At 36.9% G+C, this 144,179-nt stretch overlaps 7 protein-coding genes across 9 annotated transcripts in view; 4 read left to right on the top strand and 3 right to left on the bottom strand.

Moving 5' to 3' along the window:
• The first annotated feature begins 8,226 nt into the window (after positions 1 to 8,226).
• On the top strand, positions 8,227 to 9,153 carry LOC131433809 (general odorant-binding protein 45-like). Its single transcript, XM_058600412.1, has one exon. It carries the CDS (start codon positions 8,227 to 8,229, stop codon positions 9,151 to 9,153), a length of 927 nt encoding a protein of 308 aa, XP_058456395.1.
• Positions 9,154 to 36,619: 27,466 nt separating this feature from the next.
• LOC131438671 (large ribosomal subunit protein mL39) lies at positions 36,620 to 38,031 on the top strand. The gene is made up of 5 exons (XM_058608839.1): positions 36,620 to 36,830; positions 36,887 to 37,069; positions 37,125 to 37,367; positions 37,421 to 37,866; positions 37,922 to 38,031. Exons 1-5 carry the CDS (start codon positions 36,770 to 36,772, stop codon positions 37,979 to 37,981), a joined length of 993 nt encoding a protein of 330 aa, XP_058464822.1. The 5' UTR covers positions 36,620 to 36,769; the 3' UTR covers positions 37,982 to 38,031.
• A 7,798-nt stretch (positions 38,032 to 45,829) lies between these two features.
• On the top strand, positions 45,830 to 57,489 carry LOC131433644 (digestive cysteine proteinase 1). The gene is made up of 4 exons (XM_058600133.1): positions 45,830 to 46,024; positions 55,672 to 55,992; positions 56,057 to 56,314; positions 56,370 to 57,489. Exons 1-4 carry the CDS (start codon positions 45,982 to 45,984, stop codon positions 57,389 to 57,391), a joined length of 1,644 nt encoding a protein of 547 aa, XP_058456116.1. The 5' UTR covers positions 45,830 to 45,981; the 3' UTR covers positions 57,392 to 57,489.
• Positions 57,490 to 57,569: 80 nt separating this feature from the next.
• Positions 57,570 to 120,083, bottom strand: LOC131433643 (reversion-inducing cysteine-rich protein with Kazal motifs). 3 transcript variants are annotated; one of them, XM_058600132.1, is made up of 7 exons: positions 120,016 to 120,083; positions 101,105 to 101,417; positions 82,453 to 82,508; positions 68,642 to 69,122; positions 68,194 to 68,586; positions 67,047 to 68,132; positions 57,570 to 58,399 (listed from the first exon to the last, which is right to left on the bottom strand). In XM_058600132.1, exons 2-7 carry the CDS (start codon positions 101,226 to 101,228, stop codon positions 57,606 to 57,608), a joined length of 2,934 nt encoding a protein of 977 aa, XP_058456115.1. In that variant the 5' UTR covers positions 101,229 to 101,417; positions 120,016 to 120,083; the 3' UTR covers positions 57,570 to 57,605. The 3 variants fall into 3 exon arrangements, with proteins under 3 accessions (XP_058456115.1, XP_058456113.1, XP_058456114.1); XM_058600130.1 differs by having other exon boundaries at positions 119,671 to 120,081; XM_058600131.1 differs by having other exon boundaries at positions 119,827 to 120,081.
• Positions 89,938 to 91,676, bottom strand: LOC131433645 (general odorant-binding protein 45-like). The gene has a single exon (XM_058600134.1). It carries the CDS (start codon positions 90,946 to 90,948, stop codon positions 89,953 to 89,955), a length of 996 nt encoding a protein of 331 aa, XP_058456117.1. The 5' UTR covers positions 90,949 to 91,676; the 3' UTR covers positions 89,938 to 89,952.
• A 10,289-nt stretch (positions 120,084 to 130,372) lies between the features above and the next one.
• LOC131433808 (general odorant-binding protein 45-like) lies at positions 130,373 to 131,383 on the top strand. The gene has a single exon (XM_058600411.1). It carries the CDS (start codon positions 130,373 to 130,375, stop codon positions 131,381 to 131,383), a length of 1,011 nt encoding a protein of 336 aa, XP_058456394.1.
• Positions 131,384 to 143,671: 12,288 nt separating this feature from the next.
• Positions 143,672 to 144,179, bottom strand: part of LOC131433807 (uncharacterized) — a 1,002-nt gene continuing 494 nt past the window's right edge. Inside the window, exon 1 of the mRNA XM_058600409.1 lies at positions 143,672 to 144,179. This exon is cut by the window's right edge and continues 494 nt beyond it. Coding sequence (XP_058456392.1) covers positions 143,672 to 144,179 — 508 coding nt within the window.

Raw genomic sequence — 144,179 nt, 5'->3', positions numbered from 1 at the left:
TAACAAAACGGGCGTTAACGCTATCATCTTTCGTTTGTCTTTAATTTAAATCAATTCTAATTACGATTTCAAGACGATTTCAGGATTCGGCGAAATGACCCTTTCGGCGAAATGGCTTTCGGCGAAATGGCATTCGGCGAAGTGACCCATTCGGCGAAATAACCCTTTCGGCGAAATGACTTTCGGCGAAACGACTTTCGGCGAAATGGCTTTCGGCGAAATGACCCTGATTCGAAAAGGAAAACGTTATGGACTGGTTTTTTATATGTAGAAAATGTGTGCAAAATTTGAAAAAAAAAATCGTGCAGTAGTTTTTGAATGACGATGGACACGGATTTTCAAAATCTGCTTTCGAGAAAAATGCGTTTAAAGTGTTTTGTCTATAAAACTAATGGTAATAATTAATTACTTCAGGGAGCCCGTAGGGTCTAATATTTTGAAAAAATCATATTTTTTCTTTTATAATTTATTATAATGAAACATTTCAAAAATTGTTTGTCAAATTTTAAAGTCAATCGAAGTAGAAATCTTGGGCCTGTGCGCCGAGCTCATGCTTCTTCGTAGAATGAGATAGCCATAGATAAAGGTCCATAACTTCCAGAGTTTCGTTCCAATAGGCTTGAAAGTTTCACAGAATATTCTTGAAATATTTTACTATAAGACAATATAAAGTTAATAATATATGATTTATCAAAAGTGTTAGACCCTACCCGCCCCTCAAGGTGCTCCATTATTTCAATATTTTCAATAAATATATGTTCTAAGAAATTCAAAAGACTACAAAAATGCAACTTTTAGTGAAAGAAGGTTTTTTATATTACCTGGTTTAATAGTTATTTAACAAGAAAATATCATTATTTATTAAAATGGGGCAATCCGAAAAAAGTTCGCTGAGGTCATTCAAGGGAGGGGTCCAAGAGAGTGGGTGGCCGTCTTTAACCTAGTTGCAGTCCTTTAGGGGCTAGCCAAATTTTGTGCTAAGGCACATAACCGTTTTCATTATTTTTACGTTTCGTCTTTGACTCATCAGTGCAGAACAGTTCAAATTGAACTGCTTAGTGCTAAACTCGGCAGTTCAATTTGAACCGCTAAGCAGACGTCAAGTTTCTGCTACTTACAGAACACTTTTTGTTTTGCAACGAAGTGCAATGTCTTTTCTGACGTGCCGAACGAAAACGTGTTTTCGACTATTTCTGGCCGATGCAGGTATGGTCATTTAGGGGTTAGCCAAATTTTGTGCTAAGGCACATAACCGTTTTCATTATTTTTACGTTTCGTCTTTGACTCATCAGTGCAGAACAGTTCAAATTAAACTGCTTAACAGATCGGCTGAAAAGTTCGTATCGTTTCTATGAGAGGGCGCCACTAGAATTAAATCCATACCATTTTCAGTTAGTACCAACCTTCAAAAGATACGTGTATAAATTTGACAGCTGTCTGATTATTAGTTTATGAGATATTGCATTTTGAGTGAAGCTACTTTTGTTATTGTGAAAAAAAATGGAGAAAAAGGAATTTCGTGTGTTGATGAAACACTACTTCTTGATGAAAAAAAGTGCCGCCGATACCAAAAAAAATGGCTTGATGAGTGTTATCCAGACTCTGCACCGGGCGAAGCAACAATTCGTAAGTGGTTTGCAAAATTTCGTGCTGGTCATACGAGCACCGAAGACGATGAACGCAGTGGACGTCCAAAAGAGGCTGTTACCGATGAAAACGTGAAAAAAATCCACAAAATGATTTTCAATGACCGTAAAGTGAAGTTGATCGAGATAGCTGACACCCTAAAGATATCAAAGGAACGTGTTGGACACATTATTCACGAATATTTGGATATGAGAAAGCTTTGTGCAAAATGGGTGCCGCGTGAGCTCACAATCGATCAAAAACAACAACGAATTGATGATTGAAAACCATGCTGAAATTGAACGAATTGGGCTTCGAATTGCTCCCTCATCTACCGTATTCTCCAGATTTGGCCCCCAGTGACTTTTTCCTGTTCTCAGACCTCAAGAGAATGCTCGCTGGTAAAAAATTTAGAAGCAATGAAGAGGTAATCGCTGAAACTGAGGCCTATTTTGAGGCAAAGGACAAATCGTACTACAAAAATGGTATCGAAAAGTTGGAAGATCGCTATAATCGCTGTATCGCCTCTAATGGCAATTATGTTGAATAATAAAAACGAATTTTGGCAAAAAAATGTGTGTTTCTATTAAACGATACGAACTTTTCAGCCGAACTGTTAGTGCTAAACTCGGCAGTTCAATTTGAACCGCTAAACTTTACGTCTGCTTAGCGGTTCAAATTGAACTGCCGAGTTTAGCACTAAGGAGTTCAATTTGAACTGTTCTGCACTGATGAGTCAAAGACGAAACGTAAAAATAATGAAAACGGTTATGTGCCTTAGCACAAAATTTGGCTAACCCCTAAATGACCATACCTGCATCGGCCAGAAATAGTCGAAAACACGTTTTCGTTCGGCACGTCAGAAAAGACATTGCACTTCGTTGCAAAACAAAAAGTGTTCTGTAAGTAGCAGAAACTGTACGTCTGCTTAGCGGTTCAAATTGAACTGCCGAGTTTAGCACTAAGCAGTTCAATTTGAACGGTTCTGCACTGATGAGTCAAAGACGAAACGTAAAACTAGTTGCAGTCGTTCGCCAGGAAACGTACTCAAGTTTATGTTTGACGTGTACCAGTGGTTTGTTTGAATTTACAATAACACGTATTCAAATTAGATTGAACAATCCACCGTTAGCTGTCAAATGATGTTCATTCAGCGAATTGTGTGTTGTTTTGTCATGTTCGTGTAAAATCAGTGAAATTTACGTTAATTCAACATAACGTCATTACAAATGAATTTTTCCGTCATTTGCAGGTCAATTTTCATATGTATAGAAATATGTGTACAATTATTTGTACACTTTGTGGTTGCTAAGTCGTATGTTAGAATTTAATCATTTGATAATTTGACATTGGCACGAACATACCGTATGGGACAGCAAGACCTTTCACTTAAATCTAAGTTTGTGAAAATCGGTTGCTGAGAAAAGTGAGTGAATTCCATTTGGGAAAATATGACCACTATTTCCGGTGCCTCCGGAATCGGAAACCGGGAACCATGATAATCGGAATCAGTTATTTTGGCTGTCTACTGATAATGTCTATCCAATGGAGTTGTTTTGAGGCCACTTTAGAACATTTTTCAAGTGTTTGTTTCGCCCATTTAAGTGATGGTATAAAATTTTTAACACACTTTACCCTATAATTCCGGAAGTCCTATTAAAACAAAATTCAAAAATTTTGTATGGGATCATAAGACCTCTCATTTGGATCTAAGCTTGTGAAAATCGGTTCACCCATCTCCGAGAAAAGTTACACACAGACATTTTACTATTCGACGAACTAAGTCGAATAGTGTATGACACTTGGCCCTACGGGCCTCAATTCAAAGTCGGTTTTCACAATGATTGCATAACTTTTTTTGTATGAGAAAGTCAAAAATGATGTTTATACGTTATATATAACAAGAGATATTCACGATCGAATATTTAACACTTTCTTAGAGGGTAAATCTTGAAAAGGACATGGTAATTCAAAACAAAATCGGTAGACCGGTCTCCTAGAAATTCAAGTGCACTTTTTTCATATTTTTACACATTTTACCCTGTTACTCCCGATCCGAAAGTTTGATCTGGATAATACTCAATAACAGGACCAAGAGACTTTTCATTCAAATCTAAGCTTGTGAAATTGAAGTGATTTCCGGTTTGGAGTACACGATCACTTTTTTTCGATATTCCGGAATCTTGAACGAAGATCCGGTGTACCCAAAACAAATGTATTTGATCATCAACTAAACCAATCTGTCCAATTCAAGAAATATACGGCTCTTCGAATGTATTTGATTGAATTTTCCGTGTCATTTATAAAAACATGTCCCTGAAAATGGAATTTTTATACCTATCAGCCTGTAATTCCGGAACCGGATGTCGTATCCAGATAAAATTTGGTAGGATTATATGAAGATATAATACCTTTCATTTCATGGTCTCTGAAAATCGATTGCACGTAGAAAGTTAGTTCATTTTGCACATTTTACCCCGTAACTCCTGAACCGGAAGTCGGATCCAGATTTCCAGATTTTTTTGCACATTCCACACGATTCGGGTAAAATTCAATGGCACCGTATGGAACCAAGAGACCTTTCATTTGAATTTAAGTATGTGAAAATCGGTCCAACCATCTCCGAGAAAATCGAGTGCACATTTTTGTTACACACATACACACACACACACACACACACACACACACACACACACACACACACACACACACACACACACACACACACACACACACACACACACACACACACACACACACACACACACACACACACACACACACACACACACACACACACACACACACACAAAGTGAGCATCTCGAGAATATCAAAGTACACAATGCTCTACGGCTAAATATACAAGTCAGACAACCAACCTGGCATAAAATTCGCCCAACCAACCCCAATGATAGTTTTACATATATTATTTTACAGTTCGCTTTCACATCTCATCCAAGTCAGTCGATAAAACAAAACCGCTTACGTTCGGGACGAAAGAAACCAAGTACAGTATTGTGTAGCGAACAATAGAACGATCTCGAAATGACGAACAAAAAGGCCTATTTTGAGGCAAAGGACAAATCGTACTACAAAAATGGTATCGAAAAGTTGGAAGATCGCTATAATCGCTGTATCGCCTCTGATGGCAATTATGTTGAATAATAAAAACGAATTTTGGCAAAAAAAAGTGTGTTTCTATTAAACGATACGAACTTTTCAGCCGAACTGTTATATTGAAGATAGTGCTATAGAAGTGCGTGTGCATGATCTTCCCTCAAGCGTCATCGATCCTTATAATCGCAAAACCATGTCCCAATACGGAGAGATTCTCTCTATTGAAAAACAAAAGTGGAAGATCTTTTTCCCCGGTATTCTAAATGGCGTACGTTTTTTACGCATGCGCTTGAAGACGCCTTTACCTTCTTATGTGACTTTCGGTCAGGATACGAGATTCCCGTGCAAATCACTTGTTACCTATGACAATCAGATGGCCACATGTCAATATGGCCAAAAAGCTGTTCACTGCGGTAAGTCATGTGATAAATTTGACAAGGCAACAACTGCACCAAAGGACAACTGTGCTTCCTTCACACCAACCCCGAGCAACCCCAGTACACCTGTGAGAGCCACCAACAACAATGAAGCATCCCCTTCAACGAGTCCATCAGTATCCCCTATAGAACAAAGTATACCAGCTGCAGTTAACAACTTACCCTCCAACCAACCAGCAACTGCAACCAATGTACAACAAGGCGCATCTACAGCAACTAGCAACAAACTCAAGACATGAACAATACCACCAATGGCAATGGATGACGAGACGAGCCACGAATAAAGTGCCCCTCAATCCTCGCAGGAGTGAAATGGAAGCTCCTCTCCCCCTAGAAAAAGGGTGACAACGAGATCCAATACAAAAAAAAATCTTTTATTTAAAAAATCAGCTTAATCGGCCACGTAAACCTTGTACGCAAATAGACCTGATTAAAACTATCTTTTAAATAAATAAAATATATTACTTTACAAAAAAGAAATTTATTCACCAGCGCCAAAAAAAAAGAACAAATGTGCTCCTGTCCAAACGGAAGCACAAGAACACCGGAAATTACGTCGGTACATAATGCCTAATGCCCCTCCAAGATCACTTCAGATGTCACCACAGCGCAAAATAGCCTGCTCATGAAAGGCACTCGATCAACCTGTCTCTTCGGCCAACCAGCTCAAGTCCCCTCTATTCACTGAAAACTATCTGCGATCGTACCAAATTCTTGTTCATTAGAAATTGTTCAAAATTGTCCATTTTTAATAGACATCCCGGTTCCTCCAACCTGAAATTGGACCAGAAAGTGGTATCTCTAATCATGAAGAACAAATCAATGTCAATACGTGATTTGGCCAAAAAAGAAGTAACGAGTGTCGGAATGATCCAGCGTATCACGAGATGAAATCACCTGAAGACCTACAAGAAACAGAAAATCTCGAAACAAAGTGTAGAATAGAAAAAACGAGCAGCAACAAGGGCCCGGAAATTATATTCGCATCTTTTGCAGTGTCCGGATGCATGCGTTTTTATGGACGATGAGACTTATGTAAAGGAGGACTCAAAAACCCTTCCAGGTCCACAATACTTTACTGCCGTCGTTGGGGAGGATGTGAGCGATGCGGACAGGTCGATTCAAGTGGATAAATTCGGTCGAAAGGTTCTGGTATGGCAAGAAATATGTTCCTGTGGTTTGAAGTCAACCATGTTTTACACAACCGGAACTATTTATAGTATATATCTATCGATCTGATTGTCTACAGAAGATATTGCTGCCTTTATATAAGAAGCATAGTACACCTCCACTATTTTGACCGGATTTAGCGTCGGCTCACTATAACTCAATTGGCTTGCGGAAAAGGGTATAAATTTCGTTGATAAAAATATCAATTCACCAACTTGCCCTCAGCTTCGACCGATCGAATGTTACTGGGCAATCGTGAAGAGGGTCTTCAAGAAGGCTGGTAAGGCAGCTGGGAACATGCCGGAGTTCAAAATTTGGCCTCAAGCGTAAAAAAAAGTATGTTCCGGTTTCAAGATGCTCGGATGCACCACTAAACTCACTGACTTCCCGAGTGAACGTTTCAACAATATCCTATATTGAAGTCCCGGGAAGTCTTGATTCACAGCTCTTATTCGAGGAAACTGAAGAAAAATTTGCAATACTATCGCGTAAAGAATAAAAACTTCCCTATTTTTTGTAAATGAAATTACGTGATACAAAATAAAGGAGTAAATAGGATTTAGACAAAATAGTTGATTCATTGCATTGACATATTCTAAACGGTTGCTATGAAATCATTTTAAATCACCAAATAAAGGTCAACGGATTTCACGCGCGTCTTGATTATTTATTATTTCCGCTTTATTATTTAAATTATTTATTAAAATTATTAATTGGTTATATTGGTTGATCTGGGCAGCCGACTATCGAGAAAAATATTAATTTGTTGTTTGTAATATTATTTTTTACTATGTATTCAATATACCGATATATGTTATCTCTGTTATTAACTTTGTAATATCGACGGATTTGCGCAATAGTTGATTTTTATCATTCAATTTATAATCCTGAAAGACAATCAATAACATGGAAGAATAAAACATTCTAAATAAAACTTTTCTCCGAAGCTAGCCGGAAATTGATAGGTTAAATGAAGAGATAATTTTGTAAAATAGAGTAATCAGAAGTGAAACATTGAAAATATCTGCTAACTGAAAGGAAAAAGAAACTCCTGCAATTGTCGCCTTTTACGACATGGAAGCAGGAACCCAGTGGATCTATTCTTGATGCATTTTTTCCGCCTGATTCCATGCGGCATCTAGGCTGGTACTGTCCGGAGAGAGCTAATAAGTACTATCAATCTCCTAGTGGACCACAGCCCCTTGTAATACCAAGGGTTTGCACTTCTGTTATCAAACAATTCAAATTAGTCGAAAACGATATTTTTTTTCTGTGACAAGTCCAACATTTTTATGGTATCGAGAAAAACAATTCTAAAATGACAATTGTAGAAACTGTATAGTAGTTCGAAATAATCATCAACTATATTCCGAATATCAATTTATTTTTTAGTCAAAAAGCTGATTTTGGTCTCTGCGTGTGGTAATTTCGGTAGCTAAATATTCTAATAAATAACGGTCAAAGCTTAGAAACGCGATAAAAAATAATAATCGAACTTTCCAAACTTATGAGTCCAAACCAATAAATGCTCCATTTTTCAAAGAGTACACAAGAGTTAAGATAGTTGCAAGTTTACGTTGCTTTGTCACCATCAACGCACATTTTACAAATTAGCTAGCCATATGCGCCATCCAAAGCATACGTCTTTTCAATACGTGAAAGTGACCAAAAATATTGCTAGTTTGTTATGAACTTTTACACTTAAACAGAAGTACAGTTCTGTTTCGAGAAATACATTTCGTGCCTTTTACCGATAGCACGTTGACGTGATGCGTGCTTTCATTTTTGCTATTTAAGCTGTTAATTCGTGCTCCGTAGCTTCAGTAGTGTTCGAACGTATTACAGTTTTTTGACACCTGATCCAATTTCAACGCTATGAAGGTGCTTACTGCTCTAGTAGTGTTCACAGCCGTGGTCACGATTTGCTCTGCTGTCCGGCGTGTGCCATTCGATGTGGAGGAGTCTCAGTTTGCCTATCAACTGAAAACCTTTCGCGATACTTTGGATGAGTGTGCCGAGTATTTGGAAGTGTCTGGTGAAGCCGTTAACCGTCTTGTAGCGCAAAACTTTATCACCCAGGAAAAAGAGTTGAAGTGTCTTATTCGATGTGCCGGTATCAATGCCGGGTGGTGGAATGATACCACTGGGATACAAGGACCAGTCATCGAAAGCTACTTCCAGCCAGCGGCCGATGATACGTATTATGCCAGACGCACTAAAGAATGTATCAACAGCCAGGTCGCTCCGTGTAATGATGATTGCTCCAGGGCTTACGAAATATTTTTATGCTACTATCACCAATGGGGTAACCTTAAAGGCAGTGAGCAATATATTCCACTGACGGATTTGGAACAAGTTCAATCTGCCATCGACTGTATCAATATTCTACGCATTCCTTCAAATCTGCTGGAACAGTTTGCTCAAGGCATTGTCCCAGATGTACCGGAAACTCGATGCCTGTACCGCTGCCAGTACATAGCTGAGGGAGCTTACGACCCATCCAGTGGATTCAATCAGCCCCGATTGTACGCCCGCGAAGCCTTGGTTCCCAGTTCGGAAATACTTTCGGATAGCACCAAATCATGCCTTGAAAATGCTCTGCGTGGAAGCGGAGACGAATGCACTCGATTCTGGCGTGCCAGAAAATGCTTTAGTGACCTTGGCGTACCGAATCACACCGCCAATATCCTGAGAAACGCAGCAGAAGCTATACTTGGTCCGAAACCAGGTTACAATGTGCCAGAGCCTAATCAAAGATACAATTCCATCCCATCGTACCCGCAGTATGGCTACAACAACTGATTCCTGTTCGAACACATGAATGGATTGAACAGAAGCCTGTGGCTACATTTTTTTTTTCAAATTAACTAAAAAATTCAGAAAATAAAATATCTATATTTTGAAAAGCATATCAAACTTAATAGCATTTTACTTTTTATCTGTTAAGATAGCCCTTCATACGCGAACTGATAAGTTTCACTGATTTAGCAGACATTTGAAGACAAACACGAGAAAAGGTCCTAGGTGCAAATGACAGTTTCTCTTTGTTTACGTTCTCCTTTGAGTGTTACGGTCCAATCAGCAATCTTTTCATTTAACACTTCACATAGGATAATAGAAAAAACCATCAACTTTCGATATGCACTGTAGAATTTGTTGGAAATTACTGGAATTTGCCGTAATAATTGAAAGAGAAAGTAAACCAAGAGAAACTGTCATTTGCACTTGGGACCATTTCTAATGCTTTCGAGATTTTTAGTAGTTGTTAAAACCTCTATTATCGAAACAAAGAAACTTACTACTGTACTACCCAGTCTCAGACTTTTTAGGTACAGAAATCACTTTAAAACAATTTTCATCGACTACGGAACCTTGAAAAGGGAAAAACCATCAACAGTGACTATTATATAGCGTTATAAGAGCGTTTGAAGGACGAAATTTCAAAAAAACGGCCTCATTTGAAGAAGAAAAACGTTTTGTTTCATCAAGACAATGCACCGTGTCACAAGTCGATGAAAACCATGCTGAAATTGAACGAATTGGGCTTCGAATTGCGCCCTCATCCACCGTATTCTCCAGATTTGGCCCCCAGTGTTATCCGGACTCTTGTCCATCAAAAGCAACGATTTGTCGGTGGTTCGCCGAGTTTAAACGTGGTCGTACCGACACAAATGACACGGAACGCTCGGGTAGACCTGTGGAAGCCGTTACACCGGAAAATGTGAGTGAAATGACAAAAATTATAATGAAAGATCGTAAAGTGAAGCTCCGTGAGATTGCTGAGATGACACAGATATCATATGGAAGTGTATTTATTACTCTTCATGAAAAATTGAACATGAAAAAGGTTTAAATTGAACGAATTAGGCTTTGATCTGCTTCCCCACCCCCCATACTCGCCAGATTTAGCCCCCATGTGACTACTGGCTCTTTGCTGATCTTAAAAAAATGCTCCAGGGAAAAAGATTTGGCTCAAATGAGGAGGTCATCGCTGAAACTGAACCTTATTTTGAAGCGAAAGATAATTTTTTTTATAAACATGGTATAGAAAAATTGGAAAAAACGTTGGAACCATTGTATCACCCTAAAAGGTGATTATGTTGATGAATAAAAAAAAATTTTGCGAAAAAAATGTTGTTTCCATTCATAGTCTCGGTACTAATTGATCCATGTTTTATTATCAGCCCGGTGGCAACAATAAGGCGCTCCAGCTAGTGCTATCGTAACCAACATCTCAGTCCTTCGGGGCCATCAAAGCTAGCAAGTCAGTGAGAGCAAAGTAAATAAAATGAAGTAAAATACAACACTTCATTGATTGTGAAAGTCAGTATTACAATTTGGCAGCGCACGTTTCATAACGATATCACATTTATAATCAAACAAAAAAAATCAACTTTCACAGCTAAATATCACAGATATTTGGCAACAACGAACTTATATACTTCTTCGTTGTTTTCGTCTTTGCGGAAAAGATGATGGTCACGAAAACATGGCGACCTAGCAAGGACTTGGTTATTATGCTTCTTTTGAAAGTGGCACCTTAATTTTTGTTAAGGGGGTAGTGCCAATTTCGAAAAAAAATATTTTTTTTTCAACAAAAAAAAATTTTCTACCTCATTTTGAAGAAAAAAATATTGGAAGTATTTTTGCTGAAGATATAAATAATGTAAAAAAAATATTTTTTGAGATATATTCACTTTATTTGAAAACAGTTGTTTTGGTTTTATCTACGTAGAATCTACCACTATTACCTAAGTTATCTACTACAAAGTGCGCATACACACTTAAATTTTTTAGCTGAGTCTCGGCAAAAAAATGCCGAGATTCGCACAGCCGAGTAATCAGCAATCATCTCGGCAAAAATAAAATTACTGAGCGTCTCGGCACCCTCAAATTTGACAAACGTCAAATATTGCCGAAACCGTCAGCATAAGATTTACTGTTTGCTCAGTGAAACGTTCACTGAATATTCGGCAATCCAATAAAACGAAAAAATGAAAAAAATAAATTACCGAATCATCAGTAATTAAAAATCTAGTCAATTAAATTTGTTTGTAATTTCTCAACATTATAAACACGCCATTCAGGATCAAAAATTCATTTTATTAACACTCAAAGGAGGCTTACAAATTTGTTGCCAGTAGTGCTTAGCCTTGTTTCCAGATGCGACCACCTTGAGTCGAGCTGGAAATATGAAAATAAAAATATATATTGATTTTTTGCTAACAAAAATGTTCAATATTTAATGATGCATAAACGGTATTGTTCAAAAAATAAACTTACTTTGATCTTTTGAATTATTCCATGAATTGGGTTATTTTTTCGCATATCCCCCAAAGTTTTGACTCGAGGACGCCTTGAGCCCCGTGTTGGGTGTTTTCCCTTATAATCGCGAGTGCTCAGATAAAGTCGCTTTTTATAAAGCGAAACATGTCACTATATTTATTCAATATTTTTACTTGCAAGTGGTTCCACGCTTCTTCGAAGATTATCCATTTTTTCACTCGAGAATTTCATCAGAAAATAATCGCACAATGCGAAGCGAAAATGTAACGCGGCAATAAATGACAGCTGTCGTACTGAATCTCGGCAACAGCTAGCGCATATTCCGAAATCTCGGCAAACGTCTCTGCTGATGTCGGCATATCTGTTGTTTACTGATAAATTCAGCAAGCAATTATGCCAAATTTCGGCAAAGTGAAGCATTTTACCGAAATATCAGTGAATGCATTTAACGAAGTTCAGAAACATGCGTATTGATTACTGAGCAATCAGCAAATTTAGGTGTTGCTGATCAGTTTCGGCATTTTATTATGCCGAGCTCAAGAAATGGTTTTAAGTGTGTAAATACGCATAAACAAGCTCATGCTTGCATGCGCAGCTTAAGCCAATTGTTGTGATTATTATTTTGTTTACTTTTTGACAATTAACAATATTAGAAAAAATCTAAGTAGAACTCGATGCAATTTTTTAGGCCTTTAAAAAAAAACCGAAAAATTATCAAAAGTTCAAAACATATTAAAAAATGGAAAAATGATTTCAAATATGAAAAAGTATTGTAAAAGTACAAACCTTTACGAAGAGATTTCATTTTTAAACGTGTAAATAAATTGAGTTATCGCGAAGCAACACGTTTTTTAAGACGATATGTTGATCGTGCGACGCTCACTTAGAGATGTGCGAAGCAGCTCATAGCAGTGAGCAGCTCCGAAACGATCAGCTCACTAAAGGGAATTGATTTAATGGATCAGCTCATCAGCTCATTAATTTAACTGAAGATTTGTTTCGAGCGCCGTTTTTCATCGAAATCATTGATGCACAAAGAACAATGCTATACGAACTAACTTGTCTGCGAATTATTATTATGTCATATTTGAGAATATCTGCAAAAGTGGCATCCCTGAATGTACCTTAGCCTACTGAGTGAGAGGTAAGATTTCTTATTGTCAATGGCTCATTTAATCTGTCAAAGATGGATACATACACATTTGGAAGAACGAACAAAAGCTCATGTACACATTTCTTCTCATTTATAACTCGCACTTAAAGAGCCGAAGATTCGTTCAGCTTGTAGCTTGTTTTCACTTTACCAGCAGGTTTGCCAGGTCATTTTTTCAAAAATCTGTGAGCATCCAGAAACTCTCACTATTTCCTACCGCTCTGTAATTTTTGGTGCTAAACTGTGATCAATTTAAAAAATCTATGATCGATTTCAGAATCTGTGTAAATCTGTGACTATTTTCAGAAATCTGTGAGAATCTGTCCCATTTTCGAAATTCGTGCAAAAGGTTGAAAATCTGTGAAACACAGATTAATCTGTGAACCTGGCATCCCTGCTTACCAGTGCGGTGAACTGATGAGCTGCGGTTCTTTTAAAAAGAGCTGTGAGCTATCAGCTCACTTTAAAGATTCGATTCACTGGAATAGCTCAGGAGCGAATTGCACATCTCTACACTCACTGCAAAAGTGAGATACAGAAATAGCAAACGCGTGACGCCCTGCGTTTCTTAACCATTCATGGTTTCAGCATGGCCATAGTGAAAATGAGTCACACGAATAGTACTCAGGATATTCTCATTGGACAATAAATTGGATTAGGAATATATTTTCCTATAAGACATTTGTTTATACGACGTTCAACCGAAGCGTTATTGTTGTCAGTAGTAAAATTTTATTCTTCCTGGAACAGTACTGAGGTAGTACTCAACAGTACTGAGTACTACTCAAAGTTGCTAAATTGTGTTTCTCTCACTTCGGTATGGAAAATCAAGACAAGCACGTGGTTTTTACCTCTTAAGGGTTATTGTTTTGTGCAATTCGATAGTCCCACAACAAAAGAGCCTAAATTCAAATGACAGTTTCTCTTTGTTTACATTTTCTTCCACGATTTACCGGACTGATTTTACATTTGACGCCTTACTCTTCGCAAAACTTTCAAGGTGAAACCACTAGCTTTCGATTTATATTGGAAACCTTCGAGGAATTGCAGCAATGGCTCCGTAATAATCAAAAGATACAGTAAACAAAGAGAGGCTCTGATTTTCAGTTCGGCCCTTTTATCGTAGGATCATCGAATTTGCGAATAACCGATGTTCATTTCAATTATGGTAAACTTACAACCGCTCACTTGTCGATAAAAACATAGTGATAGTGTATAGACCAATGTTTAGTTGAGAATCTACGACAATTTATTGAATTGATAGTGGGAAAAACAAAATATGTTATTTACCTATAGGAAAATGTATTCTTTGACAGTTGCATTAGCGTCCTTATCTACCGATAGAATTTTGTTTGTGGGATAGCTGATAAGGCTACATCTTGAGTTGACTAGACAGTGGCGTACCGAGGAAATTTGGCACCCGGGGCAAAATAAGAGATTTAGAGATTTGCGCCCTATCGTTGGTTTAGTGAGCAAAAAACAAACCTGAACTTCATCTTCAGCTGACTTGGGCGAGCAAAAAAAAGGTCTCAAGGATTACTATGGCGTTCCCCTAAAATTTTTGCGCCCGGGGCGAATGCCACAGTCGCCCCCCCCCCCCCCCCCCCTCGCCCCCTTGATACGCCACTGCAACCTTGCATAAACCGCATTTTACCATAATTCATTTCTGCATTACGATAATGTTTAGCCATGACTATTTCCCTAAAACTGTTGAATTTTTGATTACGTGAGAAATGGTCTAAGCGTAGTTTTAGGGTGTACATGTAGTTAATATTCATCATTTAGTTTAGGAAGGGTAAAGTCAAAATTGGTGTATGATACTACATAACTTCGAAACAAATTCAAAAGATTGCCACCAAACGTGTGATAGGTACTACTTGTTGTTCATAAGTTCACACATAGAAATATGTTGTGAATTTACGTCTGTTTTCATGTACATATTTGTAGCAGAAAAATAAACTTAAAATAATTTTACAACTCTGTACGTTTTAATATAATTCAATCGCAATACTAAGCGTTCATTGAAAGGTACAGTTCCATTTATTGGAATATTGAGTCAATCCTATTTAATTATGCATCGATGATAATTTTCAATCAAACTTCCGATTCAGCCGATGTCTATTTCATGTCGTGAAAATTTCATTATTTTTTCAGTGCAGTCATAAATAATTTGTTGAGGTGCAGAAGGTTTAGTAAGAGTACCTTACATGGCAAGTCCAACGCAATATTATTCAATTCGTTGTACTGTTTGTCGAAACTGCGTTAACGATTTTCTAAAAATTATCTTTGAGTCAGGCTGTTATCGTCTATCGAAGACAGAGGCGTACGAACAAAATCAAACGTAACACACTAAATTTTGTTCGGTAATTTATGCATCTCATGACAAGTTTTGAACAGTCGAACTACCAGATATTTTCAATCTACACACTTAGAAAATTTCGCAGAATTCGGCAATTTTTAACCGAATTTTCAACAGCTGAATGTTCGGTAATCAGTTCGGTAATTAAATTGATTACCGATCGTTCGGTCATTGCTGAAGTGTCAAACAACTACCGTAAACTGTAAACCAAATGGAGCTAACTGATTGTTCGGTAATTTTTTGTTTGTTAGTTTTCCTTTGGTTGAAATTCTGGATTTTCGGACTTAAAAAATACAACACAAATTCACAAAAACGAATGAAGAAAATTCCAACCTGTTGTGGCTATGGTTTTATTCCACGAAAAAAAAGGGTCAAATGTTCCGGCTGACCGGAATTATGAGCGCCTTCCAAAAGTAAACAAAAAGCTTTTAGTGGTTCTAATGTTTTAAAAACTTTAGCACCTGTACCTCAATACATTCGATGAACTCTACAAGATTTTTTTCGTTTGATTAATAAAAAGACATTTACTGAAATTTTTAATAACTGGTTGACAGTTAGTTTCACGACAATCAGTTTTCACAGAAGTTCGGTTATTGGAAGATATTTTTACCATACGGACAGTATGGTTTGTACCGTACTCGGTGACTATTCAGATCTACCGTAAGAATTGTAAATCATTTTACCAAAATCTGTAATGAAGATTTACGTAAAACTGATCGTCCGGTAAGAATTTGCATAATTATTGTAAAACAAAACTCATGTACCGAAATATCGGTCACTTCTATAGATTACCGAAGTTTCTCGTCAAAAATATTACCAAACAAAGGATTAATTCCTTAGTGTGTACGGACATATCAGTACAAATAAATATTTGTTCAAAACAGTACCTTTTCGTATCGCGTTATTTTGTCGAAAAAATTACCTACCGAGATTTTAACGGTTGAGATCGGTGTGTGGAATGTCTTCAGCGGAAAGCGCTTGATGTGACAGCAGACCATGTCAGCCATGAGTGAAATCAATCTTCAGTTCAGCAACGCCATCGCACCACAGACTAACAGACATGACAGTATGAGTATATTCTTATAAAATTAATTTTTCGTGAAGCACTAGTTCCACCTATATTGTGCTGCGCGAACTATTATCTATCTGTACACCCTTTGTGTTACGTATTAGTTTTTTTATTACTAGGTTTCCCCTCGTTTGTCAACACCGATCAGCTTCTTGCAGGGATGCCTGATCTCATCATAATGTTTAAAAACGAATCGTCATAATAAATTATTGTTCATCTAGACTATTTTTGATTGTGTTGGAAATTTTCACCTGAAATTAAGTGGCGGAAGACCAGAGGCAAGTAAATATTGTAACAAAACGGGTTCGATTTTGTATTGCGTTGGGCGATGAGAAGTAGGTACAATTCTGTATATAGTTTTGGCAATATGTATTAAATCTGTATCCTGCATGAAATTCGCATGGACGTATTCAAATCAATACATTACAGGTAATTCTGTATGAATGGCAACTCTGTTAGTTAATGAAAAAACAGAAACAATCTCGATGACAGACAGGATGTTTTTGATAGGGTAACGTGGCGCCATCATGACATAAGCGAATACTGTCCCAAATAAAGGAATATCCAAAATTACCGCTAAAATGATTAAAGAATCTAATTTGAGTGTCCTGTCTGTTAGTCTGTGATCGCACAGCATCACATTCAACATATCATGTCAATTGTATGGGTGCGGACTGCTGCATATCTCTCCCCTACTGTACGAGATTCGATGCGGAATCGCCTGAGGGCGCGCTGCTCGCAAAAAAGGTTGTTGCCAATGATTTGTTCGGAAAATGTAAGAGCTGGATATCTTGTTAATATGATGTCTTTGGTGACAGTCAATTCTACTGGCAAAATAACAACAACTTACCAGAAAAGTGTCGAAATGTGTAGAAAACGATGGAAAGTATTTCGAATAAAATAACTGTAAACGAAATACATATTTATTCTTCAATTGTTAACAATGGCACTCACAATTTCAATGGCGCTTTTGTCAACGTAAAATAAACATAAATTATACGTCTAACCATTGCACCATGAAAAACTACAAGTCATAAATGCTTACACTAAAAGAAATTGCCAGGTTGAATATCAATTTCGCTGCACTACTGCCTGTATATGCCTAGTGAAATCGCATTTACTGTATTTCACACTCGGCTGCATTCACAAAATAATACTCTATTCGTGGCAGTCAATAACAGGAACGAATCGAATTGGGTAAAACGCACTTCCAAAATATACATTCGCATTCCACTTGACTATGATAATCTATTATACCATCGTCACCTTCTTTAGCATCCCAGTGGACATAAACCTTATCATGTCTGATCATATTCTATAAGTCTATAAGTCTATTTTACACCGTGGGAAAAATTTAATTCCCATCCGTTGCATCCTAGTAGGCAGGTGTGTTCTATTGCATGCCAGTGTCACCAGAAGCCAGAACTTCTACCAAGTGAGCTGCGGTTGAGAGCAAGTGAAACATGATCGTGGAAGAAATCAAGTAAAAAATGATAACTTTTCCGAAACAGAAAGTGGCATATCGCAGCGCAGCTACAAGGAACACATTCCACATTCAGGATTGGTGGTGGGACGTTTTATCGATACGATTTATTTCCCGACCGAGAAGGCGTGGAAGCATAATATATCCGAATGAATGAATAAAAACGGATCACTTCTTTTGCAAGCGCCCACTTCGGTTCGAGTGGAGATGAGGAAAAGCATAGTAGGAAAATAAATTATCACCCTTTTCGTAACACTTACTGTTGGGAGGGCCATTACAGTAGGATGAACGAATTTGACAGAAGTGTTGGCAGCTGATATGGGTTGATTAAAAATAAATAGTGATAATAACAATGTCAAAAAATTCCAACAAGTTTCGTTGTTACGGGAATTTATATAGAATATTTGGAAAAATTGTCAAATATTTCAAAAGGTCTTACATGGAAGTAGAAAAGTGGTCTTTGTGCCATAACCAGTATATAAAACAGAATAACAAAATACGATCCACTTAGAATTTGTCTAATAATAAGTTACTGAATATCAGAAATCAGTTCTTGTAGCACTGTTAAAAGCAGGTCACAGAACATATTATTTCCACATTTATTTGCACCGTTTCATGCAGCTGTTCGGGTCCTTGATCAGAGCAAGATGGTTCTTGGTGATAGCAAAATGCTAATTTTATAACTAACTATATTCGGGACGAAACGATTTTAACAGTTCCTTTCCCTAAGCCATTGCTGTTCCCACTACGATATCGTGGAGCGTTTTATCGTGTGCTCATACATCGTTGATCACGGCCACTTCCTGACATAAATTTGGCGATAAATTTTGGACGTTCTTTGCATTGTTATGCGGAAATCCAGCAGCTTCCGAACGGGTATCTTGAGATGACACCATTTGAAGGTTCAACACCGCGAAGCATTTTACGGTGAATCATTTCATTCACTGATTCTCTGTTGTGAAACGAGGTTAATTATGTAGGATTTTTATGGCGGTTTAAGGAGTAATGGGTCTTCGTAGACTGCTCACTAGATATCACCATTATAAACGAAAGCTCTCCTTCACCATTGTAACGGCTGCCAAAATAATATTCGTTGTACATACTAAAATGAGTGTTATCAAATTATATCTTTTTGCACCTTCACACAAAAACATAACGTTGGTTAATCTAAGAAGATTGTTGGGAAAATTCGAGAGCTTTCGTTGGTTCTTTTTTGAAGAGAGTAAAAACTATCAATTTAAAAGCTGGAAAACTTTTATTTTGAATTATTTTCTTTTCAATTAGGATCGAGTTTTAGTTAGAATAATAGTGTACGCATAATAATACAAAAGCTGTCTGCATTTGTTACAAATAGTAGACGCATTTGAAATAACAGGTTTTTCTTTCAAAATAAAAACAAAACACTTATAATACAAATGGTGAATGTATTTACAGTTTTTGCCTTTCTCATATAGAAAGGCTATGCAATCACTGTGAAAACCGAATTTTTCACCGAGGCTCGGAGGGTCGAACGCCATATAGCATTCGACTCAGTTCGACAAACTGAGCAAATGTGTGTGTGTGTGTGTGTGTGTGTGTGTGTGTGTGTGTGTGTGTGTGTGTGTGTGTGTGTGTGTGTGTGTGTGTGTGTGTGTGTGTGTGTGTGTGTGTGTGTGTGTGTGTGTGTGTGTGTGTGTGTGTGTGTGTGTGTGTGTGTGTGTGTGTGTGTGTGTGTGTGTGGATGTGTCCGTGTGTATGAGTGTATGTATGCAACAAAAATAAGCACTCACTTTTCTCGGAGATGGCTAAACCGATTTCCACAAACTGAGATTGAAATGAAAGGTCTCATAACCTGCTTTTGAATTTCATCCCGATCCGACTTCCGGAGATATAAGATGATATGCACCAAAAAATGGAAAAATATGCACTCACTTTTTTCAGAAATGGCTGAACCGATTTTCACAGCTAAGATTCAAATAAAAGGTCTTATATTCCCATAACCTACCGTTGAATTTCATTTGGATCTGACGGTTCCGGAGTTACATGGTAATATGTGGAAATTAGCGAAAAAGTGTGCATTCAATGTTCTCTGAAACAGCTCAATTGATTTTCACAAACTAAGAATCAAATGAAAGACCTTAGCGTTTCCTAAAAATTTCTAGAATATTTTATTCAGATCCGACTTCCGGTTCCGAAACTAAAGAGTGATAAGTGAAATATTACCAATTTCATTAGTATTTTTTCACAAACGATGGTTAAAAACAGGCACAAATCCCATAAAACTGTCTGATAAATTCTTATAGTTGGCAGAGCTAGTTAGTTTGTGGACATAAAAGCCTAATTTGGCCCTACTGGTCCCCCCTTTTCCTGTTCCGAAAGCACCGAAAGTGGTACAGAAAAACTTTAAAAAAAATAGAGCTCGCTTCGATTTCTCTGCTATGCTTGAACCGATTTCCATATATCTTGATTAAAATTAAAACTCATATTATATTTAAAGCTTCTGAAAAAATTCATCCGGATCCGACTTCCGGTTCCGCAGTTACAGGGCGACGAGTGTCAAAGTTTTCAGATCGCCATATAGAAAGACATCGGATTCTGCAATCCGACGGATTTGTGATACGAACGATTCTACACTTTCGTTCGAGTTCGAATTTTGCTTTTTTTTTATTCTGTTCGACTTGTATGATTCGATCGACTCTCGTTCGGGAACATTTGAAATTTCGAACACTAACCATCAAAGCTGTCAACATTACTTACACGTTCTTTTTCTTTTTATATTGCTCATTTCTTAATAAACGAAGCCGTCTTACTTGTATAAACTAATTAGAACGATTCTAAACCGAACAGAAGTAATACGTACGCAAGTCGATCGAGTAATGTTCGAAAATTGAACAACTCGAACGAATTATATTCGAGTTCATATCCAACTCGAACGGAATGCGGAATGGAAATTGCACATTCGATCGGAATATTTCGAATCGATCGACGTACAAAATAAGGGTGAATATGTACCACACCGAAAGAAATAGAAAACACAAAACAAACGATGCGTGTTTTTTCTTCAATTTCGTACACGCTATGAAGAAATCGAAACGGTTACGGATGTCTGCTACTAGCGTGTAATATTGGTAAAAGACGGTGCTGCGGTTGATAAAAATTTTAACTATTTTATGATAAGTACGGCCAGAAAGAATAAACGAATGTCAATGAATTCAAATTTATTTGAAAAAAATATGAAATTTTCACATCCGGTAGTGCAGTATTACCGTGCCGGTGGTGTAATGATGTCAATACTAATAATAATAGTAGGTTTTGTAGAGTTTGTTAGATTAAGTCCGAACAAACTTTCCTATTTCTATTCAATGAACGGATTGTTTTTGCGTATTCCACAGTAATATTTTCGATGTTATGAGTAATATGAGGCATCATTACACCACTAGGTGGATTAAAACAGGTTTTATTTATTTTCCACAGATATATAGATACAGATAGGCGCATGAATTGAGTTTGATGAGAAGCTAAAAATAATAACGTATCAACTATTATTTAACTACAAGAAATCACAAAGCACTCACCAGCGATAAATAGCTGCCCTTACACGAGACAATATTATAGTCAATCCAAAGTATTGTCAATACCGTCAATCCAATTAACTTGGTAACTTGAGTCTGCATTTTTCGAACAAATCAAGCGCTTAAAGCTTCAAATATTGCAACCGAACATTGAAACATTGAGAGGAGAGTTCATTGCACATATTTGATAGTTTCTTCTCTGGCGAGAAAGTATTGTCGGATTGATGAGCAGTTTTGATTTTTTGACAATATTTTCGTCAATCCAATGAAGTTTCCATTACACGATCAAAAGTATTGTCAATACTCCTTGTATTGACAATAATATTGTCACGTGTAAGGGCTGCTAATCGACAAATCCCATCAATAATTTTCCGAGAAGCGATATCACCGTGGTACCCAGCGTTGCCAGGTTGCCAGATTTGTCTGGTAAATGCCAGATTTTTTCTCGATTCGCCAGACACTCAAACTAATCAGATCTTTTGCCAGATTTTCCAAATTTTTCTAGATTTTGTCAGATCTCGCTAGATCTTTACGGTTCTGGCCTCTATACGATAGGTGGGAAGACATTTTTTTTCTTTTTTTTTTTGTTCACTGAAAATGAATCCCGGCAAAAATTTCCTCGTATATAGTAGACCCAGATAAATCCAGATAAATTTTTGAGTTTTGACAGATTTTTGAAAAAATAACCTGGCAACTCTGGTGGTACCGAATGTTTACATCAAAACCTAAGACAAGACCTGACATCTGGGGGGGCTGCTTTTGTTCCAAAATGGACCAGTTTCTGATTGGCTGATTTTGATGTTGCTACCTGCACATTGTGAAAAGAAAAAACTTTTGCAGGGTACGCGAGCAATGATGCCAGGTATAAAGATAATCAGAAAACAAGTTTATTAAAATGTATAATTTTAGCTCAACAATGAAAATGAAAATTTTCAGAGAATGTTTCACTTTTTTTCAATCTCATTGGTAATAAATGTTTATAGTGTCAGCACTGTGTAATTAAAATAAGCATCAAGCCGTTTTTCTTTTTAGTGAATTAAAGTGTAACCAAAAAACATTTGTTAAATCAGTGTAAACTCGAAAGTGTGTTTACTTTTACGAGAAGAATGAACTGTTGTGTTCTACACTGTGATCGCACTAAGCATTTCTATCCAAACCTGATTTTTTCCGGTTTCCAAAAGATCCGGTAATACGTCAACAATGGATTCGATTTTGTGTTCAACATGAGATATTTCGTGTTTTGTCATCAAAGCTCAATTAATTGTTTTTAAGCATTAATATATAATAAACAAATGCATTCACCAAAACATATTTCATGTTTATTTCAAACCAAAAACCGTGTCTACAAATAAATATTTTTTTCCTAGCATAGTTGTTAAAAAATCTGTGAATATAACTACACTGTAGCCGATACGTTCGTATTTATTCCACAGGGCGAAAATGACGAGAAGGATGATTCGGAAGGAAGAATAAGAAGCCAGTTGTCAGGTCTTGTCTTAGATCAAAACCTAAGGTATCAATACTAGAAGTTAATCGAAATGAACGCTGGAATGCATTAGTCACTTCTGCTCAAAAATACACTGTTCCGATTCAGTGTTGCTTGGTTGTTCAAAAGTATTATCGCTGTTATTTTAAATGTTTATACCTCAGACAAGACCTGACAACTGGCTTCTTATTCTTCCTTCCGAACCATCCTTCTCGTCATTTTCGCCCTATGGGATAAATACCAACGTATCGGTTACAGTGTAGCCATATTTACAGATTTTTTAATAACTGTATGCTAAGAAAAAAATATTGATTTAATTTAAATTTTTTAACTCGGTTTTTGATTTGCAATAAATCGAATCCATTGTTGACGTATTACCGAACCTTTGGGAAACCGGAAAAGGTCAAGTTTGGATAGAAATGCTTAGTGCGACAGTGTGAAACACAACCGTTCATTCTCCTTGAACACTTTCGAGTTTACACTAATTTAACAAATCTTTTTTGGTTACACTTTAATTCACTAAAAAGAAAAACGGCTTGAAGCTGATTTTAATTACACAGTGCTGCTACTATATACATTTATTACAAATGAGATTGAAAAAATGGGAAACATACTCTGAAAATTTTCATTGGTGAGCTAAAATTATACATTTCAATTAATTTGTTTTCTGATTATCTTAATACTTGGCATCATTGCTCGCGTACCCTGCAAAAGTTTTTTCTTTTCACAATGTGCGGGTGGCAACATCAAAATCAGCCAATCAGAAACTGGTCCATTTTGGAACAAAAGCAACCCCCCAGTTGTCAGGTCTTGTCTTAGATCAAAACTAGAAGTTAATCGAAATTAACGCTGGAATGCATTTAGTCACTTCTGCTTTAAAATACACTGTTCCGATTCAGTGTTGCTTGGTTGTTCAAAAGTATTATCGCTGTTATTTCAAATGTTTATACTCTTAAATTCAATTGTTTCGAAATCAAGAAAACTTTCAACTGTAGATTTTTACATTTATTTTAAAAGTTTTTCTGGTTGAAATTATGATTTTTTGATGCCTTTTAACAGCGAAGTTGAACGTTTTCATTGGTACAATAATATTTCTTTGTGTGTATCGCAATTGTTTCCCAATAAAGCCACGCGATTGTACCCTCTTCAACGATGGCAACCCATCATCCTGGTTAGGTTGAAGTAGAACAATGCGATTAACTCCGTCAGTAGGGAAAGCCACCAATTGTGGAACAGGTTTTATATTTGAAAATCAATGTTTTTTTAACAGGTTTTATATTTGAAAATCAATGTATCTTAGAAATTATATTCAATTATTCAATCCATGAAACAATCATCATCGAAAGTGTTAAAACAGAGTGTTTCATTATCGGGAACACTTCCACTTTCAACATCGGAACGTTGGTGTCAAAAATAGTTTATCACATGCGCCGCTCCATGCCAAGTGATCCTTACCGGAATTAGCTCACGCTGAAATTCCGACCCAATCAAGGTAAATAGCTTTAATCCCTATTATTCATAAATTAATCTTTACCATGGTAGAAACATCGTGCTCTTACCATGTATCACCGGCGGCCGAATTAAAATGTACTCGTAAAGCATCACGTGCCACTAATCTGCCAGTTAGAGCAATCATTTTTAGCAAAATGATATAACTGAATTAGCATTACACCGTGCTACATAACTCTATCAAATTCAGTATCTACTTTATAGATAACTCGTAGACGCGCGAGCATCAAAATGGTTGTGTTCCAATAATGCGCTTAGCCTCCCTTGAAGGGACATGATAAAATTGAAAATCGTGCACCATGCCGCGAGTGATTCTTTTCGTCTTTAACTTCATGCTAATTTGTTTATTTGTTAAAGAATGATACAGTTTCGTTGAAAAATGTAGTAGACAGTTTCATTTGACAATAACTTTACGTCTTACTTTACTAATTTACCGTTTGGAAGAATGATAAGATTTTTTGCCACATGTCATCGGAAATATGAACAGCATTTTATAATAAAATGTTCTAACCATAAATTGTTCAAATTAAAGCTTAAAATGTATAGTATCAACAAGTATTAAAGAGAAAACTCATGACGCGTGTTTACCTTGCTCGTACTCACGACAACGGTTTTGAGGTCGAAAGCGACATTTCATTTCTGCGATAGATTTTCTGTCATAAACTCAGTAGTTTTCTCAAACAAACATTGGCATGAAAAATCCAATTTAATCATATCCGAGAAAGTCGAGTGGAGAAGAAAATACTGCTTTTCGTCGGCCACGACACTTATACCATTATATAGCCGAAATTATAAGGGACACATTTTATTTTTGAACTTGATCAATGGCTCAATAGTAACTTTCAAACGAAGTTTGTTGAAATCGACTTAGCCATCTCTGAAAAAATTGAACGATCAAAAACCAACGCATTTTGTCACCTACGTCAGCCTGATAAATGGCTTGAGTTTGTAAGTTGAAATCGGCTCGGCATATCTGAGGAAATTGAGCGTTAGAAAATCTTTATATTACACACATACACACTGACATTTTATTATCTCGTCGAGCTGAGCTGAATGGTATATAACACTATGTCTCCGAGGTTTCGTTTAAAAGTAAGTTTTCCAGCAATTCTATAATTTTTCTATAGAGATAGGTAAAACTATAACACAACATAATACAATGTAACTCAATATTGCACAATACAATACAACACAATATAATATATTATAATATAATAAATATTGATCAAATGTCATCCTAGATACATGGGGAGACATTAGATAGTAACATGTGAGCACCTAGATTTTTCACCTTTTGACCCACGAAAACCGATATTTCTAAACCGTAATACAGATATGTTCTATATATGATATAATATAGCCATACAATTGAATTTTTCAAACACAAACCTTTAACTATACAAAGTCAACAGTCTTGACATTACATTACTTTCGTGGAATTTGGACTTTCTTCGCAGACTTCGCAGCAGATTCTTAGTGTACAGAATCATTGCATGGCTAGTATTATGGATCCTATTGACACTAAGAATCGTCGGGTCGGTGCTCGAACATACGACAGCTAGCTTGTAAGACCAGCGTCCTATGCATTGAACCGCCAACCCGGGACCTTTAACTATACAACATTCGCATATCGTTCCTAAAAACTTTAGGCATTTATTAGTAACATATCCAAAATTTATCGGAATAGGTTAAGTGGTTCAAAAGTTAATATTTGTAAAAAATATATTTTTGAAGTAATTGGAAAAGAATCGAACATAGAAATAGTCACCTTAATTAAAAAAGTACGGGTGTGTAATGTCAGAGACATAACTGGATGTCGTGAATACGAATAAAACTGACACGATTTCTTTACACTTCCGAATTCGAATTGATAGTTGATCGATTGTGTGAATTGCGAAACTTTCCCCCTTTTCACTACTAAAATTTTAAACGATTTTTGACGTCGAAATAACGATAAAAAAAACGAAGTAACCACCTTTATACTATGTTTACACCTGCAGAAAATAACATGTTAATATATACGATAGTACTATAAAGTTAAAACCGCACTGTTCACACTAAGATTATGTTATTCGCATGACGTATTACGTGGTATTACTTGGTATTGAGTTTGTTTATGAACAAACTGCAAAAATGCCTACGTCGCAGATAGGAAAGAAAAAAGTATTTTGACAACATCCGAAAAATAAGAAATAAGCCAGGTACTTCTCCTAGCTATGAAGGATATTATCGTTTCACGCTTATTGCCAACGTTTCTAATATTTTTGAGCAGCAAATGACCAAAAAAGTCATCTTTTAATTTAAAAACAAAAGTGGTTGTACCAGTCTGCGTTGCCAGGTCGTTTTTCCAAAAATCTGTATTCGGCGTAAAAATTTATCTGTGCCATATTGGTATCAGAGTCTCTTCTACATAAGTAGTAGAAAATGTCACCAAGAGGTGATCAAAACAAAAAGGTCCCACGACAACCTTTTCTCTTGTCTATTCAAGCTAAAAACCAAAATCGGTACTTATCTGTATGATTTGTTAGTTATCGGTATTTTGGGAGTACATATCTGTATTGCGGTATAGACGGGAAAAATCTGTATAAATACCGAGAAATCGGTATACCGTGCAACGTTGGTACCAGTTTCCAGCTTTGTTTTATTATGATTACATGGCTACTTTGATGGAAAACTGCTGTTGTTGAACAACTTGTCAATTGACATAGTCGAAAAGTGAAGGAAAATGCTAGCAGGGTTGTGCTTTACTGACAATTATATCAAATATATTATATATCAATATGCATCACTCTTGCGATTCACGAGGGACATCACAGTAAAGTGCGGTGGTAAAAAAGGTTACTAATACACTACAAATTTTTTAATGCACATATGACAGCCATGGATTCAGTACACTGAATCAAACAAACCCAAATATATGGAATATTTCTCGATATACACTGCACGAAAAAATAAGCTGTAAATACGGTTTAGAATTGCAATCTGATACTAACTCGGAAGAGAACACATTGTTATATAAAAATTCCCTATTTATATAAATGAGTGTGAAATGTAAACGCAGAACTAAACGAATTAATCTTAATTCTAATTCCAAAATTTTACCAACATTTCCGAATTAAGTATTGCAATTTCTTGATTTGAAAATTTAATCCATTTGTATTCAGGTTTACTGTGATAATGATTCCCGATTCCAGTCCAGTTTGTTCAGAGCATATCATTGAACAGCAGATATGTAATACTACTGTATATTATTGTTTGTAATGCTGTTGGCACTACTGGTATTGCTCTATGTCTTTAATTTACTGTTTATCCGTGAGACAAACAGGTCGAAATCATAGTAAGTTTACAGTTAACAAATCTTTTTTGCTTACACATTAATTCACTAGAAAGAAGAACGGCTGATTTTAATTACACAGTGCTGCCACTATGAACATTTATTACAAATGAAATTGAAGAAAGTGAAACATCCTCCGAAAATTTTCATTTTCATTGGTGATTAAGACGATAGGTCTTAAAGAACGTAATTCTACATTATTTATAGGCAATATTTACTTTCGTCAGAAAAACACATGAAAATGTTCACACCTCTATTTGGGCATCATGCTCAATTAGTTGTGACATTTCACTTCTGGGTGCACGATAAACGCAGACTATTAAATTTGACTGAACTAATAGCCTTGAGCGTCACGAGATGGTGTTACTGTGATGTCCTTTTCGATTTGTATTGAATTCGTTAAAGTGATCCATATTGATATATAATATATTTGATTATATCATGTTATTTCGGGAAAACATGTTTTAATGTGAAGTTTCTGAATATGAAATAACGCAAAAGTAAAACATGTTATTTCGCTTAAAACATGAAATCAGAGTTAAAACTTGTTTTAACTCATAGTGTGAACATAGTATTAGAGATACCTACCGAAAAAACTATGTCAACAGTTCAGTTTTTAGCAAATTCGAAACTTGTGTAGTACAGTCTCTTCTTTTACCAAGAATGATATCCACATGTAGCATTCACTACCGAAACTTATGCGTGTTACTATGAACTACCTCATACTAATAATCATATTATCTGATCTCATTTAATCCCACACAATCTTGCTAAGTCGTTAGCAAAACCTATATAATCTTTCCTAAGCCTCCATAAACCGGCAAATACCGAACAATTCTTTCTAAACTTTTACAAACCCACATTACACCCCAACATTTTATGGTTGAAATAGGAATTAGACAAAGATTAGAGTAATTAAAATTTTGTTTACGTTTAGTCTTCAGCTCATCAGTTCATAATAGTTTATACTGAATTGTTATACCACCTAGCAGTTCAACATAAATCGGGAAGCAGACGTAAAGTTTCTGCTACTTTCAAAACACTTTTTGTTTTACACCTAAGCACAATGTCTAAAGGGCGGGTAGGGTCTAACACTTTTGAAAAATCATTTATTATTTTCTTCATATTCCCTTATAGTAAAACATTTCAAGAATATTCTGTGAAATATTCAAGTCAATCAGAACAAAACTCATCAAGTTATGGGCCTTTATCATATACAGATTTATCTGTATTTTATTTCTCCTAAAACTACAGATTCAAATGTTGCGAATGAAAAGAATTTCTTAACACCGCTAAAAATCCATATTTGTTTAAAAAGTGTTTGGAGTGAGCGGGATTCAGAATCCGGTTTTTTATTGGAAGCCGACATGGTGTGTTTATGGTAAATTTTTCTATCATGTCTGGCAAATATTTTAAATACAATTATTGATTATAACGGTTAGTTTACTTATCGTGAACATACATCTGATGTATTTTTTGTTTTTCACGAAATTTTGTATTATGAAATAATAATAATAACAATCATAAGATATTGTTATTATCACTGTTGGTTGCCCTATTCTAAATTCGCGCCAGGTTTTTCAATACTAATTATGAAGTGCTAGTGATAATATTACGGATAGCGGAATTGAAGCGCTTAATATATTAAAATAATTTTCCATATTGTTGAATAGTTTGAATCCGAGCTGAATAATCAATATTACGAATGATTGATTTTATTATTTAAAAAATTCTTTAAATTAAATTGGTCCATTATTATTATTATTATTATTATTATTATTATTATTATTATTATTATTATTATTATTAATATTATTATTATTATTATTATTATTATTATTATTATTATTATTATTATTATTATTATTATTATTATTATTATTATTATTATTATTATTATTATTATTATTACTATTCTTGCATAACCTAGATCATCGATCAATTTCAGACTAGACCATTGCAATTGTCTCTTACTGAAATTTCCAGAAGAATCAGATATTATTCAATAGTACAAATAGATATCAGCAATAAAAGTACACTCGGAGTAGAAGAGAATCGATTGCAAAGTGATCACTACTACTTTTTTAGTGTAAACTACGATTAAACATGGAAAATCTCCAGAAATGTGTGAAATTGGGTAAGGTTTGGTTTTTTCGCATCAACATTTTGTCATGAATACGACTTACTTTAATATGGGGCGCCTTTCCAAAATTTACCCTCTGAGAGAGTGATAAGTTTTTGATCGTGAATATCTCCTGTTATATCTAACGAATCAACATAATTCTTGCTACATGCCATCGGAAATATGATCACAATTTTATGATAAAACTTTCAATTGTGTGACATATTCTAAAATAGTTCAAAATTAAACTTTTCTGAAATGTTTGGTATAAACGAGTATCAAAGAAGATAATTCATAAGGCGCGTTTGCCTTTCTCGTATTTTGAAAGCTCATACGACGACACGACCTGCCACTCGTCTATCCAAAGTGTATCGTAAATTTAACTACCCCTCAGTAACTGGTAATGTCAAAACGGAATCGTTTGAAAATTTTTTGAAACTGGCAGCACAAATTGATAAGTTATTGATTTTGAATAACAGTGACCATAACCTTGGTTACTGCATATTGAGGACTTAAGAAATGTAAACAAACCCAATTGCAAATGGATATTTCACAACGAATAATTGAAATGGACCAACGGCTGTATCGAGTGGAACGTTTGTGCAGTAAGTTGCAAGTTCTTTAAATAATCGAATGTACAGCCTTGAAAAACTTGGGCTCACTAAGGAAAGTCGTTTTGTTTTATTCGTCAATATTCTCCTCAGATTAATTAATGTCAATTCTCCTCAGATTAATTAATGCATTTGTAAGAAATAAATTTAGTGAATGGATTACGAGTTCTTGCTTCAATTCTTATTTCTTTATTGTATAGAAATATGTTAATTTCAGAAAAACGAAAATACACTGTAGATTAGGATTTGTCAGGAAATAGTATACCGCTCTTGCATCTCGGACGGTTTCCGTTGACAGAGAACTGCAAAGAATAGAACCTGAGTTAGCTAAATGAAAACAGATGCAATACGTTATGATGGTAGCTCAGGAATCAAATTTAAGCACTTACCACGAAGGATGTAGAATTTGGCTGTTTACTTCTTAAGTCGCTCTTAGAAAGTGGCAATGGAGGCACAAAATTTTATTTTTTTTGAACTATTCCACAACTTCCTCAAAATGTTTATTTATGCGGGGCTCCTTGGTAACTTGTTTATAGCAACTTAAACAGTGTTGCTCGAGAACAATATTTTTATCATTATCAAGGGGTCGCTATATTTGTGGTAACTGGCGGTAAATCGCTCACAGACACTTTTTAGTTCGATTTTTCTTCGAAGTGCCTGGTCGTGTCGTCGGCTCATAGCTCAGTGATCTGTAGAAGGATTTATATAATCTAACTACCAATAGAATCGAAAATTTTTAACTTGAACGTGTATTGCAAAAACATTGAAGTTTTTCAATAGTACACTATTGAAAAACCTGTTTGATTTAACCCATGACAGCACCAGCCAATCAGAACGCGAGATGTCTGCATCTATACAAGAGCATCCATATAAAAGTTGAATGGTTCATTTTTCCTACCATTTGCTGAGCAACTCTTTCCGAAACAAGACACACGACAGCAACATCGAGGACCTGTCGTCTCATTGTTTCCCGATATGAATGCACGAGACACCGTCAGCACAATGACACCGAAAAAGGCAGCCAAAAAGTCCAGCAAGGCCCATTGCCGAAACAAGACACACACGAGAACCATCTCAGATCTCAATATTTCCTACCAAAAGATTCATCAAGATGGGAGTTAAAATAATTTGCACCGTCACTAACACATTCAATTACGAACGGCAATGCGAAAGCGAAAGTGATGATTTTGAACACATCTTTATACTAGATTACAAATATGCCGTGCGAAACAGAGTTGCCACAGATCGATATGTATTTTTGTCGCGATTACTTTAGTATGCGGCCGAAAACAAAAATTTTTAGAACAAATGTTTCCACTTGATTTGCGCATTCTACTTTCCAGGCGTATCAGAACTGGCTAAACTTAAAGCAATTCTAAATATTTCTTTATCACAGTAATGTGGTCGTCCTGAAAAGGACGGAGTTTTCAACGGATGGCCAGCTGCAGATGGCGAGGGATGATTTTCGTTTTCTTGTTGTCACGGGCAGCGTTACCGGCCAATTCCAACACTTCGGCAACCAAGTACTCCATCACTGCCGCCAGATAGACCGATGCACCAGCACCGACACGCTCGGCGTAGTTCCCTTTCCGAGGCAAACGATGGATTCTGCCGCCAACTGGGCACTTCAGACCAACACGGTTTGAGCGGGACTTTGCCTTGCCCTTAACTGTTCCTCCTGTGTGCGTGTTTCTGCGTAAAAATTCCACAAGATGCTGTTAACGGCTCGACGGCCAATTCAGTATTACTGGCTGCCGCTCTGCTAACTCTCTCTTTTATATCGTTTCACTGTTTCCCGTTCTGCGTATAGGAAAGGAATTCTAACAAAGGGGACGTCCGTCCACCGCTACCACTAGCACGTATAAAAGGAAATGTGATGTGAGAAATAGCGTCATCCCAAACAAACAAATCTTCGAGATGGTACGTGTGCATCATTGAAGCGAGATCTGGCTATGCTCACTCGACGACAGAACAAATTCATCATTGCTGGGGACCTGAACGCACGGCATGAGCTGTGGGGAAACAAAAGACAGAATCGAAACGGATTCGTACTTGCCGAAGATTACGAAGCTGGACAATACAACATCCTCGCCCCGGATCAACCAACGCGACTTTCCAGATCGGGAGTTCATTCTATTTTGGATATATTCATCAGCAACATCGCCGTAGACAGCTCTCCGATTGTCTTCAACGAGCTATCTTCCGACCACTTTCCTGTAATATTGACGTTGAGATCTTCACCAGAAACAGTGCCTATTCAACCTCGGAGGAACTATTATCGCACCGATTGGGTCCAATTTCAACATATCGCCGACCAACTTATTAATATCGATTTACCACTTGATTCCCCGATGGAAATCGATGCGGCCCTATCTTCCTTCCAGCATTCAATCACAGTCGCTCGTGATAGGACGGTTCCAGTACAACATATGCCGAGTTCCTCTCTTCAAATCGACAGTGTCACCAAGAAACTCATCCGACTTCGAAATACCTACCGGAGGCAGTATCAACGAACTGGAACCTAGATAGGAAGACTTCTTATGACAACTTCACTAGGATAATCCAGCAAAGGATATCTGAGCTTCGCAACAGGAACTTCCAGCAAAAGCTTCGAGAAATTCTCCCACATTCAAAGCCCTTCTGGTCCTTAACGAAGGTGCTTAAGAAAAAACCGAAGCCTATTCCTCCTCTGATGTCACCCCAGGACGCAGCTGAAGGAATACCTTTAATCACACCAGTAGAGAAGGCAAATGCGCTAGGCCAGCAGTTTGTGTGTTCTCACAATTTAGGACTCAACATTGTTAGTCCACATGAAAGAGCCGTTGCAGATAGCGTAGCTGAGGTTGACCAATCAGACAGCTTGGTTCCTGAGGCAAGTAGAGTCACTGCGAATGAGCTGATGGCTATTGTGAAAAAATCCAAAAATATTAAGGCCCCCGGTTTCAACAACAAATTCAACATTGAGCTGAAACATTTGAGTATTCGCTCATTTGTCTTCTTAGCTAAAATTTTTCATAGGTGCTGGGAGCTTGGTTACTTCCCTTCAAAGTGGAAGTTAGCTAAAGTTATCCCAGTTTTGAAACCGGGAAAAGATCCTTCCTTTTCCAAGAGCTATCGGCCCATCAGCTTACTCTCTGCCCTATCCAAGCTGTTTGAAAAGTCAATACAAAGGCGAATTCTTGCTTTCGCAGATGAACAGGATATATTTCTGGAAGAACAGTTTGGGTTCCGGAAAGGAAGATCCACCATCCACCAGCTCACAAGGGTTAACAATGTCATCCAGCAAAACAAATCAGTGTCCAAAACGACTGCCATGGCAATATTGGATATTTAAAAGGCATTCGATAATGTGTGGCACGATGGACTGGTGTTCAAACTGCATCGGTATAATTTTCCCATGTATCTTATTAAAATTATCAAAAATTATCTTGCAGATAGAGCATTTCAGGTTTCTCTGAATAATGCACTTTCAGAAAGATTTACTATTCCTGCTGGTGTACCCCAGGGAAGTATCCTAGGTCCCATTCTATACAACATTTTCACATCAGACATCCCACCTCTTCCAGGTGGTGGTGTTCTGTCACAATTTGCTGATGATACTGCCATTCTTTACAAAGGTCGTGTCATTAATGCTCTGAAAAATAAACTACAGACAGGTCTGGACGCTTTAACGGAATATTTTACAAGCTGGAAAATTGTGATCAATGCAGCAAAAACTCAGGTCATCTTGTTTCCACATTCAAGATCTCCAAAACTTGTTCCATCAGACGAATGCAGAATACGATTCGGTGATGAGGTCATTCAATGGTCCGATGAAGTTATCTATCTAGGACTCACCTTTGACAGACATCTGATATTCAGGTCACATGTTGACAAAATCGTTCAAAAATGCAGCATACTCATTAGGTCTCTGTATCCGCTGATTTGTAGAACATCTAAACTATGCCTGAAGAATCAGATGGCTGTCTATAAACAAATCATCTACCCCGCAATTGAATACGCAGTCCCTGTTTGGCGGGGCTGTGCACGAACACACAAACTTAGGCTTCAGCGCATTCAAAGTAAGATCTTAAAGATGATTCTAAATCTACCCCCTTGGACAAGGACTAGTGAAGTACATGAGATGGCCTCCCTGGATATACTAGAACAAAAATTCGAACAATACTGCACGAAATTTGAAGAGAGGTGCTCAATCTCTGAAATACAAATAATTCAAAATTTGTACGTATTAGGTTAGGGATAGTTATAAGTAGGTAGATATTGTAATAATTAAAATAAATATTATGATTAAACATTAGTATGTAAAACAAGAGTAACTAAAACACCTATTATTAATAACGAATCGTATGAACAACAAAGATGAAAGGCCAAAGGGTCAAAACACTTGTACTGTAAAATGTTGATTTAATACACAAAAATAAGATTAATAAACAGATATTTATGCAAAAAAAAAATGAGAAATAGCGTCATTTAAGTTAAAGTAGCTACTCTGAACGTACGAGACACCGTCAGTACGATGGCACCGAAAAGATGGCAGATTTGTACCGTCACTAACACATTCAAGTACGAACGGCAATGCGAAAGCGAATGTTGAACACATCTTTATACTAGTATGGGGTCGTGTGAAAATATGCCATGCGAAACCGGGTTGCCATATATACAGATTAATCTGTATTATCATTATTATTATTATTATTATCATTATTATTATCATTATTATTATCATTATTATTATTATTATTAGAATCACTCTTGCATACCGAAGATCGTAGATACATTTCAGACCAGACCATTGCAATTGTCTCGTACTGAAATTTCGAGAAGAATCAGATATCTTCGAACTTCATAGCTTCAATAAAAATAAACTACAAATTTGTCGTACCTAGCTTCCTATATTAGCAAATTAAAAAGGAATTGTTTCAAGTTTGGAATATATAGTTGTAGAATAGTAGCTGTTTAATGTAACTAATCTGTACTTTAATGTAGGTGTATCGCTTCAAATTCTATTAGTGAAAAAGAGGAAAGCTTGCACAATTCATACAATCAATCAACTAACTGATATTCGGAAAAGTGATGGGAGCGTGTCAGTTTTTTCGTATTCACGACATCCACACACTTAGAAAATGTTACATCTTTATAGATGCACATAAAATGAGCTTCGCGATTCACTTACATTCACAATACAAAGCATGTAAAGATAAGTCATATCATTAACTTCACAGTTGATTTAGCTGAAACTTACATCGATACAGACGCAACAGTTATGTTCACATGTTAGTAGATGTAATATTGTGTCATCGCCGAAGAAATTACGGCATACTTGGTTTTACGTCAAGCGTAAATTTCATTTTTTCTAAGAGTGCAGTTATGTCTCTGACATTACTCACCCGCCTTTTTTTTAAACAAAAACCAGTGTAATGTTAATTTTTCGAGTACTAGAATTTATAGCGATCGAGTACTATTTATTTTGGATACTTTATTTGTTATTTCCAGGCATTTGAAAAATGGTATCAAACCAAGTTTAATACTCTATTCTGAATAAACGGTAGATTTCGCACAATGAACTAAGATAAACATTACCACCTTTAAGTAAAAACTTTTTCTTCAACTTCTACTATGATTTTTCAAATGAATTTGCCCGTTTTCAAAAGAAATCGTTGAAAAGGTGGAGCTCTTGCTAAAAATATCATCTCTGAACAAGCAGCGCCTTTACATTTCAGTTTTGCGACAATATGCCAATAGTTTTCAATAAAATAAACTACAAATTTTATGTACCAAGCCTATATTAGCAAATTGAAATGGAATGGTTTCAAGTGTTTCAAACACAAGTAGTGAAGAAGGGGAATACTTGCCCAATTCGAACAATCGATCAACAAGCGATTTTTGGAAGTGTGAAGGAAGCGTGCCCGTTTTTTCGTATTCACGACATCCAGTTATGTCTCTGACATTACCAACCCGCCTTTCTGATTATGTTTATGTTTCGTCTTTGACTCAGCAGTTCAATTTGAGCTGCTATCAAGACTGCTATGCACTGATAAACCAAAGACAAAACGTAAACATAATTAAAAAACGGCGATGTGCCCTAGTACAAATTTTGGCTAACCCCCGAATGACTACAATTGATATAAAAAAAACAAACTGATATTATATTATCTCAATATGATTCGATCATATATTTTATTTTCAGTGTACCCAAACGGAATAAAAGAGTTTCAATAGTCGGCTACCCAATAATGAGTATTTCATCGCAACCGTGTGGGCTAACTCCACGCGCTTCAATCTGTCAAATGATTTTTGACAGTACAGATTAAAAATATTTACCTTACCGGAACGTGTCCCTAAAAGTGAACGAAAATTAAAGCATAAAATAGTAGAGTTTGTGTTTTGCATCACTAAAAATTGCTGCTTAGCTAATACGTTCAATTATCTGATATCTATGTGATAAGTTAAAAAAAATGTCGCCAAAAATGTACAGCTTATCTCAGATGTTTACTAAATTCCATCCCAAGGCAATCAGTATGTACCCATTAAATTGAAATTGAATTCATATATTTAGATTTCGTCTATTGCAGGGTATTTCTCATCCGCTACTAAACTACATCGGTCAGCCAGTGCATTGTTCACAGAAGAGCAACAGCGGCAGAAAGATAAAATTGGACGCATTGAGAAGATTGAGATCCGTTATCTCGGCACACCAACAGACACTACTTTGGTGATGAACCGAGGTCTTTCAACACCTTATGACTGTGCTCGACGTAGGAAGCTACCTTATCAAACTGACTGTGTCTAATAAATACGTTTTGATTACAGACATTGGCGAAAAATATTGTCGATTTTCCGCCTTGGCATTGTTGGACAACCAGACCGCATGGGATATGCGACGGCCACTCGAAGAGTCATGCACTCTGCAATTGTTGAACTTCACATCCCCCGAGCCACACATAGCAAATAAAGCCTTCTGGCGATCATGTTCGTTTCTTTTAGGTGCGGTGTTGCATCATAGTTTAAAACACGATGCCGGACTGTTACTGCATAGCTTTCCAAAACCGATGAGTATGTCAAAAGTTTGTTGAAATGAATAGCTTTATTAATTTATTACCTTTTAGTAAGAACTGGAAGTTTTGTTTACGATATAGGTCTTTCAAAAACTGATTGGAAACCATCGCTACAGGAACTGCGAGCACTTTCGATGTCCATGATTAAACTTTCACAACAGGACCTTCCTATCGAACGCTTGGATATTACCAGTGAAATCGCTTTGGAAATGTTCCGTGAGAATCTGTATAAACAAGAACAAATACCAAACATCGCTGCCCAGAACAATGGCTATATAACCGTTTACCGAGTTGGAGATCATGTGGATATCAGTAAAGGTCCAATGATCAGTTCTACCGGGCTGCTGGGAAAGTGTACGATAGCTGTCGTACATGGAGTGCCACGCTCAGAATCGGATAAACTTTCGCTTTATCGCGTGCAGGGCGTTGCCTTGCCAGTTGGTCTGAATCTAAATCACTTTGCATACGGAATCCTGGAGGATCGAGCCAAGAAAATGGTAAGTTTTGTTTTATGAATTTGGAATTCATTACAAAGTGATCTATGTTTTATAGAATCCAGCAAGACTTCCAAATGAACCCTACGAGGAAAGTTTAATGGAACATGTGGCGTGAAGCGTCAACATTGTATAGATAAATCATAAATAAAGTATGCTTGAAAAGATGATAGCGCGTATGAAAAAAAAATCTGAGAAAGCACAACCAAAATGTAATTATCGACCGCCACTTTGTAGTAAAAACTGCACTTCATTCGCTCGATGTAAACTATCCTGATCTTTGATCTCTCACATGATTAAAATGTTTTGCCCTGGACGTAATGAGTTACCATTAAAATTGAAATCAGCATCAAGTTTTTCCACTTCACGGCATATGTTCCAAGACATTTGAACTCGATGACAACCCATCAATTTCATTCTCGGATCCAACACCGTTTGGTCTCATTCTGTACCTGTAATTTTGTACTTCAGGTTCTTATGCACTTTGGCAAACCAACACTGAGCGCTCGCACATCATATTTTGGGAGCGAAAATTTAGACGTGCTAAACATCAAATGCAATAATTCTCTGTTTTCGAGAAATATTGCAGATAAATTACATCGAAACGGGGGCGGCCCGTTTGGCATAAGGTCATTTAGCATAATACCGTTTGGTATAACGCCGTTTGGCATAATGGTTATTTAGCATAACAGTTATTTGGCACCGCTCCCGCAGAAATCACCTCTGTCTAGTTGCGGTTGTTTGCCCGGATAACCCAAAGCTAGGAGCTATCCCTCAGTTAGGTCCGAACGAGCGGCAGCGAGGTCGGACAGCAGGTCATTAAAAACGATGAGGCGTAGCCGCATTAAACCTTACAAAATTTCAGTAAATAAAAACAAACATGTTCATTTGTTATGCCAAATAACTATTATTCCAAACGGCGTTATGCCAAATATTTGGTACAACTAATTGTTGATGGTTGTTTTCTCTAAAGTGACATGATATTTTTGATTTATCATACTGGCAGCTTAGCAATAACAATAGAGCGGAGAAACGTATCCCCAACGGTTAATGAAATGTTTTAAAAGAGGTTTCATTACTACAACTTAAGAATGACACACTCCTATCAGTTACATGTTTGCATAAAGTCAAAAAGTGTCTCAGTTATTTCAACCACTTATTTAGTTTTAGTTTAGTAGAATGCCTATTGCGATAATTTTCTTATTGTTAATCTCTTCAAAATATGCCGCAATGTAGTTAGGAGATGGACTCCAATAGGAAATTGATAGTACCTACTATCTTTCTCCGGACAAGTATACACTGGGTTTCTGCTTCCATGTCGTAAAACGGTACAATCGCTGGAGTTCTTTTATCACTATAATTGCATCTCAGTTGAAATTTAATGATGGTTTCTATTGAATTAACTTCATTATTCCATATTTCTCTCTCGTTAATCAGCTGCCTAGAGATTGAAAACAAAACTATAGTTTTAATGTAGTTGAATACAACTTTCATTTGAGAGACAATAAATTGAACTTGAAGTCGAGAATTTTTAAATAGCAATGGGCAAGGTTTGAGTTGCCATAATTGAACTACGTGGTGTCCGAGTACAGCTGAACATGCTCGGTTCTTCTGTTTAACTACGGAAAGATCTTTCGAATTCTGGGACGAACTCTTTTTGTTGTGAATACGACTTACTTTAATATGGGGTGCCTTTTCAAAATTTACCCTGCACAAGAATGGATAAAGCTTAATCGTGTATATCTCTTGTTGGCAGCAAAATAATTTCTTCTCCAATTTCATCGGAAATGTGTTGTTTATGATAAACTTTTCAGTAGTATGAAGTATCCAAAAATATCTGAGTGTGATACTTGTTGTGGTCGACGGTTCACGTATCCTTAAAAACTCTTTAATACTTATCTTTCTTATATATTTCCCATAGACAATACGAGCAGTAAAAAATCGATTATTCATAATAAAACACTACAACTCAGTTACAGGGTCCGGCACTCGAAGTGTAACCAACTTCAGACCTTCGAGCCTGGCGTCAAGGTAAATGCGACATATTATCGGGAAAGTATTCTGGAGGTTGATTTGAAGCCGTGGGCAGACAAACATTTCGGTGGCAGACCATGGACGTTTCAGCAGGACTCGGCACCGTCTCACAAAGCTCGAGTGAACCAAGAATGGCTGAAAAACAACGTTCCGAACTTCATCTCGTCCACACAATGGCTCTCGAATTCACCAGATGCGAATCCAATGGATTATTCTCTTTGGGCCATTTTAGAAAGCAAAGTCCGAACAAAAAGACCAGTCTCGAGGCGCTGAAAAAAGTTATTGTCCGCGAGTGGGGTCACATTCGGGCAGCTTGCGATTCGTTTTTTGACCGTCTCAAGGCCATAGTCAAGGCAAAAGGTGGTCATATCGAGCAAAAGTGAATTGATTCTGAATTTTGTATTATTTTTACACATTTTGTACTTTGAATTAAGTAAAAGTAATTTTCCAAACTGAATTTATGGCCTTTTTAATTGGTTACACTTCGAGTGTCGGACCCTGTATTATTTCCGAGTTTCCAAATTCAGACAGCAAAAACCAACAAATTTTGTTTGATTGTATTCTCTTATTTTCAATCTATGACTTGTACACTGCTGCGATTCAGATACAACAATTTACCAAATATGTTTTGACACATCAAGACAACCCCCCCCCCCCCCTTCATACAAACACTAAAATACTAATATTTTACGTATCAATGTAAAACAGTTTGTTTACCTTTTTACCTTTTTATAATAAACCGATTTCTGAACCGAGGCCGATTTTTTTTGCACTAACTTTTCTAGGAGATGGCTAAATCGATTTTCACAAACTTAGATTCAAATGAAAGGTCTTGTGGTCCCATACAAAATTCCTGAATATTATTTGGATCCGACTTCCGGTTCCGGAGTTATGGGTTAAAATGTGCAAAAAATGAAAATATGTGTTCTAATATTTCAATAAATATTACATTGTAAAACGCTACCAAAATGGTTATGGAATAATCACCAAATATGTTAGTTGAAACAACCACGCTGTGAAGCGACAATTGCAATATTGCATTTTTGTGATTTGGGGGTTCTCCGTGTGGTTGATTTTTATGCTTTATGCTTAGTTCAATTTTTGTTCAAAACTGACTGACAACAATCTTACAATCTTTTCCTGGCAAGGTGGATGAGATGAAAAATGTTACAAAATATTTACGGAGGATTTCTAAATGTGTGGCTTCTTTTAGGGTTTGGAGCCCAAGTAACATTTTTTATTATAAATAAATATAACAATTTAATATCATTTTATATGGTTTATTTAGATCCGAAACATGAAAATAAACAACATAAATCTTTTATTAAACCTCCAAACTACCAAGTGGACCATGTATCATAAGGTTTATGAAGTAAAGAGAAGAATCAACACACGAATACAAATCCATTGCCTTCCAATGGCCTGACCACCATGTTTATTACTGATGATTTGTGAGGGAATCCCATAAAAATTTTCATGATATATATCATTTTGCTCATAATCTCATCTCATGAGAAGATACGTTCCATAATTTTCAATAATTCCTAGTCATGGCATTTTTTTTTTTTGCATAAATATCTGTTTATTAATCTTATTTTTGTGTATTACATCAACATTTTACAGTACAAGTGTTTTGACCCTTTGGCCTTTCATCTTTGTTGTTCATACGATTCGTTATTAATATTAGGTGTTTTAGTTACTCTTGTTTTACATACTAATGTTTAATCATAATATTTATTTTAATTATTTATAAAATGTCTACCTACTTATAACTATCCCTAACCTAATACGAACAAATTTCGAATTATTTGTATTTCAGAGATTGAGCACCTCTCTTCAAATTTCGTGCAGAATTGTTCGAATTTTTGTTCTAGTATATCCAGTGAGGCCATCTCATGTACTTCACTAGTCCTTGTCCAAGGGGGTAGATTTAGAATCATCTTTAAGATCTTACTTTGAATGCGTTGAAGCCTAAGTTTGTGTGTTCGTGCACAACCCCGCCAAACAGGGACTGCGTATTCAATTGCGGGGTAGATGATTTGTTTATAGACAGCCATCTGATTCTTCAGGCATAGTTTAGATGTTCTACAAATCAGCGGATACAGAGACCTGATGAGTATGCTACATTTTTGAACGATTTTGTCAACATGTGACCTGAATATCAGATGTCTGTCAAAGGTGAGTCCTAGATAGATAACTTCATCGGACCATTGAATGACCTCATCACCGAATCGTATTCTGCATTCGTCTGATGGAACAAGTTTTGGAGATCTTGAATGTGGAAACAAGATGACCTGAGTTTTTGCTGCATTGATCACAATTTTCCAGCTTGTAAAATATTCCGTTAAAGCGTCCAGACCTGTCTGTAGTTTATTTTTCAGAGCATTAATGACACGACCTTTGTAAAGAATGGCAGTATCATCAGCAAATTGTGACAGAACACCACCACCTGGAAGAGGTGGGATGTCTGATGTGAAAATGTTGTATAGAATGGGACCTAGGATACTTCCCTGGGGTACACCAGCAGGAATAGTAAATCTTTCTGAAAGTGCATTATTCAGAGAAACCTGGAATGCTCTATCTGCAAGATAATTTTTGATAATTTTAATAAGATACATGGGAAAATTATACCGATGCAGTTTGAACACCAGTCCATCGTGCCACACATTATCGAATGCCTTTTCAATATCCAATATTGCCATGGCAGTCGTTTTGGACACTGATTTGTTTTGCTGTATGACGTTGTTAACCCTTGTGAGCTGGTGGAGGGTGGATCATCCTTTCCGGAACCCAAACTGTTCTTCCAGAAATATATCCTGTTCATCTGCAAAAGCAAGAATTCGCCTTTGTATTGACTTTTCAAACAGCTTGGATAGGGCAGAGAGTAAGCTGATGGGCCGATAGCTCTTGGAAAAGGAAGGATCTTTCCCCGGTTTCAAAACTGGGATAACTTTAGCTAACTTCCACATTGAAGGGAAGTAACCAAGCTCCCAGCACCTGTTAAAAAGTTTAGCTAAGAAGACAAATGAGCGAATACTCAAATGTTTCAGCTCAATGTTGAATGTGTTGTCGAAACCGGGGGCCTTCATATTTTTGGATTTTTTCACAAAAGCCATCAGCTCATTCGCAGTGACTCTACTTTCCTCAGGAACTAAGCTGTCTGATTGGTCAACCTCAGCTACGCTATCAGCAACGGCTCTTTCATATGGACTAACAATGTTGAGTCCTAAATTGTGAGAACACACAAACTGCTGGCCTAGCGCATTTGCCTTCTCTACTGGTGTGATTAAAGGTATTCCTTCAGCTGCGTCCTGGGGTGACATCAGAGGAGGAATAGGCTTCGGTTTTTTCTTAAGCACCTTCGTTAAGGACCAGAAGGGCTTTGAATGTGGGAGAATTTTTCGAAGCTTTTGCTGGAAGTTCCTGTTGCGAAGCTCAGATATCCTTTCCTGGATTATCCTAGTTAAGTTGTTATAAGTAGTCTTCCTATCTAGGATGCCAGTTCGTTGATACTGCCTCCGGTAGATATTCCGAAGTCGGATGAGTTTCTTGGTGACACTGTCGATTTGAAGAGAGGAACTCGGCATATGTTGTACTGGAACCGTCCTATCACGAGCGACTGTGATTGAATGCTGGAAGGAAGATAGGGCTGCATCGATTTCCATCGGGGAATCAAGTGGTAAATCGATATTAATAAGTTGGTCGGCGATATGTTGAAATTGGACCCAATCGGTGCGATAATAGTTCCTCCGAGGTTGAATAGGCACTGTTTCTGGTGAAGATCCCAACGTCAATATTACTGGAAAGTGGTCAGAAGAGAGCTCGTAGAAGACAACCGGAGAGCTGTCTATGGCGATGTTGCTGATGAATATATCCAAAATGGAATGAACTCCCGATCTGGAAAGTCGCGTTGGTTGATCCGGAGCGAAGATGTTGTATTGTCCAGCTTCGTAATCTTCGGCAAGTACGAATCCGTTTCGATTCTGTCTTCTGTTTCCCCACAGCTCATGCCGTGCGTTCAGGTCCCCAGCAATGATGAATTTGTTTTGTCGTCGAGTGAGCATAGCCAGATCTCGCTTCAATGATGCACACGTACCATCTCGAAGATTGGTTTGTTTGGGGCAGTACGCTGCAATGATGATGATGGGTCACATCGTCGTTGTAATCTCAATTCCGATGGCTTCTATGAGTTGCAATTTAAAGGCTGACAGAAGCCTGTGCTGAATGGATCGTTTAATGGCAATGGCAACTCCCCCTCCTCTGTTGCCCTGTCGAGCCTGTGAATCCTGTAATTGGAAATAAAAATAGAAATTTCAGGTTTAAGATGAGTTTCAGTTAAAATAGCAATATCGGCATTCTTCTCTTGAAGAAAGTCGGACAATTCAGCAGTTTTGCTCCTGAGTGAGCAAGCATTCCAATTTACTATAACCAACTCATTATATTGCATATTCGATGATGAATTTGCCTAAGGCGTTGATTTGCTCTAACCGCGTTCTGCAGTTTCGTAGTTTTGTTGTCATTGTTTCAAAAATGACGATCAGTTGTTCAGCAGAGAATAAATCACCAGAGTCATCCTTTGCTTGTGGTTGATTATTGCCCCATCCAGGAGGGATTCTTGAGGAAGATTCTTTTTGAGATCCAGCGGCTGAAGTCTTTGGATTGCTGCGAGGAAGTGGCGGCAAATTCGGAATATCCCTCTTCGGTGGGAGCCGTGGGAAATTAACTTCATCCTTCTTCCTAGTCATGGAACCGACAACGGATATTTATCCGTTTTCTAAATAATTCAATATTCAAGAAAATTTTGAAACCGGCTTTACGATCAACATTCAATTTATTCGAATGAAATGAATGAACTGTCATTTTAATAATTTTTTTTTTAATAAATGCAATGTTTTGAATGCAACCAGTAAGAACATCAGATTTTAATTACAAATTTGAGGCTTCTATTTTTATCGTGAATGTGTAGATAAAAATAAGAACTATAACTAATCGTCTTAAAATAAATGAGGTTTTTTGTGAAGTATAAACATTATTTTTTGTGATCCATCGTCATTTTCGTATAAGTTTGTTTCGTTGCGTCAAAACGTCAAACGTATTGATGCCAATAAATGCTACGGTATACAACATCAAAATGATGCTCATGAAATTTTCCTCAAAACAAATTACACTTAACCTAAGAAGTAATAAATATAATAGCTTACAACAGATGTGTAATTTAGAACCATCAAATTTGATCTGAACGAAACTGTCATCACACACACAAAACAAGATTTATGAAAGAATTGAATAATAACAGTAATATTTTAAAGAGAATGTTTGAAAGCAATATTAAAGGTGTATGGATGGTTTAATTCTAGTACAAGTCTTAAAAATTATCAGAATAATAATAATAAGGCATTCGAATTGTTACTTGGGAGAGGAAGAGTAAAATTTGTATCAATGTAGAACATCATAATTTATGCATGACGTCTCAACAAAAACATTGGAAATGAAAATTAGGTAAACATTGCATATATTAATTCAATATTACAGTTTGGCTTTTATATCGCTTATACAGACATATTTGGCGGTAATAATTTAACTACTGCCAACCCTATTCAGGTTACTCCTGTGCTGATAAATGCTAATCATAACATAAACGAGTTCATCGCTAGATGCTTTGATTTGGATGTAAGTAGAAAAGATCTGTAGGGATCAAAGGAATGAAAAAGCTGAGAAACTAACGTAAATAAAAAAGAAACGAAGCAGAACACAATAAAAATCTCCTTTGCTGTTTGTGAACTCTATTCTACAACGAAAAACTCAAATCAGTGAACCAACCTATGAATATGAATTCTCACGTTCTTTTTGTGCGAGTGTCTTACAACCATATACAGCAGCCATCGCGTATAAAATAAATAGTTTCATATTCCTTTTCCCACACATTATACCGCATAGTCCTTTGGTCCGTTCGAACCTGAAAGATCGTCAGTACAGCAAGGAACTTCTTAGTGATTGGACGTTTTCAAAAATTCTTGTTAAGTGGTTTATTTGATATTCATGTTCAAGCTCAACTAAAAAAAAAATTGCGCTATAGTTTCCAAAATGATGCGAATTTTCGCATTGCTTAGTTGTCTGGCTATGCCAGGTAAGTCAATTCTACTTTACCAGCAAAGTTTGTGTTTTTATACTGTTTTAAAACAAATATTATCAGAAAAGAATAAGAAGTTCTGATTGTGCTTGAACATGCCCATTATTGAGTACATTTATAATCTATTTAGCGCTCGACCCTGTTGACCGCGTGCGTATAGCCTCATAAAGGCATATCATAACAATAGCTCAATGTACGCTCTCACTAAAGAAAGTGACATTTGAAATTCAATGGCGAAATAACTGACAGCAAGCTAGTATCGGATCTGCTCCAAAGTGCATGGTAATGTATTTCGCGGTCTCAAAAATATCTCCATTTACATTTCGACAAATCGCAATCGGATTATATTACCTTATTATATGTAATTATATCGCTCATATTGTGATTCCATGTGTCTCATATTTGATTGGAAACAATAGTAATTCTTAATCAGTGTACTTCCAACTCAACTAGAATCAATACCTTATATTACTTTCGCTTAATATTAATAATAATATTATCATAGGATCATTAAACATGCTTTTGCAGAATTCTATTCAATGTACTTCAGATTCATAATTCTGATTATTGTTTTAATGTTCCAGAAACAGTTATTGAAACACAATGGCAGAGAAAATATAAATTTGGGGTTTTCAAAACGACTATTTTGTTCTGAAATAGTCACAACAGATGATTTAACTGAGATACGTTTTTGCCTTTCTCGTAAAGAAAGGCTATGTGAACACTGGGAAAACCAAGTTCTGAAACAAGGTCAGGAGAGCCGAGGGTCATTTACCATTTGACTCAGTTCGTTGAGATCGCAAAAAATTTGCGTGAGTGCATGTGCATTAGGTTGAGACAAAATTTGGATTTCAGGTCCATCAAACTTATCGTGTTCCTTTTGGGCCCCATAAGTACTACACAAAATTTAAGCTTGATCGGCGAAACTATATTTTCGCGCTCGAGGTAAAAGTTTGTATGGGATTTAATACGGGGAAATCAACCTATAAACTATACAAATCAGTGTATTCGTAGGAAATTTTACAAGGAACAAAACCTTTGAAGACCTCAAAACAATCCGGTATTTGTAGAAAACGTTATCAAAAAAAAAACCGATACAAGGTCCGAACAATGCACACTTCGATAAATTCTGTGATTTTACATCTTATTAGCTACACATAAATGGAGTGTCGCAATTCATGCAAATTTACGTGCCAGAACATTCAATGGCCCTTATTCTGCGAGTCGAGTGACGTGAATCGAGAAATATTACCTCACTGTCACATGACTGTATTCACCCTATTCTAGGAGTCGACTCGGGTGATTCATTCCATGGTGAGTGAGATGGTGAACCTCAAGTGACGAACGATTCATTTTCCCAAACGTCAAAACGAGTGGGAAATATTGCCGGCTGTGAGGTTAATTTTGGAAATGTTGCCGGTTGTGAACTTTAAATTTTCTCGATATAAATCTTCAGTGTTGAATTTGTTTTCCGGATTCCGGTTATTTTTCGAATGATTAGTTCCGTTGCCGTTAGTTAGTATGAATTGGCGTTAGTTGGTATGAATAATTAATGTCGATAATCCTGGACATCACTACAAGTTACTGGCCTTAATAAATTTCTGTATCGTTTGCAACGATCGGTCTTATTTGCAAACTACGTTTCTGAGGAGCGAAATATCGGCTGTAAGATTTGATTATTTGATCTAAATTAGGTATTAAGTTTACCTACATTGCAGTCCAGACAACTGCCACTCATTCGAATAAAATGCTTACCGGGGGACAAAGGCCCGTTGTAACATTCTTGTTCAAGTTAAAGGATCGTACAGGATTCCTAATTGTATTCTTTTCAGTTCATCTCTCAACAATATCGAGTAGTTTATAGTGGCTGCGGTTCCGGCAAGGACGAGTCTAATTTAAGTGTTGGTTTGATTCCTTGCCCTAATGAAAATTACACTTAAGCTAAGAAGTAATAAATCAAATAGAACATAACAAATGTGTCATAAATGTTCTAAAGCACCATCGAATTTACTTTAAATGAAACTGTCATTCAATGCAATACACAAAACTAGATTTATGAAAGAATTGAACCGACAATAATGTTTTAAAGAAAATGTTTGAAAGCAATATTAGGAGTGTATGCATGATTTTATTCTAGTACAAGTTGTTTTATTTTTAGTCCGGTTGTTAGTCTGGGTAAAGAGTTTTATAGAAGCTTTAAAAGCTATGATGTTACTTTTCAAAAGAGACACTTACTATAGTTGTCATAAAACAGGTAGTGATTGAAAAATCAATTGCAAAATTCCTATAAATTATAATCAGGACCATAAGGCATTCGAATTATTACCTGTGTATGGTACACTGTGCTGGTATTAGAATCTTCATGAAGCACAGATGCCCTGCGTATAATTTTCTATCTCGTGGTCTGGAATGTCCTTCCTCTCACAAAATAATTCATACCAAGCAACTGTCGTCATGAAGCTGGATAGTGCTGTAGATTGAATATTCAGTTTACGCCAACAGACTGATGATTGGCTTTTAACGGTCAAATTAAAGTTGTGAGTTTCGAATGCTAACTGCTGTTAATGATGACTTTAGACCACATAAACTATGTCATACCACTTATTTAATTCGTGTCAAGTTAATACAGGGTAAGAATTCTTAGTTATGCTTGAATATTATAAACAGAAGTAGCAAGAGCGCAGAATTAGCGATGGTGATCTGGTGATCTAAGAAAATACTGCGAATAAACTAGTGCATCTGTTAGTTGCTCGAAGGAAACTAACTTATTCACTCCTGTTACTTCTATAAAATCAAATTCTAGCTAAATAGTTTTTAATTGGGTTTAACCGAAATGGTGCATGAGAGTGAATCAACCAGCTGGATGAAAAATAAATCTATAATGAATAATATTCAGCATGGAATATTTTTTCATTGAATATTCATTGCATATTGCTATGGCTCGTTGAGAGCTGTAAAAACGCATCTCCCCGTTACAGCAAAACCTTCACCCAAATAATGTAATGAATGTAATGGTTAGTTTGAATTCTTAATAATTTAACACAAATGTTTGGGGTTAAAAACAGTTTAACTTAAACATATCACATTTTTCCATTAGTTCCAATTTTTTTTTCTTGTATTCAAGAACTGCTAGCTTATATTTTATCAGCTCTTGATGCTGCTTTTTTCATCAAGTTTCCCTGTCGTTTTATGTCGAGTTCTTTCTCTTTTAGCTGCAAAGTTTTTTTCGAATACTTAGTTATTTTTCTAACATTATTTCTAATGCTTCTAATGTATTCTGTTTGTGATTTCAAAAGTTTTTCTCGATTTTTCTGTTGATTGTTCCGTGGCAGACTATGCGAGCGACGAATGTTAGCATTTTCATGATTTTCCTTCTCTAAACAAACTAAATTTTCATCACATCGTTCAATTTCGCTGGATAGTTGATTCGCTGGTGTGGTCGATGAACTTGTGTTCGACTCCAGTCCAAACACACTACCTGTAGTAAAACGGACACTGTTTCTCTATTTGCTTTATTTACAAAAGTTTTTGTTACCGCTATTGTTCAACGCCACGTCCAATGAAAGAAGACTTGAAACGGCTTCTTCACATGATGAAAGCTGCACCATTAAAAATAATTAAAAATAGTTCTTACTCACTTTCTGCCATTCCGTTATAGAACGAATGGGAGGTCCAAGACTATTCAAATCTGCGGTTAAACGATTCCAAAACTATTGTAATTGGTTTTCGAGATATTTGCCGTTTCAGCCAACCTTTGCCCTTTTGCTACATGAGGTTTTTTCTCCATGTGAGGAACCATCGCCTCGAATTGCTTTCTATTCGTTACTTTCAACCTAGGTATTTATATTAAAAAAAATTCTACTATCACTATCTACCTTATATTCAAAGAAATTCATAAAATAAACGGAGAAAACAAATTTTGTCTTTTGTCACTTGCTTTATTGGTACCGACTTTAAAACTCACCCGTAGTGACTTCTGTCACCGTGATTCGACTGCAAGAATACGATGAGAGTTCATCGGAGTTCACTCATGGTGACTTTTGTCACTGCATTCGACTGTCAGAATCGTGTGACTCGGGTGACTCGACTTATCTCACCGCACTCGACTCGCAGAATAAGGGCCAATATTGTGTCGAAAAATTCCATGACATAGCTTTCATTGAAATAATAAATCTGTTTTAATCCACCTAGTATGTAATGATGCCTTTCTCAAATCAATTATACTATTATTCTTCAAAACAATGTTCTTCGTTTTTTGAAAGAATAACCGGAATCGGTTTAGTTCACCGTTTACTGATAATGACTATCGATTGGAGTAGTTTTGAGGTCGATTGAGAAATTTTTCAATATTTTCGTTTCGTCCCTTTAAGTACTGGTATAAAATCTAAACTTTACCCTATAATTCCGAAACCAGAAGTCGGACACGGATAATATTTAAAAATTTCGTTCAAGACCGCAGGACCTTCCATTAAAACTTAAGTTTGTGAAAATTGGTCTAACCATCACTGAGAAAAGTGAGTGCGATCCTTTTGAGAAAATATGACCACTATTTCCTGTGCGTCCGGAATCAGAAACCTGGAAACAGAATAGCCGAAATCAGTTTGTTTGTCCGTTTACTGATAATGACAATTGAATGGAGTAGTTTTGAGGTCATTTAAGATTTTATTTTCGTTTTTTGTTTTGCCCCTCTAAGTCATGGTATAAAAGTTTTTAAATACTATAATTCCGGAACCGAAAGTCGGATTCATATGAAATTCAGAATTTTTTCGAAGGACCATAAAACCATTCATTTGAATCTACACGGAACGACCGAAACCAGCTCTGCGCCTAATTCGTATTACTGTTTATGAATTAGTTGATTTTAACAACAAAATTTCCAAACAAAATTAGTTAAAATTGAGAATTTACTTTGCTGGAAAAAACTCTTATATTTAGAGAATGTGTTTAGTTGGCGAATATCCTGGACACAAACCAGCAATCCAACACGAAATTCTCATAAACAACTAATTTTGCTATTAAAATCAGAAAATTTGTTTCTATTTATCTATCACCATCATTGCTGACGGACAGCACAAAGAAAACAAATATGAAATTGGTTTTATTAACAAGTTTATTAGCCAAAAACTCATGAGACGACTCAATCCAAAGCAATCCATTGAAAAGCTAAATAGGACTGCCTTGTTGAACCGGTTGCAAAATGATGTTTTTCGCATGTGTTACGATATATCCATATATAAATTTTTAAACCGATATGTAAAAATGACGTAAACTCTTAGTGGAAAGTGTATTTATTCAGAATTTGTGCGCATTTGAAGCAATTGTGCGTAATAATGGTTTTACGTGGTGCAGTGAAGTGAGTTTCCAATGTTGCACTCTAATTGTATATGTCAAATAAAGTTTTTGAATCTTCAAACCTTCCGGGCTGCGCCGTCCGGTATACTACTTGTATTCGGTTTTTGTTTTTTGACTGCTCAAAGTTTTCAGTGAGATAGTCGATTTCGCGAAGAATAAAGAAAACAGTGATTTAGAAGAAAAGATTTCAAAAAGATGTTTATGATTCGTTTATGTCTTTTTCTCCAATACAACACCGTATTTATACCTGCCAATATAGAAAAGACAACCGCGACTGAATTTTTTTTTTCGGTAGTAGTGTGCCATCTAGTGGCTAGTAATCAATACGGTGTTAACGTTTTTTCGGTGACAGTGCGCCATATAGCTGCAAATTGCAGAAGCCAATTCAACCATTTATGTTGGTTGAAATCTAGTTGAATGGAAATGAAGTGTGCCTTAGCTAAGAAATAACAGCACGTTTAATTGGTGAAATCAACTAAAAACATAGCCATTTCAACAAATATTTTATTATTATTAAGGGAATGAGAATTGCAAAATCTAAATTAGCAAAAGTAAGATTTGTTTAGTTGTCTCAAGAAATAACTAACTAAAATCAGAAAAGTAACAAGTTTTTTCGCCAAAATGCTTCGGTCTTTTCGTGTAAGTTTGTAAAAATCGGTTTACCCATCGCTGAGAAAAGTGAGTAAGATCTATTTTGGTATAAATCCGGATCCGGATGAAATACCGAAATTCCGTATGGGACCGGAAGACCTTTCATTCGAATCTAAGTTTGTGGAAATCGCTTAAACCATCGCTGAGAAAAGTGAGTAAGATCTATTTTGGTATACATTACCACTATTTCCGGTGCTTCCGGAACCGGATACGGGAACCAAGATAGCCGGAATCGGTTTTTTTTATAAAAAATTTTTTATTCAGGCCAATTTGCGTACAAGCTTTACGTGGCCGAATGAGCCATGTTTTTATTAGATAAAATAATTTTTTTACCGTTGGATCTCGTTGTCACCCTTTTTCTAGGGGAAGAGGAGCTTCCATTTTTATCTTGCGATGAGTGGGGGGCACTTTGTTCGTGGCTCGTCTCGTCCTCCATTGCCGCATCGGTGGTATCGTTGTTGGCTTCCGTTTTTTCTTCGTTTTCCTTGTAATTCGCATTCTTGGGTTGGTTGTTAGTTGCTGTAGACGCGCCTTGCTGTGCATTAATTGCAGTTGTTGGTGGGTTTGATGGTACAACAGGAGTACTGCGCTCACTAGTTTCCGTTGTTGGGCGGTTGTCCTTATTTTTGTTTAAAGATGTCCTTTTTGCAGTTTCAGTGCAAGGTTTGCCGTAGTGTGCAGGTTGTTCACAAAACTGACATGTAACCAGCTGATTTTCATACGTAATCAGCGTTTTACACGAATGTATCCCGTCTTGATCACAAATGATGTAAGATGGAATTGCTTTACGTAGTTGCATACGCACAACTCGCACGCCATTCCGGATACCCGGAAAAAAATTCCGCCATACTTCCCTTTCGATGGAAAGAACTTCACCGTACTGCGACATACATTCCCGAACATACCCCTCGCTGGTCTGCGGGGGAAGGTCATGCACGCGTACTTCTATGGCATTGTCCACCATGAACACAGGGATTTTATATTTAACATTGTCATGATCAATACTGTGCACCCCGTTATTAACCGAAGCAAATGCAATTGCATCTTTTTCACGTTTGAACATAATGTACACACAGTTAGACGCCTTGTTGAATTGAATCTCACTTACATCAGTAACGTTTAGATGCATTCGTTCCTTAAGCAAGATTTCAATTTCGGTTGCTGCTGGCCTAACTTTGCAGCGCTTGAAATCAATACAAATTGAATTTGGCCTTGTAGGCCAAGTTTCAGGCTTTGTTAAATCGTATTTGCCCATTTCGTACACTCTATTGTTCACTACACTGTATTGTCTTTGTTTCTATCGTCTCGACCGTAAGCAATTGTCGACTGTGTCTGATGAGATGCCAGCACGAACTGAGCCGGAATCGGTTTGTTTAGTTGCCTACTGAGAATGACTATCGATTTGTGTAGTTTTGAGACCAATTTCGATAAATTTTTACGTTTTTTGTTTCACCGGTTTAAGTAACGGTGTACAATATTGAACACACTTTACCCTATAACTCCGGAACTGAAGGTCGGATCCGGATGAAGTTCAGGAATTTCGTATGGGACCGGAAGACCTTTCATTTGAATCTAAGTTTGTGAAAATCGGTCAAACCATCACTGAGAAAAGTGAGTGAGATCCATTTTGGTATATATGACCACTATTTCCGGTGCTTCCGGAACCGGATACCGGGAACCAGGATAGCCGAAATCGGTATTTTTAGTTGCCTACTGAGGATGACTATCGATTTGTGTAGTTTTGAGACCAGTTTCGATAAACTTTTACGTTTTGCCTTTCTCATATAGAAAGGTTATGCAATCACTTGAAAAACCGACTAGTGAAAATTGGCCCGGAGGGCCAAGTGTCATATACCATTCGACTCAGTTCATCGAGCTGAGCAATGTCTGTGTGTATGTGTGTGTGTATGTGTCAAATAACCTCACTAGGTTTTCTCGGAGATGGCTGAACCGATTTTGACAAACTTGGATTCAAAGGAAAGGTCTCGTGGTCCCATACGGACTTCCTGAATTTCATCCGGATCCGACTTCTGGTTCCGGAATTATAGGGTAAAGTGTGTTCAATATTGTACACCGTCACTTAAAATATTTTCGGATACAACAAACATTTAAATCGTAATTTAGAGTGCGTACTAGAAGAGCTTGTGTGTCATGTTAGTTGGTGGTCGGTTCTTTGGTTTGTGGAAATGTGGATGACTCACGCAATCAAAGCATTGTTTTATTCTGTATGTTATACTAGTTAATGCACAAACAATCTCTTGGTTTGTTTCAAAAATCGAAGAGATAAAGTTTGAATGGAATACCACAATATTATATGTACATGAGAAAGGCATCATTACACCACTAGGTGGATTAAAACAGGTTTTTTGTTTCACCGGTTTAAGTAACGGTGTACAATATTGAACACACTTTACCCTATAACTCCGGAACTGGAAGCCAGATCCGGATGAAATTCCTAAATTCAGTATGGGACCAGAAGACCTTTCATTTGAATCTAAGTTTGTGGAAATCGGTTAAACCATCGCTGAGAAAAGTGAGTAAGATCTATTTTGGTATATATTACCACTATTTCCGGAACCAGATACCGGGAACCAGGATAGCCGGAATAGGTTTGTTTAGTTGTCTACTGATAATGACTACTGATTTGTGTAGTTTTGAGACCAGTTTCGATAAATTTTTACGTATTCTGTTTCGCTGGTTTAAGTAACGGTGTACAATATTGAACACACTTTACCCTATAACTCCGGAACTGGTAGTCGGATCCGGATGAAATTCAGGAATTTCGTATGGGACCGAAATACCTGTCATTTGAATCTAATTGAACATTTTACCCTATAACTCCGGAACCGGAAGTTTGATCCAGATGAAATTCAGGAATTCCGTTTAGAACCGGAGGACCTTTCATCGATATCGGTTCAGCCATCTCGGAATAATGGAGCGAATGGCATATGATACTTGGCCCTCCGGCAAAAAAAAATCTTCGCCCGTTCCTGATGCGAACTCACAAGAAATTTTTTAAATCCCCAATCCCGACTCGTATTCTATTGAAAATAAAAATCTACTCGAACCTGACCCTACCCAGTTGGGCTAGTTTTCGGGTCATTAAACCCGAATCTCTACATGCAAACTCCTACGACCCCAACAAATTTGCCGAATATGAAAAATTTTATTTTTCTAAACCCAAAACGTCGAGTTCAAATACCCGACTATCTCTTACCAGAGGGTAGTTTCAAATGAAATCAATGTATTGATTGAGAGAGATAGAAGTAATATTTTAAAATAAATAAAATGGTAGACAAAATGGAAACAGAAGACAGTGAGTCCGAGGAAATACATGAAAATCAAACTAGTGATCGATCACGCTTAAGGATAATTTTGTTTCTCGTGATGCACCAGAGTAATAGACCTGGGAAGGAAAAACGATTGCGGAAATCACAGCAGACAAGCAGTTCTTCTGTTTTTTCCGAATTCCGTTCTGAAATTATTGTGCAACCAGTAGTGATATATTGGAGTGAAGATAAAATCCATTTTAGAGATTGTGGCGAACTATTTAATAAACCCTAATAGATCTAACGAAGCGGCAAAATAATGCATGTAACAAACAATATTGTCAACTGTTAACTCAAATCTTACGTTTTCAGCTGTAGCAACCAATCCACCCAAATGGCCCAATGTCTTTTCTGTCAGTGGCGTGCTGAACATTCCGTATGCCGAAATCACCGAACCATTCTTTGCCTGGTACGACAACCAGAACGGACGTTCGCGTATCGACTACTACGGCGGCATGGTTAAGACATATCAGTTGACCAAACAGGGCGATTACGGGACCAGTCTGAAGGTCGCCCCGGTTAGCACCCGACAGGCGATGAACAAAGAAACCTGCCTGCAGGTCAACGGCACTGCTGATATGGCTATCACGGTGCAAAGTATTCTGCCTGTAGCGAAGAGTTTTAAGCTGGCCGGTAGACAACGACGATGGTAGTGTTCTTATATATCCTACTAAACATGGCGAACATTTTATTTCAGGGACTGAACCTAAAAACGGATTCAATTGCGATTTGTTCACGTTGGTCGAAGAGATTGGTCAAAAGCGGAATGTCTACAACTTATGGGTACGATATGTTAAGTCTCCGAAGTTTCCATCTTCCCGGATGCCCATCCCTGTCCGCTATGAGATGAAAGGATACAACACCTTGCTTGGTTCGCATTATGATCATTACTATCTGGATTATGATTCCTACGATCATCAAGATATTCCATCAGATGTATTTGATGTTCAAACTTGTAAGGGTTTTAGGTCCGCACATTTTTTTACTAATTAATCCTGATTTCATTTCAGCTGAACCATGCGTAGGTTTTCCTGGACCAGGAAATGGACACTATGCTACATTCAATCCGATGCAAGAATTCATTCATCCTCGATCCGAAGAACACTTGGATAACGAATTTAAACGATTCAAGGGCAAACACAATAAAGCCTATCGCGGAGAAGAAGAACACGATCGTCGTCGAGATATTTTCCGTCAAAACTTGCGCTTCATCCACTCTCACAACCGTGCAAACAAAGGATTCACCGTAGCCGTAAATCACTTAGCTGACCGAACCGAAGAGGAACTGAAGGCTCTTCGTGGCTTTAAATCAACTAACGGGTATAATGGTGGACAACCTTTTCCTTACAACACGGAAGACTACCTAGACGATCTGCCCGATAGTCTGGATTGGCGAATCTCTGGAGCCGTGACTCCAGTCAAAGATCAATCTGTGTGCGGTTCCTGTTGGTCTTTTGGTACTGCCGGTCACATTGAATCGGCTTATTTCATGAAAACGAAACGATTGATGCGATTCTCACAACAGGCTTTAATCGATTGTTCTTGGGGTTATGGTAACAATGGTTGCGATGGTGGCGAAGATTTCCGTGCCTACCAGTGGATGATGGAAGTAGGAGGCATACCTTCAGAAGAAGAGTACGGAGGGTATTTGGGTCAAGACGGATACTGTCACGTGGAAAACACAACATTGTACGCTCCTATTACCGGTTGGGTCAATGTAACTTCCGGCGATGCCGATGCCATGAGAGTGGCTCTGTTCAAGCACGGTCCGCTTTCAATTGCCATAGATGCCGGCCACAAGACGTTCAGTTACTATGCCAATGGTGTGTACTACGAACCGGAGTGCAAGAATAAACTAGATCAGCTCGATCATGCCGTATTGGCAGTAGGCTATGGAAAACTAAACGGAGAGGATTACTGGTTAATCAAGAACTCCTGGTCGAATTATTGGGGAAACGATGGATATGCTTTAATGGCTGCTAAGGATAACAACTGTGGAATCACAACGGATGCCACGTATGTTCTCATGTAAAAATAGACTTTTTTATTACATTTTAGAAAAACAACTTAAACTTTATTTTGGTTAGTCATCTTTTATATGGCAAATAAAACAAAAATTTCATAACAATATCGGGACTAGACTTTTATTGCATTATCTACTATGAACTGCCTTTGGTATATCAAACTAAATTGCGAATATCACAGACTTCGTCATGAATCATCTTTGAATTTTAAAATGAAGAAGGTCACCTATCAATAAAATACATGTACAAAATGAATGACACAAGTGACAAACCGAACCAGAAATTGAAATCACTTCGGCTTGTAGAACTATCACCGTTCAATCGAACTAAGTTGGCCACGGTTAGCGCACTTAAGTTCAATTCACTGGTAATTCTGTGACTTTGCGTTCTAATCAAAGTAACCAGCTTTTCTGCCTCACGAGTACAGATTTCTACTTGCAAATAGTTCGGTCGGCTGCTAAGATTTTCGACGATCACGAAAATGTCATTCTCAAATGTAAGCTGCCCACTCAAGCGGCATTCCACGGTTTGCAGTAGGCGCTCGAGAGATCTCAAAATGGCCTTTAACGTTAAATTTTCCGTATTCTTTCCTTTTAGTGCGTACAGTGCTCGATCGATCTGTTTTCGGGAATAAACAATCCTGATGGCCGTACCGCAAACGGGACAACAAGCACCAGGTGGAATCACCCAGTTACACTCGAACGATTTACGCTTTGGACATTTGATTGAGGAACATTTCGCACCCAGTTGTGGGCCTATCACTCCCACCTCTTGGCAGGGTCCATTATAGTCAACTGTGGAAAAATCACTCCAGGATTCGCACTCACTTCGGTATGTTATTCCGTTGACACCACAGACTTGGGTCCGTTTGCGGGAGACCTCGCAATGCTTGAAGTATTTTTCTTGATACGCATAGATACCATTCGATTTGGCGAGATCACAAATTGTCGGATAGAAATTTAACTTGGTATCGCGAATCGAGGTGATCACGGAACAATTGGCAGATGCTAAGCTGACTGTGAAAAGAAAAGAAAAGATTGTTATTAATTATTAGTTATTTTTGACAGTATATACAGTTTCACACAAAGGAGAATATTTTTCCGTAACATTTCATATCTACTGTTTAATTTTTTATTCTTTTACTTATTAAAAATACTTAATTTACACGACATAGCTAGTATGGAAAAAAAACATAACTTGAATCAAAAATATAATTGAAAACCCTTATCGATGTAAAACTGAACAAAAATGTATTAATTTTTCGACATTTCGAATAAACACTGAATTTTGGTATCAAAATGTATTTCTCATTACCAAATAATTTGAGGGACTCAAGATTCATTCCATAATTTTTAACTGCACAGATAAAAGCATTTCGTAAATTTACATCTATACGCATGCACAAATTTGGAGCAGGAAATTAAATGTAAAGTTACTTCACTGTTCTTTATTTTACCGTACACTTTTAAAGTAAAACTAAGCGTTAATTTAAATAAACAGCAGCGCCACTTTTACATATCAATGAACCCGGGAGCAGGATTAACCGACCCTGAGTTTTGGACTTCGGAACCAGAATTCAATTCCTGAATTCAGTCTCATGACTTAATTCCTGAATTTCAAGAATTCACGTTCAGAATACAAACCTACTGCACTCTGGATTAGTTCAGAAATGGGAACTAGAATTTGGAACTGATTTCAGTTTCTTCATTCAAGTTCAGAAATCAACTTCAGAATTGAGTTCAAGAACCAAATTCGTAACCATTTTTTTGCATTTTGAAATTGAGTTCAGTTCCAGAAGTCTAAAATGAATTTCATGATTTTAATTCTTGTTTTGGATTCCCAACCTGAATTTTGCAACTCAATTCTGAGCCTGTCCTAGATTCCGAACTTAGTGCTGAAATTCAGTTCCAGTTTCTGAATCCTGATCCAGAATTTAGGTTTTGGTGTAGATAAATAAGGTATGGTAAAAAGTACTCAACAGTTGTTAACATAGGATAAATTTCGCACTCCTCCTTGTGAAGTGATCGATTCATAGACGATCCAATGATGATTTGTTCTCTTTCCATAACTGCACGTGCCTTGCAAAATCATCAATTTGCGAACAAATTCCGCTTGAAAGACCGATTGTAACATGACCGTAGTTTTCTAACACGGTTTTGTTTCAGCAAAACTGTAATGTTTGAAGACGCGGTGACTAAAATCGTTCTCGCAAATCGCAAACAAATTTGCCGAGCTGTACTATACGCCGAGTAGAACTTTAACGCCTGATCATGGCCGGAGATAATCCTATGTTATTATCCTAACCATCTCTCGTAGTTTCGGATCATATGTTGCGTGGATTCTAACGAAATTTTCTCCACTGAGTAAACTAAACATTCGCATAAATTCGCTACCAACAATTTCTTGTTATAAAAACTAGAGCACCACAGCAACTAAAAAGAATCGACCAAACCACGGGAACAGTCTTTAGAAATCAGAACTGTTCAGAAAAGTGCTGTTTCCGACTCGGTTTCTAAACAATTAGGAACCTCCCTAGTATAAGAAAGACAAATTGATTATATTGATTTTCGAGGAGGTGCCACTAAGAAACTACTGACATGTTCCTTAACACTTCCGAATATCAATTAGTTGATCAATTGTATGAATTATGCAAGCATTCCCCTTTTCCACATTTTTCGCAAAAACAAAGAAGGCTTCACTTGATCTCGATTACTGTGAAGTTCACACAGCGAAAGTGCACAAATCTAACCAAACTGTTCCAGATTTGCAGGATATTTACCTTCGATTTGCGAACAACAAATCCTAATAGTTCTTTAGAAAACTTTTAGAGCCATTAGAACGGCTGATTTTGTGTGATGCTCTCCACCGTTGCCCACTTTTCGTTGTTTTTTCACCAATGCAAACAACTGGCAGCTGTGACGTAATCGCTCTTGTCGGAAGCGAAACTAGCTTTGCAAACGACACAAAATACATCTGCTCGCAGTAGCGATAGAATCCAAACTGATCCAATTTTTGTAAAGAGGTTTCTTTTTACGTGATTTCGTCTGTAGCTTTTTCACTAATGGGCGGTCCTAACGGTTATAAAAATAGCAGCATATAGAATTTTAATTTCGATTATTTCATTTCGGATTTACATTTCATTGAAAGAAACTATTAGGATGCTGTACGGGATTCATTCCTGCCTTTCAGAAGGACCAAATTGTGGAACTCATTACGATATCAAACACTGTTCGGAACATTTTCTCGAACGATTTGTTGTACAGCAGCAGATATTTTGTTCTCTTCCTCAGAACGCGTTCTGATTGGCTAGTGTTGACATGGGTCAAATGAGACAGGTTTTTCAATAGTGTACTATTGAAATACTTCAATGCTTTTTCTATACTCGCTTAAGTTGAAAAATTTCGATTCTATTGGTAGTTAGATTATATAAATCCTTTCACAGATCATTGAGCTATGAGCTTTCGAAATGCGAGAAAGGCAAACGCGCCTTATGAATTATCCTCTTTGATACTCGTTTATACCACACATTTCAGAAAAGTTTAATTTTGAATTATTTGAGATAATGTCACACAACTGAAAATTTTATCATAAAATTGTAATCATATTCCCGATGGCATGTAGCAAAAATTATCTTGATTCGTTAGATACAACAAGAGATATTCACGATCAAAAACTTATCACTCTCTCAGAGGGTAAATTTTGAAAAGGCACACCATAGTAAAGTAAGTCGTATTCACGACAAAAAGAAAGAATAAACAAACTCGCATGTATGCGTGGTGCGACCCGAGAAAATTTCCAGTGCGAAACTACGCGATTGGAGTCCGATCTAGAGCGACTCCAGGTTGCTTAAACAAACATATCAAAAGTTGTTTGGGCGACTCTGGGTCAGCTATCGGGCTGCTCTGATCAATAAACGAAAACGGTATTAGATTTTCCATAGAGTGAAAATTATAATTTTGTCCAAAAAGTTTTCGGGTTTTCCAAATTGTGGTTGATATACACTAAAACCTTAATTTACGCAACTGTTTTCACGCCCTTTATTTAAAATTAATTTAAATTTAATTTAAATTTAAATTTATTTAAAAGAAATCAGTATACAAACGCGGAACTGATGACTTTTGCATTATATTTGAGTACGTTATGTACACGTCATACTATACACAGCAAATTGACATACTGTGATAAGATCTGTGGAACTTCTTGCTCATCCAAAACCTCCTTAGAACATAGGCCTTGAGATCTACCAACGTAACCGATGACATTTAGCGAGCTCCTTGTTAGTACGCCATACTCGTGGTACAGACAGGATCATTTTGATGAATTAAAAGGGAGTACCAGTCCCACTCTTACGGATAAAGCTTGCTTTATTTAGAATGGGACCAAACTTTTGCTCATATTGTGGCACTCCTGGTGGACGGATTTGAAAGTTCTTGGCGCCCACATGTCGGGAATTTTGTCAGCTTCACGTATGATTTTTGACATTCCGCAAATCGGCTGTACTTTGTAAACAATCAACATGGAAGTCGAGAGAAGGGAAAAAATTGTGCACAGTTATTTGGGAAATCCATTGTGGTCTGCATCTAGACCAGCTAAACAGCTGAAATTTCCCAGAAATACCGTATGGCGCGTATTACAAGGAAACATTGACGACGATTCGGAAGCCTCAAGCCAATCCTCGGAGTGGAACTGTTGACCGGAAACTGCGTGGTAAGATTTTGAAGACGATTAAGAGGAATCCTAATCTGTCGGACTGTGATTTGACGAGAAAATTCGATGCTGCCCATAGTACCGTGAGGAGAACTCGACTCCGGGATGGAACAAGCCGTATCGAGCTAGCAAACAGCCAAATCGAACTATAAAAGTGGTCAAAATTCGTGCTCGGAAACTATATGACCAGGTGCTGATCAAGTTCAACGGGTGTCTTCTGATGGACGATGAAGCCTATGTCAAGGCTGACTTCGGGCAAATCCCAGGTCAAATAATTTACTTGGCAACAGATCGGGGGGATGTTCCAGCCAAATTTAAATTTGTTTTTGCCAACAAATTTGCAAGAAAATTTATGATTTGAAAGGGCATTTGCAGCTGTGGCAAAAAAAAGAAAGTTTTCGTTACAAATAAGACAATGACATCGGATCTATACCTAAAAGAGAGTCTCCAAAAACGAATTTTGCCGTTCATTCGATCCCACGACCATCCCGTAATGTTTTGGCCAGATTTGGCAAGCTGTCATTACAGCAAAGTCGTTCAAAAATGATATGCAGAGAAAGGAGTCCAGTTTGTTCCGAAAAACCTCAATCCACCCAACTGCCCCCAGTTCCGCCCTATTGAGAAGTACTGGGCAATCATGAAGAGGAGAGTCAAGGCAAAGGGAAAGGTTGTCAAAGACATCAATCAGATGATGATCTGGTGGAATAAGATACACAGAAAGAAATAATGAAATTTACACGAGATGTAAATCAATAGTAACATGGAATAAACATGGGTTGAATCGAAATTTTGATTGAAAACCTTCATCGATGCAAAACTAAATTGAATTGCATTGAATTTTCAATGAATATAACTGTATCTTTCAATTAACGCTTATTTTGCGATTAAATTGTATTGAAACGTACAGAATTGTGAAGTAATTTTATGTTTAATTACCTGCTCCAAATATGTGCATGAAAATAGATGTAAATTCACAAAATATTTTTATCTGTGTAGCTAAAACGATGGACGAAAAAGGTGTGCGCCGCCTAATGAGCCGTGTTACAGGAAAAATTCGAGAATTCCTTCGAAACCGTGACGAATAATTTTATCCGTATTTTTTCATAAAGTATGAAGAAAACGCTACATTTGTATAAAAAAAGATTTTGAATTCAATAATAAATAACTGAAATACAGGCAATTGTCCTTGTGCCAATTCTATCTGAAGCAAGCTTTAAATGGGCTCGGGGGCATGATTTATTAGGGTGCCCCAAACAGACTGAATGACCTTTTTTGGTTCGCTAAGTCCCGCCAAGTATTCCTTAAGACCACGTTCCCCCGCTGTCTCTCTGTAAAAGCGGCCCTGGGAAGTACTGCTTCACCCAAAAACCGTTTTCAGTAGAGACCTTGAAATCTACCAGCGTGAACGTTCTAGGCTCTCCAAAAACTACCTGGAGTTCAGGCCTTAAGATGTACCAACATAACGAAGTGATACTCGTGATTCACTGAAATCCCTAGATGAATAGACAAGTCCTAAAACAGAATAAACAAGTAGGCAGTATGTAGCTCCATAACTATGAACAGCATTGACAAATTATACGTAAGCTACTGATTGCTCGTGTAGATTTCAGGACTTGTTTTCACTGAATTTCTTGGATAACCGAGAACATGTCTAGAACTGATCAAATTAGACAAGTAAGCAGTGTGTAGCTCCACCACTATGAACAGCATTGAAAAGCTATACATAAACTGCTGTTTGGTTATATAAATCTTAAGACCAGTTTTCACTGAAGTTGAACGACTACTGAGAACATACCTGGAACATCTAAACACAGACAAAGCAGCAATGTCAATAAGAACAGCGGTCAAAAATAGACCATTACTAGCCGTTGTAGTTCTTGCTGTTGCACACTGTAGTCCCTAAGGACAATATTCCAAGTAATTCTAAGATTTTGGAATATATCTTGCGGATTTCCATAGTCTCAGAATATGCTCAGATGGTCCTAGATGCTTTTCCGTATGGACGTAGTAAAATTTTGTAATTTATATTATAATCAAATGGACTGGAAGAACCTTCTTATTTTGTGAAAAACTTAAAATAATGTGATATTTACACGAAATTTCATTACAACCAGTGCTGTAAAACTTCATTCAATTCAATTGAAATCGAATGTGTGCACACACTGGCGATCACTCTGCTACAGTAAACTTCACATTCTAACACACTATCTTCGCTGTCGCAGCGAAGGGGCATCATCCCGTTCTTCATTCGTTTCTCTTTCTACCGATGCTCAGTTTAACCACCGTCAGTTTATCTCTTGAAGTAACAAAATATTTCTTACAATTCAATGAGAGAGTGACCTTCAAGTGTGGTTTATGTAAACATTCGAATTGGTTCAAGATAGTGGATGAAAGGTAAGCGAGTCAATATAACTGGAATATCAATTACAAAATAAACGTGAATTAATTGTCCCCTCTTTCAGTTTTTATTTTTATTATTTCGAAACACATCTCAATGCATTTCAAACAGTCAAAGTTATCGATTTTAACTTGCTGGTGATAATTGAAAACTCAAATGAGAACCGCCACCCTCTATTTATCATTATGGTTGGAGAGAATTTTGTTTTATCGAGTTGATGTTTAGGCCTATTGCACTTGTTCACTATTCACAGTGAAGACAAGGAAGACAATGAAACATGTAGGCTACTTGGCACTATAAACTGAGGAAGCAAAACTTCAAGTGACTAGGCGCGGTTATTCAATTGACGATGAATTCTAGGAGCTTCGGCAACAAAAGTAAAATGAATGAGAATTGGTATGCTGACAGTCAACGACCAAAAATTAAATTTTCATCTAATATTATTCGATTGAAATGATGTTTTACCGCACTGATTACAACAAACAATGCACAGTGGCCCGGATCCACTATTTAGGAGGACAAAAACATTTGTGGCTTAGCCTTATACTTTAGAGCTATGATGTCTTCAGAACAAATAGTCAGTGACAGATAAGCCATATTTTAATGCATATAGTATTAGGGTGGTTCTTATTATTAGGGTGATGCAAAAATTATTTTCCGTATGTGTTGAGATAGAGGACTGCATTTTTCGACAAAATTGTAGGAAAACTTATATCAAGCAACTTTGCCGAATACACTATTGTAGTATCTCTCACGGTTTTAGTGTTACAACTATTTTAATAGAGCAACTTAGGGTGTCCCTAAAATTCAGATTTTTTGCTCTAGCTTTCCTCTTTTTCACTTCCCGTTTTTGGTAACTTTGAATATCTATTAGAGTTTATTGAAACCAATTTTTTGATGACTAGCGCATTCATCTAGCGTTTTCTGAACCGAAGTTATGAGCAAAACTAGTTCAAAAACAGGTCATTTTTAAACTGCTGTATCTAACATTGGAGCAAATGAAAAACAAATTTGTTTCTTTCATTTAATAGATAATACTTTCGAGCATGTTTATAAAAAAAATCATGAAGGAGATATTTTTTAAATTTTTTAAATTGTGTTCAAACATTGGGTTTTTTCATTGAAAAATGTGTTAAAACTAATTCAGCTGCATAATCGGGAAGATGGAGTACACTCACGTTGGTTGTTACTCTATTCGATAATGCTATTACAGGATCAGACGTTAAAAGCAATCGTTTGAATACATCCTCTAGATTCACTAAACGATTGAATTTCTGCGGATGGAACTGCCTATACTTGCGAATTGATTTATTTCGACTCTCTTGCGCTTCCTTACTGTACATACAAATAGGAAGCAAACACGCTGGAAGACAGCAATACCTTATTTAAATATATATAGCTAATAAATGTCTTACATGAAAAAGCATTTTTCAATGAAAAAAATCAATGTTTGAACACCATTTAAAAAATTTAAAAAAATATCTCCTTCGTGATTTTTTTTATAAACATGCTTGAAAATATTTTCTATCGAATGAAAGAAACAGATATTTTTTTAATTTGCTCCAATGTTAGATATTGCAGTTCAAAATGACCTGTTTTTTAACTAGTTTTGCTCATAACTTCGGTTCAGAAAACGCTAAATGAATGCGCTATTCATCAAAAAATTGGTTTCAATAAACTCTAAAATATATTCAAAGACACTAAAAACGAGAAGTGAAAAATAAGAAAGCTAGAGCAAAAAATCTGATTTTTTTAGAAACACCCTAATTTGATCTATTAAAATAGCTGTAATACTTAAACCGTTAGAAATACTACAATAGTGTATTCGGCAAAGTTGCTTGATATAAATTTTTCTACAATTTTGCCGAAAGATGCAGTCCTCTATCTCAACACACACGGAAAATAATATTATATGCATTAAAATATGGCTTATCTGTCACTGATTATTTGTTCTGAAGACATCATAGCTCTAAAGTATAATGCAAAGCCACAACTGTTTTTCTCCTCCTAAATAGTGGATCCGGATCACTGTGCAATGTAAACAGAATGATTCTGACGAGTAGATTCTATAAATTGATGTTCGAAGTAGTTTAAAAATCCAAGATGACGACAATCGGTTCATTGACATATTTTTAAATTTCATTACAACTGACTATTTTTCAAACATGCTTCGATTTAAAATTCAAGATGGCGACGTCCGGTTCATTGATATTTTTTAAACTCGTACAAACCGAGTATTTTTGAAATGCGATTGAGTCTAGAGTCTATCACGTACGTCTATTATTATTAAGTCAAATTTATAAGAATCCAGAATAATGTTTAAATCACTACAACAACTTCGATTCAATAAATTCTACTACAATGATGATTTGCAATCTGAGGTCCGATTTAAGTAATGTTATTCACAGCACAATTTACATGTCGTGTGAATTCGAACATTTATTCTGAATTCATAAATTTATAAATTTAGTATTGAACTGATGTAGAATATCAAGAGCATTAAGCAAATATGCTACTCGTGAATACTGAAAAATAGTTACAAAATGCTTCATTCTTACCGCATCGATGCTGAGGGCACGGTTTGTGCATACTCGACAGACAAATATTTCTGTCCGGAATGCATACTGCCAATGGTCCGCAGTTCACTCCCTCGCAGGGATCCCGCGCACGACATGGTCCGAATATAATATCTCCATCTTGAACTCCGGAACATTTGGCAATACATGCCGACGGATATGTGTTTCCGTTTCGACTGCAAACGGGAACATAGTGCGCAGGACAGTTGCATGGTAGACTAGTGAACGATTTGTTGGAAGTGATTCCCTGCATACGACACTGTTTTTTCGTACAGGTAATTTCTCCAGCAAAACAACTGCAGATGTTACATTCCACATAGAAAAAGGATAAATGCAGAAATCTCTTCCCCGCCAACACACACGAATCATAACTTATGCAAGGTAATGGTTGGCATTTTTCAATTCTTCCGTACAAACCGCATCGACAAACTTTCAAACAGCCTTTCGTAGTGTCTGAAACAGGAATCCGTACAAAAGTTCCTTCTGGTACTAAATAGGATGATGCTTCACCCAAAGCACAACCGTTAACACACGTGTAACCATAGTTTCCATCACGATTGATGGTACATACTTGAGTTTCATTGCAGGGGTTACCCTTACATGGTGACACCAAAGCCACATCCGTATTTCTATGTGGAGCTTCACTCGGTTCCTGGAAGCGTTTCAGTGAAACACACTCGGAATCACTATTATCCTCCGGTGAAAACATCTCACACAATGAAGCCACAGAATGTTTTGCTGTCATCCGATTCCAGTCAACACATCGTCCCAGTATCTCGTAGCATTCGTCTTGACAAATACGGTTCGTATGGTAACTACGAGTGCATGGTTTCACTTGCAGAAGACACGCGATTGATTTCCATATTTCAACTGAACAATCACTCACGTTCCGAATTGGTAAGTTGACCCCTGGAAGACTAATGTATTGCTGTTCCCGCCACTGTTCAACATCACTCCGAGCAGCGTTATCCGATTGTGCTCTGCAGCTTCGAAATAACTCCGTTGGACGATTGTTGAAATTACTGCAGTAGGACAATCCATCGCAACCAATCTCGCACGGTTCATCAACTACAAAATGTTGATATTAGTACTGCTAATCAAATACATAATTATAACCGAAAAAAATTACCCTCTTCGATACATTGCTTCATATAATATTCTTCCGTGGACAACAAACAACTGAATTCAAATTCCGCCAAATTAGTGGTCCACTCGTTGGAATACGTTGCAATACAAAATCGGCGACATCTGGAAGAATTTGCTTTCAGGCAACAATGCAATTTGGCCGAATCCATGCCAACCTGATTGATTCGGGATATCTCGTTTGAGTTTACGGGAACTGCCTTCTTCTGTTCGTATGAAAAGAAACACTTCCACAACGGATCATGCGGCAAAGGCACCCCACATCCTGCAGATTGCAGAATATCGAGAGTTTCTTCTTCAGTGCTGGTGCCATCCATCAACGTGTCTCGACATGCTTTTTTGCACCCATTATCTGACGTGTGATCACAACATGGAAGATCTAGGAAAAGTAGAATTATTACCCATTACCGACCGTCATCCAATGGCTCACCTACAGCGCCTCAGGTTGCTATTCGCGGTCACCTCAATATACGATCTGATGCACTGCAGAATGTTGCTGTTATTGATAGTGCAAGTGCTTTGTACTAACTCTCGCTGCTGTTTGGTAGGTGTTTGTTGACTTCGGAATATATCCTTACAGGCCAGTAAACATTCTGAGGTTCGGGCGCTTGCACAACATCGATCACCATCCTCCTGTCGTTGAATGCAACTAAACATTGTCTGTTCATCGCTGTGGCGGCAACCAATCATCAAATCATTCTGGTTTGAACCAACGGCACACGAATTCTGGCATTTCAGTGACATTCCGAAAGAGCAACACAATCGACCGGGCCAGGTGATACCTCGCTGAACCATCCGCAGTGTGGTATTTAGGCAATCCCAGAAAGGTGACAGCGTGGGATGACAATATCGGCGAATGTCGTGTAGCTTCCACTCTTTGGTGTTGACATCGGTTGCGAGCTTGACTAGAGATAACTATGAAATAGAAAATAATATGTTGGTGATTATTGGAATAATTTTGAAAATTTTTAAATTCCTCACTTTTATAAATATCAAGAACGTAACACATATTTGAGACTACACAAAGCTTTGAAAGAATCAATCGACAATTATCACCAGAAAAAAAGCTCCCATTATCTTTACATTGCGAATGATGGTTAATAGGAAATAAGGTGATGAACGTATGTAGTTTGTAGAAAGCTTGTTATACTAAAATGATGTGGATCACTTTGAAGATGGTAAAGTTCTGGTATCGTAAGTTATGGCATAAGTCATTAACCGATTTGTCTTTCATTGAGATCTAATAAATGCCGAATACATCATCTTATAATAAAAATTGAGCTCCTAGTTTGTATAAACAAATCATAAGAGACGTATACTTTAGTCGAGTCCACAAAATTGTAAAACGTGCACTGCCCACTTACAAGTGAGTAAACTGTAGACTGATTTCGCGTATGCTGATGAATTGCCAACTTTCAAATCAGAAGATAAAAAGTAATGCATGCCTTGAAGTGATATTTGCGAGGTTGAATTAATAGCTTAAATATCTAAACAGAATACTTAAACTTGTCACCCTCATAAGCACAGTAATAGCAAATTGAGGTACTTCCAATACCAAAACAATAATACAGTCAAGGATGGCTTTTATCGTATCAAAGACGCTCACCAGCAACTCTTCACACGATTGAATCGGTTCCATCAAAGAGAGACGGATATCATCGCAACAACAAAAACCCGACATGTGAGAGCGAATTTCTCTCGATGACATTTCTGAGAATCAAAGGTTAGCACGCTGCTGTGGGGATCCTCTCTGAAGCAACAAACGCTCGCTTATTCTTGTTTCGCGATCCGATTCTATACAGGCAGTTGATAATTGCGATAAAATCATTTTACGTAAAGGCGCCATAACTAAGTTCAGTTTATGCAATGACTGAGTGGAAACATATATTGAAGAAGCCAAATGAACGAGAAACTCACAGAAAATATATTTTTTTAGAATTAGATATGCTTAGAGACAAGACTCGAACCTGCGTTCTTATGCAAATTTTGTGTCTGATGAACAGAGATGTTTGGATATAAAGGGTGATTTTTTAAGAGCTTGAGAACTTTTTTAAACAATAAAACGCATAAAATTTGCAAAATCTCATCGGTTCTTTATTTTAAACGTTAGATTGGTACATGACATTTACTTTTTGAAGATAATTTCATTTAAATGTTGACCGCGGCTGCGTCTTAGGTGGTCCATTCGGAAAGTCCAATTTTGGGCAACTTTTTCGAGCATTTCGGCCGGAATAGCCCGAATTTCTTCGGAAATGTTGTCTTCCAAAGCTGGAATAGTTACTGGCTTATTTCTGTAGACTTTAGACTTGACGTAGCCCCACAAAAAATAGTCTAAAGGCGTCAAATCGCATGATCTTGGTGGCCAACTTACCGGTCCATTTCTTGAGATGAATTGTTCTCCGAAGTTTTCCCTCAAAATGGCCATAGAATCGCGAGCTGTGTGGCATGTAGCGCCATCTTGTTGAAACCACATGTCTACCAAGTTCAGTTCTTCCATTTTTGGCAACAAAAAGTTTGTTAGCATCGAACGATAGCGATCGCCATTCACTGTAACGTTGCGTCCAACAGCATCTTTGAAAAAATACGGTCCAATGATTCCACCAGCGTACAAACCACACCAAACAGTGCATTTTTCGGGATGCATGGGCAGTTCTTGAACGGCTTCTGGTTGCTCTTCACTCCAAATGTGGCAATTTTGCTTATTTACGTAGCCATTCAACCAGAAATGAGCCTCATCGCTGAACAAAATTTGTCGATAAAAAAGCGGATTTTCCGAATGGACCACCTAAGACGCAGCCGCGGTCAACATTTAAATGAAATTATCTTCAAAAAGTAAATGTCATGTACCAATCTAACGTTTAAAATAAAGAACCGATGAGATTTTGCAAATTTTATGCGTTTTATTGTTTAAAAAAGTTCTCAAGCTCTTAAAAAATCACCCTTTATGATACCGGTCGTGAGGCGGCTAGGATTTAGACCATGCTTGATGTACGCTTAACAAACCCAGTTTTGCGGTACAGCCGCTCAGGGTGGCGGAAATGGTAACGCGTATGCACGGCATTGCATAAGAACGCAATTTTTTTTTCCAAAAACCCTTCTTAATCCACCTAGTAGTATGATAATGCCTTTCTCTTTCTTAAAAATAGTTTCATAAAAACATAAAATCATAAAATAATTTGTGACACTAATTTTTGCTCATTTTTGACACCAATCAATTCAGATTGAATCGAGTAGCTCACAAAAGCACAATTTCACACAAAATGTTTGATACCAAAAGACTAAGAATTGCATGAAACGTCGAGATTTAGTGTCATCTCGTAAAATAATTTTTTTTTAACTTTCTGGGATTCAGAAAAATATCAAAATTTCCAGAAAGTCGATTTTTTTAAAAACAATTTTTTTAGATAACACTAAATCTCGATGTTTTTAATTTTAAAATTTTTGGAATCAAAAAAAATTTCGATCTCGGAAATTTCATGTACTTCCCCCTATGGTGCTTTTTTAAGATCGAAAATTTTCAAACTTTAACCGCTGGGCAGCACCCCTTACCCATGTCCGATTTAACGCAAATTTTACTTTTTCCGAGGTGCTTAAATTTTTGAGCACTAGCGCTTTACGAAATTAGAGGTGATCACAAAATATTGGCACCTATATATATATATCTATATATATATATATATATATATATATATATATATATATATATATATATATATATATATATATATATATATATATATATATATATATATATATATATATATATATATATATATATATATATATATATATATATATATATATATATATATATATATATATATATATATATATATATATATATATATATATATATATATATATATATATATATATATATATATATATATATATATATATATATATATATATATATATATATATATATATATATATATATATATATATATATAAATATATAAGAGCGGTTAAATTAAACGCGTTTTGTCGGTTACGTCACTTATACCATCATGCCTCCAGAACCAAAAGTCACAGCCATTTGATCTTCGAACTTGATCAATGGACTAACAATAGCTTTAAAACGGGTCTAGACTTGTTAAAATCGGTTAAGCCATCTCCGAGAAACATGCGCGGTAAAAAAACCACACGTTTTGTCGGTTACGTCACTTATACCATTACATCTTTGGAAGTTACCAGAAGTCGCAGTCATTTGATCTTCGAACTTGATCAATGGCTTGGCAGCTTTCAAACGAGCCTAAGTTTGTTAAAATCGGTTCAGCCATCTCTGAAAAAATTGAGAGGAAAAAATATTTTTGAAAAGTGCACACACACAGACATTTTTCGATCTAGTCGAACTGAGTCGAATGGTATATAACATTATGGGTCTCCGAGGCTCCGCTCGAAAATCGGTTGTCCAGCAATTCTAATACCTTTCTATAGAGAAAGGCAAAAATAATCATTTCTTTGAGTTTCTCATTTGGCTTCTCCAATATACTTTATTAAGTTTTTACGTTTTATAAACCAAGATTTTAATATCACTCAAAATTCAATTTTTTTAACATTTCCACTAAATTCACTAAACATTTCTGAAACTTTTCTAAATTTATCAAAATTTTCTAACAATTTATTAAATACTTTGGTCTTATACCTACATAAATTATATTATCTCCAAATTGCGGAATAATAGCAAACAAGCTATTATACAAAAATTGACGCATTATTTTGCCATTTCAATACTAAAATAGTGTCTAAATAAGCAACGATACTAAAATGAACTAGCTGGCCAATTTAGAATTATCAGCACAAATGTTTTGCACAGTCACACATATATAGAATTATTAGTTATAATATCATATAGTATTAAAGATAAACTCAAGATGAGTTGATCTGCGATTTTACATGTATTACATGAGGGATTTATTCAATTATCATTCACATCAAAACAACAAGGGTCTTATTACTACATGCGTTTCGTATGCATTGGTTTCTAATATGCAAAAGTGAAAATCAATGAAAGTAACAAAATATGTTGTGCGGACTGTGACACATTTTTTCTTCCTTGTATTGCTGCCGTAGTATTATCAGATACTTTTCGAAGATTATCGACGCTTTTTAACGAAGGATCAAACGAATTACACTATTACTGAGTTTATTGATTCTCAAACGAATTACACTATTACTGAGTTTATTGATTCAGGGTTACTGATTCAATATTTTTCGATCAAAATATATAAAATCTTCTCTTGAATCGCTGTTTTTAGAATTATTCAGTTTGTAAGTTCTCATTCTTGAAAATCATCAATATGATATGAAATCGTTTCATTTATCCAGCTTTGTATCTTCAGGTTGTTCGTATCCAAAATTGATCTTTTAAGTAACTTTGAAATCATCATAATTAACTTCCATTTAAGGGATATTTTTCCAAAACTTTACACTGTAAAAAACTGTGAAAGGCATCAAAACAAAATAAAATCAAATTGTCAATTTTATCATTCGCAACAAATCTAAGAGGTTAAAGTAGAATAAATGTATATTTTGTCCAATTTTAGTGCATCCATCATCATCTTTATTTTTGTATTTATTATGGAAACCTTAGAATCATTTCATTTTTAATGTAATCGTGCTCGGTCGGATAGAACCAGCTTGGATCCGGTGGGAAAAAAACTCTACCGATCTTCCTGCTTCCGTGTCCTAAAAAACGACAACTTTCTTTCTATCAGATTTTTTTAACGTTTCGTGTCTAGTTGTTCTGTTTTACTATTTTCATTCAACAAACAGTTCTTTCAGATTTATTTCATCTAAGTATCGAATATTCTTGAAACGTTCACTCGGGAAGTCCATTAGTTTTGTGGTGCATCCGAGCATCCTGAAACCGGAACAAACTAAATCGGGTACGGATACTACACTTACTGAAATTTATTCTAATAAATTACCTTCTCCCATGACACTTGTGGAGTGCGGAGGTTTTTTTTTTTTTTTTTTAAATAACTATTTATTGGTATATGAGTTAAAATTAAATTATTAAGATTTAAATTGGGTGTTCAGCCACAAGTGGTGACTTTTCAGCCCTGTTATATATATATATATATATATATATATATATATATATATATATATATATATATATATATATATATATATATATATATATATATATATATATATATATATATATATATATATATATATATATATATATATATATATATATATATATATATATATATATATATGATTTGGTTATTACCATGAAGACATCATTTGCTTCCGCAATTCTGAGATTTTTGTGTAGGGAAAATTCTAAACCTACTTGTATTGTGTAATGGGGAAAAGGAACTTATATACTAACTTACTAACTAATATAGAGAGCGAATCGATTCAATTGAAGATTGCATCGATTTTTGTCGGAATTTGCTTATAATATTATGTGACATTACATCTAATGGTTCTATATTTGTGAGTCTAAACCAGGGAGGACGCTTCAGAATCATTTTCAGAATTTTATTCTGAATCCTTTGAAGCGTTTTCTTTCTGGTGGAACAACAGCTTGACCAAATTGGTACCGCATAAAGCATGGCTGGTCTGAAAATTTGTTTATAAATTAACAATTTGTTTTTTAGACAGAGCTTAGAATTTCTGTTTATAAGAGGATATAAACATTTAATATATTTATTACACTTTGCCTGGATTCCTTCAATGTGATCCTTGAAAGTGAGTTTTTTGTCATACGTTAAACCTAAGTATTTAGCTTGATCAGACCATGTCAATTCCAAGCCATTCAATTTGAGAATGTGATTATTGTTTGGTTTAAGAAACGAAGCTCTTGGCTTGTGAGGAAAGATAATTAATTGCGTTTTTGCTGCATTTGGTTTAATTTTCCATTTTGACAGATAATCACTGAAAATATTTAAACTTCTTTGTAGGCGACTGCAGATCACTCTTAGATTTCTACCTGTGGCTAACAGACTTGTGTCGTCACAGAATAGCGATTTCTGACAACCAACGGGTAGATTTGGAAGATCAGAAGTGAAAATATTATACAAGATTGGAGCTACACTCGAACCCTGCGGAACACCGGCTCGTACGGGTAGCAATTCAGATTTACAATTCTGATAGCTAACCTGAAGAGTACGATCAGTTAAATAATTTTGAATCATTTTGATCAAATAAATAGGAAACTGGAAATCAGACATTTTTGCTATTAAACCTTTGTGCCAAACACTGTCGAATGCTTTTTCTATGTCTAGAAGAGCAACTCCAGTGGATAACCCAGAAGATTTATTTGATTTTATCATGTTCGTTACTCTGACAAGTTGATGAGTAGTTGAATGTTCATGACGAAATCCAAACTGCTCTGGTAAAAAAATTGAATTCTCATTTATATGAGTCATCATTCTTAACAAGATAATTTTTTCAAAAAGTTTACTGATAGAAGAAAGTAAGCTAATTGGGCGATAACTTGATGTTTCTGCTGGGTTTTTATCAGGTTTTAGGATAGGAATTACTTTAGCGTTTTTCCATCTTTTTGGGAAGTAAGCTAATGAAAAACACTTGTTGAAAATTTTAACCAGGAGTCTCAAGGCAACATCGGGAAGATTTTTAATAAGAATATTAAAAATTCCATCATTACCAGGAGCCTTCATGTTTTTGAGTTTCCTAATAATTGATTTAATTTCATCAAAATTCGTCTCAATAATGTCATCGTGTGATAACACTTGGGTTGAAATATGATCATATTTCAGTGAGACTTCATTTTCAATGGGACTCACAACGTTTAAATTAAAATTGTGAACACTCTCGAACTGCTGAGCAAGTTTTTGAGCTTTTTCGCCATTTGTAAGAAGTATTTGATTTCCTTCCTTGAGAGCAGGAATTGGTTTCTGGGGTTTCTTAAGAACCTTAGAAAGTTTCCAGAAAGGTTTAGAATATGGTTTAATTTGTTCAACTTCTTTAGCGAAATTTTCATTTCGCAAAAGAGTAAATCTATGTTTAATTTCTTTTTGTAAATCCTTAACTATGTTTTTCATAGCAGGATAACGAGAACGTTGATATTGTCGTCGACGAACATTCTTCAACCGAATGAGCAGTTGAAGATTCTCATCGATGATAGGAGAATTTAATTTAGTTTGAGCTTTGGGAACTGAAAGATTTCTAGCTTCGATAATATAATGATTCAAATTATCAATTGCTGTGTCGATGTCCGCAGAATTTTCTAAAATAGTTTCATGATCCACATGATTTTCAATGTGAGATCTGTAATCCAACCAATTAGCTCTATGATAGTTGAAAATAGAACTAATTGGATTAATTATAGCTTCGTTGGAATGTCTGAATGTTACTGGAAGATGATCTGAGTCAAAGTCAGCATGTGTAATCGGTTCACTACAAATGTGACTCTGATCTGTTAGAACCAGATCAATTGTAGACGGGTTTTTCACGGAAGAGAAACAAGTAGCATTACTGGGATGAAGAACTGTGAAGTAACCAGCTGAGAGTTGATTATGAAGTATTTTACCATTACTGTTATTTTGCCTACAATTCCACTGGACATGCTTAGCATTTAAGTCCCCTATTACGAAAAATTTCGATCGATATCTTGTAAGTTTTTGCAAATCGCCTTTAAAGAAATTTAATTGTTCGCCGGTGCATTGGAATGGCAAATATGCTCCAGCGATGAAATAAATTTCATGAATGGTTTCAACTTCGATTCCCAAGCTTTCAATAACTTTAGTATTGAAAGAAGGTAAAATTCGATGTTTAATTTGCCGTTGGACAAAAATGGCAACTCCACCACCCATTCCAGTAAACCTGTCAAATCGATGAACCACATAATGTGGATTACTTTTCAATTTTACATTTGGTTTAAGAAAAGTTTCTGTCACAATGGCAATATGAATTTTGTGAACTTTGAGAAAATTATAAAATTCATCTTCACTCGATTTCAAAGATCGAGCATTCCAATTTAAAATATTCAAATAATTATTTAACATCACTGTTAAATTTTAAATTCATTATAATATTATTTGCAAATTTCCATCCGATTTGAAATGTTTCAAAAAGTGATGAAGTCGAATTCATTTGGATGATCATTTGAAAAAGTTGATCTTGTAGGTAGATCATTTTATTTTCAGTTATATCGCCTAAATCGACTTCATTTAAAGAAGCGAATGGCATTGAAGGAATATTTGTAGGTAGACTGCCATTAGAAGAAGATGATTTGGCCGGTCTACCTATTAATAAATTGTTTTCGTTAGAAGAAGAACTGCAAGGCGGTCCTGTGTTTTGATTATTTACAATAGAAGAAATAGGTGATAGATTTCTACCTAATATACCAGCATAACTGACATTAGAAGAAGATGATGACGAGGTCGATCTACCTGTCAATAAATTGTTTTCGTTAGAAGACGAATTGGCAGGCGTACCTGTTTTTTGTTTCGAAGAAATCAGTGCCTTAGAAGAATTAGGCGTGGCATTTGTAACGGTTTTTTGATTTTCAGGTATGTTCTGTAAATTTAAGGTCGTTGATTTGACTTGTTGTCGAAGCGAACGAGCGTTTAAAATTTTTTCCCTGACAGGACATTTCAAATAATTGGATTTATGATTTCCATTGCAATTTGAACATGAAAATTTATCAGTGGTTTCATTCATTGGACAAACGTCTTTCGAATGCGATTTACCACAATTCAAACACCGTATATTCATATGACAATTTTTGGTTCCATGACCGAAGCCTTGGCAACGACGACATTGCGTTAAGTTTGCAATACGATTATGCCGTTTATAATGTTCCCAATGAATTTTAATGTGGGAAATGAAACGTACTTTTTCTAAAGTTTTCAAATTGTTTACATCACTTCGATTGAAGTGTATTAGGTAAAGTTCATGGGAAATACCAGAGCGTGGTTTAGAAGTACCATTCGCTCTTTTTTTCATAAGAATTACTTGGAAAGGGGCAAAACCAAGCAATTCTTTTAGTTCATTTTTAATTTCATCAATACTTTGATCATTTGATAATCCTTTCAAGACAGCCTTGAAGGGTCTGTCTGATTTTATATCATATGAATAAAATTTATGAAGTTTCTCGGACAAATATCGAATAAGACGTTCGTAATCATCCAATCCATCCACCAAGACTCGACATTCTCCTCTTCGTCCGATTTGAAATGAGACTTTTACTTCCGGGAGAAAAGTAGAAAGCTCAGTACGGAATGCTTTGAAGTCGGAAATCATCACCGTCACTGGTGGCATAGACTGTTGTTTCTTCCCAGAACGACAAGCGTCCATTTTGGGAATTTTTGAAGAATTTTCTTCTATGTCGCTACAATCGGATTCAGGAAGAATCTCGTAAATATTGTTAGACGGCATAGGATCAACGGAAGGGAAATCCGTCCGTTGTCTTTTATTTTTACATTCAGATTCTATAAGATCGTGAATGTTATTAGAAAAATGTTGCATAACGGATTGTGATTTATTCCGTATTGAATTATTTTTAGCCTTAGGCTTGTTGCCTTTCCGGTTGGACGCAGGCATTTTTGAAATTAATGAAATTTTAAATTAAATTTACTAGGCTAAATTAGTCTTCGATTAGACTCCTAGCTAGCCTTAAAAAAGGCTGATTAATTTCTTAGTCACTCTAATATCACTCTTTGTATCACTTAGTCACTTAGTTAGTGATTCAGGTAGCCTTGAAAAAGACTGAAGCCTTGAATCAATGAAACTCTAGGTAGCCAGAAAAAAATTCCAGGAGCCAAGAGCTATACGCGTGCGGTGCGAACGACTGTTCAACACCGACTGAGTGCGGAGGTTATTTCATCTGATTCGGAATTCATTAGGAAATCATTGAAATCTGAATCAAATTACAATCGAGTTAACTGGGCAGAAAATGTCACTCAAGGTCAAGCTCATATGATGTGAGCAATTTATAAAAAACCTAACTTGTGAAATGACTGGATTTTACAAGGATGACTTCTTTCTGTTGCAAATGATGGAATAGTTTCAAGTCGTACATTCACAAGCAGTTTTTATGTAACTTTATATGGACGTGCGGTTACTTTATACAAACTTTTCAAGCTGTGCGTCTTGACTCGTCTCAGAAATGCACGAAACGTCAAGATATGATATAACCTTTTTATTGAACACTATTTTCGATACTATCGGAACCGGATTCCGGGGACCGGTATATCGTCACTCTTATTCAAAAAGATTAAAATTTAAACTTATAATTAGAGAAAGATAAGTCGGATCAGGTCAAAATTTAGATATTCCATATGAAACTGTAAGATATTTGTTTTGAATTTTTGATCATCATCAGATCGCGAACAAAAAAAGTGCATTGTTTGGTGCAGAATTCACACTAGAATCATCATTTTGGAGTTTATTAGCACTATTTCTAATGCTTCCGGAACAGGTCGTCAAATATCTAAGTCCTCACAAGTTCCTATCTCATGCCTCCCCGAGCGTCTATGATGACATTTGGTCAATAGAACGGCGTCGACTGGGTGCTATCGCCTTCTGCGTTTGTAGCAGAATGAGAGGGTGCGAAAAGGCTTGTAGTTTGAAGCACATCCTAAAGTGCAATATTTATCATAGTATATTGCAACATGTGGTTCTGTTGTTTGTTGCATTATTGGTTATATATTGAATTGAATTATATTACATTGTATCATATATTTTTGTTATTATTATTATAATCATTATTATAGTTATTATTATTAATATTATTATTTTTATTATTATTACTATTATTATAATTATTATAATTATTATTTAAAATGAAATATTATATTTCCTGCAGTACTGCGACGAAAGAAGAGCATAACTTAAATAACTTAAACTGCGACATCAACTGTTATACATTGTATCATAGCATATTATTTCATATATTATCTTCTGTTATGTTATATTATGTTGTATGGTATTATACACTGAAGTCTTTTTTATGCGAGTTTATGTACCGCATAAAAAAACCGCATAACTCTGAAACTTCAAATAAAAAAATCGCATAGCTCTGAAACTTCGCATAAAAAAACCGCAGAAGGAAAACCGCATAACTCTGAAAATTCGCATAAAAAACGCATAAAAAAGTCGCATAAAAAAAACCCGCATAAAAAAAAACCGCATAAAAAAAGATTTCAGTGTACTGCATTGCATTATATCATATTATATTATATTATATTATATTATATTATATTATGTTATATTATATTATATTATATTATATTATATTATATTATATTATATTATATTATATTGTATTATGCTCAAGTATATCGACAAAGGGGAGAGGCAGGGAGTGCATCAGGGTATCTTAGTCTTACAAGTGAATGACTGGATGATGGAGTTGATTGCCAACCTGAGTCACGCGGGGGAAGCTTTGTGTTTCTCCCTGAAGGTCTGAAATGAGTAAGGCGCACCCTTTTAACAAACAAACCATCAGGCGGGTTTAAGCTGGTATAGCGAAATTCTTTATTATATGGCTGGATGTTCTTGCTGGAAGGCGCCGGGTCCTCAAAACCCATTTTGGCTTTCTTAACAGCAGTTATATGAAAGCTATCTGATAATCAAATTCGGATCTACTGTAAGTCTACCCGCATACACTGGTAATGCCTTGAACTGATGGTGGATTCACACATACATACATACATACATACTTACTATTTCTAATGCTTCCGGAACAGGAAACCGGAAGCACCATGTGATTCTGGAATCGGAAGTCGGATCCTAATGAAATTCAGAAATTCAGTATGGGATCATAATAGCTTTCATTTGAGCTTTAAGTTGTAAAAATCGGTTCAGCCATATCCGAGAAAAGTTAGTACCATTTTTAACACATCCACTCACTGACATAGCTCTCGACTCGACAAATTGAGGCGAATGGTCAAAAAAGTTAAAAAGCGGTTTTCAGAGTGATTGCATAACATTTCTAAATGAGAAGGGTAAAATGTCATTCAAACAATCCCGAACCAAATTGCCGACTCGGTAACTGTGTCCGTTATTCAGATCAAAAACAATATAAAACTGAATTTCTTAGTGTGGCACTTTTAGGAAAGCTGAAATCAGTTCTCATTTCGCACGAACAGTGCCGAATAGTTAGAACGGCGCATGACATGATGAATATGGCCCTATCTAGTATGCATAATGTGATACATCCGCTTAGATAGTCTAAGTAGCATGCAACTGAATGTATACATCGTAAAAGATCCTTTGACTCAAGTGGAACACGATGAAATTAATTGCGATAAAACCCCACGTTCATCATTGTGGTTTTGATTTTGGGTGCAGGGCACAGCTTGGTAAGGTTGTTGGTCTGTACCAGCTACAAACGTATAAAACATCAAGTCACATCACCTGACAGAAACGAAATAAATTATGACTAATACCGCCGCGATATTATTCTGTATCCTAGCACCCTGCCATACTGAAAGAGTTTCAAATGTATGAAAACAAAACCAGCAAAAGAGAAACAACGACAGCAGAATAAGTCATGAAATATGGAAAGATGGAAAAAAACGCATCATCCGTTGATGTTTTTTTTTAAATTCGTCACACGTTGGATTACATGATTTAACGGCGGTATTCAACGCAGCAACAACGTCCGATAGCGTTCGTGTGAAACATGTTTGTATGCAAAAGACAATCGAGCGGAAACGGGTCGGTGATTGAGTCGTCGGTCCGCCGGCAGAAAGTAGAAGTCATTAATTATTATCAGCGTTTGAAGAAAGTCATCAATCACAATCGGTGGATTCCAAGAACTGCGAGGCATGTCCGATCCAAGGATTGGATGTTACTTCGGTCGAATTCATGAGCTTCAATTTATTGTTGTATTTCCACTATTCATTATTATTTCACTATGAACATATTCAACGGATGATAATCCATTAGCTTACCAGTAATATAAATACGTTCTTTGCTCTATAAATCTGGATGTTATGCAAGATCACCGTTGTGATTGAGAAATTCTCGTTACCCATAGATATAAAATTACTAATTTCAGTTTTATGTTTATCTCTTATTTTATTTCATCCATCATCTTCAATTTGTTCGTTATTCGGTATTGATAAAAGATAGTCCGAATTTATTGACACGAAATATTCAATGACATTTAGCTTCTCAACAACTTTCCATTACACACCAATTTAACATCACCTCCGAATCGGTTCAACACTTTGTGATCGTAAATAACTGACAACGTGACGATCGATGTTGCACAAATAAAAAGAAAAGAACACTCCCGTCCTATACTCACGCTTTCGCACGCCGTTTTACACGAGCCGTAAACATCTGAACAGCATGTGAAGATATCTAGAAAAGAAGAAAGATATAAACATGAGAGTTTTGTTTCGTTTCGTGGTTTATTGCTGTGAAATACAGAACCAGTAAAGTGAGACAAAACGCACGTTCTTCCTTTGAACAAGTGGTTTGTTGGTGCTTCGATCGATTCGTCATGATAACAAGTAGAAAACATTGGGTGCAGGAAAAAAATGAGTACTTCTTCGATCTAAAAGTGCATCAGTTGCTTTTTCATGACTCATGTTTATTTTTTTGAACAGTTTCAATATAAATTAATAAATAACATGAAGATCGAAAGCTTTTTCCAAGACAATCGACGGTAATTTATCTACTTTCTTGAGCGATACTACAATATAACGTGACAAATATTCCCATGAGTGTTCTATTCATTATAACATAAAATTAAATTTGGCAGAGAAGAGCTGATGGGGGTGTTAAATTAGTTTTGATTGATTTCGTAAGAGATATATGTTGTAGTTGAATTTGATTCCAGAAGCACATTCGTCAGAGACGAACACTTCTCACACAGAATTCATTTATTTAATACACTCATTTTGCAAGTGTTCTAATTCCACATACGATGCAATTCATGAAAACCTGACATATCAAATAAGAAAAAAATCCATTTGTTATCATTTTATTTCGAATATGAATTAGTTCTACAGGCTCCGACTATAATTTGCACTCGGCTGAAAATGCACATATAGAAACGTACCAATTATCTGTAGCCTAGTTCTTCACTTTGGAATATAAGGCTTCTCGGTTCAATTATTTGTTATATGTTTCGAATAAAATGTTACACATGAAAACTTATGGACACTCTATATCTATGGAAATACTTCATCAATATACAAAATATTTCGCAGACTGATGAACATATGTCTGTTCATTGTGTAACATAAATTTTTGGTGCTACTACAAGCTTTTAGATCGATGATGGCGTCGAAAAAAGAGAAGGAGCGAAAAGCAATTGTGTGCGGTCGCAATGGAAACCGGATCTGTCAGTACGTTAACCTTGCAAAAATGCTTGCTTTTCCTGCAAGCACGGTCCATAAAGCTCTAAAATCATTTGATACACGTTTGACAATAGAAAGGAAGGCTTGGAGCGAAGCAAAAACGGATCTCAGGAACCACTAAAAGAACGCTAAGGTAAAGCAAATATTGCCCAACATTTCGGATTAAATAGACACTGGTTATAGACACTCAAAAGCAGGCTGAAATTTTATTTAACTGTGCGTGCTTTTCGTAAAAAAAAAATATGGGAAACATACGACGTCTTCCGCCAAGAAAATTAGGGCTACTCGAAGAGCAAGGTGTATGCCAGCAAACCTATTGAAGAACAGCAAAAATTTTTGCTATTACAACCGAAATGGTCATATTTGCAACAATTCTAGTATGACGGTATTAAATATGGGTAGCATGACACGGATCCCAAGACCTTCTGCACGTCCAAGTACATTAGATTTATCTCTTTGCTCAACTTCAATTCGACTAGATTGCACTTGGAAAGTATTTCCTGATTTACACGGTAGCGATCATTTACCAATCATCATCACAATTAGCAGTAACAAAAACATTGCTAATTCAGTTAATATTATATGATTTGACAAAAAATGTTGACTAGATTAAATACCAAAGGAGTATCTCAAGTACCTTGAACTCAAGTGGAAGAGCTTCCCCCACTTGAAGAATATGACTTCCTCGTTTGTTCGATTCTGGAGGCCGCAGAACAAGCACAAACTAAACGATTTCTTGGTCCATCGTCTAACAGAAGACCTCCAAACCCTTGGTGGGACAAAGAGTGCTCAGATGCTGAACACTTGAAACAAAATGCTTTCAAGACGTTTTTAAAACGAGGAGGAGGAACTCCTAAGAATTTTGAAAAATTTTTAATTTTAGAAACCAAGTACAAGAGCATACTTCGAAAATGTAGCTATTGGAGACATTTTGTCGAAGGTTTGTCAAGAGAAAGCTCAATGAGCACTCTTTGGAATACAGTCTGATGAATAAGGAATCGTAACATAGGAAATGAGAGTGAGGAATACTCGAACCGATGGATATTTGATTTTGCGAGGAAAGTTTGTCCAGATTATGTTCCTACACATAACATTATTAGGGAGTCTTCTCCAAACAATGGTACCATTGATAGCCCCTTTTCAATCATGGAATTTTCCATAGCACTCATTTCTTGTAACGATAACGCTCCTGGGTTGAACAGAATTAAATTCAACTTGGTGAAGAATCTGCCCGACCTTGCAAAAAGACGTTTATTGTTTTATTGTTCCACACACACTTAAAACCATTTCTTGAGCTCGGCATAATAAAATGCCGAAACTGATCAGCAACACCTAAATTTGCTGATTGCTCAGTAATCAATACGCATGTTTCTGAACTTCGTTAAATGCATTCACTGATATTTCGGTAAGATGCTTCACTTTGCCGAAATTTGGCATAATTGCTTGCTGAATTTATCAGTAAACAACAGATATGCCGACATCAGCAGAGACGTTTGCCGAGATTTCGTAATATGCACTAGCTGTTGCCGAGATTCAGCACGACAGCTGTCATTTATTGCCACGTTACATTTTCGCTACGCATTGCGCGATTATTTTCTGATGAAATTCTCGAGTGAAAAAATGGATAATCTTCGAAGAAACGTGGAACCACTTGCAAGTAAAAATATTGAATAAATATAGTGACATGTTTCGCTTTATAAAAAGCGACTTTATCAGATCACATTATAAGGGAAAAACACCCAACACGGGGCTCAAAGAGTCCTCGAGACAAAACTTTGGGGGATATGCGAAAAAATAACCCAATGCATGGACAAATTCAATAGATCAAAGTAAGTTTATTTTTTGAACAATATGCATCATTAAACATTGAAAATTTTTGTATATTTATTTCTATTTTCATATTTCCAGCTCGACTCAAGGTGGCCGCATCCGGAAACGCCGCTTTTTATTATGCTACATGTTTTAAGGTAGAGGCTTTAAGCACTACTGGCAAAAAATTTGTAAGCCTCCTTTAAGTGTTAATAAAATGAATTTTTGATCCTGAATGGTGTGTTTATAATGTTTAGAAATTACAAACAAAATTAATTGACTAGATTTTTAATTACTGATGATTCGGTAATTTGTTTTTTTTTCATTTTTTCGTTTTATTTTATTGCCGAATATTCAGCGAACGTTTCACTGAGCAAACAGTAAATCTTATGCTGGCGATTTCGGCAATATTTGACGTTTGTCAAACTTGAGGGTGCCGAGACGCTCAGTTATTTTATTTTTGCCGAGATGATTGCTGATTACTCGGCTGTGCGAATCTCGGCATTTTTTTGCCGAGACTCAGCTAAAAAATTTAAGTGTGCATGACTGAAGGCAAGTGAAAGTTATCGCTATTCAAAAGCCGGTGAAGCGGACCCACATGGACCGAAGGATGCGGCCAGCATAGGTATTTACCAACACCATCTGGAAGACTCGTGCAATATTCAATTCATCGAAAGCTGGATTTTCGAGAATCTGAGATGACATATTCTAAAGATACTATTCTAGTTTTAAGTTAGTCCTTAATTAAGATTAGAAAATAACCTTGGCATCTTAGAGCTTAAGCAGTGTGCCTAAAAATATATCGTAATATTGAGTAAAAAAAACGCCGGTGAACCATTGTCGCCACAACATTACTATTAGCTTCTAATCACAACTCATATAGACCCATTGCAATGTTGTCCTGCATCAGAAAATTGTTCGAAAAAATTATTCTTCGACGTCTCGACACTAGGGTCGAGACGAACGGTTTGATGTCAGATACTCAGTTTGGCTTCCGTAGAAATAAAGGCGAATGATTGCCTTGCATTACTTTCGTCTGACATCCAAATTGCCTTCACTCAAAAACAACAAATGGCATCTATATTTTTAGACATTGAAGGAGCATTAGATTCAGTTTCCATTGATGTTCTTTCAGACAAGCTCCATCAACATGCACAACCTTTTGTCAGAGAAATGCATGTATTTTTCACATGGCGATTTGGCAACATTCAGAATTAGCTAAATAGGTCTCCCGCAAGGCCCATGCCTCAGTCCGCTCCTCTATAATTTTTACGTGAACGATTCAACTATTTGCAATGTCTAAAACAAATAAAACCGATTTATTTTTCAACTAACAGAATTTTGTTTCAATAACAACACCATTGACATTGACATTGACAGCTGTCTAGTATTCCCATGTACACTAAGCCAATTGGCAGATGATGGTGTGGTTTCAGTTACTGGACCCAAAGCTATTGATCTGCAAAAACCATTGCAAGATACCTTAGATAACTTGTCCGCTTGGGCTGTTCATCTGGGTATGGAATTCTCTGCGGAGGAAACAGAGCTGGTCGTCTTTTCAAGAAAGCATGATTCCGCACAGCTTCAGCTTCATATGACGGAAAGAATGATCCATCAGGTTTTGACTTTCAAATACCTTGGGATGTGGTTTGATTCCAAATGCACGTAGGGACGACACATTAGGTATCTGATAACAAAATACCAACAAAGAGTAAATTTTCTTCGAACAATAACAGGATCTTGGTGGGATGCTCATCCGGAAGATAATAGAATTGTATCAGACAACGATACTTTCAGTGATGGAATATGGATGCGTCTGCTTTCGTTCCGCTGCAAACTCTCATATTATCAAACTTGAGCGAATTCAGTATCGTTGCTTGCGGATTGCTTTGGGCTGCATGCATTCGACACATACAATGAGTCTTGAAGTTCTGGCGGGAGTTCTTTCATTGAAAGATCGTTTTTGGGAGTTGAGCTTCAATCTCAAACAAGATTCATGACAGTATATTTTAACCAAATGTCACAGGAAATCAACCCTTCAAGATACATTCCTATCCGTGACACCCTCCTAAATGTCCTTGTGCGTGGAATCTCGGAACACCTACGCTCGATGAAAATCCCAAAAATATTTACAAGTTAGTTCAGGCATATTGACTCTGAGAAAATATTTTACACGGACGGACTACGAATTGAAGAGGCTACTGGGTTTTGTATGTTCATCAATAATGTTTCGGTTTCATTTAGGCTTCAATAACCTGCATCTAGTTATATAGCAGAGTTAGCAGCAACGCATTATAGTTTGAGTGTAATCGTCACATTATCTCAAAACCATTATTTTCTCTTCACAGATAGTCTGAGTGCAATTGAAGCCATTCGCTCAAACGCTGCTGGCAAAAATGAACCGTTTTTCTTGGACAAAATAAAACAGTGTATGAACGACATATTGAATAATAATTATCAAATCACAATAGTTTGGATCCCGGCTCATTGCTCCATTCAAGGCAATGAAAGAGACGATATTTTAGCCAAACGTGCTGCAATTGAGGGTGAAGTTTATGAGAGACCGATTGCTTTCAACGAATTCTATAGCGCGTCTCGCCAAAGAACACTTGCCAGCTGGCAAGCTTCTTTCGATAAAGATGATCTGGGTCGGTGGATGCACTCAATTATTCCTAAAATATCGACAAAGGGGACTAGGGTCTTCATTCGTGTGATGTCCAGACTCATGTCCAATCACTACACGTTAGATGCACATCTCCTTCGAATTCGACTTTCCGAGACTAATCATTGTGCTTGTGGCGAAGGTTATCGGAATATTGATCATGTCGTGGAGTATCGTGATGACAGATTTCAACTAATAAATTCCTTGCGTACCCAAGGTAGACTATCCAATGTCCCGTTCGAGACATTCATGGTTGTCTTGACCTTCCTTACATGAAACTTCTTTATCATTTCATTATGTCCATTGAAATTCCAATTTAAATTTTATTTTATGTTAGACTGTTTTCTCTTTCACGAGTTCAACCAATAGCCAGCTATCTTATATTCAATAAAAGTGATGAACTGATACAAACAAACTTGAAATTGTTATAAGATCATGTACAAAATGAATGTATTTTATTTTATGTAATTTATAATAACAACTCACTAAAAACAGTGTTTAGATTAACTAATGAATACCAACATACTAATATGATATCCGAAATACATTAGGTTTAAAGTACTATGTATTGTGGATGCCACGGCGAAGAAAAACTTATGTATATTGCATATGAAATAAACGTATTTATGGAAAAAAAAAACAACCGAAATGATGTCAAATACAATACAAAAGGCCATCAAAAGGACGCTTTTTTGTGTGTCTGATGAAGTTGTTCTTTGGATCAATATTGTATTCTGAGTGAATTATCAATAACTGGTATTGTATATCCTGAATAAGTTTTGTTCGTTTCCCAAAATCGGCTGTAAAATGGCGAAGTAATTGAACATTCCAGTTGGTCATGTCTCGATGACGCACCCTGTAGGGAAAGCATTGAGGAGAATTTGGCACAATGGTTTATTAGAAAAAATATTCTACATCCAGTTTAATATTCATTCATCAAAATGAATTAGATTCATGCAGCTTATCGTGCTCTCCATGTTTGTTATCAGAATTTAAAATCACTACCGGTATGAGCGGGCGTTTCTCATGGTTCGATTGTGGATTGTACATTATTACCTCTGATTTCTCATTCTACCCGTTGGTTGTCAGAAATCTCTATTCTGTGACGCGACAAGTCTGTTAACAACAGATTGAAATCTTCGAGTTATTTGTTCTCACCTCACCTACAAAAAACTTTAACATGTTTAGTGATTACCTGTAAAATGAAAAATTCCACCAAGTGCGACAAAACACAATTGATAATCTTCCCTCATAAGCCCAGAGCATCTTTTCTGGAACATAGAAACAATCATATTACCGAAATGAATGCTTTGAAAGTCATATGCTCTGATCAAGAAAAATATTTAGGTTAAACTCTCTATTCCATAGATCACATAGAAGAAATCCGGACGACGCAGTACCAATTAGGTTATGTTCTTACTTTAAATGATGTAGAATAAAATTCTGAAAATGATCCCGATGCGTCCTCCCTGGTTTGAGCCAAATTAGTTGCACCATAATATAGAACCAGTAGATGCCACAATGCCGCATAAAATTATAAGCAAACTCTGACAAAAACCGATTCAATTGGATCGATTCGTTGTTTATATAATTACTATTACTGATAGTTAGTTCCTTTCTTCCCTTCCACATGACAGGTAGGTTTACCGTTTTTGTTATAACAAAAACCATAGAATAAAAGCGCAAAAAATGATGTCCCAATGGTCAAACCGCCACTTATGACTAAACACCCAAACCTTATCAAACTAATAAAACACATAAATGATAAATTATTTTAAACTTTTATTAAATATCGTTGCTATTTGTTGCTCATGTAACACATAGCCCACTGCATTTTCAGCATAATAAATAAGAAAGATAATTCAGACAAAATAAATACATGGAAATATACTAAATATATTGATCAAATCGATAGGTAACTACATAATAAAAAAAAACTTGAACATTGCTCACTAATAAACTATTTCTACTAATTGTTACAGTTATATCTACATTTGCTCTCTGGTTCAGGTTGCGTGACGTATCGCGATTGTGGTTGGTTGTACGACTGAGCACCATACCGCTCACTGTACCGTGGTATGGATTGAGCTTCATCCTGCTGCTGAGCCAGAATATTCAAAGCAGCTTGTTTGAATATATCACTAGTTTGATTCTGGACTCCAAATGAGGCCAGACAGTTTCTTGCACGATACACACGACTACACTCATCACGGTTATCTCGTAGTGCATACTCCACACAACTACGACTGCGTTCACTTAGAATCTCCCTGTCCGGAACGGCGCGATTTCGAATATAAATTCTAGTTAGATTCAATCCTAACTGGGGATCATACAATCCTTCAGCTAAATATTGGCAACGGTACAGGCACTTGGTTTGATGCACTTCCGCAAACACACCGTTGCTGTATTCCTGAATAAGGTGCTTCGGGATACGCAAAACGTTGATACAATCAATGGCAGCCTGAACAGCCTCGAGCGGCTGTAGCGGTACGTACTCCTCGGAACGCTTAAGATCTCCGTACTGATGGTAATAGCACAAGAATGCCTCATACGCTTTGTGGCAATCATCCCGACAGGGTGCTAGCTTGGCTTTGATACATTCTTCGGTACGCCGAGCATAGTGTGTATCTTTAGCACTTGGTTGGAAGTAACTTTCCATGACTGGGCCTTGCACTCCAATACTAGCGGATTCATTCCACCAACCGGCGTTGATACCAGCACAACGTATCAAACATTTCAGATCTTTGTCAGTCGTAAGATAGTTAGCTGAGAGCAGACGTTCAACAGCGTTGTCCTTGGTTAGATCCAAATACTGTGCGCACTCATCCAGGGACTGGCGGAAGCTCTTCAGTTGATAAGCAAATTGCGACTCCTCCACATTTGGCTGTATTATCGGGGGCCGATAGTATTGTCCGAAAACTATTGTCGCACACGATATGGTTAGCAAACATGAAAGAAACTTCATCTTTTTTTGTGACTATATCACAATCTTGATTAACAACTCAACTAAACTGAATGCTGAAATGTTACTGATTTGTTCCACTCGCAATCAGCGCTTTATATACATAATGATATTTGTTCTACTCCTCACGGAAAGGTACATTTTGTTTTTGTCTCTTAGGCGAGTTTACCGTACTGAAATTCAAAAACAGCATTTCGGGGAAATGCCTCTGAACTGAGACATGTTCACATGCGTAAACACATTTTCACACAGGGCGCCTTAATTCTGGAAGGTAAACAGTGCACAACGATAGCGATCGTGCCTAGCTTTCTGATAACAAACGGGAGCCCATTTTTCCGATTTTCTAGTTTTGTTTGCTTGATATGTATACATTTTTTCCGTGTAGAACGACTATTGTATACCGTTGAAGAAGAGCTACAGTACAAATAACATTTGTTATATGAACATCTATCCATCTAAGTGTGTTGCTTTATCCGAGGAGCGTTAACTGTGACACTTATTCCGGGATTTCTAGCTAAAACTGTAAACTTCCTTGCTAATTAGTCCCAGGCTATTGCAATCCGTAACGAACTAGAAGCGTGATCGTCTGCCGACACGCTAGCCGAAACCATTCACGCATCGCGACGCTGTCTGCGCCGCACTACGCAGCTCCACCTTGAGCAAGTCTGATGACAACGGCAATTATATTCCTCGCTAGAGATGAAATTTTAATGAAATGTAAAAGACCCGTATATCATCGCGAGCTGCTAATGTATGATCTTGCGTGCGAATATACAACCGCCGCATGAGTTGACCGACCAGAGTAAGCGAAGTCAGCGTTTCACTACAACTTATCACCACAGCGTGCGCGATGGACTGACTGTTCGTTCTGTTCCTTGATTATTTTGACATTTTAATTAAATCAACGGAGGTGAAAGATTGAACCCGACAAAAACTAGTCGACCGCACCGTTACGAGCAATCACAGCAAGCCGGTTCGCTGAGCTTAAACTTAATTGGTAATCTTGGGAATCAATGGTAAAAGTAGAAAACCAAAATTAGAAGCATTCTACTGACTAAACTCGACGACAATCTCGATAACTGAAGCTCACAATCAATCGCAATTCACGATAACAAAGTTATTTTTTTCAATAATTTGACGTCTTTCGAATGGTATTGTATTATGCATGAACCTATATTCTCTAAACGATTTATTATCTGTTTTTTTTATAAAAGTAGAATTCGCTCAAACTTTAGAAAATTTTTCCGAGGGCCGAGTGTCATATACCAATCGATTGAGTTCGAAAAACTGAGCAAATGTCCGTGTGTATGTTGTCAACAAAGAGTTCGAGATCTCAGAGATGACTGAACCGATTTTGATCAAACTAGTCGCAAATGAAATTTCCCTGTCACCCTGAACTCTATTGTATGCTTTTGAGCTAGGAGTTTTACTTTTTGAGTTATACAAAGGTCAAAATATCTGTCACAATTGACCTTGGAAACAGAATATGTTAGATTTCGCATATTATTAGCTGTCCAACAAGCCATAGACTGTTTAAATCCGTCCATTTTTAACGGAGATATCAATATTTTTGTGTGAGCGATTTTTCGTCTTATTGCAATAGTAGGAGTTTACGCGTTTGATGATAAAGCGATGTTCCGGAGCAAAGTGAAACACGATTTTCAATACTGTTTTATGGAATTGTTTCTTAGACTACGCATAGCACCCTTTTTCATGACGTTTCGATTTTAGCACGGTTAGTTTTAGGCAACATAATCGTTCAAGCAAGACATATGTATTAGAAAGATGGCAGTATTTTCAAATTCAAAACAATTTCATGTTTATATTGATTTATACTGCTTGCAACAATAATAGCTGGAAAAACACAACTTCTCACACCCTTATACCATTCGAAGAAGTTCATCGAGATAAGCAAATTTATGTGTGAGAAATAATTGCATTAATTTTTCTCGGAGATGGTTTAACTGATTTCTACAAACTTAGACTCATATGAACAGTCCTATGCAGCCATATAAGGTTTCTTAATTTCATTTGGACCCGATATCTGGTTCCGGAGCTACAGGATAATATACCTTATGATCAAAAAAGAACCGGAATTTTATTAAAAAAACGTGCTTAACCCACCTAGCAGTGAGATGATACCTTTTTTTATCAATCCGCATGTGTTTTTTGCATGAATATTCATTGTTGTTTCAGTTTTCATGACATCATTCTAATGTCCGTCGTTTTAAGTGGCAATTTGAGATTTTAATCACTCATTACTCTGTAATGTCGAAACTGCAAATCGGATCGAATTTGAATCTAAAAGTATAACAATCGACTAAACATTCCATGATATGTCGAAGTAATTTCCACTTTAGAGTTTAGGGTAATTTAAGGTGCTTCCAGAGCCGGTATTCAGGAACCAGCATAACCCAAACCGATTCGTATGGCCATATGACGAATAAATTACAACAGTTTTGAGTCCAACTTTGAAGCTTTTCGGGATTGTTATCTTCTATATCGGTTTGAATTTGAAAAATTCATCATCATGTAATTCCAGAATCGGAAGTCAAAATTTGATAAAAATGGATTTATTTTAATTGAACTTTTGTTTCTGAAATTTGATTTGGCTTTTTTTTTGAGAAAACAACAATCCCCGAAAAAAATTGAGTGAAATTATTTGTCACCCGCGCATTTGCTGATCGCGACGAACTGAATCGAATGATATATGGGAGTTATGTTTTTCCAACATTTATTGCTATGAGTAGTTTTATGAAATTGCTTTCAACTCGAAAATTCTGCCATCATCGGGTTTACATATGGCATATTCGAACGATTATGTTGCCAAAAACGAACCGTGCTAAAATCGGTCCGAGGCAAAATATCATGCTGTACACAGTCTTTTGCGTACTTAGAAACAAATGTATGTAACAGTATAAAAAATCGTGTTTTATGTTGCTCCCAAGCATTTCTTTGCCAGACAGCGCTCAAAACTTCTACTGCTGGAATAGGGGAAAAAGTCGGTTACCCAAAATTTTCGATATCTTCGTTAAAAATGGACGGATTTTAACAATCTATGGCTTGTTGGATAGGTATTACCGTGGGGAATCTAAGTCTGAAAACATATTCTGTTTTCAAGGTCAATTGTGACAGATACTGTCAAAAAACTGAAAATTTTGACATAAAACTTCGCATAACTCAAAAAGTAAACATCCGATCTCAAAACCATTCAATAGCATTCTGGATGACGGGGAGACCTTTCATTTGCGACTAGTTTGATCAAAATCGGTCCAGCCATCTCCGAGATCTCGACCTCTTAGTTGATAACACACATACAGACACACACACATACACACACACATGGACATTTGCTCAGTTCGTCGAGCTGAATCGATTGGTATATGACATTTGGCCCTCCAGGCCTCGGAAAATTTTTCTAATGTTTGAGCGAATTCTATACCTATTTTTTATATTTATAAAAAAGGTAAAACGCAAAATTTCAATTTTTATTACATTTCTTTATTATCGCCTTCAAAGTACTCTCCTCCTGCGGCAATACATGCATGCCAACGCTTGATCCAATTTTCCATACAAGTTTTATAGGTCGCCGAAGGTATGGCCTTTAGTTTACGCAGCGAATTCTCTTTTATGGTCTCTATGGTCTCAAAACGCGTTCCGCGCAATGGCAATTTGAGTCTGGAGAAGAGGAAGAAGTCACACGGGGCCATATCTGTAGAGTACGGTGCTTGGTTGATGATATTGGTTAAGTTTTTGGCCAAAAACTGCGACACAAGCAACGCTGTGTGAGCCGGCGAATTATCGTGAAATTTAGCTTTTTTGGTACCAGCCGAGAAGCGACGCGTTTCAAACCCAAAACATCAGTTAAAATGTGTTCGGCTGATCCATAAGAGATGCCCAACAACACAGCAATCTCTCTAAACGGTACAGAACGATTTGTTTCTTCAGTAACAGATGTTGTTGAGCGGCCAGGGATCTCATCATGATCCAAGCTTGTACGACCACCTTTGAAGCGTTTATACCACTCGTATGCCTGTGTTTTCCTTAGACACGATTCACCAAAGGCCTTTTCTAACATTTTCAACGTTTCGGAACACTTAAATCCATTTGCAACACAAGATTTGATGCACGCACGTTGTTCTGAATTTTCATCCATTATAAAAATCGCCACACGAAAATTTTTCAACTTCTTTGTATAGACGCCAAACGAAAACTAATCGTACGATATGCGTCAAAATTGGACAGAATGTGTATAAAAGTGTCGCCAACGTTGAGAGAATAAAAGTTTACCGATTGGACAAGCGCGGGAATTTTAAAATGAAAATTCCGGTTCCATTTTGATCACAAGGTATATGGATGATATGAAAATAATGTCACTCATTTGGCTAGTAGACGGCTAAACCGATTTTGTCCATCTAACATTCAAATAAATGGTCTTAAGGTCCCATAAAAATTGCTTGGTTTTCAATCAGATCCGACTTCCGGTTCAAAAGATACAGGGTGATTAGTGTAAAAATTTCACATAAATTTATCGGGTTTATCGGGTTCACAGAATTGGAGTGTCGACGACCAAATAAACTTATCTTACTTTTACCGATATCCGGTTTTCGATCCCGAAAGGTACCCAAAACTTTTATGCGCACTACGATTTCGCTAAAATGTCTACACTGATTTTCAAAAATTTCGAATCTAATGAAATGGTTAACAATACTATAGGCGAATTTAAATGACTTCAGCTACACCGATTTCCGAACTCCGTTTCCGAAAGTATCGGAAATAAAGAAGCGAAAAGAAGACCAACACTTAAATTCGAAATGAACAAAAATCAAATTAAGATAAACTTATGGTCTCATAGAAAATTGGTGAATTTTATCCGATTCCGTCTCCCAATTTTGAAATTGCAGGGTGATGAGTTTTTAAAATTCAAACCGTCATACAAGATGACGATACCAAAAAATCTTCAAAGTTGGGCTCAAAACTATTTCAATTTATTCGTCATACTAATTCATGGACATACGAAGTTCCATAATTTTAATTACAAATCATTTAAAACAATTGATAAAAAAATATCATCTCACTGCTAGGTGGATTAAGCACGTCATAGCTACGATGCGAATCCACAATTTTGTTTGGAACTTTCCGAGTTCCCTCGAACGATTGTACAAACATAATTTTGTATAGAAAACCTGCCTCAATCCATCTAGTTGTGAGATGATGCCTTTATCATATTACTAACATTTTCATTAATATTACTATAGGATTAAAACGATTCATTGAATTTTGAAGAACAACAAAAACGACCATTTCCACTTCTAAACAGTTTTGAGCCAAATTGAGATAATTTTCTTTTTTTTTTTTGCCGTTCTGAATGACGGAAGGCATTGAATAGCCATTTAGGGGAAGGTCTTACTTTAATTTGAGTTTAAGGTAGTGAAAATTAGTTCAGCCGTCACTGAGAAAAGTGAGTGAGTTCCATTTTGGAGTAGATTGGAGTTCATATTATATCGATGAACTATTTTTAATCCGTGTTATGAATTGGTTCTCCGAATTCAAAAAACTCTTCGACAGATGTAAAAGTGCGGATCGTTGATGTAAACGGTTCGTAAAGTCCGAAGGTAGTACGATGGAAGCGAGGTACGAAGAAGGATCCATGACGCAGTTGATCTGGATGGAATTCAAAAGCTTTGCAACAAATCCAGCCTGTTGGATACAACGACGTCGTTATCAGGTCGTTTATTAGGATGCCAAAGAATCGAAGCATGCTCCAGTATTGGCAAACGAGAGAACAGTCGAGAATTTTTAAACAGTACGGATCAGAATATCTTCGTGATAAACCCTTTTTGTCGATTAGCTTTTGCGATTACTACTGATCGATGCAAATTTAACGTAAGCTTTTGATCAATGGCAAAAAGCTAGAGTAAAGACCTATACTTGTTACTCGATCAACTTGGGAGCTTGAACTTTAAAATTCGACTACTTCGTGTTGAAGGCAAAATTGAATACAATTTTTTTGCTAAAGCCTCTACGAGTCTGCCAGGTTTCCGTTCTAAGTTTGAAATTAATTCAATCTAGAATACCTATCCGAACATTCCCAAGTCAATGAGAATAACTTTCATCCTAATTGATACTCGAACAATGTATAAAATGTAAATTATCATTATAATATTATTATCAGTACTCAGAATTTCCAATGCACACTAGCAGCACAAGAGCGATTGCAGTGCCCATTTGTGATTATTCGCTGTCATAACGCAGCATTACTCGGTACGTATTGATTATCTGTGTTTATTTGAGAAAAAAATTTCCTTAAGTTTCTTATTCAATTTTCCGACATATCAAACCATACAATAATTGTGAATTAATAGCGAATGCTGAACACGTACTTCAGTACTGATTATTCCATGTTATTCGCACTTTGTTTAGTCTGTACGTAACTCATTAGGGATCCGGAAGGTCAGCTATACGAGGGATATGCGCACTGTATTGTCCAGTCGTAACAATTGGTTTTTCCGTTTTTGAGAAAACAAAGGTTTCTCTATTTTTAAGTTATTCACAACTATTTCCGCTACTACAGTCCGCTTTCACATCTCATCCAAGACAATCGATGAAACAAAACCGCTTACGTTCAGGACTACCGCTACCGCTGGTACAAAATAATATAATTGAAGACAAACACGAGTGCAAATGAGAGTTTCTCTTTGTTTACTTTCTCCTTCGAGTATTACAGCTCAATCAGCAATTCTACCATCTAACATTTCACATAGGACAATAGCAAAAACCATCAACTTTCGATAGAAACTGTCGAATTTGTTGGAAATTACTGTAATTTACCGTAATAATTGAAAGAGAAAGTAAACCAAGAGAAACTGTTATTTGCACTTAGGACCTTTTCTAATGTTCATCGAGAATTCAGGTAGTGCATAATTCGACCTTCGATACGAGAACTTGAAGGTTTGCTTAAAGAACAAATGCATCTTGACATTAAACGTGTGCATTAACTTCAATGCAACAATACAAATAATATTTACATCCAGTTTTATAGAGAGTTGGATGCAATTCAATTCGCAAAAGACAATAACAATGTGCACTATGTGGAGCACGAAAACATTAAGTACCACATTCCAGTATATATGGAAGATAGTGCTATAGAAGTGCGTGTGCATGATCTTCCCTCAAACGTCATCGATTCTATATCCCAATACGGAGAGATTCTCTCAATCGAAAAAGAAAAGTGGAAGAATTTTTTCCCCGGTATGCTAAATGGCGTACGTTTGTTACCCATGCGCTTGAAGAGGCCTATACCTTTTTATGTGACATTCGGTCAGGATACAATAATCCCGAGCAAATCACTTGTTACCTATGACAATCAGATGGCCACATGTCAATATTACCAAAAAGTTGTTCACTACGGTAAGCCATGTGATAAACTGGACAAGGACCACAAGCAACCCCTGTACACCTGTGACAGCCACCAACAACAATGAAGCATCTCCTTCAACGAAACCAACCAGTACCCCCTATAGAACAAAGTACACCAGCTGCAGTTAACAACTTACCCTCCAACCAATCAGGAAATGCAACTAATGTACAACAAGGCGCATCTACAGCAACTAGCAACGAACTTAAGACTGGGAACAATGAGGAAAACGAAAAGATGACGGAAATCACCAACAATACCACCGATGCGGCAATGGATGACGAGACGAACCACGAAAAAAAGTGCCCCTCAATCCTCGCAAGAGGAAAATGGAAGCTCCGCTCCACCTAGAAAAAGGGTGACAACGAGATCAAATACAAAAAAAAATATTTAAAAAATCGGCTCAATTGGCCATGTAAAGCTTATACGCAAATAGACCTGAATAAAAATATCTTTAAAAAAAACTATTTCCGGTACTTCTAGTACCGAAAACCAAAGACAGAAGTCGGTTAAATTTTAACAGTCACCTATGGGATTATAATTTGATTCTAAGTCTATGAAAATTTATGTAGGGAAATGAGAAATGAGAAATCAAAGTGCGTTCCAATTTAAAGTACCGCAAATCATTCAATTTCCATAGCTTGATGAAAACTAGAACTCGACTGACACGAGCAGCTGTTATTCAAACACTGGTGGTTGGATTGTCTTGAAATTTGATATTGAGCCATCTAGAAGCTTGTTCTCAACAAAAATATACACGGTTCGAAACTATTCACGTTTTTTTTGTGAGAGGCCCGGGACTTTTCATTTCATGTAGTAGTTTTTGTATGCACCTTTCAAAACAGTTTCTTACTGCTCTTAATGTTCGTGGATATGGCTGAACCGCTTAGGCTCATTTGAAAGCTACTACCTGTATTAGACAATTGGTCAAGTTCGAAATTCAAATGGATGTCATTTTGAACGGGTGCGAACGAGCAAAGGCGCGACAGCCCTACCATAAGCAGAATTCAATATCTGTCGCAGGTGTCAGTAATGTGGGGTGGCAAACAACAAAGAAGATGGGGGATTGAGACAGGCCTAATGAACCTCCCAGAAAATACACGTCACGAATAATCTAGCAATAAATACGAATCGTAACAACCGGCATCGACCTAGATGACGAATAAAGGACAACGATTGGAAGCTCAGCACGTGGAACTGTAAATCGCTTGGCTTCCCGGTGTGCGATCGAATGCTGCATGATGAGTTGCAAACTAGCAAATTCGATGTCGTACCACTGCAGGAATTTTGTTGGACGGGACAGAAGATGTAGAAAAGCGGACATCGAGCGGCTACCTTCTATCAGAACGGTGGTACATCTAGTGTACTTGGAACTGGCTTCATAGTGTTGGGCAAGATGTATCAGCGAATGGTTGGATGGGAAACAATCAGCGATAGCATATGTGTGTTGAAGATTAAAGGCCGTTTCTTCAATTACAGCATCATCAACGTATGCTGCCACATGTGACGAGACCCGATGAAAAGTAGGAAGCTGGAGCAAGTGCTACCAATGGAAGAGCAACTCGGGGCGGCGACTCTTGAAGATGATTGGAGGAATATAAGGTCCGCCATAGATAGCACTGCTGCAACCGTACTACATACGAGGTTATCGAATCGATGAAATGAATGGTTTGACGAAGAACGCCAGCAGCTGGTCGAAGAGAAGGTTCCGGAGGCTAGGTTTTCCGGAGAAAAAAGCACTCTCAAAGTCCCTTCGAATCTCAAATAGAGGGGTACGGTAAGGTGATGGTCTCTCTTGTCTCTTGTACAATATTGCTTTAAAAGGTGTGATTCGAAGGATCGACACGATTGGTGACGTAACCCACAAATTGCCGTATTTTTCTATGCAACAAAATATCTCGGAGACATGCGAATCTATTTCTCAAGTTGTAGACGCGATTCAAAAATTCTATTAGGTTGTTTGATAAGCTCACAATACTAATGGCGAACACTTTCTGTATCCTTGGAAATGTTTTAATGACACTATTCAAATGACTAGAGAAAAGAATTCAAGTCAGCTTCAATACGAACAGACGACGTTCACAAGAAGCTGAGCCGCATACCTTTCAGGAAGCTTTAAACTTTTGATTAGCGCAACCCATATGGAAAAACGCCTGAACTAGACGAAAAAACATAAGAATCTAGATTAGTTTAAAACGGTGTACTCTGATAAAGCAAATTTTGGTCATGTGTTAGAATGAAGCGTGTCTGTTTGAGAAACAGTACCGATTTTATTCTACGCGCTGCCAAACATCCGGCGAAAATGAATGTTTGAGCGAATAACACAGGGCTAGAATTTGATTGCTTAAAACTTTCCACGAATAATTTGAATGCAGTGATAATTTACCTCTCTAACCCCAATTAAAGTCTACTGAGGAAATGTTTGAACCTGATATTGAGGAGGACAATTACTCGAAGCATCGCGGGCACAAAACGTTCAGTATACGTATTGGTCATCACAAAAAGCCAACTAGTAGGAAACCCTGTTCAAAAGTTGAAACCGCTATCATGGAAAATTCGGGCATTCGGCGTTCACTACCAACTATCAAAAAGCATACCTCAAAAGTCCGCAATGCTAGTGGCGACTGTTTAATAAATGTAAACAAGACCGAAACAAAAATGTGTCCCACGTCGTACAACTTTTTGTAAATAACGAAGAGGAACACAAAGTATTTAGCTTTCTTACTTGAAGTGCTAACTTACCGGAAATATTATGCACAGTCGGTTGAGTTGAGCTGTCATTTTCGTACTCCAGGGTCCCAGTACTCCATCCAAAAGCAACTACCGCTAAACCACTTAGCACCAATAGCCGATAGCGCAGGCTCATTGTACGCAACAATGATCTAACTAACACCGAGAATGTCCACTAAATAACCATCCGTTTAATGTTGGTATTTTTGTTCTACTCAGTTTCACTTCACAGTTCCTTCCACTCAACGTGTTGTCATCAACTCATTATGCATTTATTTTCAACAGTCCAATTAAGATTCATTGCGGCGCTTTATCACTGTTATAGCTGTAAGGGGAAGGTATTCGGACATAATGGCACTGTATTAAGACTTAACTCGAACACTTTATGTTCCACTATTTGTTGCCGAGAAAATATTCAACCATGCTTGTTTGTTTACGTCAGTTCGAACAATACTTTATTATATGAAATACCGATTTACTAATCGATGTCGGCAATGCTCGTTGCATTCAAACGACTCAATAAATGAACAGCACAGTTCTTCCTTCAATTGATTAATTAACCAAGCAACTCATGCTCTGCTAATGCACGATTGACGCCCGAAACGAGATTCATCGTATGGAAAGATAACGCGAAAACGCAACCAAATTGATAGCCGCCATCCACGGGTCTTGTTGCCAGTTCATGAATAAATAATATTGATAATAAACAATAAGACGCGATTCTAATCAATCGAAGTCGTTATTCAAGTTGAGTTTTCGTTTGAAAGCAAAACATCCGGTGGTCAAGCTGTTGCGGCAATTTTATGGCTCTAAACGTGATCTCACACAATAATAGCTTCATGAACCTACTTTTCGGAATTTTATTTCCACAAAATATAGTAAATCAAACGAAACTAGAAGCAAAATCAATATTCAATTTTGAAACATTCGATTAGATTAAATAGAATTAACATGATCTTCCAAAGTACGGTCCACCGATTTGGTTTCGATGACGACACTAGTATTGAGACACACAGCTTTGAGATGATGGTGGAACCTAGAGATGGTCGGGTATCGGGTATTTTACCCGAAACCCGACCCGTACCCGTACCCGACGGGTTTTTGGTCGGGTACGGGTAAAAATTTTTATTTTCGATCGGGTACGGGTCGGGTACGGGTAAAAAAAATTTACTGCTTACTCGGGTACGGGTCGGGTCGGGTAAAAAAATTTACTACTCACTCGGGTACGGGTCGGGTACGGGTAAATTTTTTTTTCTGATCGATTACCCGAGCATTTGTACTTCACATAAATATGTTTACACGTTGACGAGAATTTTTTATTGCAAAACAGTTGTTCCGAAAAATAAACAATTTGATTCAAGGGGTTTTGACATTCGCGCCTAGAACCAGACCTGAAAACTGGCATCTTTTTCCAGAAAAAAACATTTCTTTTCTTCATTAAAAAAAAACGATCAATCATAGTTACGTGAAAAGTTATGTGAATATTTTCCACCCTACTTTTTTATAACATATTTAATAAGATACACTGCCTTAGCTCTAAGATGTTGCGGTCAGACCCTACTTTCCACGTAGGTTTTAATGGACTCCCATTTTTTTTTGTTACAATTATAGAGGCTTTAACATTAATGTCATTCACCTCTTCGGGCCAGAAAAACTTTCTGACCCTATGTGCGGGGTTGGGAATCGAACCCAGGCGGGCTCCCATTTTAAAGCTGTTTAATGCACAATCCAGTAAAAATTATTTGATTAATATATAAAATGTAGTGTAGTACTCATATCACATTCAGATACCAGAAAACTGTTATTTTAAATATTGGTTGGAGATTTTCAAAATTTACATATAAATCATTAGGATTCTAACCATAAAAACATGAACATTTATTTCAGAAAATCTGCATAGAAGTTCTTCTTATTCTTCACTTCTGGGTGGTGTCACCTCACTTGAAATGACACCGATTGATGGCACAGCAAGTTGAGCTATATTGCCAGTTCGATGTCAACATTTCATAAGGGCACATAAACCAATGAGAGTTTCTCTTTGTTTACTTTCTCTTTTGTGAATATCTCCTTAATTTTCACGTGTACCTACAAAGTACCTACAAATGTTCAAACTACTAACACTTGAAGGACTCACAGTTCACCATTTTCAAAATTGAATTTTTCACACCGGGAATACACGTGAATTATTCGATGTTTGGTCAATTCACGTAAACGAACCGATGATACTCTATCAATTTTAGGGGATGTTCGTGATTTTTCAAGTGATTCTAATGTGAATTTTTATTTGTGTGTCAAGATAATGAGCACGCTTACTTGTGGTTCTAAAGAATTGGATCAAAAGTCGCACTGTTTCGTAAAAACCATACCTACCAAAAATTGAATAGAATGGGTATTACGACATTTTGTATAAATATGCTTCTCGAAAAATTTGAGTAGATATTACTCCCTTTTGTTGACATTTGTAAATGAGTATAAAGTACCAAAGACATTGGAAATCTATTCATGCTTCACAGTGTATTTATATCACAAACGAATTTCCAGACATGACAGTCACGATCTTTTTTTGGCGCACATCTACGGTCCTCCGTGAAACTGGCACCAATGGTGATAAATTGGTTGCACTGCTGAGTTCCCATCATCGCATTCATAATGCCAATGTCAAACCGTGAGAACCCTTTCGATACGTTAGCTCATTTTTTTTTTTTTTTTCATAAATACGTTTATTTCATAGGCAATATACATAAGTTTTTCTTCGCCGTGGCATCCACAATACATAGTAGTTTAAACCTAATACATTTCGAATATCATATTAGTATGTTGGTACTCATTAGTTAATCTAAACACTGTTTTTATCAAGCGAGTTGCTATTTTAATTACATTAAATAAAATACATTTATTTTGTACATGATCTTATAACTATTTCAGGATTGTTTGTATCAGTTCACCACTTATATTCAATATCCTATAGTTGGCTATTGGTTGAACTCATGGAAGAGAAAACAGTTTAACATAAAATAAAATTTAAATTGGAACTCCAATGGATTTAATGAAATGATAAAGAAGTTTCATGTATGGAAGGTCACGACAAGCAAGAATGTCGCGAACTGGGACATTGGATAGTCTACCTTGGGTACGCAAGGAATTTATTAGTTGAGATCTGACATCACGAAACTCCACGCATGTCCAAACAACATGGTCAATATCGCGGTAACCTTCGCCGCAAGCACAATGATTAGTCTCGGAAAGTCCAATTCGAAGGAGATGTGCATCTAACGTGTAGTGATTGGACATGAGTCTGGACATCACACGAATGAAATCTCTACTCACATCCAGTCCCCTGAACCATGCCTTTGTCGATATTTTAGGAATAATTGAGTGCATCCACCGACCCAGATCATCTTTATCCCAAGAAGCTTGCCAGCTGGCAAGTGTTCTTTGGCGAGACGCGCTATAGAATTCGTTGAAAGCAATCGGTCTCTCATAAATTTCACCCTCAATAGCACCACGTTTGGCTAAAATATCGGCTCTTTCATTGCCTGGAATGGAGCAATGAGCCGGAACCCAAACTATTGTGATTAGATAATTATTATTCAATATGTCGTTCAGACACTGTTTTATTTTACCCAAGAAAAACGGTTCATTTTTGCCAGCAGCGTTTGAGCGAATGGCTTCAATTGCACTCAGACTATCTGTGAAGAGGAAATAATGGTTTGGAGATAATGTGACGATTACATTCAAGCTATAATGAACTGCTGCTAACTCTGCTATATAAACAGATGCAGGTTCTTGAAGCTTGAATGAGGCCGAAACATTATTGTTGAACATACCAAACCCTGTCGCTTCTTCCATTCGCGATCCGTCCGTGTAAAACATTTTCTCAGAGTTAATATGCCTGAACTTACTTGAAAATATTTTTGGGATTTCCATAGAGCGTAGGTGGTCCGGGATTCCACGCACTTCGCGCTGCATGGATGTGTCGAAAAATAAAGTTGAGTCAGGTACATTTAGGAGGCTGACACGGATAGGAATATATCTTGAAGGGTTGATTTCCTGTGACATATGGTTAAAATATACTGTCATGAATTTTGTTTGAGATCGAAGCTCGACTAGTCGTTCGAAATTATTAATTACCATGGGATTCAGCACATCACATCTTATTAGCAGGCGTGATGAAAGCTCCCAAAATCGATCTTTTAATGGAAGAACTCCCGCCAGAACTTCAAGACTCATTGTATGTGTCGAATGCATGCAGCCTAAAGCAATTCGCAAACAACGGTACTGAATTCGCTCAAGTTTGATAATATGAGAATTTGCAGCGGAACGAAAACAAACGCATCCATATTCCATCACTGAAAGTATCGTTGTCTGATACAATTTTATTAGATCTTGCGGATGAGCACCCCACCAAGACCCTGTTATTGTTCGAAGAAAATTTACTCTTTGTTGGCATTTCGTTATCAGATACCTAATGTGTCCTCCCCACGTGCATTTGGAATCAAACCACACCCCGAGGTATTTGAAAGTCAAAACCTGTTCGATTATTCTTCCCATCATATGAAGCTGAAGTTGCGCGGGATCATGCTTTTTTGAAAAGACGACCAGCTCTGTTTTCTCCGCAGAGAATTCGATACCAAGATGAACAGCCCAAACGGACAATTTATCTAAGGTATCTTGCAATGGTTTTTGCAGATCAATAGCTTTGGATCCAGTAACTGAAACCACGCCATCATCTGCCAATTGTCTTAGTGTACATGGGGTTACTAGACAGCTGTCAATGTCATTCACGTAAAAATTATAGAGGAGCGGACTGAGGCATGAGCCTTGCGGGAGACCCATGTAGCTAATTCTGAATGTTGCCAAATCGCCATGTGAAAAATACATGCACTTCTCTGACAAAAGGTTGTGCAAATAATTATTTATAACCGCTGGGAGTCCATGTTGGTGGAGCTTGTCTGAAAGAACATCAATGGAAACTGAATCAAATGCTCCTTTAATGTCTAAAAATACAGATGCCATTTGTTGCTTTTGAGCGAAGGCAATTTGGATGTCAGACGAAAGTAATGCAAGGCAATCATTCGTCCCTTTATTTCTACGGAAGCCAAACTGAGTATCTGACAACAAACCGTTCGTCTCGACCCAAGTGTCGAGACGTCGTAGAATAATTTTTTCGAACAATTTTCTGATGCAGGACAACATCGCAATGGGTCTATATGAGTTGTGATTGGAAGCTGGTTTCCCCGGCTTTTGAATGGCGATAACTTTCACTTGTCTCCAGTCAGGTGGAACAATATTTTGCTCAAGAAACTTGTTGAACAATTCCAACAAACGTCTTTTTGCGAGGTCGGGCAGATTCTTCACCAAGTTGAATTTAATTCTGTCCAATCCAGGAGCGTTATTGTTACAAGACATGAGTGCTATGGAAAATTCCATCATTGAAAAGGGGCTATCAATGGAATCATCATTTGAAGAAGACTCCCTAACAATGCTATGCGTAGGAACGGAATCTGGACAAACTTTCCTCGCAAAATCAAATATCCATCGATTCGAGTACTCCTCACTCTCATTTCCTACGTTACGATTCCTCATTCGTCTGGCCGTATTCCAAAGAGTGCTCATTGAGGTTTCTCTTGACAAACCTTCCACAAAATGTCTCCAATAGCTGCATTTCTTAACCCGAAGTATGTTCTTGTACTTGGTTTCTAAAACCAAGAATTTTTCAAAATTCTGAGGAGTTCCTCCTCCTCGTTTTAAAAACGTCTTGAAAGCATTTTGTTTCGCGTGTTTAGCATCTGAGCACTCTTTGTCCCACCAAGGATTTGGAGGTCTTCTGTTAGACGATGGACCAAGAAATCGTTTGGTTTGGGCTTGTTCTGCGGCCTCCAGAATCGAACAAACGAGGAAGTCATATTCTTCAAGTGGGGGAAGCTCTTCCATTGAAGTTAAGACACTTGAAATATTACTTTGGTATTTAATCCAGTCAATATTTTTTGTCAAATCATATGGAATATTAACTGAATTAGCAATGCCTTTGTTACTGCTAATTGAGATGATGATTGGTAAATGATCGCTACCATGTAAATCAGGAAATACTTTCCAGGTGCAATCTAGTCGAATTGAAGTCGAACAAAGAGATAAATCTAATGCACTTGGACGTGCAGGAGGTCTTGGGATCCGTGTCATGCTACCCATATTTAGTACCGTCATGCTAAAATTGTCGCAAATATTATATATTAGAGATGATCTGCTATCATTGTAAACGGAACCCCACATCATTCCGTGCGAATTGAAATCTCCTAAAATCAAACGTGGAGCAGGAAGGGCTTCGACAATTTCATTAAGCTGTCGTTGTCCAACTTGAGCTCTTGGAGGAATATATACCGAAGCAATGCAAATGTCCTTTCCTTTAATGTTTATTTGACAAGCAACAACTTCTATACTAGAAGTCGAAGGAATGTTTAATCTATAAAAGGAATAACATTTCTTAATTCCTAAAAGCACTCCACCATACGGGGAGTCTCTGTCGAGACGTATAATGTTAAAGTCATTAAAATTTAAGGCTATGTTTGATGTAAGCCATGTTTCGCACAAAGCAAATACATCACATTTTTGACTATGCAACAAAACTTTAAATGAATCAAGTTTTGGCATGATGCTTCGACAATTCCACTGCAGGACAGTGATTGAATCATTTGCGGCGGATGATAAATTATCCATCAAATGATACAAAACCTGAAAGAGCTGGCCATTGAGCTGATAACTGTTTCAAAAAAGTTCTAGCTATTGGAAGGAATGCTGTTATGATGGTCTTTAGAGGTTCAGAAATATTGAATGCAGCGAAAATCCATTCTACAATTTCCGAAAATTTCAGTAATCCTGTTGGTGAATGTGAAATGGAGCCCACTGGATTATTGTCTTTTCTTGAGCTAGTTCCTGGATTGGTTTGTGAATTTGACAAACCAGGAGGCACAGTTTTTGGTTTTAAATTTGGCTTTTTAGCTTTAACACGGGGATCTTTTTTTGAAGGTATAATTTTAGGTGTCTTTTTTGGTATTTTGTGGTTTGTTAATCTCCTCTTAACAGACCCTTGAGGAGTCACAAACGAGGTATCTTCACTATTTCCGTCAGAGTCAGATTCCTCTGGCTCCGCAAGATTTGAAAAACCGTTTTCGGTTTCCAAAGGGGAGACATGTATGACCGTTTTGAGCATTTCTGCATATGTGCGCTTAGACCGTGCTTTTAAAGAAAGCTTCATTTTGTCTTTACGCAGCTTAAATGCAGCGCACACTGAAAGATCATCATGAGGGCTTTCCCCACAATAAACACATTTTTCAACATCTTTATCGCAAAGATTATCCTTATGAGGCCCTTGACATTTGATACATTTGGACTTATTACTACAGTAAGTAGCTGTATGTCCGAATTTTTTACAGTTCGTGCAATTCATAACATGCGGTACGAAAAGCCGAACAGGAAGACGAATTTTATCGATATAGACATGGCTAGGCAATGCAGATCCGGCAAATGTTACGCGAAACGAATCTGAGGGACGATAAGACTTTTTTCCATCGACAATAGATGCTGAGTACAATTGTTTGCACTCGAGTATCTTAACTCCCTCAAGCATGGAGTTTTTAAAACGGCCAACTCCATTTTTAAGTAAATCATCTGCTGTCAGACTTGCTTCAGTCACAACACCGTCAATTTCTACCTCCTTCGATGGAATGTAAACTCGATATTCAATAGCAAATAATTTACAGGTTACAATATCGTTTGCCTGTTTCAAGTCGTTAACTACAACTCGAATTTTATCTCTATTAACCTTACAGATTTCTTTAACTTCAGAGAAATGTGATGTCAAATCCTTTGTAATTTGCATCAAGTTTAAAATCTTTTCTTTTTTTCGAAGATAGACTATCCATGGCCCAGTGGTACCCTGTGGATAATGTTTAGCCCTCGGAGTATTTAAACTTTTACTAGTATCCGGAATCGGATTCGGATGATCTTCCATGAGATCATCCATTACATTAAATTTTTTTTGTACATTAATAATACCAAAATAAAAACTTATGTTTAGTAAAATTTCAGATATAAGAAATAAAAAATAAATTAAATTAAATCTACCTTGTAGCTGATGTCTCTGTTCCTTTATCGTGAAGAACGACGTGAAGCTCTTCCAACGATTTCCAATTGGCAGTCTTTTGCTGTTTCCAATTGGCAGTCTTCTGTCGTTTACTGCTATCTCAGTTGCTCTGCCGTCGTTGTGAACACCACTGCACTTGCTGTACCTGACCCCAGGTACAGTGCTTTTGCTCTTGGTGGCGATCAAATGCGATGCTTGCAGTGTAGCACCTCGCGATATATGCCGTCTCTTTTGATCCTACGCAGCGTACAAATTCTGGTACCTGGTAGATCAGCACTGGGTTGCTTTAGCACCTCTGTGCCTTTGCACCCCTTCGTCTTCGCACCTTTATGCGATGGCACCTCTGTGACTCGTCACTTCTATGCTCTCGCACCTCTGTGTCTCTACACCTCTGTGCGTATGAACGGGATGGCCTTCGTTGCTAGCTTTCCAGTCGGGAAACGCCCCGAATATTGCGTTTGCTATGGGCAGTTTAACTACCTGAAGCTTAGAATTGTCTCGGTAGCAGCCGTTAACTCACGAGCCAGTACAATCGAAACACAACCTCTTCGCTTGAATGGTTTTTACTGAATGACGTTAGCTCATTTGTATATATTGAGATTTCATGGCACACTTTGGTCGAAATGATAACAATGCAATTAATCTCGCGCTCCACCAAGCGGTGAGTGCGGTCATTTCAGAAGACCGGGAACGGACCAGATTTTTATTTAATACTAGCTGAATTACCCGGCGTTGCTCGGAAATTTTTCGTGAAGGGAAGACCGAAAAAACTTCTCGAAGTTGTCCTGCTTAGTGAAATACTCTTGTAGTGAAACATAACTTAGACGGAACCCCGATCGAACAATACTCCGTTCATGTTCAAATTGCGAATGATCAGTGCCCCATCTCAGATCTCTCAATAATCATAAATTTCATTTCTCGACAAACCTCATTTAGTTGCTAGAAATTTGTCAGTGAACGTACTACAGATCTCCTTCATGATTACCCTGAGTAGTGTAGTAAGTATCTATGCTTTTCAAAAAATATCGATTCCCACCTTTGGTACATGTGCCAAACTTGATGGCGATTCGTTTAGTTGTTTTGTAGTTATGCTGAGACTTGAATACACTCACGTTCATAAACAGACAAAGACTATTTTCCCTTAGTTCTTTGAATTCCCCGCAAAATGGAACCAGAACTTTTAAAATTATTTAAAGAAAAATACGACCTTGAAATTCTTGCCACTCTCTTGTTTTATAAAAAATGGGAGAATAAAATTTATTTTCAAAAACCCTCCTTCTAGTCTAAATGTCGATTCTCTAAGTTGCGCAAAAAGTATCTATGGTCTTCAAAAAGTATCGATTCTCGTCAAATTAAATAAATTTTTTCATGACCCCTGTTAAGGATAGTTGCTACGCTCTCCCCCTTAAAAATACCCTTACAACTATCTCTGAAGAGCAAAAAGCACCTATGCCAAGTGTGATAGCAATCCGTTAAGTAGTGTCGGAGCTATGCCGTTACATCCCCCTTTTTAAATGCACTTGCTACATCCACTCCCCATATCTATCATATCTAAGGTATTGAAAATGTTTGCATGATCTTCAAAAGTTATCGATTCTTGTCAAATTTTTGAATTTTTTTTCATGCCTCCTCCTGTTAATGATAATTGCTACGCTTCCTCCCCTATAATAATACCTTTATGACTATTTCTGAAGAGCAAGAAATAACTGTACCAAATTTTATAGCAATTCGTGCAATAGTTCCGGAATTATGCCGTTACAAACATTACACTCCTTTTTTAGAGGCACTTACTACAGCCTCTCTCCACAGAATATCCTTATAATCTTATCTAAGTTGTGCAAAAGTGTCTTCAAAAAGTACCGATTTTTGTCAAATTAGATAATATTTTAATGACCACCTTTGTTAAGGACACTTCCCACGCTCCCTTCCCCCATGGAAATATTTTTATGACCATCTCTGAAGAGCAAGAAGTACATGTACCAGGTTTGATAGCAATCCGTTAAATAGTTTTGAAGTTATGCCATTACAAACATTACACCCTTCTTTTAAAGGCACTTGCTGCATCCATCCCTCATTAAATTATATCTACGGTATTCAAAATGTTTCTAAGATCTTCAAAAAATATCGGTTTTCATCAAGTTACATGAATTTTTTCATGACCCCTCCTTTGTTATGACACTTGCTACGCTCCATCTCCCCATAAAAATACGCTTATGACCATCTCTGAAGAGCAAGAAGTACATGTGCCAAGTTTGATAGCAATCCGTTCAGTAATTCCAGAGTTATGTCATTACAAACATTACACCCCCCTTTTTAAAGGCACTTACTACATCCACCCCCCATATAATCATATCTAATACATGCAAAATGTTTCTATGGTCTTAAAAAAGTATCTATTCTCGTCAAATTAGTCAATTTTTTTCATGACCTCCCCCTGTTAAGAACACTTAATACGCTCCCTCCCCCATTAAAATATCCTTATGACCATCTCAGAAGAGCAAGAAGTATCTGTGCCACGTTTGGTGGCAATCCGTTCAGTAGTTTCGGAATTATGCCGTTTTAAACACTACACCCCCCTATTTAAAGACACTTGCTACATCCACCCCCATATAGTCATATCTAAGGTATGCAAAATGTTTCTACGGTCTTCAAAACGTATCGACTCTTGTCAAGTTATATGAATTTTTTCATGACCCCCCCTTGGTAATGACACGTGCTACGCTCCCTCCCATATAAATATACTCCCTAAACCATCTCTGAAATACAAGAAGTACCTGTGCCAAGTTTGGTGGCAATCCGTTCAGTAGTTCCGAAGTTATCGCGTTACAAACATACAAACTTACATCCATTTTTATATATATAGATTTGTAAGCACATACATGTCTTTATTATTTGTCTTTGTTTATATGTTTAAATGTAAACAAGCATTTTAATGTATTTTACTGACAAACTAGAGCCTGATACGCTCTATCTAGCTCGCTATCTAAAACACTTTATTTTTTCCATCCTGAATTTTGGTAAACTTTTTACTACTCATTCGGGTCGGGTACGGGTACAGGTAATTTTTAATCGGGTACGGGTCGGGTACGGGTAAAATTTTCTATTTTTTATCGGGTACGGGTCGGGTACGGGTAATTTTTTTTATTATTGATCGGGTACGGGTCGGGTACGGGTAATTTTTTAAATTTTTAATCGGGTACGGGTCGGGTACGGGTAATTTTTTTTGCTGATCACTCGGGTACGGGTCGGGTTCGGGTATAAGAATTTCTATACCCGACCATCTCTAGTGGAAACATACATTGGACTAAAAGTCGATCATGGAAAATTTGAAATATTGGTTTATTTCCGTCGATTGTAAAACAAATACAATACAAATACTAACTGAAATCGTTGAATTATTATTTTTGTGAAGAATTTCCATTACAACCTAAGTGCAAATGACAGATTCCCTTTGTTTACTTTCTTTTTTTATTATGAAGAGAAGGAAGTATATCTCTAACTATTTGCGGAAAACAATAATTAAAACTATCATATTTTAATCTGCACTGAACAAATTATCGACATATGCAGGACGTAGCAATTAAAAGAGAAAGAGAATAAAATGAATCTGTCATTTACGCTTAGGTCGATTTCAAAATTCTATACAGAATTAATTAATACACCGAGAAAAAAGCAAACTTTCATAGAAAACGAAAAACCGGTATGGTTAGAATGATCATTCTTCAAGCAACCAGAGGAACACGCATCTTGAGCCAAATTGTCCTGATTACCGAAATTTGCGACTACTTAACACTTTCTGTTGAACTGCTTAGTAACAATGACAATTTAATTCCAAGTTGTATTTGTAAATATTTGGTTTAAGGTGTATGCATCTAGTAATAATGCGGTCTGTATCAAACTCAACGAACGATAATACTTTTAGAATAACTTATATCGCAAATAATAAATTTGACTGTTCATTAACAAAAGAAAAAGTGGATTGAAATATGAAAACCAGTTTTAATCCACCTAGTGGTGTAATGATGCCTTTCTCATGTACATATAATATTGTGGTACTCTATTTGTACTTCCGGAACCGGATAGCGAGAACCAGGATAGCCGAAATCGGTTCTCTTAGTTGCCTACTGATAATGACTATCGATTTGTGTAGTTTTGAGACCAGTTTAGGAAATTTTTTACGTTTTTTGTTTCGCCGGTTTAAGTGACGGTGTACAATATTGAACACACTTTACCCTATAACTCCGGAACCGGAAGTCGGATCCGGATGAAATTCAGGAATTCCGTATGGGACCGCGAGACCTTTCATTTGAATCTAAGTTTGTGGAAATCGGTTGAACCATTGCTGAGAAAAGTGAGTGAGATCCATTTTGGTATATATGACCACTATTTCCGGTACTTCCGGAACCGGATACCGGGAACCAGGATAGCCGGAATCGGTTTGTTTAGTTGCCTACTGATAATGACTATCGATTTGTGTAGTTTTGAGACCAGTTTAGGAAATTTTTTACGTTTTTTGTTTCGCCGCTTTGAGTGACGGTGTACAATATTGAACACACTTTACCCTATAACTTCGGAACCGGAAGTCGGATCCAGATGAAATTCAGGAATTCCGTATGGGACCACGAGACCTTTCATTTAAATCTAAGTTTGTCAAAATCGGTTTAGCCATCTCCGAGAAAACCTAGTGAGATTATTTGATACACACACACACACACACACACACACACACACACACACACACACACACACACACACACACATTTTGCGTACTCGACGAACTGAGTCGAATGGTATATGACACTCGGCCCTCCGGGCCTCGGTTCAAAAATCGGTTTTCACAGTGATTGCATAACCTTTCTATATGAGAAAGGCAAAAAGTGATAAAGAAACTATCTAAAAAGTATTCGCTAAGGACAGGACCCAATCCATAGAACTTCTCTGTCATTAAACTATCCTGGAGATACGGGGAAATCAGATGGTTGAAGAACCATGTGATTTCCCCGTATCTCCAGGATAGTTTAATTCCTCTTTTTGCCTTTCTCATATAGAAAGGTTATGCAATCACTGTGAAAACCGACTGTTGAACCGAGGTCCAGAAGGCCGAGTGTCATATACCATTCGACTCAGTTCGTCGAGTACGCAAAATGTCTGTGAGTGTGTATGTATGTGTGTGTAAGTGCGTATGTGTATATGTAACGTTTTTTTGCACTAACTTTTCTCGGAGATGGCTTAACCAATTTTCACAAACTTAGATTCAAATGAAAGGTCTTGTGGTTCAGTACAAAATTCCTGAATATTACTTGGATCCGACTTCCGGTTCCGGCGGTTGTCGTCCCGGCCCAATGGAAATTAAATATCTTATCATATAATCGAAAATTAAAAATTTCTTGTTATTGATGCAGGAATCAATAATAAATATCCCGAAGAGTAGAAATAAATAACGTGAATGAGTTTCTAAATTTTGCAACAAAATAGACAACATGTAGAATAACTAGGAGATCGTTTTCCAAATTTGTATAAATTTTATTATTGTCTCAAAGGGTTCCCTTCAAAACAACTCATTATTTTTTTTTTCCATTACAATTTTCATTGCTCTTGGACTCGTTGGACATAGGTTCAGTGGTTCCTGTATAATTGGCTTGAACCATATCTGTTCCGAAGTTACTCAGGGAAGCCATCTAATACCGCACATATTTTTGCCTTTCTCATATAGAATGGTTATGCAATCACTTGAAAAACCGACTAGTAAAAATTGGCCCGGAGTCATATACCATTCGACTCAGTTCATCGAGCTGAGCAATGTCTGTGTGTGTGTATGTGTGTGTGTGTATGTGTGTGTGTATGTGTGAAATAATCTCACTAGGTTTTCTCGGAGATGGCTCAACCGATTTTGACAAACTTAGATTCAAATGAAAGGTCTCGTGGTCCCATACGGAATTCCTAAATTTCATCTGAATCCGACTTCCGGTTCCGGAATTATAGGGTAAAGTGTGTTCAATATTGTACACCGTCACTTAAACCGGCGAAACAAAAAACGTAAAAAAATTTCTGAACTGGTCTCAAAACTATCCAAATCGATAGTCATTATGAACAGGCAACTAAACAAACCGATTCCGGCTATCCTGGCTCCCGGTATCCGGTTCCGGAAGTACCGGAAATAGTGGTCATATATACCAAAATAGAGCTCACTCACTTTTCTCAGCGATGGTTTGACCGATTTTCACAAACTTAGATTCAAATGAAAGGTCTTCCGGTCCCATATGGAATTCCTGAATTTCATCCGGATCCGATTTCCGGTTCCGGAATTATAGGTTAAAGTGTGTTCAATATTGTACACCGTCACTTAAAATATTTTCGGATGCAACAAACATTTAAATCGTAAGTTAGAGTGCGTACTTGCAGAGTTTGTGTCATGTTAGTTGGTGGCTGTACGAACCGACTTTGATTATACCGGTTCTCGGGTTCCGGTCCGGAAGGGCATATAATAGTGAACCCATTTCGTTTTCTTAAGGATGACTTACGCAATCAAAGCACTGTTTTATTATGTATGTTATGCATAAACAATCTCTTGGTTTCTTCCAAAAATCGAGAAGAAAAATTTGAACAGAATACCACTATATTATATGTACATGAGAAAGGCATCATTACACCACTAGGTGGATTAAAATAGGTTTTGTTATATTTGAACGATTTTAATCTTGCGAATCTGTTCCGTCATCTGATTTCCTTGCAAATGATAACGCATGACTACAGTATTTTGCAAGCAGCCCTAAACGGGAGTCATCAATCTAGGATTTGGGAATATTATTGAATTCTGAACTTAATTTTGAAGGTCATGTCAAATATGATACATTTAGGGGTTTTTTTGGTTTGTGCAATAAGCTCATATTAAATTTCGATTTTCTTCACGCTTCGCCTTAGGCTCATCAATGCTTAAACGAGTGACAACTGGTTACTGGTCGCTGCTGAATTTGAACATTTTGTTTATTTTTGTTTGTGCAATAAGCAGATATATGGGACAACCATACACCAAAATCAAGTTCACATTTTAAAAGCGATTGAAATTTTTTTCTGCTCTTATGTAATAAATACAGGCATGTATCGCCATTTTCGATAAAACAATAATTCTTCGTAGTTGTATTTTTCGAAAGTTTTGATGAATTCTGATCAAATGCAAAAACACCTTGTTTTCAAATTTATGGTCTCCAGGTCTACTGAACGAATCAATTCCATTTTTTTACACAATCTTCCTTGTTACTCAATTATAGTATCTTACGAAATAGCTGTTACGATAATAATTATTTTGTTATTATAATAATTCAAGTTCAAGATCTAAAGATATTTGATATCTTCGAGCGACATCGCGCGCGCGGTTGTTTGAACGTGTCGGGTTCAGATCAAGTTCATACACTGTGCAGAGTAAATTTGTTCATATTGCTTTGCATCATCCGTCATAGATTTAACAAGCTACGAAAATCGATGCAGACTTAAAATTACTTAGCGGTTTATGTTGAACTGTGTAATTAGCATTTAAGGTCGTCAAATGGTGAGATAACTAAGTCCTCACAAGTCCCTATCTCATGCCTCCCCGAGCGTCTATGATGACATTTGGTCAATAGAACGGCGTCGACTGGGTGCTATCGCCTTCTGCGTTAGTAGCAGAATGAGAGGGTGCGAAATGGCTTGTAGGTTGAAGCCCATCCTAAAGTGCAGTGTTTATCATAGTATATTACAACATATAATTCTGTTGTTTATTACATCATGTTTTATTATTATTATTATTATTATTATTATTATTATTATTATTATTATTATTATTATTATTATTATTATTATTATTATTATTATTATTATTATTATTATTATTATTATTATTATTATTATTATTATTATTATTATTATTATTATTATTATTATTATTATTATTATTAGTAGAGCGTAACTTACACTGCGACATTAACTGTTATATTGTATCATAGCATATTTTTTCACATATTATCGTCTTACACTATTGTATGTTATTATATACTATGTTGTATGGTATTATACTGCAATGCATTATATCATATTATATGGTATTATATTATGTTATATTTTATTTTATTATATTGTATTATAGGGTTTATTATGAGTAGTACTACGTACCTCTGCGCAAAATATAAATTTGTTTTCCTTATAAGTTATCATTTTTAAAATAAATTTTAACTAAATATCAAGGTCGTCACAAGGTGAGCTTGGTCCTCACTGGTTCCTGTTTCATGCCTACACGTGTATCTGTGGTGACAATTGGTCGATGGAATGCGTTGATGGCAGAATGAGAGGATGAGAAATGACATATAAATTGAAGTAATATAATATCATAGCATATCGCAACATATCATTTTATTCATTCTATTATTTATTATATAATTCATTGTACTATATTATGTTGTTTTTTATTATTATTTTCATTATTATATTTATTGTTATTATTATTAATTCGTCATCAATAATAATAGCATATATATATATTTTATAGATGTGGATATTATTATTGTTATTAGAAGAGAAATATTCTACTTCCTGCAGTATTGCGAAGATAGAAGAGCATAACTGACACTCTACATTAACTGTTATTTTATATATTGATTTATAATATATTATATTGTATGACATTGTATTATATTATATTAAATTAAAATGTATTATACTATATTATGTTATATTATATAATTTTGTAGTATTTAAGTATTATTATTATTATTATTATTACTATCGTTACCATTATTATAATCTTTATCATTATCAGCTACATTTTCATTTCCATACTACACATTTCACTTTACACATATATTATTGAATTGTATCATATTATATTACGTCATATTTTGTGGTATTATATTATATTACATTGTACTATATTATACTATATTATGGTACAATGTTTGGTATTGTTTTATATAGTATTGTAATGCATTTTTTTAATACACAATTATAAGTGTATTATATTGCATTGTGATGTATTACATTTTTATATTTTATGCATAATAATATTTTATTATATTCAGTGTCGTATAGTGACAAAACTATTTTATAATATATTATGGTGTATTTTACTATATTATGTCACATAACATTATGATACTATTATATTCATCATAAAATATTATAGTAGACTATAATACACTGTACCATACGATTTTGCACCGTTTTATACTATATTGTGTTTATTGTATTATACTGCCGGAAATTATATTAAAGTGTATTATGTTACATTACATAATACTATGCTCAAGTACATTGTAAGGGAAGAGGGATGGGAGTGCATCAGGGTATCTTACAAGTGAATGACTGGATGAAGGAGTGAAATGTCAACCCGATTCACAGGGGAAAGCTGTGTGTTTTCCCCAGAAGGTCTGAAATGAGTAAGACGCACCCTTCTAACAAACAAACCATCAGGCAGGTTCAAGCTGGTACAGCGAATTCTTTTATTATATGGCCGGATGTTATTGCTGGAAGGCGCCGGGTCCTCAAAGCCCATTTTGGCCTTCTTAACAGCAGTAATATGAAAGTTATCTGATAATCAAATTCGGATCTACTGTAAGTCTACCTGCATCCACTGGTAATGCCTTGAACTGATGGTGGCTTCACACACACATACATACATACATAACTGTGTAATTAGCATTGACAATAAACTCTCAATTCATTGACGAGTCGAAGACGTAACGTAAAACAAATCGAAAAATTCGATATCACGCATAAAATTCGTAAGAAACAAATAAACGCAATGCGGCTATTCATCTTCTATCAATATCAGTTATTCAATGAATTTCGGTTTTGAATTCACAGTAATCTCTGAATTATTGCAAATACACTGCTATTTGAATTAATGTTGAATAACTACATTTTTAAATTTACCATGGCTTCTTTAAACAATAGAAATTGTTTTTAAAAAATTGTATTCAAAACGGTGATTTTAGCCTTAAGTTATGTGCACTGATTTCAACATTGTACATTCATTAACAATGGCAATATTGAACTAATTCTCAGGTAAAAATCTCTTAGAGTAAGTATATCATATCGCTCTCACCTTTCTTTCTTAAAGGAATTATGTTACTTATACTTGCAATGTATGCTTAGTTTTGTTTTTAATAAATGAATGTATTTAGCAAATAATAGAATGCAAGGTTAGCATTGTTCACACTAAGTATTGACAATTTCGATATACGTGTTTTAAGCACCTTCAACTTAAAGGTTTTTTTTATCAAATCGTAGATAAAGATATGGTAAAAGAACACACACGATTATATTTAATAGAGCTTATATATGACTAATAGTTCCATATTAATAGAATGAATGGGCATCTAGCAATGACTCAAAACAACATTGCATAGTTTATCATCGCACTAGCCACACACTCGGTACTAGTTATGATAAAAGTTAATTGTGTTTTAACCTAGTCAGTGTTTCGTGTTCTGATCAGAACCTCTGCCAGCAATATTTCTCCAGGATGGTGCATGTCACAACTAACAAAACAGAAAATAACCACAAAAACAACAGCAATGTGCTGATGTACACTTAATGGAAATAAACACCACCGAAGTAAACTCACACGACTTCTCCGCGAACCGGGCGGCGGCGCAATGCTTTGTAAAGTAAGTGTCGGAGAAAATAGCTCTAGTATGCGAATCACCGCCAAAACATAACGAGTAGGACACCGTTAATCATGCGCGGTCGAGTCACATTTCTTCTCCGATGGTGGTTTTTTTTAAAACAAAACAATCCGCCAGACGCCACCAACCTTAAAAATAATCGAATGATTTAAAATAATCGCACGCCGCCAGCCACGAACGTCCTAACGCAAACACGATTGGTTGAGTACTGAAAAACTGCGCATACTTCGGAGTGTGAGCCGTCGCCACAGTCGAAGAAGACCAGAGAGGGCCAGTCAGGAATCCCTAACGCGGACGCAACCCGGTCGGAAAGCGGAACAGGCAGAGGGAATATGTCACAGCATGACATCCCGCCTGTGAACGCGAAGCCAATATTATCGTGCTCGTCGTCGTCGTCGTCGTCATCATCAGTTTTTTGAATGCATGAACATTTCCGTCGGCCGCGTGAATACACTTTCACACTTCTTTTACACCATCGAGTATGCATGGAGTTTTAAATTGATTGTGACTGTTTGTCAGTTGCGCATGATGTGCGTCTCGAACGAAGCCACACATTTAGCATGCGAGTCATTGCAAATTCTGCGGGATCGGAATGAACCGAGCTGAAACCGATCGTTCTTAGCTTAAAGGCTGCGTTGAATACTAACGACGTGTACGGTTTCCGCCTAATCTAGGATGTCTTAAGTAGAGACATTTCAAGATCACAAAGTATTAGTCGGCGTTGAACAGTCCTTGGACCTTTCTTCTTCGTGCCGGGTTGACGATACAATGCATAGGCAGCGGTCTCACAAGCCAGTGTTCGTTTGTTCGAGCTCCGACCTAGACGAATTCTTATGTCGTTTTCGCTTGAGAAAACTGAAACTGACCCAGGGTAGTTTCATCAAACAAACGCTTTTCGCGAAACTGTGTTAGGTTCGCACTTAGCAACGGGGGTTTGAGCAAACCTGATATAAAAAACCGGGTTCGAAACTGACTCGATTTTCAGTTCAACAACGTTGAAACTAGGTTCGAAACTAGCTTCAAACAAACGGTTCGAGAGCAGTATAGGAGGAACTGCAGCGGTTTTGTACGCCATGAAGCAGTTGCAATCACCCCTATTCTGTACGTCGATCGATTCGAAATATTCCGATCGAATGTGCAGTTTCCATTCTACATTCCGTTCGAGTTGGGTATGAACTGGAATATCATTCGTTTGAGTTGTTCAATTTACGAACATTACTCGATCGACTTGCGTACGTATTACTTCTGTTCGGTTTATAATCGTTCTAATTTGATTATACAAGTTCGTCGGTTTCGTTTACTAAGAAATCGATAATTTAAATAATATATAACGTGTAAGTAGCGTTGACCGCTTTGACGGTTAGTGTTCGAAATTTCAAGTGTTCCCGAACGAGAGTCGATCGAATCATACAAGTCAAACGGAATATAGAATGCAAAATTCGAACTCGAACGAAAGTATAGATTCGTTCGTATTACAAATCCGTCGGATTGCAGAGTCGGGGTGAATGTTTATTAAAACGAAAGTCAAATTCCACAACAGGAATGCTATACCAAGGCTTTGCTTTTAGGAACTTTCTCAAGACTATTAATTATTCAACTGATTTTTAGGACTAAGGCTTTCTGGAAAATCATTTTTTTCAAAATTTATTTTAAAAAAAAACATCCCTGTGCTCTTTCAAAAAGGTAATTGGCTTATAGTTAAAAATAAATAAAAACCAATTCCTTCTAACATCATTATTCGATATTCATTCAGAATCGAACAGTGGCGGCAGCAAAAAAATTCTCCTAAAATTTCAGAACTCATGCTTTACATACTTTACCAAGAGTTGTATTTAGATTTTCCATTTCATTCTAATTAGTTAAAAATGTATCATTTTACCTTCCGACACTAATTCTGGTATTGATACAAAATTATCCAATTTGAAAATTGTATGACAAAAAATATTGATATTGTGACACGTAACCTTGAGAAGATGACGGAAACCTACATCGGACTGAAAGCTGAAGCTAGGCGTATCGGACTAGCCATAAATGCGTCGAAAACAAAATACATGAGAGGAAGAGGCTCCAGAGAAGAAACACTACGCCTCCCACCACGAATATTGATAGACGGTGACGATATCGAGGTGGTTGACGAGTTCGTGTATTTGGACTCACTGATGACCGCCGATAATGACACCAGCAGAGAAATTCAGAGACGTATTTTGGCAGGGAATCGTGCGTACTTTGGACTCAGAAAAACCCTCCGATCGAGAAAAGTACGCCACCGCACGAAATTGACCATCTACAAAACGCTTATTAGACCGGTTGTTCTCTATGGCCACGAGACCTGGACTATGTTGGCAGAGGACCAACGCGCCCTCAGTGTTTTCGAAAGAAAGGTACTGAGGACCATCTGTGGCGGAGTGCAGATGGAAGACGGAACGTGGAGACGGCGTATGAATCACGAATTGCAACAGCTGCTAGGAGAACCGCCCATCGTACGGACAGCTAAAATCGGACGTCTACGATGGGCTGGGCATGTCATAAGGATGTCGGACGACAGCCCAGTGAAAATGGTTCTTGAATCTAATCCGACTGGTACAAGAAGAAGAGGAGCGCAGCGAGCAAGGTGGATCGATCAAGTGGAGGGTGATCTCAGAAGCATCCGTGCCTTGAGAGGCTGGCGACGAGCAGCCATGGACCGAGTTATGTGGAGACGTATGCTTGATACAGCAAAGGACACCCCAGGCCTATAGCTGTTAGGTAAGGTAAGTATGACTAAAAAATCAATGATTAGAAATCTGTTTGAATACACCTAATGGTGTAATGGTGCCTTTCTCATGTATAATTATGTGGTATTCTATTCAAAATTTTTATCTTCGATTTTGCAAGAAACCAAGGGATTACTTGTGCATTAACTAGTATAACATACATAATGAAACAATGCTTTGCTCGCGTAGGTCATCCTTAAGAAAACGGAGTGGGTTCACTATTATATGCACTTCCGGCACCGGAACCTGAGAACCGGTATAATCGTAGTCGGTTCGCACGGCCAAAAACTAACATGACGTACAAACTCTACTAGTTTTTATTCAAATATTGAAGATTTTATACAATTTTGCCATCGCACTCTAAATGACGATTTAATTGTTTGTTGTATCCGAAAATATGTGTTCGACCCTAAGATTGTAAATAAATGTTTTGAGTTTAGTTTACAACATTTTTTAAGGTTTTTGTTCCGCCAGTTTAAGTAACGGTATACAATATTCAACACACTTTACCCTATAACTCAGGTGCTTCTGGAATCGGATACCGAGAACCAGGATAGCCGGAATGGGTTTGTTTAGTTGCCTACTGATAATGACTATCAATTTGTGTAGTTTTGAGACCAGTTTTGTAAATTTTTTACGTGTTTTGTTTCGCCGGTTTAAATGACGGTGTACAATATTGAACACACTTTACCCTATAACTCCGGAACCAGAAGTCGGATCCGTATGGGAATCAGGAATCAGAACAAATTGGCTCAAATGGCACGTTCCCCTTGATGTTTGGAGATTTGTGCCTTTCCATCAATTTGTTTTTAGCATCATTTTACCGATATATAAGAGAGAAGGATTGAAAGGAAATGGCAAGGGTTGGACTAGGAAGATGGGAAAAATTGACGACACAAAACCACATAAAAGCAGAAGTAAATTCTGCACCCTCAAGGGATGCTGAACAATCTGCTGAGGATCACATTTAGTGGAAGCAGAAGTAAATTCTGAACCTCTACGAGGTCCCGAACAGTCTGCTGTTAATAAAACCTCCAACCCCCGAGAGAATGCAGAACGATTCGCAGTATGTACGAGCAGAAGTAAATTCGGTACCCCCTAAAGGATGCCAAACAATCTGCTAAACCCTATTTAAGATGAATACAGAAGGAATTCATTCACTCCAGGAAGAACGATGAACCCTTTTGACTATAGCTCCTTACCATATTGGGTGAGAAACGAGAGAATATCCTTCAATTTTAGCTCCGCATACACAGACTCAACCATGTATGGAGAACCAAAAACCCGGATACGTAGCTGCGTCAATGCGGGACAGTTACATATCAGATGATATGAAGTACCATAATCGCATTCACACAAATCACACGAATAATACTCAGCACGTTGAATAGTAGCCATGTGATAATAGAGTTTGCAATGTCCAGTCAGAGCTCTGACCAGAATACTGCAATGATGCTTGGAGAAATGCAGTAGACACTTTGACATTTTTAGATTTAAATCTAGTAGAAATGCTTTTGTCTGAGCGCAAGTTTGCAAGCTGCGCCAGTAGCTGGCATGTTTGGATGCAGCCCAAGAACGAATCTTGTGCTTTATCCAACTAGTTGAAAGTGGTAAAGCTGGTTCAGGACCAACGAAATCATTCGTTGCACCAGCTCTAGCCAACTCATCAGCCCATTCATTTCCAGTAATACCAGAATGGCCGGGTACCCATAAGAAATAAACAGCATTTGAAATGCTGAGGTCTTCAATTTGAGTTCGACATGCGATCACTAGATTCGACCGTGAGTCATTCGAACTGAGTGCTTTTAAGGCTGCCAGACTGTCGGAACAAAAAAAAATCGTTTACCACAGATCCTCTGCTGAAGTGCCGATTGTACTCCACATAGAATTGCGTAGATTTCTGCTTGGAACACAGTACAGTATCTACCAAGTGAATGAGACTGCTCCAGCCTCATTTCACGACAGTAGACACCAGCACCAGCACGACCATTCAACAGAGAACCGTCCGTATAACAAACTATGTGTTCATCAAGTTGTCGTTCCAGACAACCAGACAACCATTTCTAACGAAGAGGATAGCTCACATTGAATGTTTTGAAAGAAAAACTGCATGTGTGAGTTAGGTCACTAGGAGCGAGTAAATACTCATCCCACGTAACCATTTGAGACCACAAGCGAGTGTGGCTGGTAGCATAATCTAATGGGTTACTGTTCCAAAGCCCTGTAACCTTAAGACGGTATGCACAAGATAATGCTTCTTGTTTTAGGAACACATGTAGTCGTTTAATGCACAGTAGCACCGCTAGAGCAGCAGTAGGAGTTGTCGTGAATGCTCCTGTCATCGCCATTAGGACCATCCTTTGGAGATGATTTAGCTTTGACTGAACTGTCCCGACTTCTCCTTTCTGCCACCATACAAGACATCCATATGCTAAAATTGGTCTAACAATAGTTGTGTAGATCCAATGAATATATCTGGGTTTGAGTCCCCATGATTTTCCAAAAGCTCGTCTGCATTGGCCGAAAGCCATGCAAGCTCTTTTAATCCTGAAATCAATGTGAGCAGACCAATTCAGTTTTGAGTCAAGAATAACCCCGACGTATTTAACTTGATCGACCACAGTGACTCCTGAACCAAAGAACTGCAACGGACGAGCTCCTGTAATTATCCTACGATGAGTGAAAAGCACCATTGATGTTTTGCCCGGATTTACAGATAATCCAACCTGACAACACCATTGTTTAACAGATCGCATGGCTTGTTGCATTAAATCAAAGAGAGTGTTAATGCTTATACCGGTCATCAATATATGATAATCGTCGGCAAAACCATAAGTCGGAAACCCAAGGTTATTAAGTTTCCTTAACAAACCATCAGCGACTAGGTTCCATAAAAGTGGGGATAGTACACCACCTTGAGGACACCCACAGACACTCAGCTTTCTAATCTCTGCTTGACGAAGCGATGAACAAAGAAGTCGATTGCTAAGCATTGCGTGTATCCAATTTGTGATACTTGAAGGTATGTCATGACCACGACCTGCTTCCAGAATTGAATTGAAAGACACGTTATCAAAGGCACCTTCAATATCTAGGAAAACTCCCAAGCAAGATTGCTTTTGTGAGAAAGCTTTTTCAATGTTGTACACAACATCATGTAACAGGGTTGTAGTGGACTTTCCACGCTGGTAAGCATGTTGCATTCCATGTAGCGGATGCACGCCCAAACTAACATTCCTGATATAGTGATCTACTATGCGTTCCACTGTTTTAAGAAGAAATGAGCTTAGACTGATAGGCCTGAAACTCTTCGCTTCCTCATAAGTGTCGCGACCGCCTTTGGGAATAAATTTAACAATTATTTCCTGCCAAGCTCTTGGAATATATCCAGTCGCAAGACTAAAAGTAAGTATTTTCTTCAAAACATGTTTGAAATGTTCATACCCTTTCTGCAGTAACACTGGGAAAACTCCATCCTTTCCAGGAGACTTGTACGGAGCAAAACTCTCAACTGCCCATTTGACCGATTCAATCGTCACAACGCTTCGAGCAAGAGCCCAAGACTCGTAACTACCTGAAAAAGTTTCGGGAAGAGCTGTTGGTGATGGATCCATACATCCTGGAAAGTGAGTGTTAAAAAGATAGTGAAGTACATCACCTTCATCAGACAAGTGTTCACCATCTGAAGTTCTTAAGAAACTGACATTAAAATCCTTAGGCTTCGGAAGTAACTTATTTAATCTGCTAGCCTCGTTGAGACTAGAGACATTTCTGCATAGGCTTTTCCAACCACTTCGCTCAGACGATCGAAGAGCATTTTTGTAAACCCTTCGAGCCGACACGAATGCCTCCGACCCATCTCTGCGTCGGTGGTTCCAAGCTCTTCTGCATAATTTCCTTAGTCTAGCAAGTTCAGCATTCCACCAAGGAGTTCCTCTAGTAGCTCGCACAATCCGAAGTGGACAAGCCTCTTCATATGATGTTGAGGCGTCCTCCCTGGTTTAGTACAAATCAGTTACACAGACTCACAAATATAGAACCAAATGATGTCTTCATGGTAATAACCAAATCATGTATATAATAGGGCTGAAAAGTCACCACTTGTGGTTGAACACCCAATTCAAATCTTAATAATTTAATTTTAACTCTTATTCCAATAAATAGTTATACCAAGGCAGTCAATATTTCACGAATTAATCATATTTGCAGTGCTTAGGATATATGCGGAAGTCAGGTGAATTGTTTGGCTTTTACAAACAAATAATTGTTTGCACATTGAACTGATTGTGATCCAGTTTTAGCTTATATTCTATTGCCTCGAGTGACATTTTGCTTTACACGAACACATAAACATACATACCCATATTGTAATAGTATTGAAACTCTAAGATATCCATACATCACAGGCATCAGAAACATGACTAGAAAACAAAACACTGAACAACGGCAATCGTTCCATTTGGGAAAGTAGATCTTCACGGCATATTTTGGATTAAAATTCTTACTGTTATATTGACTTCAACTTTGTGTCTACTCTAAAATTATTATTTTATTGATTCAATCAGTGCATCATAGTTCAGAAGACGGAAATTTGCGTGCTGCTACTTTGATGAAATCGTTATTACTACTGGGTACGAACATTATGGTTTATACATGTACAACGCTTTGATCTCCATACCGAACTGAGTAGGCACCGTGAACGTTTTACTTCCACAAGTTTTTATGAATCGTTCCATGTTTTGCCTTTCTCATATAGAAAGGTTATGCAATCACTTGAAAAAACGACTAGAAAAAAAATGGCCCGGAGAGCCAAGTGTCATATACCATTCGATTCAGTTCATGATCCGACTTCCGGTTCTGGAGTTTTAGGGTAAAGTGTGTTCAATATTGTCCCCGTCAGAGTTATAGGGTAAAGTGTGATCAATATTGTACACCGTCACTTAAACGGGCGAAACAAAAAACGTAAAAAAAATTCTAAACTGGTCTCAAAACTACACAAATCGATAGTCATTATCAGTAGGTAACTAAACAAGCCGATTCCGGCTATCCTGGTTCTCGGTACACCGAAACCTCCATTTACGAACTAAACGGGGGTTCGTAAAAAGAGGTTGTTCGTAAAAAAAGTTTACGTTATTTGGGATTTGGTTTGTAAAAAAAGTTTACGTTGTTTGGAATTTACTTCGTAAAAAAAGTTTTGTGTGATTATTGTGGAAACCGCGCATCATATGTTTATTTTCGGAACGGATGTGAAGAGTAAGTGCAAGAAAATGATGTTTGGGCTCGTTTCAAAATCCAAGATGGCGGCTTCCGGTTTATTGAGATTGCCTAAAACCCCTAACAATATGGGTATATTCGGAATATTCCTTGAAATTCCTTACAATATGGATATTTTCGGAACGGAATTGGTGAGTAGATGTCAGAAAACTATGTTTGAGGTAGTTTTGAAATTCAAGATCGAGATTTCCTGTTTTTTGATATTCTTTGAAAACCCTTACAATATGAATATTTTTGGAATGGGATTGATGAATAGATATCAGAAAACGATGTTTGAGGTGGTTCTGACATCCTATATGGTGACTTCCGGTTTGTTGATTGGCTTTGTTTTGAAATTCAAGATGGCGACTTCCGGTTTGTTGATGTTCCTTGAAAACCCTTACAATATGGATATTTTCGGAACGGGATTGATGAGTAGATATCAGAAAACGATGCTTGAGGTGGTTCTGACATCCAATATGGCGACTTCCGGTTTCTTGATATTCCTTGAAACTCCTATACATAATAGGTATTTTCAGAGCGGAATTGATGAGTAGATGCAAGAAAACAATGTTTGGGGTGGTTCTTAGATCCAAGATGGCAACTTCCGGTTTGTTGATATTTCTTGAAAACCTTTCGGCAAGAGATTTAAAAGTAGACGTAGGGAAATTATATTTGAGGTGGTTTTGAAATGCAAAACAGTGACTTCCGGTTTATTAGTATCTTTTGAAAGTTTCTGCCATTTTCCTTTAACTTGGTATTCCTTTGAAACACTATACCGCTCCGAAAATATTCATATTGTAAGGGTTTCCAAGGAATATAAAAAAACCGAAAGTCGCCATCTTGGATTTAAGAATCACCTCAAACATTGTTTTCTGACATCTACTCATCAATCCCGTTCCGAAAATACCCATATTGTATGGGTTTTCAAGCAATATCAGCCAACCGGAAGTCGCCATCTTAGATTTCAGAACCACTTCAAACATCATTTTCCGACATCTAATCATCAATTCCGTTCCGAAAATACCCATATTGCAAGGGTTTTCAAGGAATATCAACAAACCGAAAGTCGCCATCTTGGATTTCAAAACTACTTCAAACATCGTTTTCTGACATCTACTCATCAATTCCGTTCCGAAAATACTTATATTGCAAGGGTTTTCAAGGAATATCAATCAACCGGAAGTCGCCATCCTGGATTTAAGAACCACCTCAAATATCGTTTTCCGACATCTACTCATCGATTCCGTTCCGAAAATACCCATATTGTATGGGTTTTCAAGAAAAATCAACAAACCGGAAGTCGCCATCTTGGATTTCAGAACCACTTCAAACATCATTTTCCGACATCTACTCATCATTTCCGTTCCGAAAATACCCATATTGCAAGGGTTTTCGAGGAATATCAATCAACCGGAAGTCGCCATCTTGGATTTCCAAAATACCTCAAACATCATTTTCCGGAATCTACTCTATAAGCCCGTTCCAAAAATACCCATATTGTAGTAGTTTCCATGGAGTCGGAAATCGCTTCCGATGAATGACAAAACCTCTTTTTACGAAGTAGGTTCGTAAAAAAAGTTTACGTTATTTGGGATTTGGTTCGTAAAAAAAAATTACGTTATTTGGGATTTGGTTCGTAAAAAGAGGTACGTAAAAAGAGGTAACGCATAAAAAGTGTTCGTAAACGGAGGTTTGGATGTATCCGGTTCCAGAAGCACCTGAATTATAGGGTAAAGTGTGTTGAATATTTTTCACCGTCACTTAAATCGTAAAAAAAATGTTGTGAACTAAACTCAAAACATTTATTCCCAATCTTAGGGTCAAACGAAAGGTCTTATGATCCTACCAAAAATTACTGCATATTTTCGGATACAACAAACATTTAAATCGTCATTTAGAGTGCGATGGCAAAATTGTATAAAATCTTCACAATTTGAATAAAAACTAGTAGAGTTTGTACGTTTTTGGCCGTGCGAACCGACTTCGATTATACCGGTTCTCGGTGAACCCACTCCGTTTTCTTAAGGATGACATACGCGAGCAAAGCACTTTTTTATTCTGTATGTTATACTAGTTAATGCACAAACAATCTCTTGGTTTCTTTCAAAAATCGAAGAGAATTTTTTTTAATAGAATACCACAACATTATACATGAGAAAGGCATCATTACACCACTAGGTGGATTGAAACAGATTTTTTTATTATCAATACTGTGCTAATCAAATAGCGGAAGTATCTCTCTGAACAGTTTCTGAAAGCTTCCATGTTATATCAACGGTTTTTTGATACTGTGAAACGTGGTAGCCGACAGTTTTTCCTACAAAATATAAAAACCGGCTTATCATCCACGTGCTGTAAACAATAGCAGTTTTGGGGGTGCGAGCCCAGTTTACTATAAATGTATTTAATTTCAAATAAGTTGCAACAGTGACCGTTCAATAAGTATCCGTAAACAATACGCGAGTCGTTCGTCGAGATGAAGATGCTCACTGGTTTGCTACTGGCAGCCATGATGGCTATCGCATCCGGGCAAAACTATCGTCTTGCCATACCTCTCAAGGTCGAGCAGTCTTATTTTGCGTACCAGTTGAAAAGTTTCCGTCAAGCCTTGGATGAATGTGCTGATGTTTTGGCAATTCCTCTAGAAGTGGTAGACCGTTTTGCTAAGCACAGCTTCGCAACAAATGAACCGCCGCTGAGATGTTTGGTTCGATGCGCTGGATTGAGCCTTGGATGGTGGAACGATACAGCAGGAATTCAGAGTACAGTGATGGAAAGCTTTTTCCAGCCAGCACTTGACGATGCATTTTACGCCGGACGAACAAGAGAGTGTATTGATGCCAAGAGAGCTGTCTGCCTCGATGACTGTTCCAGGGCATATGAGACCTTTCTGTGTTTTTTCCATCAGTACGGAAAGCTGAGGTTCTCCAGAGAATATGTTCCACTGACAGCGCTCGAAGCTGTCCAAGCTGCTGTAGATTGTATTAACATTCTACAAATTTCTCCTGAACTGATCGAGCAATACAGCAGAGGAATTTTCCCCGAGTGTCAGGAAACGAAATGTTTGTATCGTTGCCAGTACTTGGCTGAAGGTTTGTACGACACCCGACATGGATTCGACTTGCGTCGACTTTATGCTCGGGAGCATAAGATGCCGGATCTGCAACTTCTAAACGAAGGCACAAAGATTTGTACGGATTTAGCTTTGAGCGAAGGTTGTGACGAGTGCACTAGATTCTATCGGGCCCACAAGTGTTTCGACCGGTGTGGAGAATCCGATCACACTGCGGCCATATTGGTACAAGCATCCTGGGTTGTTCTGGAACAAAACACTTGCCAAAACTTCAATCCGTTCTATCTTTTTCCACCGTATGCTCCTCTTCAGCCGCACGTTCCATTAAAGCAATACATTCCACGGTATTTGAATCGAATTGTACTCAATAAAAGTAACAAAATGTGCACTCGCAAAATAAAGAAAGAAGTGTAAGTTTTTCGGATGCCTCTAGAATATCGGGTGTGATTTGTAATAAGGCCATTATTTATTTGGTTATTTAATTGTAGAGAATAAATATGTTGAATGGAATATTTGATACAGTAATTTAGCGTTTTTATTGATATTCCCTTATCTAGTCCACTACTCTACTCTCTCTCTCTCTCTTTCAGTCGTAGACCACGCGGGTCTCTGCTGTATACAGGCGGCGTTTCCATTCAGCTCGATTCATTGCTGTCCGCCGCCAGCCTCGGTAGCTGCGAAGGGTTCGCAGGTCGTCTTCAACTTGATCGATCCATCTTGCCCGCTGCGGGCCTCTTCTTCTTATACCGGTCGGATCATTATCGAGGATCATTTTAACCGGGTTGTTCTTCGAGATTCTAACAACATGCCCGGCCCACCGTAACCGCCCGACCTTGGTCGTTTGGACGAGGGTTGGTCCTCCCAGCAATTGGTGCAGTTCATAGTTCATTTGCCTTCTCAACGTACCATCTTCCATCCGCACTCTACCAAAGATGGTTCGCAACACCTTCCGTTCAAAAATACCCAGTGAACGTTGACCCTCCGCAAGCATTGTCCAGGACTCGTGCCCGTAGAGGGTAACCGGTCTAATCAGCGTTTTGTAGATAGTTACCCAAGAAGCATGTTAAGTTGCTGTCCTGTATCTTTCTACTGATTGTGCAATTTATCAAGTTAGTTTATATCACTATTCTAGTAACTGTTGTGTTATGGAAAAAGCGCAATTTTTCTGTGTTGTGCAACATACTTCCAAGTTCATCCGTTATTACGAACATTTATTCACAACGATTGTGCAACTGATACAAAAACTCATGCGTCGATTCCATCCAAAAGGCAGTAATAAAATCAGCGAAAAAACAATTGTGAAACTCGTGCAATCTACTACGTAATGTAAACAAGAAATGGAATGACGTTTATAAAAAGATAACAAACTTAATTTCTAATAAATAAGATTCACATTTGATTTTCAATACAACTGCTCTGCACACAAACGGATCTTGTAAAATATTCTGCACATGAAAAATGATAATGCATATATTGTAGAATTAATCTTTTGTGTTTTTGTAAATGAAAAATCGACAACGAACTGCATTTTTATGGTGAAACATGTATTCGTACGCCCGAAATTTTCAAGCGCCTTTAAATTAACGTGTTTTAAAGATTGTACACAAATTTCTGTAAAAATAACAGTCTATTATTTTTAATGAGAATCATCGGAATGGTGCTTGAAATACGTGTATTCAAACATTCTTTAAAATTCTCAGACGATTTTGATCAAGCTAATGTGTAATTAAACCTGAAAAATCTCGAAATGATTTTTTCTTGAATATTTTTCCATATGGCATCGATTGTAACAGTGAGTTGAATAGAAAATGGTTCACCCAACGTAATGACATATTATCTAAATAACAGGAAACATTACCATGTTAATATTTCGGAAAGAAATTCTCTACGTTTTGTTTTTTATCAGTTTTAATCTTCTAGTTGAATTAAACAACAATACAGTATAGTCATTTATCTTAGAGGGGCCGACTTTTGTGGTACGCACTGTAGATATTATTTTGGCAAGTCCGAGTGCTGGAGTTGCAAAAACAAGTTGCACAAGCGGTAATATATAACTATGGGAGTAACTATGATGAAATTAACTTTTCGTTCAATATCTTTGAAAAGTGATGTCAGGTCTGTTTATTTTTTTACGCGAGATGAAAACCGAATACAAATTATCTGATTGATTTTTGTTTTCATTGCGTATACAACGCTGTATTCCTGCAACTTTTATGATAATAATCTCATGTCTGCAAGTTCTGCATTCAATTCAAACATCTTGCACAACTTTTTTGCAAGTTTTGAATTTTATATCAATGTTTTTCTAAAACTGAAGAAAACTGCGCACTCTGATCTTAAAATTCATGAGGCAGCCAAAACAATGCGGACTCTGTAGAAATATATTTTTACAGCAAGGTTGTCAATTCGGCTTAGCATTTTTTGCCTTGCGGAGAGCATCAATCATTTCACTAATTTTTCTTCCACAACAGATTTATAGCAATTTCGACGTATATTGTGCCCGGTACAATTATGACAGCCGTTTGGAAAGTTTTTGATAAGTTGCACAATTGTTATAGTTACTCCCGTTTTACATGACGATGTGAAATTTTTTGTAGAGCTTCTAGTGAAACATTAACAAGTTGGTGATTTACTGCACAATTGTTTTAGATGTACCTAAAGTTGTTCTACAGTGATTTTTTCGGTAGTATTGTGAAACTTAACAGTGATAAGTTGCACAACCAATTTTAATATATATTTCTAAACATATCTAACATAAATAACATTTCTAAATCAATTGTAAAACATCTTGAAAGTTCAATAAGTTACATTTGCTACTTGGGTAACTTCGTACGACGGCGAATTTTGCTCGATCGAAAAGTCATGCGCAGTCCAAAGTAAGCACGATTTCCTGACAATATGCGTCTCTAAATTTCTCTGCTGGTGTCATTATCGGCAGTCACCAGTGAGCCCAAGTACACGAACTCGTCGACCATTTCGATTTCATCACCGCCAATCAGAACTCGTAATGGCTGGCTAACATTATCTTCTCTCGAGCTCCTGCCTTTCATGTACCTTGTCTTTGACACATTGATGTCTAGTCCGATGTACGTATCTTCCATCTTCTCAAAGTTGCGTGCTATAATGTCAATATCATCAGCGAAAACAAGTAGCTGGACGGATTTTTTGTGTCTGTCCCGCTTTTCTTACCACACCCTCCAATGCAATGTTGAATAGCAGACAACTTGCCGTAATCCTCTGTGAGTTTCGAAGGAACTCGAGTTTATCCCCGATACTCGAACAACGCACATCACTCGATCCATCGTAGCCTTGACCAATCATATCCATCGTATTTTCCCTAGCTGAACTCGATAGATTATGTCGTAGGCTAATTTGAAATCTATGAATAAGTGATGTGTGGGCACATTGTATTCACGGCACTTTGTAACACTTGGCGGATGGCGAACATTTGATCCGTGGTAGCGCGTTCGCCCATAAATCCTGCCTGATATTGTCCCACGAATTCGTCTGCAATCGGTGAAAGTCGACGGCATAAGATTTGGAGTAGTACCTTGTAGACGGCGTTCAGCAGAGTGATGGTGTTAATTGCAGTAATCCAGCTTGTCACCCTTTTTGTAGATGGAGCACACGATTCCTTCCATTCATTCCTCCGGTAAAGTCTCGTTCTTCCAGATCTTGCTAACGAACCAGTGCAGTGCATTCACTAGTGTATTACCACCGTGTTTCAGTAGCACGCTTGGTAGTTGGTCAACGCCAGCGGCCTTATTATTTTTCAACCGGCTTACCTCTTCCTCGACTTCTTGAAGGTCTGGGACCGGCAGTCTATCGCCCTCCGCGCGCGTTCCCAAGTTCTAGTTATCTAGTCTAGGAATTATAATTTGGATTAATGAGGTCGACACCATACAAAAGGCATAAAAAAGTGCAATTACTGTAAAAAGCTATCTTTGGACCGAGACCGGGAGGGGTGAGTTTCATATACCATTCAACTCAGTTTAACGAGATAAGAGATCAGAGTTTGTAGTTAGAAAAGTCCTTGAAAGCGGTAAAGGTCGGGGTAAATTCATCTGATGAAACGACAACAAACATGCATATAAAAGTAGCGAGTTGTATTTTATCTGTAAATATTTAAAACCGATAGCATATTGTTGGTTCCGTTGCAGTGTTCAAAATATTTATTTCGCACCGCGAAAAGGTGATATTGCATTCGAAATCCATCTCAAAATAATGACATAATCTATCTTCGTGACAGATAGAACGTTGTCGAAGATATTTTCAATCACAGGCAAACTATGGGAGAGATGCCGCCTGTGCAATATGAAACGTGTGACATATAATGCAAAATCTGTGGCCACTCGAAAATTTAGAAGCAGCCATGAAATGTGCCAAAGAAAAACAGTAGACATTTTCAATTTTTCTTCTTCTCAATTTTCGATTTGGCTCATTTTGATTATTGAATTACAAAAATATATAATCATTGATTTTTCTCCAAACAAATACATTGGATTAATAAGTAATATTTGCAGTATTTACAAAAAATATGTATTCACAATATCGGTTGGTTGCTTCCTGTTAATTTTAACATCATTTAGAGAAAAATGTAACATCTCTTCGCACTTTACCCTATATAACAAAAGTTTGTACTGGGTTTTCTCGGAGATGGCTCAACCGACTTTACAAACTTGAATTCAAATGAGTGTCTACTTGGTTCCACGGCCTGCTGTAGATTTTTATCTGAATCCGACTTCTGGTTCCGAGGTAAAATGTATTCTGGCATATTCAGTAGTGTTCTAGTTCTAGATGCATAATTTATGTCTGGATTATAAAACAAGAAAAACTGGCAGCCCCAGCAGTGTTTTACTCGTGTTTCAAATATACAAAAAATAGAACGGCATCGTAGAACAGTTTTAAATTTGACAGAAGAACTGGTCGAATAAATAAAACTAGAACTGCTTGCTGGGGATACGTTTGTTCCAGTTTCTGTTCTATTATAGATCTTCAATATAGACCTTTTAACCGCTGAATTTGGAGTTCTAATACTATTACAATATGGGTACGTATGTTTTTGTGTTCGTGCAAAGCAAAATGTCACTCGAGGCAATAGAATATAAGCTAAAACTGGATCACAATCAGTTCAATGTGCAAACAATTATTCGTTTGCAAAAGCCAAAAAATTCACCTGATTTCCGCATATATTCTAAGCACTGCAAATATGATTAATTCGTTAAATATTGACTACCTTGGTATAACTATTTATTGTAATAAGAGTTAAAATTAAATTATTGAGATTTAAATTGGGTGTTCAGCCACAAGTGGTGACTTTTCAGCCCTAACATATTATATACCATGTAGACATCATTTGGTTCTATATTTGTGAGTCTGTGTAACTGATTTGTACTAAACCAGGGAGGCGCCTCAACATCATTTTCAGAATTTTATTCTGAATCCTTGGAAGCGTTTTCTTCCTGGAGGAACAACAACTTGAATAAATTGGTACTGCATAAAGCATGGCTGGTCTGAAAATTTGTTTACAAATTAAAAATTTGATTTTTAGACAGAGCTTAGAATTTCTGTTTATGAGAGAAGGTAAACATTATATATATTTATTTCACTTTGCCTGGATTAGTTCATGTGATCCTTGATCCTACACAAATCGATAGTCATTATCAGTAGGCAACTAAACAAACCGATTCCGGCTATCCTAGTTCTCGGTATCCGGTTCCAGAAGCACCTGAGATATAGGGTAAAGTGTGTTGAATATTGTACACCGTCACTTAAACTGGCGGAACAAAAACCTTAAAAATGTTGTAAACTAAACTCAAAACATTTATTCCCAATCTTAAGGTCAAACGCTCTTATGATCCTACTAAAAATTACTGCATATTTTCGGATCTAACAAACATTTAAATCGTCATTTAGAGTGCGATGGCAAAATTGTATAAAATCTTCAAAATTTGAATAAAAACTAGTAGAGTTTGTACGTCATGTTAGTTTTTGGCCGTGCGAACCGACTTTGATTATACCGGTTCTCAGGTTTCGGTGCCGGAAGTGCATATAATAGTGAACCTACTCCGTTTTCTTAAGGATGACCTACGCGAGAAAAGTATTGTTTCATTCTGTGTGTTATACTAGTTAATGCACAAGCAATCCCTTCACAGTTCGTGCTCGCATCTCACCCGACGCAGTCGAAAATCGTTTACGGTCGAAACAACAGAAACAAAGACAATACGCCAGTGAACAATAAAGTGTACGGAATGATCAAATACGATTTAACAAAGCTTGAATCTTGGCCAACAAGACCAAATTCAATTTGTATAGATTTCAAGCGTTGCAAAGTTAGACCAGAAATTGAAATCTTACTTAAAGAACGAATGAATCTAGACGCTAATAATGTAAGTGAGATTCAATTTAACAAAGCGTCTAACTGTGTGTACATTATGTTTAAACGTGAGAGAGATGCAATTGCATTCGCTTCGGTTAACAATGAGGTGCACAGCGTTGAGTGTGATAACATTACGTGGGACACATCCGTGTGAAACGCTGATTACCTATGAAAATCAGCTGGTTACATGCCAGTTTTGTGAACAACCTGCACACTACGGTAAACCTTGCACCGAAACTGCGAAAAGGACATCTTCAACCAAAGACAAGGTCAACCGTTCAACAATGGAAACTAGTGAGCGCAGTACTCCTGTTTCACCATCAAACCAACCAGCAACTGCAACCAATGTACAACAAGGCGCATCTACAGCAACTAGCAACGAGCTCAAGACTGCGAACATCAAGGAAAACGAAAAGAAGACGGAAATCAACAACAAAACCACCAATGCGGCAATGGATGACGAGACGAGTCACGAACAAAGTGCCCCTCAACCCTCGCAGGAGGGAAATGGAAGCTCCTCTTCTCCTAGAAAAAGAGTGACAACGAGATCCACTTCAAAAAATGCATTATTTAAAAAATCGGCTGATTCGGCCACGTAAAGCTTGTACGCAAATAGGCCTGAATAAAAATACATTTTAAATAAAAGAAGCAATCCCTTGGTTTCTTTCAAAATCGAAGAGAAAAAGTTTGAATAGAATACCACAATATTATACATGAGAAAGGCACCATTACATCACTAGGTGGTTTTTAAACAGGCTTTTTTATTATTGATTTTCTAGTCATACAATTTTCAAATTGGATTTTCAAATTGTATCAATACCAGAATTAATGTTGGAAGGTAAAATGATATATTTTTAACTAATTAGAATGAAATTGAAAATCTAAATACAACTCATGATAAAGTATGTAAAGCATGAGTTTTGGAATTTTAGAAGAATTTTTTTGCTGCCCCCACTGTTCGATTCTGAATGAATATCGAATAATGATGTTAGAAGAAATTGGTTTTTATTTTTTTTTAACTATAAGCCAATTACCTTTTTAAAAGAGCACAGGGATGTATTTTTTTAAAATAAATTTTGAAAAAAATGATTTCCCAGAAAGCCCTAATAAAGACTGATTTAGAGGTAGTCTTGGAATTGTCTGATTAGTTGTGAAAATCAGTTGAATAATTAATAACATAACATTCCTGTTGTGGAATTTGACTTTCGTTTTCAATAGACATTCACCCCGATTCTGCAATCCGACGGATTTGTAATACGAACGAATCTATAGTTTCGTTCAAGTTCGAATTTTGCATTCTTTATTCCGTTAACTTGTTTGATTCGATCGACTCTATATTATTCAAATTATTGATTTCTTAGTAAACGAAACCGACGAAGTTGTATAAAAAATTAGAACGATTCTAAACCGAACAGAAGTAATACGTACGCATCGAGTAATGTTCGAAAATTGAACAACCCAACTTGAACGGAATGCAGAATGGAAATTGCACATTCGATCGGAATATTGCCAAACCATCGACGTACAGAATAGGGGTGATTGCAACCGCTTCATAGCGTACAGAATCGTTGCATGACAGATCCTACTGACACTAATGTTGTAACCTAATCCAATTTCCACCCAAACTGCTGTCGAACCGTTTGTTTGTAGCTAGTTTCGAACCTAGTTTCAACGTTGTTGCACTGAAAATCGAGTCAGTTTCGAAACCGGTTTGACCTTTTTTATAAATATAAAAAATAGGTATAGAATTCGCTCAAAGTTTAAAAAAATTTTCCGAGGCTCGGAGGGCCGAATGTCATATACCATTCGACTCATCTCGACGAACTGAACAAATGTCTGTGTGTGTATGTATGTATGTGTGTATGTGACAAATAATGTCGCTCGATTTGCTCAGAGACTGCTGAACCGATTTTCACAAACTCAGATTCAAATCAAAAGTCTTACGGTCCCATAGATCGCTTTTGAGTTTTATCCCGATCCGACTCCGGTTCCGGAATTACAGGGTGATATGCACCAGAACAACGATAAAAATTTTCATTTCGAATCCTCAGCAACGGTTTAACCGATTTTCACAAATCATGATTCAAATTAAAGCTCTCAGTGTCTTTAAAGACACTGTGCAATTTCATCTAGATCCAATTTCCGGTTTCGAAATTATAGGGCAATGAATATCAAAACTTTCAAACTGTCATACAAAATAATGCAAAATCGGTACGTGCTGGGACGGAAGAAGAAGAAAACGCGCCCACCTAGCGTACTTTGTTCAATTTTGTATAGTGTGCAGAGTTGCCGAAATTTAAAAAAAACTGTATGAGGCCATAAGACCTTTCATTAGAATCAACGTTTGTGACTATTTTTTTCCTTTTTTTGGTACAATGAAACTTAGGAACTTTGAATTGGTGAAACCGACTTCTTAACCGAGGCCCGGAGGGCCGAATATCATATACCATTCGACTCAGTTCGACGAACTGAGTCAATGTCGGATATGGCAGAACCGATTTTCATAAACTTAAAATCAAATTAAAGGTCTCATGATTCTATACAAAGTTCCAAATGTGAAAAAAAAATATCACTCACTTTTCTCGGAGATGGTTGAGCCGATTTTCACAAATTTAGATTCAAATGAAAAGTCTCATGGCTGAACCGATTTTCACAAACTTCCAATTTTCATTCGGCTTAAACCCCTGCTTTCGAAGGGTAGGGTGATTAGTGTAAAAATTGCAGTTGCAAGAATTTTTTTTTCATAAGCCACCTCTTTATATTTGCTAGTGATTTTATATTGGCTAGTCATTTTCTCTAGTTTGCAGACCATGAGACGCTGTAACCAAATAAACCATTGATAGTCCCATAAATGATTAGCTGAATTTTATCCAAGTCCGACTACCGGTGCCTATTTTTCAAAATTCAAATCGTCATAGAGAATCGTAAAAAAATGTGTAGGTCATATTAGTGCATGGTTGAAAGAATCGAATGTCACTATGCCGATATCCAGCTTAAACAATAGTAATTAAATGTAATAAAATGTTGCTTACTACACTTTCTCACACATGATTGAATAGATTTTCATTTACTTAAATTCAAATGTAGTATATCAATGTGGCAGTATTATGCAACAGAAATCTTCAAAACTATTTTCTAAGATTTTTTAAATTGTAGAATTTCGGGGAATTTCTGCTGTAATATACAGGAGAAAATGGAAATGAGAATGGCATCTTTACACCACTAGGTGGATTAAAACTAGTTTTTTATATGATGTGAAAGGAATCTATAGACTTAGTGATGAGGAAAGGCGTTTAAAGGGACTGCTGAATCAATAAACAAAAATTAAAAATAGGTTGATCTCAGGTTCGCAGACGTTACTCTCTGGAAACTATCCCATTTTATGCAGGATTCCTAAATTATATGAGATACTTATTCGAGTTTATGAATCAAGATTTTTTTTGATTCGATTATAGAGGTTTTAACCTTTAAAATGTTTGTTTCGGGTATACAATTAAAGTCTATCATTTATCCTCTACAATCAGTTTAAATACCGCAAATAATCAAGGGTGAGATTCCACACCTACCTACTATAAGCACTCCAATACGGTATTGTTACTGAAATGAAAAAATAATGTAAAATAAACAAAAACAATGTTTTACCTTAATGAGTATATTTGCTTCTGAGTTGGAACACAGCAATCATCATTTTGTATAAAAATATCAAATAATCATTAAGGGGTTACATACCTTAAAGGGTTACATACTTTCCGACTCGAGAAAAGAAGCTCAATCTTTTAATTACTCTAGGAAGTGTGAAAGTGAGTTTATTTCAATGAATTAAATGGATCGAATAGTACATGCTTTGTTATATTTGTGGAAAAAAATGTCATTATATGTGGAATATTGTAGATTGTACGCTTAATTGTTTGCGGTGAGTACGATATCGTTATCTAAAAAACGATCGTATCGATTAATTTCAAATTTTCAGGCGTTTTCCCTAATTTTTATACCCAGCGAAGGGTTTTGCGATGATACGTAAGGTTTTTCCGAAAGTCAAGGGGAGGGACACTTGAAATTTCCGAAATCGAACATTTTTTTGATGGCAAAAGCTTCAGAATTCGCCACTCTTTACATAATCACATTGCATAAAACGTCGAGATTTAGTGTCATCTCGAAAAAAATTTTGTTTTGGGAAAACCGACTTTCAAAATTTTTTCTCAAATTCTCAAAAAGTTTGAGAAAGTCATTTATTTTAATTTTTTTAGAAGACACAAAATCTCGACGTTTCATGAAATTCTAAGATTTTTTGCATCAACAAAAATTTTTCGATTTTGGAAATCTCATGATCTTTCATGATCGAAAATTTTCAAACCTTAACCGAAGGGCAGCACCCCTCCCCCTTATCCGATTTAGCTCAAGTTTTGCATGGGGACTTTTTTCGAGGTGCTTAAACTTTTGAGCAATACTGCTTCACGAAATTAGAGGTGATCCAATCTCCGTTTCGTCGGTTATGTCATTTATCAATGGCTCAATAGTAGCTTCCAAACGAGCCTAAGCTTGTTAAAACCGGTTCAGCCATATCTGAGCAAAATGGCGCGGTAAGAAAAAACACGTTTTGTCGGTTACGTCACTTATGCCATCATATCTCCGGAACGAGAAGTCATAGCCATTTGATCTTCGAACTTGATCAATAGCCGGTTCAACCATCTCTGAGAAAATTGGGCGGTAATAATACCTTCGAAAAGTGAGCGCACACACACACAGACATTTTCCGATCTCGTCGAACTGAGTCGAATGTTATATAACACTATGGACCAAGGCTCCGTTTGATACACGGAACGACCGAAATTAGCTCTGCGCCTAATTCGTATTACTGTTTTTGAACTAGTTGATTGTGAAAAAAACTTTTATTTTTAAAGGATGTGTTTAGTTGGCAAATATCCTGGACACAAACCAGTAATATTTCAATCCAATACGAAATTCTCATTGACAACTAAATTTCAGAAAATTTGTTTCTATTTATCTATCACCATCATTACTGAAGGACAGCACAAAGAAAACAAAAATGAAATTGGTTTTATTAACAAGTTTATTATCCAAAAACTCATGAGAAGTGTCTTGACAGTCTTGTTGAAACTGCTTGTGAATTGTTTTGATGTTTTTCGCATGTGTTACGATATATCCATCCATAAATTTCTAATTTTGATTTGTAAAAATGACGTGAACTATTAGTGGAAAGTGGACTTATTCAGAATTTTACGAATTTGAAGTGATTGTGCGTAATAATGTTTTTACGCGGAACAGTGAAGTAAGTTCGAATGTTGCACTCAATTTGTATATGTCAAATGATGTTTTTTTGTATTTTCTAACCTTCCGGGCAACACCCTCCGGTGTACTACTTGTATTCGGTTTTTGTTTTCCGAGTGCTCAAAGCTTTCAGTGAGAGAGTCGATTTTGCGAAGTCGTATGAAGAAAACAGCGTTTTAGAAGAAAATTTTTCAAAAAGAAGTTTATGTTTCGTTTATGTCTTTTTCTCCAATCGTATTTATACCTGCCAATATAGGCAAAACAACCGCGACTGAAAAAATTATGTCGGTAGTAGTGTGCCATCTAGTGGCTAGTAGTCATTACGGTGTTAACGTTTTTTCGGTGACAGTGCGCCATATAGCTGTAGGTAGGCCATTTATGTAGGTTGAAAAAAACGTTTTATTTCTTTAATTCAACTGAAAAATTAGTTGAATGGATTTGAAGCGTGCCTTAGCTGAGAAATGACAGCACGTTTAATTGGTGAATTCAACTAAAAAAAAGCCATTTCAGCAAATATTTTATTACTATTAAGGGAATGAGAATTAAAAAATCTAAATTAGCAAAAGTAAGATTTTTTTAGTTGTCTCGAAAAATAACTAACCAAAATCAGAAAATCAACTAATGTTTTCGCCAAAATGCTGATTTCGGTCTTTCCGTGTTGTTGGTATTTCCGGCAATTCTAATATCTTTCTATGGAGAAAGGCAAAATCCGATATCTTGGTATTACATTTTTTGGGGGGAAATTTGATCATTCTGCTTCAACAGACCTCGCAGCCTATTCTTAGCCTATAGAGTCCTTTCTTGCCAGTGTTATGGTCTTACTGACGCTAAGAATCCCTTCAAGTCGGGGTTCGAACATACGACATCTGGCTTGTATAACCAGCGCTCTATACACTCAGCCGCCAACCCGGAACATAGTCAAAAACAACACACATTCATGGTACAGTTTTGAACAACTGCTCATGTTAATCATTTTATTTGTATACAATATAATTACTTATCTTTATCATCTAATTAACTAACATCACTTCATTTCAGTTATTAGCGAACTTACAACCTCTCGTCGGAGGTAGAATGTATCGTGGAGCGAACGACTGCAAAGGTGCGTAAGACTGCAGCGGGGTGTACGGTGGGAACAAATAGAAAGGATTTTGCCTTCTACAAGTGTGCTGTCCGAGTACAATCCAAGACGCTTGCACCAACACGGAAGTGGTATGATCTATCACACCACATCTCGAGAAGCATTTATGGGCTCGGAAAAATCTAGTACACTCATCACACGAGTCTCGCAATGCCAGCTCCGTGCATGCCTTCGTGTTCTCGCTTAGAAGTTCCAGATCTGGGATCTCATGTTCGCGAGCGTAGATTCGAGGAAGGTTAAATCCAAGTCTACTATCGTACAGACCCTCGGCAATATACTGACACCGATACAGACATTTAGTTTCTTGACAATCTGGAAACACTCCCCTACTGTATTGTTCGAGTAGCTCACCCGGAATTTGAAGAACATTTATACAATCAACGGCTGCCTGGATTGCATCC

Source organism: Malaya genurostris, chromosome 3 (assembly GCF_030247185.1).
Source record: "Malaya genurostris strain Urasoe2022 chromosome 3, Malgen_1.1, whole genome shotgun sequence".
Lineage (NCBI taxonomy): Eukaryota > Metazoa > Arthropoda > Insecta > Diptera > Culicidae > Malaya > Malaya genurostris.
The sequence above is the reverse complement of the archived record's forward strand: the minus strand, read 5'-3'. Positions and strand labels throughout refer to the sequence as shown.

What these genes read in the sequence shown, in the direction of transcription:
- LOC131433645 (XM_058600134.1), bottom strand. Translation starts at nt 90,948, where the DNA reads ATGAAGTTTCTTTCATGTTTGCTAACCATATCGTGTGCGACAATAGTT.
- LOC131433643 (XM_058600132.1), bottom strand. Translation starts at nt 101,228, where the DNA reads ATGAGCCTGCGCTATCGGCTATTGGTGCTAAGTGGTTTAGCGGTAGTT. An exon ending in GACTGTGCATAATATTTCCG is followed by an intron (nt 82,509 to 101,104) that starts GTAAGTTAGCAC and finishes CTTCTTTTCTAG; the next exon opens with ATATCTTCACATGCTGTTCA. An exon ending in GTAAAACGGCGTGCGAAAGC is followed by an intron (nt 69,123 to 82,452) that starts GTGAGTATAGGA and finishes TCTATTTCATAG; the next exon opens with TTATCTCTAGTCAAGCTCGC.
- LOC131433644 (XM_058600133.1), top strand. Translation starts at nt 45,982, where the DNA reads ATGATGCGAATTTTCGCATTGCTTAGTTGTCTGGCTATGCCAG. An exon ending in TAGTTGTCTGGCTATGCCAG is followed by an intron (nt 46,025 to 55,671) that starts GTAAGTCAATTC and finishes TTACGTTTTCAG; the next exon opens with CTGTAGCAACCAATCCACCC. An exon ending in GAAGAGTTTTAAGCTGGCCG is followed by an intron (nt 55,993 to 56,056) that starts GTAGACAACGAC and finishes ATTTTATTTCAG; the next exon opens with GGACTGAACCTAAAAACGGA.
- LOC131438671 (XM_058608839.1), top strand. Translation starts at nt 36,770, where the DNA reads ATGTCGCCAAAAATGTACAGCTTATCTCAGATGTTTACTAAATTCCAT. An exon ending in ACCTTATGACTGTGCTCGAC is followed by an intron (nt 37,070 to 37,124) that starts GTAGGAAGCTAC and finishes TTTTGATTACAG; the next exon opens with ACATTGGCGAAAAATATTGT. An exon ending in AGGATCGAGCCAAGAAAATG is followed by an intron (nt 37,867 to 37,921) that starts GTAAGTTTTGTT and finishes TATGTTTTATAG; the next exon opens with AATCCAGCAAGACTTCCAAA.
- LOC131433808 (XM_058600411.1), top strand. Translation starts at nt 130,373, where the DNA reads ATGAAGATGCTCACTGGTTTGCTACTGGCAGCCATGATGGCTATCGCA.
- LOC131433809 (XM_058600412.1), top strand. Translation starts at nt 8,227, where the DNA reads ATGAAGGTGCTTACTGCTCTAGTAGTGTTCACAGCCGTGGTCACGATT.